Source organism: Taudactylus pleione, unplaced genomic scaffold (assembly GCF_031769625.1).
Source record: "Taudactylus pleione unplaced genomic scaffold, aTauple2 ptg000117l, whole genome shotgun sequence".
NCBI lineage: Eukaryota > Metazoa > Chordata > Amphibia > Anura > Myobatrachidae > Taudactylus > Taudactylus pleione.
In genome coordinates, this window is record NW_028284519.1 from 18,605,430 (window position 1) to 18,749,608 (window position 144,179).

At 43.8% G+C, this 144,179-nt stretch overlaps 1 protein-coding gene and 1 pseudogene across 2 annotated transcripts; one reads left to right on the forward strand and one right to left on the reverse strand.

Moving 5' to 3' along the window:
* Nucleotides 1–19,614: 19,614 nt before the first annotated feature.
* Nucleotides 19,615–21,181, reverse strand: LOC148524673 (protein kinase C delta type-like; annotated as a pseudogene).
* Nucleotides 21,182–28,382: 7,201 nt separating this feature from the next.
* TENT4B (terminal nucleotidyltransferase 4B) lies at nt 28,383–91,306 on the forward strand. Of its 2 annotated transcripts, none has more exons than XM_088471886.1 (12): nt 28,383–29,308; nt 61,177–61,300; nt 64,032–64,078; nt 64,615–64,735; nt 67,589–67,696; nt 74,794–74,922; nt 75,093–75,306; nt 76,630–76,756; nt 78,082–78,185; nt 78,680–78,864; nt 79,353–79,547; nt 84,174–91,306. In XM_088471886.1, the coding sequence occupies exons 1-12, from the start codon at nt 28,836–28,838 to the stop codon at nt 84,348–84,350; spliced, it is 2,004 nt and encodes a 667-aa protein (XP_088328012.1). In that variant the 5' UTR covers nt 28,383–28,835; the 3' UTR covers nt 84,351–91,306. The 2 variants fall into 2 exon arrangements, with proteins under 2 accessions (XP_088328012.1, XP_088328013.1); XM_088471887.1 differs by having other exon boundaries at nt 79,383–79,547.
* The last annotated feature ends 52,873 nt before the right edge of the window (nt 91,307–144,179 follow it).

A 144,179-nucleotide genomic window follows, 5' to 3' on the forward strand; every position in this document is an offset into this window, starting at 1 on the left:
TGTTGGCTACACTAGCTGTACGAACTAAAATTCCCTGTTGCAATAATCATTCAATTATTGGAAAAACCCCTAATTCTACCTCCTGTTTTAGTGGGTACTGGGGAATTTTTGGAGCTTGCCTACCGCTTTTCAAATTTACCATTACGGGGCTTACATTTGCCATTAATCCAGTTTCCTGTCCATCCTTAGTCCAAAGGGAATCTGGAATTTGGGACAACATTTGATCTACCTGGGATGGATTTTCATGTAAACTGGTAGAGTGATACATTATCCTTTGGGGAGTGTCCAACATATCCCGCACCTCGTGCGCAACTCTCTCAGGGATATCTAAAAATACACCATCAGGGGTGCAATATATAACACATCCCATCTTACATAACAAGTCTGTACCCAGCAGGTTAGTAGGAGCCGCAGCAGCCAGAAGGAAAGAATGCCTGGTATGCAACGGCCCAATAGTAACCTCTGTGGACTTTGTTAAAGGATAATGTTGCACTTTACCTGTTACACCCATTGTTGATACTGTCTCGTTGGTCACCTGTAAATTAACGGGAGATTTTATCACTGACTTGGTCGCCCCTGTGTCTACAAGAAAAGGATATTCAGTACCAGCTACATCAACCATCATGACCGGTTCTTCCCTTGTACTTCCCGTTAACCTGACTATCTGTAGACAACAGGTATGACCTGACCCCTAGAGTTGGCTACCATTCTCCAATAAAGCATTAACGGCCACAATTGGAGCTGGTGCTTGCTGGATATTTGCTGGTCTCTGTGCGTATCCCTTATGGGGATATTCAGGTACTCTCTGGTTTGGGGGTCCTACCCTTTTTACTCTGCAGGTTCTACTTAAATGTCCTGGCTGGATTACTGTGCGCAAAACTGTGACTCAGCCGCGTGTTCAATACTGCGGCACCCCTTTAACCACTTAACTGACAAGTTTTTTTTCCAAAAACCGCTCCAAAATTGTCGTTTTTTTTAATGATTGAATTAGGTCAAGAACATCTTTTTAAAACTATTCCAACGCAATTTTTTTTTTTAAACACCATGTACCATAAAAATAAACATTTTTACGGTATACTTAAGTGATGGCCATTGACAGCTGTTCCATCGATGGTCGATGGGTTCAACCATCGATAGAGACAATCGATTGTTTGAGCCCATCTGCCGATGTTTCCTTGACAGCGGTTGGGGGGCTGCTCACACAATGTGTATATATATATATATATATAAATACGCACATGCATATATATATATATATATATAAATATATTTATATATATATATATATATATATATATATTCTCATATGTATGTATATATATATATATACATACACACACACATATAGTCATATAGTGTGTATATATATATATATATATATATATATATATACACACACACACATACACACACGCATACAGTACAGATATATTATATATATAGTGATTCTTTTTTTTTTAGTGTATTTACAAAGCCCGATCACTGTGTCCAGCAGTCATCGGGCCAGGGGTGGAGTTGCAGCCAGCAGGAGGGGTCGGGGACAGGAAACTAGGTAACTGGCCTGGGGAGGAGTGAGTGGGCTGCTGCCGGATACGCGGTGCGGGGACAGAGCAGTAGAGCCGCCGCCGTCATGGCTGCTGCTTCTGTAATTTTTTTCTTACAGGCAGGCGAGGTGAGTGAGCTGCCAGCTCCCCGGGGACAGAGCAGCAGCCGCGCCTGACAGGAGCCGCAGCTGCTGCTTCTGTAGCTCCGATGTCGCCGGCAGCCAGCGCTGGTGATGGAACGGGTAGGAGAGCCGCCGGCTCCCCGAGAACAGCAGCAGCCGCGGCTGACAGGAGCCGCAGCTGCTGCTTCTGTAGTTATGTCACCGACAGCCAGCGCTGGTGTAGGAAGAGGTGGGAGGGCCGCCGTCTCCCCGGAAACAGAGCAGCAGCAGCGGCTAACAAGCCACCGCTGCTGCTTCTATAAGTCAAAGCCACGCCGGCGGGGACAAGGGGGAGGGGGTCACTCCGGCTGCCCGGGCTGGGGACACAGCAGGGCAGCCGCGCAGGGAGGGGGGTCAAACCCGCTGCCCGATCACTGCTGGCCACAATGATCGGGGCACACAGGGGGAGTATCGGATGATGCAGAGGGACCAGCAGGTCCCTCTTATATAGGCGGCTGCGGGAAGATCAGCTTCCCGCAGCCGCACAGTGGGCATTTTGACTGGTCGTATCAGATACGACCATAGCAGGTAAAGCCCAGTCTGGTATGGTCGTATCTAATACGACTGTGCCAGGCAAGTGGTTAAATGTTAGGTTCTATCAACAAAGGAAAACAAACTTTTTCCTCTCTTGTCCCTGGATTCTAGTCAGTGTCCCTGGCTCACACGAAAACGGGTAGCGATCTCTCAGCACCGAGCGGTTGCAGGTAAACCCTGCATGTGGCCACTCCACCCTTTGGTGAGAAATCGATAACCGTAAGTACCGTGTGAGCGGGTAATTGACTTCACTACGAGCCTCCAACTAACGATACTGCCTTTGAACCTCTATATACCCCTGCCTATACCTTCTAATATCCTGCCTATAAACCTCTAAGGATGACGCTAATTTGCGTACGCAGTCATACAGTAAATAAAGACTCCAGACCTAGAACCTGTGGTTCCAAAGCACAAAGTATTATTCAAGTAAAAGTACAGCAGTTACACGCTATGATCCTCATATAATCTTAGCGCAAAGAGATTATACAGACCCAAGTACAATTATATATACGCAGCGCTCTCTGGTCCAGATGTAGGCATCAGCAAGAAACCCCTCGTCAATCAGCATTCAGCATGAAGACTAGGAACCCAGGGTCAGAGCACACATATTTATACCCAAAGAAATAAAAAACACAATAGAGAAGTTTGTTGCTAATACCATTGGTCCTAAAGGAGAGGGCATTACAAGGCATTTAACAGGTTGGTTCAAATAGACACAGCCCAGCCTCTAACAACTGGTGGTCTCTGGTTTCCCGCCTCATGCAAATCCTAACAGTTGTTCATATAATGTACATTTTGTTGCTTGAAGTCTGCGGTCCATAAGTTGAGAATGCATGTTGCGATCTCTCCATCGATATTACCGGAATACTGTTGAGAGAGTGCGCATCAGTACAGTACCAAACATGGCTATCACATATAAAACCTTAGTTATGAAATAACCTTTATTTCCTAGCAATGATAATAAATGTGCATACTCGAATCTTATACCTTATGGAACCTTGTATGTGAATATGTAATGTGTGAGTATGTGGGGTTTGATGTAAAGACGCTATTTAACTTGGGGCAGATGCGTGTGCACGGAGCTAATATTCAGCGTTTTCATACAGGATCTTATGCATTCGCTAATATGCGACTAGTTAACAGCGAAATTGTGCGTATTAATGTGTGTATGAGAAATGGTGAAAAATGCAATCGCATGATGCTAATAGTAATATCGCCACATGTACTAAAGTGTGAGTTTATCTAAAATGGCGCTTAGGCAGCCATTCGCAAAATGGCGTCTTGCGATCTCATTTCCAAGATGGTGTCTTGCGGCCAGTCGCAAGATGGCGTCGCTGCGATCCAATTTTAAACTGATCTTGTCTCAGCCAATTATCCAGCTTTGACAACATTTACAGTGTAAAACACAACAACCAATAAAACATACTTCCACGGCTTAAAGTGAATATGGGACAGGGACAATAATACAGTATGATAAGGTATCAATAGGCATAGTCGATACAGGGCCATAAATGTGTCAGCTTTGAACAGGTGCAGAAAAAAACATCAAAGGTATCATACATAGACAAAGGCATTTACCTGCAGAGGCATTTCAGAGGAGGTCACCAGGTGGTGATTAGGGGGTCAATCCAATTAGGTGCGAATTCCTCAGACCCGCAAAGAAGTGCGCTATATGCCTCATCTACAGTACCTCCGGACTCGCCCACTTCCGCTACAGCCCCATAGGGCCAGGAGTAAAAACGCGCAAGTCTAGGGTGAAATCGGACCACTTTTCAATGGCGACCAAGGCACAGGCTGATGGAGCTGCAGCAGCAGTTGCTGTGCTTCCTTTCTTTTCTTTTTAAAGTTCACAATAAAAACTAGGCAAGAGTGTGGCTTTGCTGAGTTTTGTGCTGGTGCCATTTCCCTAGCTGCTCCACTGGCTGGAGCGTCTGGGAATAAATGTTCCTTCTCCTCCTTACACATGAAGCAAGGACTGGTGGGAAAACAAAGTAAAGCTCCTTTCATACATGCAACCCGGGAAATTGCCGGATCTATCAATCCAGCAAATTCCCGGGTCTCTCAGCTCGACCATGGTTAGGAGCAAAGTCATGAACCCAGGTCGGGCCCTTTCACATATAGTCTAGACCAGGATTGGTGTTCGTGCACCGGCACAAAACTAGTAATTTAGACTATTTCTGAAAGCCTTTGTCCATCCTTTCTGTACCAGTCTATCTTCTTGCCCTATTTATGCCATCCTCTCTGTTCTTGCCCTGTCTAAATCAGCTTCTCTGCTCATGACCTGCCTGCACAGCCTCTTTACTCTTCCAGTCTAACCAGATTCTCTGCCCTTCCCCTATCTGAGAAGTTGTCCCCTGTCTGGGACAACTTCTCTGCTCTTCCATAGCTGCACTGGCTTCTCTACTCTTATCCTGTCCATGCTAGTCTTTCTGCCCTGTCTGTGCCAGCATCTCTACCCATTCCATCTGCACAAATCTTTCTCCTTCCTCTATCTGTGCAATACTCTGCCCTTGAGCTACCTGCACCAGTCTCTCTGCCCTTGCTCCGCCTGCAGTTTCTTTGGTCACTCACTGTCTGCACCAGCTTCTCTGCCCTTCCCGTCTGTGTCAGTTTTCTCTTAGCTGCCTCTGGCCTACCTGTCTGTGCCAGCTTCTCTGGCCGTCTTCTGTCTGTGCTAAACTTTCTGTCCATTCCAGTCATTACTGTCTGAACCAGCCTTTCTGCCCTTCCACTGCCTATGCCAGTGTCAGTACCAGTAATCTTAGACCACACTGGACTGCCTCTAGCACTCTGGAGGTTATGAATTGCTGAACTTCTCTATTAGAATCCAGAACCCAGCTGGGTTAAGCCTTAGGCTAGAGATGACATAACACCTCTTAGGTGTACCCACTAATCGCCAGCACCTATGACTCTCCAGTATAGTTTTCTTCCCGTGTTGTTTAAACTCTGGTGTTCAGTTTCCTCAACAGCAGCACATCCATACCAGTGTATCCAGAGTCCTCATACCAGGTAAGTACTCTGTTACTTTCACAGTGGGAACAAACTGCACTGGGCAATATCTTCTTGATGGATTTCCTGGTGAAGTCTGATGGGGGGTCTTAGATCCTGTGCCAGGGAATTTGGTTGTGCCAATTCCATCTGTTTGCATTTATCATCTGTGTGTGTACTCTTATACACTTGCTGTCTGTTTTGAGCTCCAGGTTCATTGCAATATCCTCAGTGTATCTCATTCCATGCTATGTGCTGTTCCCACAGTGACAGCACATCTGTACCTCTCATTGCATGCTAAGTGCTGTTACCACAGTGCCAGCATATAAGTGAATCTCGTTACACGAGACGCGCTGTCCAAACAGTGCCAACACCTTCGTATACCCTATATCACACTACGTGTTGTACAAACAGTGCCAACACTTCAGCATGCATCATTGCACACTACATGCTGTACAAACAGTGCAGACACACCCGTGTACCATGTTGCATGCTACGCACTGCTCTACCAATACCAACACCTCTGTGACGTGTACCTTATTGCACGCTATGCACTGTACAAACAGGGCCACTGTATCCATTTACCTTGTAGCATGCTATCAAAATACCACACATTGTGTACTCAGGTGTGTACCTTCGGCTTTTGTGCCCACTGTGTTACACACCTCAGGGTATTCCATGGCTAGCACCACTCGGATTATTGCAGCTATACCTCTTTCCGTGTATTTCCCCGTAGAAGCAAATCATAAGGCTTCGCAGCCAGGCTATTTCCACTATTTCTACCAGTCTCTTTCCTTCCCATGTGTGCCAGTTTCTCTCCTTCCCCTGTCTGAACCAGTTTCTCTCCTTCCTCTATCTGTGCCAATCTCTCTATTTCCCCTGCCTCCCCCATACTCTTCTACTTCTCCCCTCTTCACCCCTTACCTTTCTCCTTTTCAGTTGAAGTCAATGGAGTCCTGGTGGTGGCCAATTAGAATTGACATAGATGAATGGAAGCACAAATGTTTCTGATGTCACATAACTGAACATGAGGATACCAGGTAAGCACAGTCTTTTGATTGTAATAGTTTTTGTTGATCAACCTAATGGTACATTTTTTTTTTTTACATTATGGATCCTATTCATCATGCTAAAAAAATATTTAGCACGTTAATGGCGTTTTGCGATACGGCCAGGCAGTGGCTGGAGATACCCCTCTGGCATCAGGCAATGCCCCTTCAGTGTGCATACTATTTCATTGGACTCTTTTATCGCATTTCCCCCATAGGCACTTCTCTCCCCCAACAATGGGTTGCAGTGGTCACGGAAGGAGATAATGAGAGAACAAATAAGGGTTTTTGTAACGACCTGACTGATAAAAGTGAGCGTTCTAGCAATGTTTCAAATGAAGAGAAAGCACAAGGGTCTGGGGTTGTTGATTTATTTCCACAATGCCTGGATCAGTCCAGAAATCAGGTCCTCTGTCCAGAGTGTCAGTAGTCCCAGATGTGCAGAGTCTGGAAATCCACACTGACAATCTGTGAGGTCATGCTCCCAATCCCGCGAGCACCATCTGTTCCCACCTGCCTCCTCTCTGCTACAGCTTGCGGCCCACCTCCTGGCATAGTATAAGTGGTTCATGTCCATATCTATAGAGACAATTTAGCCAAAGACAGATATTGAGACCTAAGGGGGAGATTTAACAAATCATGGAAAGAGATAAAGTGGAGAGAGATCTAAAGTACCAACCAATCAGCCAAACACAGCTTTTAAAATGACAGGATCTGATTGCTTAGTACTTTATCTCTCTCCAAGCTTTGATAAATCATGGTGCGAGGCTGCTGCTTCTGTGTAGCCCATACAGTGCATTATGGAGGTAGGCTGTAGGGCTCCCGTAGTCTACAGGTGGAGCTCTGTAGCACCAATAAATCGTGGAATGTCGTGTTTATGTGTGTGACACAACCTTGGAGGTTAGCTCGGTAAGCTTGTGGACCGCCCTGAGCTGAGCTCACTCCTGGTGAGAAAATGCACTACAGCCCAGAGCCCGAGCCGATTGCACAGGGCTTCAGTCTAATGGAGCACAGCATATCTCTGCTTCCAGGACAGCTTCAGGTACTATCCTTCTCCCAATATACTCCCCTATCATCATGTGTCTCTTATAACCGTGCTACTCCAGTTGATCTCGGTGTCCCTACTAATACCACTACCTAGTCTCTACTACTGCTAGCATCACCCTCACTAATTCCCCCAGGTGCCATGTGTCACTACTACCACCAAGTTGTCATCTATGTGCCTACTACAACCACCAGCATCATCTGTGTCCCTACTACTACCACCAACCCCAGCTGTTATGTATGTCCTTACCACTACCACAACCCCAGCAGTCATATATGTCCTTACTACTACCACCAACCCCAGCTGTCATGTATGTCCTTACCACTACCACAACCCCAGGTGTCATATATGTCCTTACTACTACCACCAATCCCAGCTGTCATGTATCTCCTTACTACTATCACCATTCCCAGCTGTCATGTATGTCCTTACTACTACCACCATCCCCAGCAGTCATCTATCTCCTTACCACTACCACAACCCCAGCTGTCATATATGTCCTTACTACTACCACCATCCCCAGTTGTCATGCATCTCCCTACTACTACATCCATCCTCAGTTGTCAATTATGTCCTTACTGTTACCACCATCCCCAGCTGTCATATATGTCCTTTCTACTACCACCAACCCCAGCTGTCATCTATCTCCCTACTACTACCACCCTCCCCAGCTGTCGTGAATGTTCTTACTACTACCACCATCCCCAGTTGTCATGCATCTCCCTACTACTACCACCATCCCCAGCTGTCATATATGTCCTTACTACTACCACCAACCCCAGCTGTCGTGTATGTCCTTACTACTACCACCATCCCCAGCTGTCATGTATGTCATTACTACTACCATCCCCGGTTGTTATGCATCTCCCTACTACTACCACCATCCTCAGCTGTCAATTATGTCCTTACTATTACCACCATCCCCAGCTGTCATATATGTCCTTACTACTACCACCAACCCCAGCTGTCGTGTATGTCCTTACTACTACCACCATCTCCAGCTGTCATATGTCCTTACTATTACCACCAACCCCAGCTGTCATGTATGTCCTTATTACTACCACCATCTCCATCTGTCATGTATGTCCTTACTACCACCAGGATGAGTGCGTCCGGGCACATGACCTTTTGGCAGTGACTGGGGGAAAGACACTGGGTTCCATAACTTGATAGAAGGCATGATGTAAATATATGTATATAACCATTAACCACAGACAGTACACTGGGAGTACACTGAGCTCTGGGTGTACAGAATGTTAAGTGTGTTGTGCAGCAGAAATGCAGGTGGCGGTTAGTCCACAAGTGGTACAGATTAACCATGTTTCAGGTTTCTTTAACCAGGTAGAATGACAAGGTGGCATAGAGACAGAGAAATGAACAGGTACAATAAAAATACTGGAGCAGCCTGAAGCGTAAGGGTATTGCTGGGCACTGTAGTGCGCAAAGCAACAAGATGGTGTATGTCCTGGTGCTTAATGGCTCTATGCCCCTTAGTAATAGCGGTGGTGGTATAGGGTACTTGCAGTACTCTGTAGGGCTCTGTATGGATGGGAGTCTCGGAGGACATGTCCAGTCTCCTGGAATACTGAGAAAGAGAAGCAGCACCAACGGAGCGCACATGCGCAGTAGCGTATGTCCGAGGTCAGATCTCCTGCTGAGCCACGGTGGGTCCTAGAGACCATCGGCTCTGTTGCTCTATGAATATGAGGCAGTACAGAGCACTCCTCATTCAACTCCCCCTCTCGCTCAAGACTGGCTCTCATCAAAATACAAATCAGTGAGCATTACACAATATTAGACGTCCCACTTACCATGAGAGACAAAGGAAGGGTTAAGCAACATGGCTCAGTGACAAAACATTAGCACTTCATATACAGTATGAGCCTGATTCAGAGCCGGACGCTATTTGCGCTCGCTCGTTCAGAAAAAGGGGCTGGCTATTTAAATTGACCGTTCGCTCTTTGCGGTCTGTTGACGCCTCTATATCTGAACGAGCGTAAAAAACATGCGGTCGTTATTTTGAAAAAAACGCCCCCTGGCCGCTCGCATCATACGTCATCTCCGCTATTTATTAGATTAATCGAGTACATCGAAAGGCGTATGAACTGCTCGCTATTCTTGTGGTTGCATTTTCCTACCGCAATCATGCGAGCAGTTCTGGCTAAAAGACACCCAACTGACGTGGTCGATGACGCTGCTTTGTTAATTATGCACTCCCATTAAACGCCCGTTTTGACCGTTTGGCACGCCTGCGTTCTGATCTCCACTCCCCGTTTTCTAGCACCTTCCCCTGTTACCACCCACAAACGCCTCACTCTGTCACTGAAATTAGCAGGTATTCGCTATTTTGCGAGCACACGATTTCCGACCGCACTGACTGGTTCGGGCATGCGTACTAAAACCCGTACGCATGCGCAGATGTGTGAACATGGCTCGGAGCGAACGAGCAGCCGCTTACGAGCGGCTCTGAATGAGGTCCTATGTTCCAGGGGATGGGTACGAAGCGCTAAAGATTATTATTCAGGTAAAAGTACAGATGTTACAACGCTATGATCTAATAATGAGCGCAAATAAATTGTACAAACATTAGGTCATAAGGTACAGTTAAAATACATGAAACGGTTATTAAAGATCAAAATACAATGAGCAATGTGAGACAGAGAGACAGAGAGAGAGAGAGAGAGAGAGAGAGAGAAAGAGAGACACATTAAAGCAATATGAGACAGAGAGACAGAGAGAGAGAGAGAGAGAGAGAGAGAGAGAGAGAGAAATAGAGACACATTAAAATACAATGAGAGATATATCAATGTCTGCTGAGAGCACATGTTCAAGATGGCTGGTGATGGAGTGTGTGTGTGTTTGTTTGTGTGTGAGGGGGGGCTGGGCCGAAGCACATGTTTTTCCTTTGTTTGCAAGCCTCATGATCCCTAGGCAAACTCCATCCTGCACCAAGCGGCAACTCCGCAAATCATCCATCAATGACCACAACCACAACAAAGACAATATACCTATCTGACCCACACAACACCACAACTGGGCAGAATCACAATTTCCCTTGTTCACCCCACATGGAGGCAAGCCATCTCCAACAAACCGCAGACAACATACCCATCTGACTCACACAACACCACACGGCAACCACCCACGACCATTCAAAGCTGCCATCAATTCAACCTCCACGATACAACACTGACACCACCCTATGATCACATTCATGAGTATACAGAACACACACAAAGCTCATCTCTCCCAAGCAGAGATACCGTTCAAGCACATGGCATCTCAATCAACCAGCATCAATCATTCACAAATGGGAAGGCAAATACAGAACACATGGCAAGGCCCCAACACAGAACACATGGCAAGGCCCCAACACAGAACACATGGCAAGGCTGCAACACAGAACACACCAGAGGGTCTCAATCAACCAGCATCAATCATCCACAAATATCACGACAACTCCACAATCAATCCCTTTCCTGCATGCTGACAACAGACCACTGTACCCTACAGTGCAGATGAAAAGCACAGACCAGACAACACATCATCCACTGCATGCCAACACAGACCCATGATTATCCTTAGAAAACTACAAACCACACACCATGCTAAGCTAATAACAGATTAACACCAAACATAGATACAGACACCCAAATAGGCTAAATATTGCACATTTTATACTCAGCTATAACCCAGGGGAACTGAGATCCATATTCCGTTGTCTTGTGAGAGAGGAAACCTCTCTCTCCTCCAAAAATCTGCCAGTCTCTGCTAAGCTGTGTTTTCTCAGCTATGTGCATGCTATGTTCCCGCCCCCTTTTACCTGTGAGGTCATCAGAAAGGGAGTATCATGTTGGGTTACCTGAGACTACTGTTTCTACTCTCAGCTAGCTAGCTCTATTGATTAGACTGGAATAACCAGTCCTTTGGAGAATTCTGTTACAGGGCATTTATTGGACAATTCCAAATGGATACAAAAGGTCTCCAACCTCCTTTTGTATCCCCCACCTGCAAATCTAAGCTGCTATGGAAAACAACATTTCAAATAGATATTCTCTCTAACATTCATATTTCATAGCCGCATGTTCTGATTTTCATATTGATGTCACCGGAATGCTGTGGAAACAGAGTCGATCAGTACGGTTCCACACACAGTTCAATTGTCATTTACTAAGCCATAGTTACAGAAAACATTTCTTTATATACTGACATTGCGTTTAAACCAAGTAATCTTAAACTGCAAATTGCAAAATGTGTTTATACAGTGAATTTAATTCTCATACAGGAAGGAGGCTTCCAGCTGTGCTGTCGGAGCCTCCCTGTTTAGTCTGCCTGTGTTTGAGGAAGGCTGACTATGTACCTTTTGTTTACAAAATAGTGCTGTGAGATTTTATTTCTAAGATGGAGTCTTGGCCCTTTACAAGACAGCATTGCGCAGATTCCAATTGCAAACAGATTCTGTCTTCGCCAATTATCCGGTTTTGAAAGGTAGCTCGTAAGCCACTCAGGTCGCTACTTTGAGTGCTGTTTGTGGGTGGTAACTGGGGAAGGTGCTTGTAAACGGCAGGCGTGTCAGGCCGCCAAAATGCTGTTTAAAGGGTGGGCATAATTAGCAAAGTAGCGTCATTGTATACGTCATCTGCATGTATTTCAGCCCGCACTGATCGCTGTGCTTATGTGGTGGGAAAGGCAACCTCAAGGGCTGCGAGCAGCTCCCATGACTCTCGATGTTCCCAATTAATCCTACATTTCCCAGAGATGACGTGTGTTACGAGTCGCAAGGGGACGTCTTCATACACTTGTGAGAGTACTTTGCCGTAGCTCGCTAAAACATAGATGGCGTCCTTGCCCCTCTCCTCCACTGAGCTGACACTTACCTCGGTGATCCGGTGAGCTCTCGCCTCTGGTCAGCAGGTGTTTGATTTTTTTTTTAAACTATTTTTTTATCAGTGACCAGCTAATCCAGTGGCGTAACTATAAATTTTGCTCCCCCTGCCAATATCTTTTCTGTTACCCCCCCATATAACCCCCCCTCGGCATTTTGGTAAAATAATTACAGGGCCATTTATATGCAATTAGGCCCCCAGTGTAAAAGTAAAAAATTTGCTCCCACCCCCCCCTAGACAGTTTACAGTATACAGTAGTGCCCTTATACAGTGTCCCCAGAAGTGGTCCTCCTATGCAGTGCCCCAGGTAGTCATCCCCCTATGCAGTGCCCCTTATATAATGCCCTCAGTAGTAGACCCCCTTAAATAGTGACCTCAGTACTAACCCCCCAGCAGTGCCCCCAGTAGTAGTAGTCCTCCCCCAGCAATGCCCCCAGTAGTAGTGGTCCCACCAGTGCAGTGCCCCCAGTAGTGGTCCCACCAGTGCAGTGCCCCCAGTAGTGGTCCCACCAGTGCCTCCAATAGTAGCCCCCACCAGCAATGCCCTCAGTAGTAGTCCCCCCACCAGCAATATCCCCAGTAGTAGTTCCACCCCTGCAATGCCCCCAGTAGTAGTCCCCCCCAGCAATGCCCCCAGTAGTAGTCCTCCCTCCCAGCAATGCCCCCAGTAGTAGTAAACAACCCCCCAGCAATGCCCTAGTAGTAGTCCCCCCTCCCAGCAATGCTCCCAGTAGTAGTAGTAAACAACCCCCCGCAGCAATGCCCCCAGTAGTAGTCCCCCCTCCCATCAATGCCCCCAGTAGTAGTAGTAAACAACCCCCCCAGCAATGCTCCCAGTAGTAGTAGTAGTAAACAACCCCCCCCAGCAATGCCCCCAGTAGTAGTCCCCCCTCCCATCAATGCCCCCAGTAGTAGTAGTAAACAACCCCCCCAGCAATGCTCCCAGTAGTAGTAGTAGTAAACAACACCCCCCAGCAATGCCCCCAGTAGTAGTAAACAACCCCCCCCCCGCCAGACAGACAAAATCCACTTACCTTGAACAACGCTCCGGCATCGGCTCCTCCGTCCGGCGTCCTCCCGGGCAGGCCCGCTCTGCATGGTGGAAGAGACGTCATGACATCTCTCCCATCATCACCCACTGCGGGAGCCGGAAGAGCCCGGCTCCGGCAGTGGGCGCAAGACAAGCAGCCGATGAGTTTGTCTGACTCATCGGCTGCTAAAACAAACATACAGCTGCCGGCGCCGGCGGCTGTGTGATTGTTATACTAGTGTAGTGCGGACGGCACTCATGTGCGGTCCGCACTACCGCCCTGTCTGCGTGACTAACAGATGCTAGAGGTCCAGTAGGACCCTTAGCATCTGTCTCCTCCTAGGCGGCGGCCATTTTTGGAGGGCCGTTTTCTGCAGATTCCATGCGAACGGCTAGTCCGCATGGAATCTGCGGCCACCTCGCCCCACAGGCCCCCTCGCCCCCAAGCCACCGCGGGGTCTGTAGTTACGCCACTGAGCTAATCACAGGGAGCCAGCTCCCGGCTCTGCCTGTTAGAGCGGAGCAAGAGTCAGGGAATGGGGGGCAACCCTGCTTAATGCCATCTCCAGGTGGCATTATTATAGCAGGGCTCCCACCCGGTATTTTTTCAGAATTCCCCCTTAGTACATTTTAAGCAGATCGCATTTCCCATTACAAGTAACGGAAGTTCCATCTGCTTGCTAAAGAAATGTGAATTAAAGGGCTTGGGATCGTTTTTCGCGAAAACTGCTCCAAAAGCCCTTTAATACATTTCAGTGAAAGTATAATAATGTGAAAAGAGTGTGAAAACATCCCGTTTTCACATTATTTTAGTAAAAAAAGAAATTGATAAAGAGAGCCCTAAGTCACACCTAGGGCCTGATTCAGAGATGGCCGGATTTGCAGAGCCACACACAAGGGGCTGTGCAAATCCATCCATCCCTATTGCAAATGCAGATTTAGGTGTCAGACACCTTCTTGCTGCATTTGCGAACCCAGCACTGCGACTGACGTTGCAGGCTGGGAGCAGGTCGCTCCTTTGGTCAGGCTGCTGGATACATTGCTCCCGGAGAGGTAAGTATAACTATGGGTGCAGGGTGTGGGCACCGCACACCCTGCACCCATTGTAGATTCACCAACGGTTATTTTTATCATTATTATTATTATCCTTTATTTATATGGGACCACAAGTGTTCTGCAGCGCCTTACATAGTACATAAAACTAGTAAGTGAACAAGAAACAAGTAACTTACAGTACATTACAGTGCAGGACAAGGACACGACTTATATACATAGCTGCAATAGCGATTAAAGCACTCACAATAAGCAGCAGGGAGTTGGCAGTCACGTGTTAGGTGCCCTTATGGGGAGTAAGGCTGAGTACACACATAAAGATTTTCTGTCCAACCATCCAGTTAGTTGATTGGTTGGAATGAAAATCTGGTAACGTATGGGAGTAACTGATGATCAGCAATTTGCTCCTAAATGCCAGAAAACAGATGAAAATGGTCGTCAGACAAGTTTGTTAAATGTTTGATTTAAACAATTTGTTCAAACAACAGTTTTTGTCCATTTTCCGGCGTTTGAAAGCAAATTGCTGATTGTCATTTGCTTTCATACCTTACCAGATTTTCATTCCAACCAATCAACTAGTTGGATGGTTGGACAGAAAATCTTTACGTGTGTACCCAGCATTAGGAGTAGAAGAAAATGTAAAGAGAAGCACATGAGGATAGAGCTTGGTTGGGAGGTATTTAACCCTTGGTTGGAAAGCACTCAAAATCAGCATTTGCTTAGCAGCCTACTGAGACATGGCTACATAGATATGGCAGTAACAATCTGTAAAACTAAGCCTTGGAGCGAGATAAAGTGGATGGAGATAAAGTCAGAGCCAGATTAACTATGGGGCGGGTGGAGCTGAAGCTCCAGGCCCCCATTGAAAATAGGCCCACAGGAGACTGTCACCGCATACTGCTGCCGCCGAACATTTATGTAATTCGGTCAATTCAGTATATGATGCCCTGGTGCCTTTCAAAACCAACCGTAAATACTTAGAGGGACTGGCACAATGTAGAACTTGTCACCACATATTTTTTCTACATTGTGCCAGTCCCTGATGTGCCACCTCTCTCTGCTTTTACATACATAATGTATGTGTGTGTGCATATACTGTATATGTATACAGGTATAAGCTTTGCTTAGTGGCTTTTTTCCATTCTCACTATGGGGTATAGATCGAATATATCTTCTTGGTATAACTAGTAATAAGATTAGGTCCTTTTTATATAGAGAGATGTCACATTTATGACAACACTAATTGACCCACATGCTCTTTTGTAGAGAGGGTCAAATTCATGTGATCACTAAGTGCCATTTTTCTTTTATTGTTTGTAGACTTTCACATCACACTGTTTATACAAGAAGAGTGGGGGGTGCAATTGAGGTGATTAAAGGAATGCGCTAACCACAGCACGTGATGCATACCACACTCCCTGTGCAGGCCACACTAGTCATGCCCCTCCGCATCACTTGTCACACCCCCTGAGGTGGCATACAATAGGCCCTTTGTAAATTTCATCTCCAGGCCCATGTGGACCTTAATTAGTCCACAGCCAGGAATCCAGTCTCCCCTGTGCCTCTGGATCACTGAGTGGGGAGTCAGGTTCTTCTGTCTCAGATATCCAGCCCCAGATATTTCATGTGCACGAAGTATTGATGATTTTACTGCATAGTGCATATACTGTAAATGAATACATACCCATTCATATTTTCATGACCTGTTTGACCAGATGTCTTGCATGGTATTTTATAGATTTGTGGTCAGGGTGCGCATACCAGTTAAAGTAAAAAGGCACCTGTACATGTAGCTTACTGTTGCCAGGTCTGGCTGTGTTAATCCTCGGGTGGGGGACCCCAATTTATTTATATGCACAAACTTAAAACATATGCTGCTCGTGCGTGGCATCAACATTACGTGCCCCTCTCAATCGGGCCGTCTATGTTTTCCAATAGATTATATAATGTACACCATTTCTAAACTCATTGACCTTTTAGGTATAAAGCCTTTTTTAGCCCTACTGTGCCTTGCCCTTATTCCTTACACAGTGTTCCTGTTAAGCAAGACACCTTTATTTATTTTTTAAATGTTATTTTTTTTCGTATTGGATTATTGAAACTTCAACAGACCCGAGATCATGGAGGAGTGAATTTGCCTAACCTTAAACTTTATAGCCATGCTGGGATTTGGAGATACATCAGAGATTGGATACAGGAACAGATCTTTATACTGATTCGGTTTTAAATCAATCTTTTCTTCCTCGTTGAAATCTATTAGCGTTTTTGCATTCTCACAAAGAAGGATTGCCAGAAAAGTTTGCTCGAAACCCTCTTTTAGTTTCGGCTTGGTGGGTATGGCATTTTACGCAAAAACAAAGAAATCTCAATAGCCATCTTTCTTTATTTCTTCCATTAGTTCTCAATCCCGAATTTCAAAATGGTGCTGCCTTGATGCCTTTTGATTCTTAGGAAAGAGAGGGGATTCTGTGGATCCGTGTGTTGGTTGACATTGAAACCTTCGAACCCTTGCGGGTGAATGACATTTCCACTAAATATAACCTACCTCAATCTCACCTCTTGACAATCTATCAAGCTCAACATTATATAAATTCTGTAATTAGGGTATTCTCACCTTCGGACTGGTCTAACTCACTATATCTTTTATTGGACCATCCTATGGGGGGAGGGGGGACGATATCTTTACATTATAGGATTCTTCATTCCCCAATGGATCATGAAAAAGTAACTACAGGACTTTCTTCCTGGACAACGGTATTCCCTCACTTATCTATGGATAAAATATTGAAATCATTTTCTTATTCCCAATCTGTACTTTCAGCAAGTATGTATAGGGAAATGTTTTATAATATTTATCACAATGGTTATATTCCCCCCCCACCGCAGATTTGTGATGGGACTTTCAACCACTAGTACTTGCCCCAAATGTGGTGCTGATGGGGCAACCTTTGTTCATTGTACGTGGGAATGTACTGTTATAAGACAGTTTTGGTCATCAGTTAACAGATATGCTTTGTCTTGTCTGGTTAATTATTTACCCTATCGGCGGAATGGGCGATATTGGGCATTTTACCTCCTGATGTTCAGACCGCCTGAAAGTAAGAAATTGTTGATGATCATATCTGCAATGGCCCGTAAGAGTATACTCCAAATGTGGATTAATCCATTGCCTCCATCACTGTCACTATTTAGAAACAAATTATTTTATGTCTTTCAAATGGATTGGTTACAATCCACTTCACAAAGAGAAGCTAAAGCAACCTCCTTTTTCCAGATATGGGAAGGGTTTATAAATTCGCTATCCATGACTCTAAAACGTCAAATTTTCAATTGTTTTCGGTATACTTCATTGTATGAGACTCGTAAATTGCTTAATGACCCTCTGATTGTTTTTGACCCTCCAGAATGATATTGGAGAGAAATTTGACCCTATTTTTTTGTGAGGGATGAGAGGGGGCAGTCCAGCCGACCGCATCCGGGGAGAGAATTTTTTTTTATATATATATATATATATATATATATATATATATGAACTGTGTCATTAAATGACTGATTGGTATATGTTGTATATGACATCAGTTTGAATTGTGATAATATGTTTGTCTATGCTCTAATGAATAAAGAAAGGTTGAAAATGTATTTTATTTTATTAATTGAGCAATATAGAAAAATCAATAGTTCATTTCCTGGGATGTAGCTCTGACGTCGACGCAGGCGGCACACAGTGCTTCTCCTGGAATGTAGCCGAGGTCAAAACAGGCGGCAGACAGTGCATCTCCTGGGACGTAGCCGAGGTTGGGGCAGGTGGCAGACAATGCATCTCCAGGGACATAGCCGAGGTTGGAGCAGACAGCAGACAGTGCATCTCCAGGAATGTAGCTGAAGTGGGGGCAGGTGGCAGACAGTGCATCTCCAGGGACATAGCCAAGCTCAGGGCAGGCAGCAGACAGTGCATATCCTGGGACGTAGCCGAGGTCTGGGCAGACGACAGACAGTGCATCGCCAGGGAAATAGCTGAGGTCAGGGCAGGTGGAGGACAGTGCATCTCCAGGGACATAGCAGAGGTCGGGGCAGGCGGTAGACAGTGCATCTCCTTGGATGTAGCCAAAATCGAGCAGACAACAGACAGGGACATAGCCAAGGTCAGGGCAGGTGGCAGACAGTGCATCTCCAGGGATGTAGCAGAGGTTGAGCAGGTGGCAGAAACTGCATCTCGTGGGATGTACCTGAGGTCAAGCAGGCGGCAGACTGTGCATCTCCTGGGATGTAGCTGAGGTCAAACAGGCAGCAGACAGTGCATCTCCAGGGATGTAGCTGAGGTCGAGCAGGTGGCAGACAGTGCATCTCCAGGGACATAGCCAAGGTTAGGGCAGGCAGCAGACAGTGCATCTCCAGGGACATAGCTGAGGTTGAGCAGGTGGCAGACAGTGCATCTCCTGGGATGTAGCTGAGGTCGAACAGGCAGCAGACAGTGCATCTCCAGGTATGTAGCTGAGGTCAAGCAGGTGGCAGACAGTGCATCTCCATGGATGTAGCCGAGTTTAGGGCAGACGGCAGACAGTTCATCGTCTAGGACGTAGCCGAGGTCGGGGCAGGCAACAGACAGTGCATTTCCAGGGATGTAGCCGAGGTTGGGGCAGGCGGCAGACAATGCAGCCCCTGAGATGTAGCTGAGGTCAGGGCAGGTGACGGACAGTGCATCTCCAGGAACACAGCAGATGTTGGGGCAGGTGGCAGACAGTGCATCTCCTGGGATGTAGCCGAGGTCGAACAGGCAGCAGACAGTGCATCTCCAGAGACATAGCCATGGTCGAGCAGGCGGCAGACAGTGCATCTCCAGGGACATAGCCGAGGTCAGGGCAGTCTGAATACAGTGCATCTCCAAGGTCATAGCCAAGGTCGGGGCAGGCGGCAGACAGTGCATCTCCAGGGACGTAGCCGAGGTCAGGGCAGCCGGCAGACAGTGCATCGCCTGTGACGTAGGCAAGGTCGGAGCAGGCGACAGACAGCATCTCCAGGGATGTAGCCGAGGTTGGGGCAGGCTGGCAGGCAGTGCATCTCCTGGGACATAGTCGAGGTCAGAGCAGGCGGCAGACAGTGCATTTCCAGGGACGTAGCCGAGGTTGGGGCAGCCGGCAGACAATGCTTCTCCACGGGCGTAGCCAAGGACAGGGCAGGTGACAGATTGTGCATCTCCAGGGACATAGCCGAGGTCGGGACAGGCAACAGAAAGTGCATCTCCATGGACGTAGCCGAGTTCGGGGTAGGCAGCAGACACAGCAGAAACAAGATGTTTTTAGGACTGCAGATTTTTCTACTATTGGTTAGTTCAGGTCTTCATTTAATGGCATAGTGTCTGCTTCCATTGGCATGTTGTGATAAGTTTCACCCCATTTAGGGCACACAAATTGAATGTTATCAAAAAGCCTCTGGTTCGTGATAGTAATTGGTTCTTTGAACACTTCACTATGGGACAAAGGAATTTGCTGTTTTTCATCTAGATCCATATAGTCCTTGTGCAGTATAACTGGGGATGCTGTTTTTCCAGTCTCTGTCGCTGCCCAGTTAATTGAAGAGAAGAAGCTGTTTTTTCGCACATTGCCATTTACTCCAAGCCGGTGGGACTGTTCCTTACACAGGAGCTTTGCTATAATGTCCTTCCTTACAGGATCAGTAAGCCCTGAATACGTTGATTCTTGAGTAAGGATCATTGTGTTTACCACTGAAGCTGACTCTCCATTAAAAGGGTACTTGCGTAGGGTGAGTAGATATAAAATAACACCATATGTGAACCAATCCACACCAGCACTGTAATTTCTGGAGCATTATAGCCATCGGTCCCACCAAGTACTTTGGCATTGGTTTGTCCATATGCATTCAATAGGGCCAGACCAAAGTCTGTGATTTTAACATGACCCTCTGTGGTTAGTAATATGTTCTCCAATTTGAGGTCTCTGTGAATAATTCCTCTTGAATGCATGTACTGCAATCCACAAACCAGTTCAGCAGCTACAAATTTTATTGTGGTTGGATCCGATGAGGTCTTTTTCACAAAATCGAACAGATCCCCTCTGCCAGCCAGTTCCATTACACAGTATAGATAGCTCTCTGTGTGTAAGGCTGCATAACCATCGATCATAAAAATGCTCTCATTTGACATTTCAAGTACCTGACACTCAACCAAACTGTTCTCATGTTCTATTATTGCTGTCTTCTTTAAGATTTTAATCAATGCTCTCTTCTTGAAGATTTTCACTGCTACTCTTTCCCTACGAATAGCATCTGTTGCCAGCATCACTTTGCCATAACCTCCCTTTCCAAGTAATGAGTGAAAAGTAAATTGTTCCACTGTTAAGGGTACAGTGTCTGTGCTTTGGTGGCTGGTGGACATAGTGCAGCTCTCTTCTGCAGTTTGTTGAACTGGTGGGATGCCTGGTTGGCCTCTGCTAATTTCTGTTATGAATTGATCTTTCTTCTTTTTTACAAATCCAGCAAACCTGTCCCAGCGTCTCTGTATAGCTACTTTGCCTGATTTCTTTTTGGTCATCTCTTTTTTTTTGAAAAGTTTGTCTTGCCTGCGCAATGGCTACATCCCTCCCCTGGATCTTCAGCAAAATCAAAGTTTTTCCTGTGTCTCACTCACCAAAATCTGGGACATCTGCTGCATGCTCTTATGAACTGATCTCTTTTCTTTTTTAGAAATCCAGCAAACCTGTCCCAGCCTCTCTGTACACCTGCTACAAATGCATTGTTTATTCTCACCTCTCTCTTAGCTGCTTTTGCCTGGTCTGCCTCCTTTCCTCTGCGTCTCTCTGCTTTTTTAGTCTGTTTTCCTCGGTTTTTCCATCTCCCTGTTTTGTCTGGAGGTTTTTTTCTCTTAATAGTTCCCATGTTATGTCAAAAGACAACAATAGGGCTCTTAAATAAAGCAAACTTGCAATATCACAAGATGTGACTGCGCAGTTTGGAGTTTCTGAAAACAGAGCTGCAAGGATTTCAACAGCTGTACAAGTAGTTGTGTGATGTCATCAATAATTGTGATACATAGAATCAGAAATGTGCAATGATATGAAAGCGCTCCCTACTAAACTTGTACATGAAAAACACCAGTGTGTATTCACACAAGGATAAGAACAATATTCACCAAATAGGTAAGTTCAAATAAGTCCAATACAGCTTCAGGAAGGGAGAATTCCAGTTCGTAAGTTCCACTGGTACAGTTCAGGGACTTGTACCTATTAACCCTTATAGCACTGGTTCACACCCTAGGCATAGGGAACAAATAAAGAGAATAGAATAATAGTGCAGATTGTCTTATTAAAAAACAATAAACTTTAATCACAAATTTGCACTTACAATATGCAAAAGAATATATTGCTTAAATACCATCGCAATAAATCCCACGAACCAGGTCATAGAAAATATTGATACAGTAAAAGATAATGACCAAATTAAAGGAAACATCTTTAATTTTACTGATAGGGTTTTGAAAATGTGGAAAAAAATTTGCTCTTAAAAGGGCTAAAATTTGCACCATCAAATAAACCGAATCCTTTTAAGGTTTTTGTTGATATACAAAAATTTATACGGAAATTAACAGTTAAACGATTCTTTCTTAATAGAGAGATTGAGGAATGTGCAGTAGACAGACCTTTGAATAAAACCCATTTTAAACCACCATCTGCAGTTTATCCCTCGCAATCTAAGGGTAGCTGCATAGACTGTTTTAATAAAGTGGTCTGTAAAGAGGTAGATAGAATTACACAGAAATCTAATTTTACTACAAAACTTACTTTGAGTAAGCAAGAATTTGAAGCTGTAAAATCCTTACGAGAAGATAAGGATCTAGTGATAAAACCAGCCATAAGGGTGGGGGGGTAGTCCTGATGAAAAGGGAGGAATATGTAACTGAGATTTATAAACAACTTAATCAAGAGAATACATATAAAAAATTAAAAAATTATCCCACATTAAGAATTAGTAAAGCATTAGTGGAACTTTCTAAAAAAGCATTGGAAAACAATGTGATCACAAAGAATGAAATTGATTTTATAAATATACAGAACCCTTCAATCCCTTCGATTTATGTATTGCCGAAAATTCATAAGGACCCCCTCCACCCTCCAGGTCGACCAATTATTGCTGGGTGTAACAGCCTAACAAGTAATATTTCAGCAAGTATAGATTTCTATCTACAGCCGATTGTACAGAACACTAAAGAATATTTGAAGGATACTGGTGATATGCTTAAAAGTATTTCGAATTATAAGTGGAGGATGGTGATGTTATTTGCACAGCTGATGTCAGCACCCTATATACAATTATTGAATTAGGGAAGGGTTTAGCTGCAGTGTCCTATTTTTTAGACTTAAGTGATTTTACTGACCCGTTGAAACATTTTATTCTTGAAAGTATTGAGTTTATTTTATTAAACAATTATTTTTATTTTGAAGAGTCATTTTATTTGCAGCAGGTTGGCACTGCCATGGGCACCAGGTTCGCACCTAGTTCCGCCAATTTATTTATGGCGTACTGGGAGGATCACCACTATTGGCATAGTGGTGACCTAGGGGCGGGCCTGGTGTCCTGGCAGCGCTTTATAGATGATATTTTATTTATATGGCGTGGAGGTGAGGATTCACTTTTACCATTTTGTAATCATCTTAATGAGAATATTTATAATGTTTTATTGACTTTTAATTGTAGCACTGAGGAAGTGTTGTTTTTGGATTTTTGTATATATGTTAAGGATGGTGTAGTCAACACCAAAATGTTTAGAAAGTCTACTGACTCCAACAGCTTCATAGAAAGAACAAGTCAACATCACTCAAATTGGCTGGATGGGATGCCCTTTAGTCAGTTTTTAAGGATCAAAAGAAACTGCACGGAGGCAGAGATCTGTGAGCAACAGATTAATGAAACTGCAGAACGCCTCCATATTAAGGGATATTCCAATGAGGTGTTGTCAAAAGCTAAAGATAAGGCTATCCAAATTGATCATTCAGAACTACTAAATACTGGTGTAAAAAGAGATTCAGATGAACAATTTAAGTGGGCATTTATCACTCAGTATAATCAATCTTTTAGAGAAATAGAACAAGTTTTTAAGAGAAATTGGAAATTATTACAGCAGGACTCTACTATAGGTATGGTAATACCAGATAAACCGATATTTAGATATAGAAAGGCACCTGCCCTTAAAGATCAATTGGTGAGGAGTAGTCTAGATACTGAAATTAGACAAAGTGTGAGGTCCAAAGGTTTTTATCGGTGCGGAGATTGTCTCATGTGTAGAACTGTTAAATCACCTGTACAAAAGGTAATGGAGTTTGAGGTTAAAGGGAAGAAATACCCGATAAGGGAATTTATCACATGCAATTCCAGGAATGTTGTATATCTCCTGGAATGTGCATGTGGTCTCCTTTATATAGGTAAAACCACTAGATACTTAATAACTGGAATGGCAGAGCACATCTATAACATTCGCAAAGGCTTAGAGACTCATACAGTCTCTGCTCATTTTAAAAAGGTTCATAACGGCAAAGAGTGCCAAATAAATAGGTGTTTAGGTATTCGACAGATTCTTCCAAAATGGAAAATGAGAGATATTGACAAGAGGCTTGCACAAAATGAAATTAGGTGGATTTACCAATGAAGGACCCTTGTGCCCAAGGGGCTAAATGGAGAATTCGAACTTAAATGCTTCTTGACTTAATCCACTTATTTATTGTTAGAGAAGGTGGCTCCCTATTTTTCATATTTGCTGCTATATTAATTGTTTTTGCACATATTGTTTTTATCTGCTGCTCTATAATACTATGTTTGCACATTCTTTATACTATGCTCTATATTCATATTTTCATTGTTCTCTATTTTTCATATTTGCTGCTATATTAATTTTGCACATATTGTTTTTATCTGCTGCTCCATTTTTGCACATTCTTTATCTATTTGCACTTATTATCTAAGTGTTGTTATTTGCATGTTTTTATTTATTTATTTATTACTATTTTTTGTATTTTAATTGTTATTTCATGTGGCATAATTCTATGTGGAAATCTTAAAAAGGACATAAGCTTTTGTGGAGACATTGTCTTATGTCATGGAACAAATAACGAGTATTTTGATCCCATTAACTATGGAGGGCCGTGACTGGCTGCAAATGGAACGCAGGACTTCCGGGTGCTGTGGAAAGCACTCGGGGGAGCTAACTTCCAGTTTCCGGATATCTGCCATTTAGTGGAAAGTGGTACCAGGTGAGGTACTTAGTTTGAGGGTATTTATAGTGGGACTAAAAGTGAGCTTGCCATGCTCTTGATGAAGGACCATAGCTGTCCGAAATGCATTAAGCGGGGCTCACTTTCTGGATTCTTTGCGGCATCACAGCAACACTACGTGTACACCATTAAAGTGGATCCAAACATCCGGAGTGATGATCCGACTACTCCCTGGGAACATCTGGGATTGAGGTCTACACATTAACAGCTGTTGGCTGCAGTATCTACCATTGGATTGTATTACATGCAATATATTATTTTGCATATTGTAAGTGCAAATTTGTGATGAAAGTTTATTGTTTTTTAATAAGACAATCTGCACTACTATTCTATTCTCTTTATTTGTTCCCTATGCCTATGGTGTGAACCAGTGCTATAAGGGTTAATAGGTATAAGTCCCTGAACTGTACCAGTGGAACTTAGGAACTGGAATTCTCCCTTCCTGAAGCTGTATGGGACTTATTTGAACTTACCTATTTGGGGAATATTGTTCTTATTCTTGTGTGAATACACATTGGTGTTTTTCATGTACAAGTTTAGTATGGAGCGCTTTCATATCATTGCACATTTTTCATTCTATGTATGCTATTGAGTATTGTTTTGGGTGTATACTTGTGTGTAGTTATTAAGCTGCACCCCTACTTTTTATTGTGCATTTTTTCCTTCCTTTTTTTCTACTATCAATAATTGTGATGTCACAAGCAACTGCAGTGTGCAGTTGAGCTTAGTCCTAAAGCACATACATTATGGCAGTTGATGTATATGTAATGGTGCATACACACGGCCAGATTTGTTGTCAGATATGAACGATAACGATTTTAAAAATCGTTCAATCGTTCATATCTAAAAAGAAAATCTGACATGTGGGCCTGCAACGATGAACGATGCACGTTCCCGCATGTCAGATAACGATTTCTGACATCGCCTGTGTTTGCAGTCAGATTTTGACGATTTCGTTCTTTAATACTGTCTGAAATCATTCAAATCGTTGGTAAAATCATTCAAATCGTTGGTAAAATTGTTAAATCAGTCATCTGACAGATCTGACCATGTGTATGCACCATTAGTTTCATCCTGTCCAAACTGTGAACAGTAAAAGATATAGAGAAAGAGTCCTTATTTCCCCTATATAAAATGTGCCCATATTAAGACATTAAAATGAATAATTTATAAGAGAGAATACATTTTGGAGATTAGACTGTATTGCGTACAGTATTTATCAGAATAGAGAAGAATTTAAAAGAGCCTTTTATCTCAATTTTAGACAGAGGGTTCCAGTCAGAAATGTATTACATAAAAAAATTACAAGTAAAACCTACTAGGCTTCATTTTCACTTTAACAATTTGGGGCCAATTTATCATAAACAGCCCATTTTGTGGTGATATGTGAGACTTTTATGTCAATAAGCTTAAGATGTCTGCCAGAGATAGTAAACTGCGGAGACATGATTGGTCTGCACAGTCACAGTTCCAACGGGTCCTTTAGTAGAGAGGTTTCATATTCATGTGATCACTAAAGCTGGGCATACACGTCCAGATAAAATGCCTGTCAGATCGACATACACTTTATCTGGCTGCCTGCCAGCCGCAGATGTCCACAGCATACACTGTGAGATTACTCACAGTTTGTTAGCCCGACATCTGCGCTCCGCCCCCGGGGGAGGAGACATTTCCCTGTTCCTTCCATGGGAAGGAACAGGGAAATGTTCTTTCTTCTGTGTTCCTTCCATGGGAAGGAACACAGGAGATGTCTGTCTGTCGACCGCAGCTGGCCATACACTGCCCGATGCGGCCGACATTGTACTCATAAATATCGCATTGAACGGGCATGCTGGACAATCCAGCATGCTCAACCGAGCGATATTTAACCCTCGATCGCCCGCACACACGCTACAATTATCAGGACGATCCGCGGATATCGGGCGGATCGCCCCGATAATTGTAGCGTGTATGGCCAGCATAAGTGACCCACATGCTCTTTAGTAGGGAAGTTTCAGATTCATGTGATCATTAAGTGCCATTATTATTTTTTGTCACTTTAACAAGTGGTATCTACTTTTATTTGTAGACTTTCACATTACACTGTTAATATAAGCAGAGTAGGGGGTGTAATTGAGGTGATTAAAGGAAGGCGCTAGCCACAGCCCATAATGCCCCCCTATGCAGACCACACCCCCACAGCACTGGTCATGCCCCCTGAAGCGGCACACAATAGGCCTTTTGTAAATTTCAGCTCCAGGCCCTTGTGGACCCTAACCCTGCGTCAGGCGTAGCTGGCCTGACAGGCGCCACAAAGCTGTTCCATGCCCTTTACCCTGCGTAAGGCAGGGGCGCTGAGGGGGGGGGGGCGGGTACAAATTACTCAGGCTTGCTGGAGGGGCCCGGCAGGGGCCCGGGTCCGGCACTGCTCCCCCCTCTTACCATCACACAGCAGCCCAGCACACGCTGTTGTGTGCTCGGCTGCCCTGGAGTCTGCTCGCGGCTGCTATGAAGCAGCCACAGCAGTCTCTCATGCCTGTGGTTATGCGCCGGGCTGAGGGGGCTCACTGCACCCCCCCTCGCCAGCGCGCGGCAAAACTTTTTTTTTTACTTTGAAGGGGCGTGGCCACGCTTCCTGTGATTAGGCCATGCCCTCTGCGGCTTTCGGCGGGCCTGGCGTCAGGCGCCACAAAGCTGTTCTCGCTCCCCTATCCGCTGCAAGGGGGCGCAGGGGCCTGCCCCTCCTAGTACCTTCCTATCTCTAGGTGCTGTTTGAAACCCTCCTAGTCAGTTTTCCCGCCGCCTGCGTGGAGTGCAGTAGTGACCTTCCTGGCCTCTCAGGCTCATTGCGCCCGAACTCGTCCGACTTTTGAAGGTACGTATTTCTTTTTATTTGCTCACAATTTTGTTTATTTTGCTCATTTTATGAATGAAAATTACTAAGGTTGTCGGTATTTTGTGGTAAAAATGTAGATTTGTCCAGGGTGGCCTCTTAGGCACAATGAGCCTCTTAAAATGTAGTATTTTTTGCTTTAAGGTTAATAAATGTGGTTTTGTGAATCAGATTTCTATATATTCTCTCTTTGAACATCCTAATGAAGGTCACTTACTTTAAGAACGTTAGAATTGAGTTAATTAGGTGCTAATGACAATTTTATAATAGGCGCCTGTCAGGCGCACTGCGCCTGAACCTGGGAGTCCCAGAGGTGCGCCTGACGCAGGGTTAATCTGCCACTGGATAAAGTACCAACCAGTCAGCTGAAATTTTTTAAACACAGCCTGTAAAGTGACAGTCAGGAGCTGATTGTTCGGTACTTTATCGCCGACCACTTTATCTCTCCAAAGCTAAAGGTGCATACACACGGTCAGATGTCAGATGAACGACTTGCAAACGATTTTTTTACTGTATTAAAATGAATGGTAATCGTCCAAAACTGACTGCAAACACATCAGATGTCAGATATCGTTATCTGACAATCGGGAACGCGCATCGTTCATTGTTGCCCACATATCAGATTTTTCTTTCAAATATGAACGATCAACCGATTTTTTAAATCGTTATCGTTCAGATCTGAAGAAAAATCTGACCTTGTGTATGCACTATGCACCATTAGTATATTGCTTTATCTCCTATTTATGTGACTCCACTGGGTAAATAACCTCATTAAAACCGCCTCCATCAGAGAAACAAAGTAATTATCCTCTTCGGTAGACTTGAATAAATAGTTACCACAGTACCACCCACAGGCACACACTAGCACCCGGCGCCTCCGCCATGGGGGTGTGCCCGTCCGTGACGTCAACCTCGCCCCCCACCACATTTTACTCCACGAGGTGGGCGTGGCCGGTCCGGGCGGACGAGGCATGCGCAGTGCGGTCAGGAGGGAGGAGCCGCCATTACCGTGGCCGGTGTGTGACAGGGAGAGAGATTAGGGCGGACATGGGAACCCCGCACACTGTCGAGCCCTAACTCCCCCCCAGGGCCGGAGTGACCGCACCGTACGCAGCCGCACAGGGACCGGCCGGACCGACGTTTGTTTTTAATTGAGTTCTGCGGGTTGACACTAGAGCTTTCGGCGAGGGGAGGGGACACAGGGGGTGAGAAGGGCAGAATAAGGGACCACAGCTGGGGCGGGATGCGGAGGGAGGTGACGGGATAGCGGGTTAGTAGGTGAGCCAGTCTCGGACGTTACACCGCCAGCGGGGGATAAGGAGACCGCTTGCGCCTGACGTACCCCTGGAGAGAGGGAGGGCCGGGGGGTTAGGACGGGGGGCCCGGGCTCCGTTTGATGGATCCTCGGATCGCCTGGTTCCAGCCAGAGCAGCTCGGCCCCTCGCACAGCCTGTGGATGCAGATCTGGGAGACCACACAAGGCCTGAGGAACCTGTACTTCAGCCGCAGCAGCCCGGCCTCCCCCGCACACAGCAGCAGCAGCTCCAGCTCCTCCTCCGGCTGTGAAGCCACCATGTACCCGGCCGCCACCACTACCACCATCAACCACCCGCCGCTGGGGGAACAGGGGGACTTTCTGTCCCTGGAGACCAGCAACAACCAGCAGCAGCAGTCGGTCAGCCAAAGCCCCGGGGTCTGGAGGAAGGGACCCGACCACTCCAACAGGAACAAGAGGAAGCGGGACAACAAGGCCAGCACCTTCGGCCTGAACTACAGCCTGCTGCAGACCTGTCCAGGGGACAGCGAGGCCGGGGGCTCCTACAGCGGGACCCCCTGGAAGAGCAGGAACTACAGCGACGAGGTGATAGGGTGAGTGACAGGGACCACATGCATGTCATATACTCACTGCTCTCTGGCTGATATTATATTCTCTAGGCCACACATTATTATACCATTGAATTGGGGTCCTGCTGAGTCTCCGCCACTATAGGCTAGGCTGATATGGACCAGTGGTCGCCAACCTGTAGCTCGCGGTCTTAATTTTGGTAGCTCACCTATCTGCAGTACTGCCAAGTCAACCAGATGGAAGTGATCTGACGTGTGCTCCAACGTGGCATCGACGCCATGGGTGGAGCCACAGGGAAGCACGTCAGGTGATTTCCGCAGCCTCTACAACAATCACCTGACGTGCTTCCCCGTGGTTCCACCCACGGTGTCTACGCTGCGGCGGAGAGTGACTCCCACACAGCGGCCCTGCCTGTATCTTTTTCTCCTCTACTGCACGTACCTCCTAGGAGCCAGTAATAGTAAAATGTGCATATGCTTACATTTTATTTACAAACTACAACAATATCACTAATAATTAAATGCATTTTTTTTTTAATTTTCATTAAATGACCTTCAGTTGTTCGGTTATTAGCCAGATTTTTTTTCCCTACAATTTTAGTACTAGAGGTTTCATTTTTCTAAAGTAGCTCACACCTCAAATAAGTTTGGCGACCACTGATATGGACCATGCGTCTTGCATCTTAACAAATGCTAGCTGCACATTTGACAGCTCTGCCAAACAGAACTGGCCAAAAGACTTTTTTTTTGTTTAGCTGAAAAGTGATCCTGAGAACATCTGTTTTTAAGCATACATACTGTACAATTATTGTTCAGGGAAGAGGCACGTTTGGCAACAATCGGAGGCTTACAGTGGGAATTCTGTATATACATTTTTCAGCCTGATAATTTACTGTCTGATAGTGGTGTAGCATTCTCGATTTCGAAACCCGATGCCATCAGTCGGCCCAGGTGTTGTGTGCACACTATCAGATTCTAGGGCCGAACAGTCAGAAATAGGTTATTCGACCCCATTTTTGCATAGTGTGTACCTAGCTAATTTCTTAATGTAAAAGAAGGTGAAACTAGGCCGGCAAGAACAAAGTATTACACTTGACATGTAATAGAACCTTTTTTCCAGCACATAAGCTAGGTATACACTATGCAATAATTGTGCAGGGCAGGCGGGCAGCCAGTGTTTAGTTTGCTCAGTCTGATTATCGCACCATGTGTACACAGTAACCAGGGCTGATTATCATTTAAAAAGCAGTTACATCTATTCATCTGATCTGGCCTACTGCATGACATATTTGTAATTTCTGATGAGCAATTCTAGTGGACGTTTTGTAGTGTGAACGAGATCAGCTTGACAGGTCATTTAAACCAGACAGCTTTGACTATATTTAGGATGTATAATTGTTCAGATAGGAACATATACTTCAGTGTGTACACTAGACATTTAGGGCGGAATTCAATTGTTTGCAGCCCCCTTCGCGCCCGAAGGAGCTATTCAATTGTTCCATCAGCTGCCAGCGCTCCATTTCAGCTTGCAGCCCCATTGGGGGTGCAAGCTGAAATGGGCGAAAAGTGGCCTGTTTGGGCGCCCAAACGGCACTTTTCGCGATCGCGCCTAGCACTTTGGTTGCAGGTAGCCGATTTACGCGGCTAAACCTGACCACTTTGGGTGCGATCAGCGCGGAAAGCAGGAACAAATGAATAGCGGCCCGCAAACTCCCGTCACTTTAGACGGGATATCCGGACCGCAAAAACATTTGAATACCGCCCTTTAGTGAGATCAGGTCTCCAAACATTGTGGATTGTGAGTAAAATCTTCCAGGTGTGTATCTAGCTTTAGATTAACTTGGCTGTTGGGTATTAATATACTGCAGTGAAGTCGGTGACTTCTAAATTAGCATGTCAAAAATGTAGATCTCTATAGTATAAATTACATTTCATGCACACCTAAAACAAAACCTCAAATGCTAAAAGAATGTGCATGTATTATATATCTCATACTGTGCTACAGGTATAAAATAAATATACATATGCTTCAAATAACATACTGTTTATCAATGAGCTGTCACTCCCAGGTAAATGACAATTGGTAACCCATGCAATGTCTTAAGTGTCCTCTCCGTGAGCAAGCCTGTTTCAGCTATGCATTACTTTTAGAACAGGTAATCAATTGGCTGTGTACAGCAGGTTTCTTATGTCGTTTGCAGTGGTTTATAGCAGCAGTGGAACTTTCTAGGCCAGCAGTGTCCAGGCTTCCCGTTGGCAGAGCCATGTGTTTGTGTGTGCTATAGGATTTCACTGAATGTCTTAATGGGCGGGTATTGAGGAAAGCCTAGGAGATCCATATGGTCTGCATGTGTTTCCTCGGATTGTACACCTGACATCAGGATGTAATCTCATTATTTGTTACCCTACTTTTTTTTTTTTTTTAATGTATAATTTCATATTTAAATTAATATAGCACCACCATACACAGTGCTTTATTGAGAATATTTAATTGTTTGATTCTATAACTGCTGCAGTGGAGCTCGCAGTCTATATTCCCTACACACAGGATAATTTTGTTAGAAGCTAAGTGAAATCTCCTGAGGTGCGAGCAAAAATCTGCGTTAAGTAGGGCTTTGGGGCTGGTCGCTAGTGCCTGGCGTGACGTAACTGCATCTTGCCCAGCGCTCAACAAGGGTAATGCTGTGCATACCCGTGAGAAATGGTGCCCTTTGCGGAAATTAATAGAATAACTTTGGGTCACTTAGTCTGGGAACTAAATTCTAGAGAATTAATTTTATTGCCCCCCTAGAAACATGAAATTTGAGAGTATATTCCTTTCATGACCTAAGCACCCACTAAGCAGGATTTTTTTAAAATTCCTAACGGGCTGAAAAGGGGTAAAATGTTTCCTCTTGACCAAGGTGATTGGTTGTCTAAGTAACATGGTCCAAGTGCTGCTGGACTATAAGCTCATTGGGCTCGATTTAATTGAACGCAAATTAAATAGCGCCGGGAGGGAGCTCCCGGAGCTATTCAATTCAGCGTACTTTTAGGTTGGAGAATGCCCCTCGCGCCTTAAACAGGATGTTTAGTCACAAGAACGGGCATTCTCCGACTAAACTGCCCGACGCGATGCTGTTTCCGCATCCAGTCGTGCCTGTATTTTTGTCAGATTTCTGCTCACACCCCTGGAGGGGTGCGAGAAGAAATCCTTAACAGGGCGCTGAATTGAATAGCTTCGGGAGCTCCCTCCCGGCGCTATTTAATTTACGTTCAATTGAATCAAGCCCATTGGCTGGGATTAGTGGCGGCTCCAGAGGTGTGGTTGCAGCGCAGTCATTATTCAAATATGGGAGCCACACCAACTGCCAATGATGTTTGGCAGCATTTGGGGTGGCAGTTGGTGTGGCTCCTCTATATGATTATTGGACTGTGCTGCAATTTCACCACTGGAGCCTCCACTGCAGGAGGACTTAACATTTGACTAGGGTTTTTCCTCTTTTCAGAAACTTCACTTGATTTGTATTTGGATATTGAAAACTTACTTAATTTTGATTGTAATATGGTACTTAATGGTACTTCACTTGATTTGCGATTTATTTGGATTTTAAACATGGCAATTGAGTTATTTTGAATGTTAATGGGGAGATGGTACCTCACACCATTGGCCCCATCACAGGAAATGGAGCCTGCCTGTTCCAGTCCCTCTCCTATCTCGTGTATGCCACTCGGCTAATGGCTAGGGAGGTGCGTGAGCTAATTGCGAGGCACGTGGTGGTCAATTGGGAGGATGTCTCCTTTATGTACCATATTATTACTCTTTCAATTCATTTGTAATAAGAAAAAAAAGTATAGAGATTTTTTTAGAATTTTTTTTTTTATTATTTAAATGGGTACTGCCACGCTCCTTTACCCCTATGGCATAAAATGAACTAAGCCTATAAGTTAAGTTAAAATGGGATAAAGGTGAAACCGGGCACATCAGTTAGTCATAAAATTGTGGACAAACAGAAGTGCAAGCCTGTCCACCATCACATAACTGAATATAAGAATGACACATCAGCACAGTTTGCTCAATTTTATATATATTATTTTTTTTCCCTGAATTTCTCAATAAGACCTGTTTGGCCCAGGGGTGCCATGGAACAAATGCTGATTATGATTGCCCTCATAAATGTGGTTCCTCTCCTTTGGAATTGACCAGGTAGCTCAAACAGCATGCTTTTATTGATGTCTTGCCAGTCCTACTAATCCACCTTTTTGTTTTGGCAGTGTTTTTCCAGAGGTTTGGTAAACCTCTGCTTAATAATGCTGCCCATCCACTAGCACACTTGTCCCTGAAAGATTAAAAGATCTTCACAAATCGTTCATCAATTTTTGATGATCGTTATCGTTCATGTGCTTGAACGATTGCACAAAACGACCAAAGACCATAAACCAACGATTATACATATGGTATATTGTAATCTTCTGTAATCTGATGCATCCGGTTATTGGTCATTCCGGCTTTGAACATGTGGACCGCTACATGAACGATTGAACGACAACGATGTCCAATAACGACTAACTAACTGATGGGCAAATCAGGACGATGCAAACGTCCGGCGGGTTTGCGAATCGCTGGTCTTTTAGGGCATTTTACTGCATGATTTGCGGACTATTTCCAAGCGACTGAGCGATAACGACAGTCGTTATCGCTCTATCGCTAGGTTTAATCGCCTAGTGGATTGGCAGCTTAAATTTGGTGGTTTCTATTGTACTCTTCACATTTAGAAAAAAATAAAGAAATAACTAAATCGGGACATTAGTGTGTTTGCTGGTGTCTTCTAAGCTGGCAGTTTTCTGGCGGTATGGCTTTAGTAAAACTCTGGGAGAGCTATAAAAGTAGCAAAATAGCTTAGTAAATGTATCCCTTGGACTTGTATGTTTGTAAGGCATTTGTGCTTAATGTTGAGCAAGACAGATGAAACCAAATTTTGCATCTAATTTTTTTTTTTTTTTTTTTTTTTTTGTAAATGAGCCTTCTGTATCTTGAGTTAGCATATAGCCCTGGCGCTTTAAAATGTACTTTTTATGTAAATTTTAAATGTGATTTTCATCCTTTAGAATTTCAGTTGTTTCCTATATATTTTCTAATGTTTATTAATTGCCAAATGTTACTTGTCCATTGGACAATAGCAAGGATCTATTAGGGGTAGGCTATAGATGGCTCAGCAAGCCTTCACATGCAGCCCCCAACTTTGCGCCTGCTCTGACTCTGTGCGGTATTTAATTGTTTTAGCACGCGCGATCTCGCTTCTAAAGTGACGGGAGATTGCGGGGCGTTATTCAATTGATGCCGATCTTCGCGTTTATTGCGTCTGTGGCGCTCAAAGAGGTCGGGTTTAGCCGCGTAAAATGGCTACACCTGACCAAAGTGCTGTGCGTGATCACGAAAAGTGCTGTTTGGCTGCCCAAACGGATCACTTTTCGCGCATTTCAGCGAGCTGAAATGCCGGCGTCGTAAGCTGATATCGCACGTCAGGAGCAACAATTGAATAGCTCCGTCGGGCTTGAAGTAGGGTTGAAACAATTGAATTCCGCCCAAACACAGCAGAGTACAAGACAGAATGGGAGCAGCTTGCCATGACCTTTGCACGAAGCAGCACTCTATTGTAAGATTGAGTGCGGCGCGTATTCTGCTGCCACTTCTGCCTGCTCCGGCAGCGAGAGTAAGTATTTCTACACTGTCGGGGACTTGCCAAGGGCTTCCGGGGGCATTTCTTTTTTTTGCAATTGGGGTTTATCGGCATGTTGGCAGTGGTGTCACCAGGTGTGCCAAATAACCCCTGTGCACTGTCGGAAGGGGGCTTGGCCTTGTGGCACTCCCACGTTTTCATCACTCTGGGTACATTCCCAGAGATGCTGAGCTGCCCCCAGAGACACTCCCCACACTGCTGGGTTTTCCCGCCTCAGTGACTGGGAAGCTGCACTGTGGTTGGGCTGCTTCTGGTCACTGAAGAGGAGCCAGCCTTTTGGTGACACCCTCCTAGTGATGCCACTGCATGTCGGACTATTTTGGCGCAAGTGGGTGTCCTGAATGTCATTTGATGGAGTTTTGCAGTAATTAAGGTGGTATATGGGGGCATTTGGTTTTACTTTCATCCTTAACATTTAGGATAATGTTCAGTCCCTTTGATGGCTACACATTGGTTTGCACATCACTGGTCTACATGTTGAACAAGTCTTATGAATTAATGGCAAACCCAAGTCACCAGGTGCCAATATCAAATCACATTTTATATCTTCTGTCAAGTTGTATTGATTGAACCTTTTATTATTTGACTAGGGCATTCATAGGCCACAGTGTCCATTTCATTGCTGCATCAGAGGTTACTGGATTCCTCGGCACTCTTATTTGTAGGACATGCTGAAACATACAGTTTAATATTAAAGATGGAGTATTTTATTTTTTTTTTATATTTTTTCCCCTCCCGCAAAAATAGCAGAGTCTAGAAATTCACAAATAAGTGCTCCATAGTGATTAAAAGCTCTTTATATGGAAAGGTATTTGATCCATAGACCAGCATATCTGTTATTTAGCTATCACAAAGCATCTATTTTATAAGCAAGTAAAAGAATGTTTCCTAGCAGTTTTATCTTGGTGGATTAAGCCCTGACAGGCCTCAGGCTGTCATTGAAGCTGTTAACCTGTTAACCTTTGCAGCACCAGATTGGTAAATGTACACTTCACTGATAAAGGGTTTAGGTGGGTACACATACACACTAGACGATGTCGTGAACGATTTCCCTTGAACTCTCCCTGGCAGCTAGCCGGCACTCCAGGACACGATATGGTGCTAAATATCCAATCTAACCAGCGATCTATTGTGCGTCCTTAACGGTTTCCAGTGCGTAGTGTATAGCCGCGTATCCATTAGGTGAATTTAATGAGTGATTACTACATCGTAATTGTTCGCTCATAAATCGTACACTATAATGTGGGAAACGACCAGCTATGCGCGCTCCTGCTGGTCGTTTCCGACATCAATCATCGCCTGAACATGCCGGTCAATCTGCCGATAACGACAGATTGACCATGTTCAGGGATGAGGGAGAGTGCGTACACTGAACGACATATTGTTCAGTGTAGGCACTACAAGGGATCAGGAACGACTGTACGATTACGATGTCGTAAATGTACTGTCTTTCCATAGTCGGGTAGTGGATGCGCACCTTATGAGATTGGCAGGTCTTGCCTGCTGTAGGTGAGATCTGAGAATGACGGACGACCCATGGGTATGCTCTTCGGCACCATTATGGTCAGTGGACACTCACGATTTGCACATATTTGGCACGATTTGTTGCTCCGATGCATCGAAATCAGGCAAAATATCGTCTAGTGTGTACGCACCTAGAGAATCATATAATAATAATAGATATTACAACATTTTAATTTTCTTTAAATCTGGCAATTATGCCAAATGTGAATCTGTTCAGGGTTTGTACTGAATAGCAGAATTATTACAAAGATTCAGCTCCAGCCAACTCTGTGAATAAGTTAATGAACACATAATACCAAGGAAGGATCAAGGGCCACATGGGCCTGGGGCTGAAAATAATCAAGATCTGATTGTGAGAAGCAGAGAAGGTGTTGGCAGTGCCATGTGGGTGTGTACACCTCCTACACTATCTGGCCCAATTTCTCCATATCTTTTCAGGTTTCTGATATCCCTTTCAAAATAATGGTCACAGTTGATGACACACTTTAATATATTCTAAAATAAGATTTTTACATTGTAGGTACAAAAGACCATTACTGTTGTGGTTCTGTGAATAGTATTTAATTTAATGTGGGTTACTTTATATGCTAAGTATCGGTTTCTTAAATAAGGGACGGCTTTGGTCTATGTTCTGGACTCTTACCCCTTTCATTGCGCGTCACATCTTATATACAGTAACGTCCATAGCGGTATGCGTTTCGTGATGAGATACCCATTTTGGTTGTATTCTGTGATCGTATCTGAAATGTAACATGCTTACTATAACGATGTTTCGGTGAATTACAGAAGTGGTTCTGCATTGCTTCGGGGGATAGCTGTGACCTGGGTCACAGCGACTCCTGGATCTTCTCCTTTTCTGCCTGGTGGAAACATTTTTGCTCTGAGGTCACCTACTGCCCCTGCACTGTACATTTATCTAGTCCTTTGTTCTTTCTTTGCTCAGGACATTACACAGTCTGTCACTATGGATTTACGGCATGACAGCACATTGTATGAGACATGTTGAAGACTGATTAGTTATGAGACACCGTATTTTCTCTGAAATGTTCACACACACTTGTGCACCAATGCTGCGTCTGTGGTATGTCTGCTCATGTGGCTGGTTGATCTTTAAATCAAAATACTTTGTAGATAATTGATTTTACCCTTGCACAAACACTACACTAAGGTTGCTGTTGTGCAGTGTTATTTGGCACTTTGAAAACAAATGGGGCAAAAAAAATACATTTTGTTTTTCAAAACAAAGCTACGTTTTAATACTCGAATACAGTAGTAGAGTTATTCTGGGTACACACTGACCAACATATTGGCCGTTCAATTTAACTGGCAAAATATAATTTGCGACGGCCAGTGTGTACATTTATTATGTCTGTGAACTACGTAGTTCAGATATAACATGTCGGCAGGGCAGCACAGCCGATGGCTGATACATCTGCACATCATGCTGTATGTACAGGTGGTCAGATGACCGCCCGTACACTTGCCGCACACGCTGCCGGGGAAGGGGGCGTTGCCAGATGGCAGTGACCATTATTCAATGTGTATGAACAACCATCATATTTGCAGATATATATTTCAGGTGCGTACCCAGCTTAAGTTTTCCTTTCCCTAGGGTATATTATAATTTCTTATCTGTTGAATGCTGGTTTCTAGGGTTTGATTGATGGGACCTGATTAAATCTGCCTCATTATCTTACTGCAGGAGGAAAAGGGTTGTAGCCCCTGAGTTTTACTCCTGAAGCTATTCAATTTCGAGCCTTTTTCCACGCGCCATAAATCTGCGACTAACGCTCGCTAACCCATCGATTTGTGGGATAAGTACCCAGAGCTTTTTTTTTAATGCATAGGTTCCCTAACAATACCGCCGGGCGCATGTCTGGTGGTTCGAAACCTGACGCTGGAAGACCGGCAGTGAAGATCCCGACAGGTAAGTACTTTTTATATTTACTAACCCTAACCTCCCCTTCCCCACAGTCTAAACCTAAGTCTTCCGGGGAGATTCCTAACCTTCCCCCAGGGGTGCCTAGCCCTAAGACCCCCGCTCCCCCCCCCCCCCTCCCCCCCCACCCTATCACCTGCGTCTGTCCACGCCCGGCTCACCTTCGATCGGCGTAGGTAAAATGACAGGCATCGGGATTTCGACACCTGTCACTAGACACTTGCTGGGATTAGACAATCGGGAAGCCGGCGGTAGGCATTTCGACCTTAGGCTTCCTGACTGCATCCCCATGGTCCTCAAGGCTCCCCAACAGGTCAGGTTTTAGAGAGATCCATGGTTGAGCACAGGTGGTTAAATCAAATTGACCGAGGTACTAATTAATCTACCTGTGTTCAACCATGGATATCTCTAAAACCTGAACTGTTGGGGAGCCTTGATGACCGCGTTTTGGAACCTCTGAGTTATTGCGTTTTCTGCAGCTGCGCTAAGGGTAGAAGCCTCACATAATGCAAATTTCTGTTCGAGCCTCTGGAGGAGGTGAGCAGAAGTCTGCGTTAAGTGCAGCCTTCGGGCTGCCGCACTGCAATTGAATAGCCCCAGGCAGAGCATTATGGCTGATCCTCACTTCGAGGATAATTGAATTTGGGCCCATAGTGACACCTACATCTCATTTCATAGTGACTCCTCGCCTAAAGCAGTGATCCTTGTCTAAAAGTGACAGGAAGTAGAGTTTTCTACAGAGGCCAGTACAGGATTCTGACGGGTGAGATTGAAATGAAACCTGGCGGCAGTAGGATGGTTAGATGAAAAACTGTCCTTTTTGCTCTTGTCAAAGTCCACACATTTATATATGTGTATGCTTTAAAATAGATTGTATTGTAAACCATTTTATATTGAAAAACTCTGCTTTGACACCTGCGGCAAGATGTAATGGGGTGTGAGTTTTGCAAATAAACGAGTATAGAGCTATACCTGCACATTTTCAGAACTCGCCTTATGTAATGGGGTGTGAGAACATTCAAACTCGCATGTTTCTCACCCTCGCAACCCACATTGGCAAAACATACATTAAGACCCGTACTCGCATAATATAATAGCCTCAAACTAAGAACTTCACAGGCTATTACATTTTGGCGAGTTTTGAAACCAACTTGGACCTTTTTTAAATGTGCGAAAAGGTCCCAGTTTGTCTCTCACAAAAAACTCAGATCCTATTACATCTCGCCTCTAGTGTTCAGAAGTGGTACTGAAGTTAATGGAGAATAGTTCATATCTGTTTCCATTGTATTCCCTCCCTAACTATGCTTGTGATCTTTATTAGGAGCATTAAACCAAGCTTGACACGGGTTTGTATAAAAGATGAATAAGGAATAGGCAACAGATGTTAGATGGGCAATGGGATGACAGGGACAAAAAGGTCTCACCCTAAAGATATCGCTTAACGATCTCCCTGCACCTTCCCGGAGTGCTGGTTGATCGATATCGATCATCCAGCACACCACCAACGACGGGCTCCCTATGTAACCTGGTTGATATCGACCAGGTTGGCTTGCTTGCACGGTCGATGGACGATTTAGTTATCGTCCATACATGCCCGTGCATTTCAGGTCGTTGGTGAGTTGGAAGGCACCTAAAAATGCATGATATTAATGATATGATCGATATCGTTATCATCGAGCATTTTTATCGTACCGTGTGTACGCACCTTAAGAGCCTAATCCTCCGGTAAATACCTAACCCTAAAAAAGTTGATCATTTTTGTCGACCATTTGACCCTTTCGAGCTATTGCCTGTCTAACATCTGTTGTCTATCTAGACTTGGGAGGCCTGGTTTACCAGCACATATTTACTTACCGGTGGGGGCTTGCAGTGGCGGCGCCAACTGTGGAGAGAGGTGGGTCTGGTCCAGCCAGCCTCGGGCTGCGCGGTGTGACCTCGATTCACGCAGCGCACTGTGCTCAGTGCCTTCTAGGGGAAGCGGGAGCTGGGCAGCGTCTGAGCACTCTGCTATAATTGCTCAGCGCTACCCGGCATTTAAAAAAAAAATATTCTAGCCAAAATCAGGATTGGAGGCTATCAATCCCGGACATTTAGCCCCAAATTCCGGGCTTGGCCTCCCTTATCTAGACATGGTAACATTTTTAATGTAGATCTATTGATTGGAACCCACTTGATACAGCAGCACTAATATTTATTTATTACCAGTTATTTGTATAGCGCACACATATTCTGCAGCGCTTTACAGAGAATATCTTACCATTCACATATGCCCCAGTGGAGCTTACAATCTATATTCCCTATCACATGCGCGCACACACTGTAGGGTTAATTTGTGTTGGGAGCCAACTTACCTACTAGTATATTTTTGGAGTGTGGGAGGAAACCAGAGTACCCGGAGGAAACCCACGCAAGCACAGGGAGAATATACAAACTCCGCACAGGTAGGGCCGTGGTGGGAATCGAACCCATGACCTCAGTGCTGTGAGGCTGTAACGTTAACCATTACACTGTCTGTGTTGCCCCGTACAATAGGTCACAATATTATTTATTACCAGTTATTTATATAGCGCACACATAATCCGCAGCGCTTTACAGAGAATATTTGGCCACTCACATCAGTCCCTGCCCCAGTGGAGCTTACAGTCTATATTCCCTAACACATGCTCACATATACACACACACACTAGGGATAATTTTTGCTGGGAGCCAATTAACCTACTAGTATATTTTTGGAGTGTGGGAGGAAACCGGAGTACCCGGAGGAAACCCACGCAAGCACAGGGAGAATATACAAACTCCACACAGTTAGGGTCTATTGGTCTCTGGTAGCAATGTTGGTTGCCTCTCTGCAATCTAATGAGCTCCAACACCCAGTCCAGGGTTCCTGACTTACAGTCAGCATTACTGACCATGACATAAGCTTTATTTAGTAGTAATGGGCATGGTAAGTAGATAAATAGGGTGCATCACTGATTTCATAGCAATAAGCATGGGCTACAGCAGGAGATGTGTGTGTCTCTAGTAACATACTGTAGCATAGCTTACTGGTAAGAATGGATGTAATTAGTCATATGGTGGTAGAGCTGTATATTGGTCTATTTACAAGTCAGGTCTGTAAATCATTTTATACTGGTCAAACTGGCTCTGGTATAATGGTCCATATGTTTAATGGGGTTAATGCTGTCTTTGCAAGTAAAAATGTGCAGGTTTGTTATACAAGTCAGATGGATGCAGTATTGGTCAGATGAATTGTTCTGTGGGGTTTTGCTTGGCAGCAATGGTCCATATATCAAAACTTTTGTCAACAGGAAAATGTCCAGACCAGCAGGTTGACTATAGCAGGGTTATTACATGAGGCAGAACAGTATTGAAAACTAATTTGGCGATTTTTTTTTTGTTATATTAAACTATGAAAATAAGTTTCCAGTGTATGCTGTGATCATAAAAGGACCCACTCAATGGGCATGTGCTGCAGCTGGCAGAAATCATACTATAAGCACATTTACAGTAGTCTGATCTCTGCTCCCACAGTCTCCCTAGGCTGCTAAAAGAAATCAGCCTCTGAGACCGCCCACAGACTCACCGCCCGGAAGCCGTTCCAGGAGGACTCAGGGGTAGTAGAATCTGCACGATACTGTAATGTTGCAGAGGGATGTATGATTTACTTTGCAGTCTTCTTCCAAAAATATTGGGTTTGAGGCTAAGGGGGGAACTCAATCAGCAGTGGGTTCTCGCACAAAAGTGTTTGATTCCCTAATAGGCTAACAAGCACTTTTGAGCGAATTGCGCATTTGGCCGGGCGGATGAAAGGTGCGAGACGGGCTGCTGTTGCCGGTGTTCAATCGCCATGGTAACTGCAATTTGCACCCTTCCTCTGCAATTAAATTCCCCCCTTAGAGCCTGATTCTGAGTTGCATGCAACGGCAGCAGTGTGTATTGGCGGTCGCCCATCTGTGAGTTTATGCGAATGGCATACAAACTCCTTCCCTTGTGTACATCCCTGCGGACAAATGTGCTAGGACTGAGGCGCCCACTTTAAGCTCCTGTGCACACTGTAATACTGATTGGTGCGTCCTAATAAGCTACAACAAAATTGCACCAGCCCTATGGCAGGTGCAGTTTCTCCATCTGACCATGGCCTCCTATGCTTGACGCTTTCATTGACATGCCCACGACGTTTCCATAACACGCTGAATGGCCCATTTTTGTGCACTACTAGCCGCCTTCCAGTCATCACCTAGGAGCGCCTATCTCTTTTCCGTCACCTTTCTGATAGTCTGTCCTGATTGCAACAGCACATTTGTGTGTTCACTCTGTGTAATACATGCGTTGTAGGTTTTGCGCATACTCTGTTACAAATAATCACTCAACTACTGTATGTACACAGAGGCTTTTTATGTATGTGTTATCATACCCCAATAAACACACGAAGATGCTGAAATTCCCAATAATGTTGGAGTGTACTTTTCTACTCATACTCATGTAGTCAATCAGCTTACAGAAAAGTGGAACGTCCAGTGAAGACAGATTTCGTTTCTGTTAAAGCGTTCAGCAGATATTTGTCATTTGTTTCACTGGTTGTGCCTTGAGTTTGACCACAAGAAACTGCAGAGATGCATTTTTGTGGTAGGAGCGAGAGGTCAAATGCTAGTGTTTTGCATTGTGTTTAACTGGTGCTCTCTTAAAATGACTATGTATGTTAACCCTAGCTTTTCTAGCCTTTAGCGGGTCATAGACTGGTAAACCTACAATGTTAGCCTGCCGTAGAGGCGTAAAATATGTAATTGTGTTCTCATGTTTTTCTTGGGGTCCACACTTGAGCCAGCAATGTATTAGTGGAGCTGTAGCCAATTCGCCCACGCTTTGCATGTACAGTAGGCACACTTGCAGGGATATCCATCGTATGCGCAGTGTTCAGGTTCCTGTAGATAATTGGGAGTCTCTGGCTGTGTAATTGTTTTGTTTGGCTTCAGTCAAGCAGAGCAGAAAGGATATACAGCAGGTTTCTGAACACGTTGTGTTTCCCAGGAAAGCGATAAATGTGGCTAAGCTCAATTTCCTTTGAAAAAGTGTGGTGTCTCTATTCTTTTACCAAACATGGCTGCAGTTATGTGATATTTATCAGAGGAACAAACTGCTTATAGATCTGGGTAAGCTAGCGTGAGAGAGTTTATATAAAACCTTACCATAGGTCATGTGTCCAAAGTAAAAAAAAAAAAATTACAAAAAATATTGAACTTAATTTTGACTCTTTTGTTGCATAAACTGTTTCCATGCTTGTGTACCCATCCCTGTGATTCTGGGTACACGCTAGGCAATATATTGGCCGTTCAATCCAATGGATGATACCTTGGTAGGTGTATACCCGCTATATGTCTGTGAACGATGTCGTTCAAAGACATATCGCGTCTGCTTACGCAGCCATTGGCCGTTATGTCTGCGCATCTGGCTGTGTATACGGGTGTTCCGCCGTCTGCCCGTACACTTGCTGCAGGGACTGATGTCGCAGTTGGTCAGGCAAATTCAAATGCCTGCCCAGCTGTGATGTTAGGCCACCCCACATGTTGTACTATCTGTAAGTGTGTATACATACCTGAATCGGCCACTCCGCACGACGGCCAGTCATCCGTCAATTCGACCTAGTGTGTACCCAGTTAAGAGGCCGGTGTCTGAAATCACATGACCTTCCTTCCATAAGTAATAGATCTAAGCACTGTGTGATAACAATTTAAGTTTAGGGACTCCTCCATTCCTTGCAGTGAGTAGGAAGCTAAAGAAAGTGCTTTCCTTGCACATTGTAACCCTGTTAGTTGCCTGCCAGGATAGAGATCAGTAGGGGAGGCATTTCCTACTTGTACTCACATAGCTGCTTTGAATTCCTGAGTACAGTGTGTCATTCATTCACAGCAAATACTGTAACTTGAAAATGTGTTTTATCCAAGACCTGAAGTTTTTTCATTTATTAAAAAAAAAAAGTGAATGAAATTACATACACGTCTTCTGTACTGTATGTTTTAGAAGTTGGATAAGTGCACATATGCCAACAGGTAATCCAGTGATGGTAGCACTTTCAAAGTGAATTCCTTTTCAATGTTTGCAGATGAGCAGCAATTGGTGTAGTGGTTAGCATTACTGCATCACAGCAGTGAGGACCTGGGTTTGATTCCCACCGAGGTGTGGAGTTTGTATGTTCTCTCTGCATTTGTGTGAAATTCCTCTGTGTGCTCTGGTCCCTCCCGCACATTTCGAAAATATACGGGGAGGTCGTTTAAGTACTGACAAAAAAGAAATCTAAAACCCTAGTGTGTGTTTGTCCATGGGATAGGGAACATCGATTGTAAGCTCCACTGGGGCAGGGACTGATGCTAATGACCGTATGTATTCTCTGTAATACACTGCCGAAGATGTGTGCGCTGTATGATTAACGTTTCATAAATAAATAAGACCTTAACAAATGGAAATAAGCGCCCTTCTTGCAAGCCTACTGCTTATTTATAAAAGGATTTATTTTTTTGTATAGTGCTGCCTAGTGAGGTCTAAAAGCTTGTATAGGTTCAACACTATCATATGGTAAATTGAAAGCCACAAAGCTGTACAGTTTGATCAGGATGTAGTCAAGTTTGACAATAATGACATTCATAATGTCTTCATTTTTAAAATGTCAACAGGCGACGAGTCGACAGTCTCAGATTGTTGAGAGGTAAAATGTCGACATTAGGGTTAGGCTGCCGGAGGGTTCTGGTTAGGTTTGCGGAAGAGGGTGTGTGAGTTTAGGGTTAAGTACTAGTGGGTTGTTTAGTGGAGAAGCACCCGAACCCCAGAGGATGGTAAGACCCGGAAGTCTGTCACATGACCGCCGGGACCCGGAAGACACCGCTGACTGAAGAAGGTAAGTCACCGCTGGGCCACCAAATATGTCGACGTGGTCAACTTTATGACCATATTGACATTCTTATGTCAGCATGATGAATGTCGAATTTATAGAGGGAATGCAATTGAAAGCAATGTTGATTTGCGACGGGATTTAGTATCCCAAGCTATTCGGTTGGACGCGCTGTAAAGCCGCGACTAGAGAATTTCGGTGGGTAGAGATCCAACAATGCTACTTTTTTATAAATTTATTTCCACATCGCTTTACAGAGAATATTTAGCCATTCACATCAGTCCCTGCCCCAGTGGAGCTTACAATCTATATTCTGTCCTGTACACACACAGACTTACATACTAGGGTTAATTTGTTTTGTCGGGAGCCAAATAACCTACCCGTATATTTTGGAGTGTGGGAGGAATCTGGAGTACCTGGCGGAATGCCATGGAAACACAGAGAGAATATACAAACTCCACATCGCTAGTGCTGTGGTGGGATTTGAACCAACAACCTCAGTGCTGTGAGGCAGTAATGTTAACCATTACACCATCTGTGCTGTCCCCCATAGTTGCGGGCTTACCACATGCACTAACTGCATCTAACTAACATCAAGTTGGAAAATGCTGTTTACCGTGACTAAAGCACTGGCAGCATGCGTAGTAAACTGCATCTCTCGACTTAAGTGGCGGGCACGATGCGGACAATTGAATAGCTACGGGCACTTTCCAGCACTCTTCAACATCGCATTAAATTGAATTCCTGTCGATATGTCATTCCCAACCCATTTGATTGGCTTAAAACACAATCAAATAGAGGCATTCCATTAGCAGGGAGTTCCTCAGACTTAAATGTTACGTAATGTTATCCGTAAGGAAAACCCTGCTTGTTTTTGCTTACAGCCCATAGATTTTCCTTGCGTAGTGACCTCCTATGCATGTTGGGAGCACATCTTCTGGATCTTCGCATACCCCTTCTATTGTCACTGATCTATATGGGGGAACACTTGATAAAAAGATTGGATCCTGCTAGTGGCTAGAGTTATGCTGCACTTCCACTAGGCGATTAAACCTAGCGATGGAGCGATAACGACAGTCTTTATCTCTCCCATCGCTTGGCAGTCGCCAGGAAATCGTGCAGTAAACTGTTAAAACCGACCAGAGATGCGCGCGCCCGCTGGTCATTTCTCACATCAATCATCGCCCCGAACATGACAGTCAACCTGACGACCGCCGTCAGGTTGCCATGTTCGGGGATGATTGATCGGCATACACTGAACGTTCAGTGTATGCACTTCACCCCGCGGGAGACGACTGCGTCGTAATCGTGCCGTCACCCCGCATCGTGTAGTGGATGGGCAGCATTAGAGTAGCCTGCGCTATTATACCAACCATGTGACCTCTATTATAGAACTGTTATACAAGCCTTGTTTGTGTGTCCTGCCATCCCTGGGTATGTGTAGAATAGAGGGAGAGTTAGGAACTATTATAGTTCAAAAGATTTTTTTCTAATGGCTGATTGTACAATATATTTTACAGGAGTAGAATCCTAAAACTGTGAAATAGTTGAGGATAAAAGAAAATGCATTGCCTTGTTGTCCATTGTTGAGTAGAGAGCTCAGTTTATAGGTTAATGATGCAGACCAGTAGGTATCCCCACAGCTTGCAAGGTGATCATTTGGCTATTATTCAGAGATTGTTCTTGTGCAGTCTGCTCTCTGTTGTGTAAACTATTGAAAAGGTTTTGTTTCAGTCAAAGCAGTTTATTTCCATGGAGTAAAAGCAATACTCCCATCTACATATAGGTTGTGAGTCCAGAGTTTTAATGAGGGTAATAATGCTTGTTTTCATGTACATTATGTATTGTTAGTCTAATTGCCCCATGCCCCACTTCTTTTTTTATTGTTTTAACAGTTTTGTACAAGTAGCTAATATCCTAATACAGGGTTAGATTATTAATGGTCACCATGGCATTTAAAATGCAAGTCTTGAAGAGCAGATTAGTGGCCATCCAAAGCATTCAGCACCATAGTGTCATAGGGTAATTCTGACCAAAATTTCAGCCCAAACTGAGATCCAGGGTGAGCAGGAATCTTGATTGCAAGCCCCAGTAAAGAGGCTTGTGATTCCTTGACCTGCTCACAACCCCAACCACTGCCAATTTGACCACCTGGTTCTGTTACAGAAAATGGTAACATTAGGCTTATGCTATTGCAGGAATAATGTTAATAAAATGTATCTATTATTAGATGGTAGTACAGCTTTAAAGTGGCTTCTAGTCGCTTAAAGAAATAATGTCCTGGTGCAGCACTCATGTGACCATTGCCCTTCAGCGGGATGCCAGCTGCTTTGTGTCTGCATTTGCTGGTGTCAGGGGTTCTTGACCAGTTAGGGCAAAGGCAGGTACAGTCAGGTGCATAAATATTGGGACATTGACAGAATTTTCATATTTTGGCTCTATTCACCACCACCATGGCTTTGAAATGAAACAAATAAGATGTGCTTTAACTGCAGACTTTCAGATTTAATTTGAGGGTAATTACATACAAATCAGGTGAATGTTGTAGGAATTACAACGGTTTCTATATGTGCCTCCCAATTTTTAAGGAGCCAAAAGTAATGGGACAAACTAAATCTTAAATCTAACTTTCACTTTTTAATACTTTGTTGCAAATCCTTTGCAGGCAATTACACCCTGAAGTCTGGAACGCATAGACATAACCAGACGCTGGGTTTCATCCCTGGTGATGCTCTGCTAGGCCTCTACTGCAAATGTCTTCAGTTCCTGCTTGTTCTTGGGGCATTTTCCCTTCAGTTTTGTCTTCGTCAAGTGAAATGCATGCTCAATCGGATTCAGGTCAGCAGATTGACTTGGCCCTTGCATAACATTCCACTTTTTAGCCTTAAAAAACTCTCTTTGGTTGCTTTTGCAGTATGCTTCGGGTCATTGTCCATCTGCACTGTGAAGCGCTGTCCAATGAGTTCTGAAGCATTTGACTGAATATGAGCATATAATATTGCCCGAAACACTTCAGAATTCATTCTCCTGCTTTTGTCAGCAGTCACATCATCAATAAATACAAGGGAACCAGTTCCATTGGCAGCAATACATGCCCACGCCATGACACTACCACCACCATGCTTCACTTATGAGGTGGTATGTTTTGGATCATGAGCAGTTCCTTTCCTTCTCCATACTCTTCTCTTCCCATCACTCTGGTACAAGTTGATCTTTGTATCACCTGTCCATAGGATGTTGTTCCAGAACTGTAATGGCTTTTTTAGATGTTGTTTGGCAAACTCTAATCTGGTCTTCCTGTTTTTGTGGCTCACCAATGGTCTACATCTTGTGGTGAACCCTCTATATTCACTCTTGTGAAGTCTTCTCTTGATTGTTGACTTTGACACATATACACCTACCTCCTGGAGAGTGTTCTTGATTTGGCCAACTGTTGTGAAGGGGTTTTTCTTCACCAGGGAAATAATTCTTCTGTCATCCACCACAGTTGTTTTCCGTGGTCTTCCGGGTCTTTTGGTGTTGCTGAGCTCTTCGGTGCGTTCTTTCTTTTTAAGAATGTTCCAAACAGTTGATTTGGCCACACCTAATGTTTTTGCTATCTCTCTGATGGGTTTGTTTTGATTTTTCAGCCTAATGATGGCTTGCTTCACTTGTTGATTTTGACCATTTTCGGGTCGAAACCAAAGTTGTCCAACATGTTAGATTTCTCAGATTCCCTCGACTTAAGCGTCTGCAAAACAGGAAATTGCCCCGATACAGGCTAGATGTATGGGCCCCTTTAGGTTGTAGCAGATAATACTTTCTCGGCCGACATGGTAGAAGCAGTTGGATGTAACAAAAGTTCCTCCACGTCATTTAGGACTTCAGTTTTGTCATTTTATTTGCTGACTTCCAACTATTGGCTATAGCTTTTTGTATTAGTATATATTTATCCATATCCTAAAACGTCTTCTTAAACTGTTCTTCCATGTCCATTTAATCAAGCTATATGAAAACTTTAGATTATTTTATGCTTTAACAATACACGTGTCCTAATACTTTTCCTTTTTGCGTCGTATGGCGCAAGATGTCTGATGTGATTCCTATGCTCTGCAATTTTTCTGAAATATTGCTAGTTTTAACTCAATTTTGCATCTTGAGTTACATATGTAGTACTAGGTACTTGGAGTTAGTTTGATTGGTATAAAGTTGGAGATAAAGCGATGCATGGCGCAGGCCACTCGTATCTGAAACTTTTTGCATTTTTTTTTTTTTTTTTACACAGATTACATAGTCCTCAATTGTGAAACTTTTTTTTGGTATTTTTTTATTCCCATTATGCTACTTTTTCCTCAATTTTCCGTGTTCTAGGTACTTAGGATTAATGTTTTGACACGGCTAAGTTACAAAGTTCGTGTTGTGCTAAATTTTTTATTTTTTTTTATGGCGCTATTTGAGGATAGGTGTATATTGATACATCTGTGTGCAAACTTGGGGTTCGATTCAATTCAGCGTGATGCTGAATAGCTCCGGGAGGGCCCGGAGCTATTTGGTCCGACAGTTGGCAGTTAAGTCAGAGAATGCCACTGCTCACAACTTAACCTGGGTGTTCAGTCTCGAGAACCGGCATTCTCCGTCTAAAGTGCCAGCCGCGAGGCTGTTAGTGCTGAAAACAGCCCCGCGGCTGGCACTTTTTTGTTGGATTTTTTATTTTTTTTGCACCCTCAGGAGGGTGCGAGAAGAAATCCTTTAATCCAACCAAACAGCGTGCTGAATTGAATAACCGGGAGCTCCCTCCAGGGGCTTTTCAGCAGCGCACTGAATTGAATCGATCCCTTAATTTGATAATCTAAGATACAATGGGCATGATTCAATTCAGCGCGATGTAAATAGCGCCGGGAGATAGCTCCCGGAGCTATTCAATTCATCGCGCTGTTAGGTCGGGGAAGGCTCGTCATCGCGCCTTAAACAGGGTGTTTAGGCGCGATAACGGGCATTCCCCGACCTAACTTCCCGGCGCGAGGCTGTTTTCCCGGCGCTAAGGGCAGAAAACAGCCTCGCGCCGGGACTTTTGTCGGATTTCTTCTCTCATCCCCGGAGGGATGAAAGAAGAAATCATTAGTCGGACTTGTCAGCGCGGTGTATTGAATAGCTCCGGGAGCTCACTCCCGGAGCTATTTACATCGCGCTGAATAGAATCGAGCCCAATGTTTGTTTTTACCAGAAGCTTTTTTTGGAGAGGGAAGGGTACGAGCATTAATTGCTATTGGATGGATAGGTGCATCAATATGGACAAAAGGTCTGAGGGGACACAGGTGACAAAGGCTACAGTATTCTCCCTTTTAAACCGCATCATATCTAGCTTGAGCGGATAGTTAAATTTGGCCGTCAAATAACATACAGGCAGTAGTCTGAAGAGGTGTCTTGAGAACGTCTGTAATTAGAAATTTGAAGAAAAACCCCACCTACTATCTGCGTGTGTCTAGACTTGTGCATATTTCAAGGTCCTAATCAATCTTATCGAACCTATGAGCTGTGTTTGCCTTACGTAAGATTTTGTGTATTCAGCTTATTACAATTCAATATTTATGGAGCTAAACAAAGTATTGAATGACTGGGACTGTTCAGTGAACTATGTAGCTGGTGATTCTGACAGTAAATGTCATGGTAGTTAACTCTCAAATATTTCTACAAAACAGCCCTCTTCAAAATCCAAAGTCCCAGGAAAGCTTTTGGTATCCTGCAAAATGGGAAGTGCTGTAATGTTCTAAATGTAGATCAGTGACTCAGTCTGTTTGGTATTTGGGTTTAACATCCAGCTTATTTCACCTATGTAATGACAAGTTAAATCTACAGTTGTATATTACAGCTCTCCATTGGACACATGGTTTACTCATTTTGTACACAACTAGACTCATGAATTGGAAGCCATATGCTGAAATGTAGGTTTGGGTGTTAAGGCTTCTATATTCATTCTGGAGGTTTTAATTGTAAATGTAAGCTGGTCTACTATAAGGGAAAATTTATTCTATATACAGTTATTGCGCTGACCGAAATAATTTGTGGTCCCAGGGACCCCTCACTGTAAGAAGTTGGGGTCCTAGTCCACTGTTTCTGGGTTCCATCACGTATTATGGGGGGTGAGGGCAGGCATAAATTGGGACAGGTAACAGTTGGGGTGGAGGGGGTTAAGGGCAATCAGGAATTGGCTTAAAGCTGGGGGTAAAGACAGGGAGAAGTTGGGGTAGCGTATGGGCAGACATCAGTTGCGACAGTGCTGGGGGAAAGGAGCAGGCAGTGCTTGAGGTACGGGGTGGGCAAAGGTAGATGGCAGCTTGACAGTACTAAGGAGGCAGTTGGGACAGGCAGTGCTGGGGGTAGGGAAGGGGTAAGGGTAGGTAGCTTGTAGTAGTAGTTTGTCAAACAGTCATACCCCCTTCAGGTTGCCCGCCCACCACTCTTCACTTATCAGCAGCCGCGGGATGTTACCCCTGGACCCCAAAGCACCAAACTGCCTCCTGCTCATCCATGCAGCACCAAACTCAAGCCAGGGGCAAACGCAGAATTTTCTGGGGAGGGTTCTAATAAATATATATTTAATTATACTAACAAGCCATAAACATGATCTCTGCCCATGCACAAATTGCACCGCACACTCCTCTAGCACAATGACCAGTCTGTAGAATTATTTTTGACATGTCACTATTTTACCAACAGATCACATGCCTGTTAATAATATCATCTGCCAGCCACCCATGCCCCCTCCTGTGCCCAGACAGCTGCATTTCCAGCCACGAGTGGTCAATGAACCTGCAAACCGGGGATAAAATAAAACCCACCTGCTTCTCCTAGGATCCTCCTCCTCTAGCTCCAGGTAATTGTTGTGCAACACCAGTATAGGAGGCTGTGGAATAGACTGGGATCCTAGGAGAAGCTGGGGGTGTAGGTCTATGTGCTTTGGTATGTGTGCGCTGCTCATGCTTGCTGTCACGCTGTCTCAGACTCATGTCAGCCATAGATAGCAGGCAGCGAGTTTGGGATGGGGCAGGCTTCTAATAGGAACATATCTTCCTCATTGGATGAGGAGACGCTGCCACCCACACTGTTTGATTATGCTGGGAGAAGTTACTGAGCCTGCTGCTGTAGCGCACATACAGCGTGTCCTGTAGGACCCGTTCCTTTTTAAAAAGTGATTCCCTGATTTCCTGTAGTGCGTAAATATGCGCTATTATGCTTATTTTATGATCTCTGCATATATTTCAGTGCCAGGATCTGTAAGGAAATGGCACATAGTACCAACACAGCATGTTGGCAAGAATGCATGCCCCACTTGCCAAGCCATTCAGTGAATTTGTACCCCTTACCTATGCACTGGTCACACAATGGGAACACCATTCTGTTATTCAGGTAAACAGCACCTGCTTATAGCTGCTGCTAGGATTGCTAGATGACACAGGTGGTTGGTTATAGGAACATGCAAGTACTGTTTGCATCATTGGGGGTCACCATTCAACCTGATACTAAATAAGTTATCTGAAGTGTTTGCGGCTTGGAATAGGGGGCAGTTATATTTCCCATCCATGTCTGTACAAATGCTGTTCCTTCAGTCACCAGGAAAGCTATTTATAGTAGACGAAACAACTGGTGTGTGTTTGTCGAGCCCTGTATTGACTCATGAAGTTGCATTATATATGTTAATCCAGTAGATGGCGCACAAAGATACATATCATAGAGTCGCTACTCATGTTACTTGCAACCTTTTAGTGTTACTGTAGGTTAAGTAGCAATGGATTTGTGATCTACAAGATAATGCAGCTGGACACAGCGCAAAGCATTGAAAGTTTGTGTTCTGATCATGCGTCTGTGGAATTTTACTTCGCCCAAGGTGCAACAGAACCCGACAGGCCCGTATTCAATTAAAGGCGAAAAATCGGAAAAGTTTTGCCTGTCCGACTTTCCGCCTCCTTCGCCTGTTTCAGAGGCAGAAACTTTACGCGCACGTCCCTGCTTTTCTCCATTTTCTATTCCTAAAAAGGCGAATGCGGAACAGGCGGAAAGTACTGTCACAAGTGGGGAAATCAGTCTGTACCCCAAAAAAAGATGCACTAACATAGGGAATCAATGTAGATGTGTACTAATAGCCCTAATAAAAGTGTTTGGGATACTTAAGTAGTTTGAATTGCTTATTATTAGCGTCTTTGCACAAGTGGTGAAGAATGGCATTAAACAGTATTTTTTTGGTGAAAATAAGTAGTCCAGGCAAATTTGGGATACTTTGAAATGGGTGCTAGAATATATATATATTTTTTAAATTGAGTTTATTTTATAAGATTTTTGGTTTTGCATACCAATAAACAAAATCAATATAACAAACCATAACCCCCCACCCCCAAACAAAAAAAAATAAAAAAATGTATAGTATACAGCCATTGTCATATAAACCCATGAAAATAGAATCATAATTAAAATATCTGTGAAATAATTCTCAACCATCAAAAACAGTAGAGAAATTACATATAAAGATTTAAAATACCAAAACATTATCGTGCCAATCCATCAGCGTCTGAAGTCCCACTCCCTCCAGCAACATAATGGAAAGATGCAATCCATGGGCCCCAAATACGATCATATTTGCAAATACAATTTTGCTTAGTGTCCAAAAATCGTTCAAGCCCCACAACTTCATTCATCAGCCCACACCACTCAGCAAAGGTAGGGCCTCTAGATGCCATCCAAGTGCGGGCAATACAAACCTTTGCCAGAGTCTCTGCATTAATTATGTATTGGCCCGTTGAGTGATCAACCCCATCCAAGATACCCAAACCAAAAATACACATTTTAGGGAATAAAAGGGGAATTCTTCCTCCTGCTCTAGTGAGACAATTGGTGACTCGAGACCAAAACACCTGGACAGCAGAGCACTCCGAGGAGATGCCAGAACGAGCACTGTGGAGTAGAACATTTAGGACACCTATCAGAGGCACCAGACCCAAATCTACTTAGTAGCAAGGGGTGCTAGCATATTTTTATGTCTCTAAAGTGAACTTTAAAAAAACATGAAAAACCCTTATACATGCACCTGCAATCCCAAAATCACTTGGCCTTGGTCTATTTCGCTAGTTTTTATAGTTGACCCCTCACTTTTTACTTTTTCGCCCCTAAAATTAAAGTACTTTTTTGGGGTGTTCTGGGGACATTTTTTTTATGTTGATTCGTCCTTTGGGTGGCTGTCCCAAGGGCTCTGAGTAGTTTACCCACATTTTCACCGCAAAATAACCATTTTGCTTTTTTTTTTTTTCTCCCGCTATTCATTGGAGATACTTTTCCGCCTATTACAATGCATTGACTTTCCGCTTATGCAATATCGTTCTGGAATTGAATATGGAGATACTTGAAAATAGGCGGAAAGTCCGAATCCACTGAAACTTTTCTCCAAATGGCACTTTTCGCCTCTAATTGAATCCGGCACTTAGTCACTGCTCTACAGAGGAACATAATTGAGAGACAGTTTCTAACTGAATCTGGCGCAGGCAGTGGCGGGCTGGGCTGGGGGGCAGGGTGCCATGTGCTCCCCGGGCCGGAGCGTCATGCGGGCCGCGGGCAGTCTGTCACTATGACACAGACTGCACCGCGTGTGTAGCACTTACCGGACGGAGTTCGGTCAGCGCTACACAAGTGACAAACACACAGCCGCCGGCTCCGGCAGCTGTGTGTTTGTATTGATCAGCAGCCAATGAGAGTCTGTCAGACTCTCATTAGCTGCTGCTGCGCCCACTGCGGGAGCCGCTCCCATCTTCCGGCTCCCGCAGTGGGCAATGGGAGAGACGTCATAACGTCACATGACGTGTCTCCCATAATGCAGAGCGGCCCGGCCCGGGAAGGACAAACGGAGGAGCGGATGGCGACAGCGGGTGCGGGGATTCAGGTAAGTTTTTTTTTTTTTTTTTTACTGTGTCTACTGGGAAGGGGGGGGGGGGGGAGGCTGGCACTACAAGGGGGGAGACCACTACTGGAGGCACTGCAAGGGGGGGGACTACTAATAATGGGGGCAATAGAAGGGGGGACTACTACTACTGGGGGCACTACAAGGAGGGGGACTACTAAGGGCACTACAAAGGGGAACCACTACTGGGGGCACTACAAGAGGGAGGGACTACTACTGGGGGCACTACAAAGGGGAACCACTACTGGGGGCACTACAAGGAGGGGGACTACTAAGGGCACTACAAAGGGGAACCACTACTGGGGACACTACAAGAGGGAGGGACTACTACTGGGGGCACTACAAAGGGGGAACCACTACTGGGGGCACTACAAGAGGGAGGGACTACTACTGGGGGCACTACAAAGGGGGAACCACTACTGGGGGCACTACAAGAGGGAGGGACTACTACTGGGGGCACTACAAAGGGGGAACCACTACTGGGGGCACTACAAGAGGGAGGGACTACTACTGGGGGGCACTACAAGAGGGAGACCACTACTGGGGGCACTACGGGGGGGGCACTACAAGAGGGGACCACTACTGGGGATTATAACTGGGGGCACTACAAGGGGGGGACTACTGGGGGCACTACAAGAGGGGGAACCGCTACTGGGGGCACTACGGGGGGGGCACTACAAGGGGGGACCACTACTGGGGATTAGAACTGGGGGCACTTCAAGGGGGGGACTACAACTGGGGGGCACTACAAGGGAGGGGACTACTACTGCTATGGGCACTACAAGGGGAGGGGACAACTACTAGGGGCACTGCATAGGGGGGAGGGGACTACTACTAGGGGCACTACATAGGGGGGAGGGGACTACCACTAGGGGCACTGCATCGAGGGACCACTGCTGGGGGCTCTATAAAAAGGGTAATACTGGGGTACTACATAGGGGGGAGACTACAACTGGGGCCACTATTTAAGGGGGACTGCATAAGGGTTACCACTATTGGGGGCACTGCATGGGGTGTGGACTGCTACTGGGGGCACTGCACAGGGGCACCACTACTGGGGGCACTGTATAAGGGGCACTGCATAGGGGGGATCACTACTGGGGGCGCTACTGGAGGCCTGCATAAGGGGGGTCCTCTCCTGGGGCACAGGGGGGCACTGCATATGGGCACCACGACGGGGCTGTCCCTAATCTTTATTTTTACTTTACATTACCCTGGAACACTTGAGGGGGGGGCGCCATAGCACGCACGTTCTTTGGGCCTCCTGGCTACACGCTACTCCTCTGCCAGGGCCGCCTGCATGCATTTGCCCCCCAGGCTAAAAGTTGCCAGCCAGCCCCTGGGCGCAGGTGAGACTGTGTGTACCACGTAGACCCTTTATCCCAACGATTGTCCTTTTCAATTCAAGCGCCTGCAGTTTCCTGTAAGCCTCTGCTTTGCTATGACGGTGAACAAGTCGCAGGGACAAATGCTGAGGGCTGCAGGTGTAGATCTCAGGACCAGCTGCTTCTACCATGGACAGCTTTACGTGGTTTGCTCACAAATTAATAGCCCCAAACATCTTTTTGTGTTAATCCCTGAAGGAAAAAACTGCAAATGTTATTTACAAAGACATGCTGTGATCAATGTCTACAATATAAAATATACATCACAAGATTAGATGCCACTACTGTCTTTGTAAAATGATTTCCGCTGAGCAATAACATATCCATGCGAGTGAAGCTGTGGGCAAATGCTAGGTGTTAATAAAGTTTAATGCCATTATCTCAGTGTGTCCCTATTTTGAAATTTACCACTGTACATATGTGGGAAGAAGGAGAGGAGATATGCTGAATAAGTGCTTACTGACTTGGGGATACCTTAACGAAGAGAAAAAAATGTTTTTTCTTTTTTTTCTGAATGATTAATATCTCTGAATATGAAAGAACTTATTCTGTAACTTATATCCTAAAATAGGAGTGCAGAATTTTCTTTTTTTTATTATATATATTTTTAAGGTTTGATAAGACCAATTGATTTTCTTAGCTGCTCTAGTATATGTGCTGCAGCTCCGCACTCACTGATTTTGGGTTCACAGCCACCCAAAAATCTGCTAGTATTGGGGAAGGATAGGGATGCAAAGGGGCGAGATGTGGTGCCGTTGCCAGTGTTTCCATGGCGTTGAAACGGCAACTTGTCGCTCTTTTTGGCTAATTGAATTGACCCCTATGAGTTGCAGCAAGTTATAACTTGGTTCCCCTTTGAGAGTTTGAACAGTCCTCAGGGCTATATCTAAGTTAAAGCTCTGACCTAGAAAACCACTAAAACGTAATGTTTGACAATATTTACAATGGTTTCTTCCTGACAGTTGTAATTCTGGTTATGCTCCGCATTTAGTTCCTATTCCTCCCCCCCCCCCCCCTGCTACCCCCAGTATGTTGTGCCTTAGAAGCTTTTAGTAAGATGTCGCTTTAAGATAAAAATGTTATTACACTTTAAACATATCCTGTAACCCCAATAAGCTGTCACTGCCATCTTTAATTAAATTTTTTTTTTTTTTAGTTCGTGCTAAAATGTAAAGTCTAACTGATAACATAAGCTAGTGTCACAGTGCTCCCGATTTTTCTGGATGTACCTTTCTGAAGACATTTTATTTTCTGTTTAGTAAACTTACTCTGTAGACTTTTTATTATTAAAATTATTATAGCTCCTCCCAACTCTACAACTTGCTTCATATGCTCCTTATCCCCTCCATTGTGATACTGAGCTGCATGTAGGGACGACACATTAGACAATATTGACAATAAATCTGACAGATCCGTTGTGTGTGCCTAGCTTTAGGGTGGGTACACATCAGACAATGTGTACCCAGGCCAACGTTTCGTGTGTCAGGACCTGGTATGCACTTGCCGGGTCCGATGAGGGGAGGGATGCTGCATTCTGCAGCAGGACACTGTTGGCGACATACCCCATTTGCCCTGCAGTAGGGCCGATGGGAGATGTCGCTAACAATCCTCGGGATCAGGCAACCTTTCTTCCAGTGTGTACCCATCTTTACTCTGTTTGCCGCCTCTACTTCACCCTGGTTACTTTATCCCATGCATGCCTCTAAGAGTTTTCCCGCTCTGCTCCCCTCCTCTGGAACTTGTTCCCTTGGCAAGTCACACCTAGGGATATATTTACTAAAGGTCAATTTTGATCGATTTAAAAACTATAAAAATCGATCATCAATGTTCTGTCTTTTTCTTAGGGCCCTATTTCATGTTTTATCCCTAGCACTATTCTTTCTTCCAGTGCTTTTGTCTCTGCTCTCCTCCTAGTCCTTTACAAGGACTATGCGTACTCCCCTTTTATTGGGTCCAGGCTCATTGGATACTGAACTGCCTTCTCCTTGTGACTTACAAACACTTGCCTGTCTAGTTACAGTGAGTACCCCAAACCTCGTCCCATGTCCCTGTCTTACCTTGTTTGACGGGTTATAGCTCTGTGTTGCTCCAACGATGCCTCAATTTTACCCTGACTGCACATTTGATTTCAGTTTCGCTCTGTATGTTCCCTATACAGGGCTGTGGAATCATTGTGGCATAGTTACATAGCGCTCTACAATTTAGAGCGAAATAATGAGTTTCTGTACTAGCTGACTAAAAGGGGCTTTACTCGCATCTTTCAATGTCTCTCTCTCCCCATGAAGGACTGAAACTGGGGGCAAAGGTTTACTGGGTTGAAGACGGGGGCTTTGTAATATTATGGTCGGAGTAAGTGTAGTGGAGGAGGAACACCTGTTCCCGGGGAGTGTAGATGTTTTCACTACCTTTGTCCAACTGGGTGATTGGCTATATATTTGGAAATTTATAGGGCACGATTCTGTTCAACGCTAAGTGAATATCGCCGGGAATCCGCTCCCGGAGCTATTCAATTCATTTGTGCTGCTAAGCCCGACTAAGGGCCATATTCAATTTGAGGCGAAAAGTCTGAGGTCGGACTTTTCGCCATCATCATCATTTTTTCCTAGGATAAAGTATCGGACGCGTCCCCTCTTATCCCCGTATTCAATTAGGAATCGGCGAAAATGGGACCTTGTGGAAAGGTAAGTATCGTAAAGTCCTGTCACTATAGGGGAAATCAGCCTGTCACCCCCCAAAAGATGATCTGATCGGGTACCCCCGATTTGGCCTGCTGAAGGTAATCATGGTTTTTAAATAGCCGCGGCAGGTCCATAAATGCGCCTGTGATGAAGAATAGCCTTTATCTTTTTTTTTGGGGGGGGGGGGGAATAACTAGTCCCATCAAATTTGGGGTACATGAAAATGGGTGCAAGCATATTTTTAAGTCCCTAAAATGATTTTTTTAAATTATTCAAAAATGCACCTGCCGCAACCACCCGCATTCTAGAAACACCTGCCGCATACATGGGGACCCCCCCCTGAGATTATTTTGCTAGATTTTAAGTTTGTTACCCAACATTGTTTTTTTTGCCTCCAAAATGAAAGTACCTTTTTTGGGGTGTCCTGAGGAATTTTTTAAATTATTATTATTATTTTTTTGTTTACACAGATTACATTAAGCGAACATTCCCAAGGCTGCATGCTATTTATTTTTATTTTGCACCCCAAAACCCCAATTCTGCTTTTTTTTTCGCCACCTAAACTGGTGGAATCTTATTCCCGCTTTTTTTACAAAGACTTTTCACACCTGCGAAAGTCTTTGAAATTGAATATGGGGATAAGTGAAAATTACGAAAATAACGTCATAGGTGATAAATTATCGCCGATAACAGACTTTTTGCTCCAAATTGAGTATGGCCCTAAGGATTTCTTCTCTAATCCCTCCTGGGGTGCGAGCAGAAATCTGACAAAAGTCCAGGCGCAATGCTGTGTACTGCCCTTAGTGCCGGGAAAACTGCATCGTGCCGGGAAGTTTAGTCGGAGAATGCCTGTTCTCGTGCCTAAACACCCTGTTTAAAGCGCGAGAACAAGCCTTTCCCTACCTAACTTCTCGCAGAATTGAATAGCTTTGGCGCTGTTCACTTCACGTTTAATTGAATCGTGCCCATTGTGTGTATTAAATGTTCTTTGTACCTGTATATCTGCCAAATAATTATTGATTATAAGAAGGAACCAGCTAACTGAAGTTTTTTTTGGTGACTCCTATGGGGGTGGGGAGTGGATTCAATTGTTTTATGGCGGGTTCAGCTCCTGTCGCGCGCTGTTCAATTGTTGTGCCGCTGGCACCCATTATTTCTGCTTGCAGTCTCCTGAGGTGGCGAGCACAAATACGACCAAAGTTGGGCTCCCAAACTCAGCATGGATTTATAGCTCCCTTGCGCGGCCACTCACTGGCGCATTTGGGCGCGGCATGTAGTAAGTAATGGGCACTCAAACCCAGCAGCACAACAGTTGAATATTGCACTTCACTTAAGAGGGGAGGTGCGGGTAACAATTGAATTCCCCCATCCACCAACTCTAATTTCTCTTTTTTTTTTTTTTTTTAAAGTTAATTTGTATGTTTTATGAAATAAGTATAGATAAGGGCCTTTGCTTATTAGAGCTCACCAGTGTAGGATAGGTGTCTTTCAGCATATTTACCTTGTGCTAAATTGATTTTATTTTGATCATTTCCACACTGGAGAGGTGCAATGCCTCATAGCAGCATTACAAACTAGGTCATATCTTTTCCCCACAAATGTGTCATGAAAGGTCACTGTTCCCATTGCACAGTTGAAGATTTCAGCAGGAAGCTGCAAATCACTCGCAGTTGCATTGTAGTAAGTCTAAAATGTTTGGACATTCGTTCCCCATCACAGCAAATCAATATCGTTTCTCAACGTAGTCCTCTAAAGTGCTGGCCCTGTTGCTTTACTTTTATTCTGAGTATGTAGTCTGAGACTGCTTTCATAAACCTATGTATTTGTAATTATCACTGCAGCCTCCACGAAGAGATTCTCGACTTTTACAAATACATGTCCCCTCGGCCAGAAGAGGAGAAAATGAGGATGGAGGTTGTAAATCGAATTGAAAATGTAATTAAGGAGCTCTGGCCAAGTGCAGATGTGAGTATAATCTGGTCTATCGCTCAGCTGTGTTCTCCTAATAATTATTTATTTGGGACCAGATACAAATAACGCCTACAGCAAACTAGCACAGGATCTCCAAGTATGTCTGAGTGGTCATATAGGGCGCATGCAGCTGAAAACAATCCATCGTACATGTCTTAGAATAGCCTTGGGATCAGTCATGTTGTTAAATGTATTCCGTAAAAGACAGTCTTCTAAATGTATTAACAGAAGCCGCAGAGGAGGAAATGTATGCGCTCACCTTAGTGTGAAACCACTGAATATTTTCTAATTTGGCCATTTATCTGTGTGGTTAAATCGGTCTGAGATCTTGGTGTTCAGCTGTTTTATATAATTAAGCCATGTATAAGTGGTTGGAATGTCAAATCGTAGTTTAACTGGCAAGTAGCTGTGCCAGCTTCCACCCACCAGCTACAGTATGAACAAAGGGCACCGGGGAGCGTGGTTCCTATTTCCCTCTGTACTGCCTCCAGTAGTACATAGTTAGTTATTTATATTTTTTTAAGTAGACAACCTCTTTTAATATAAGCTGTATGGTTAATCTTTTGTAATTTGTCAGTAATGTGTTAGCTATTTTTATATATCACTTAGTATGCTGTAAGATAGTTAAAAAACATTAAATCATTGTACAACTATTGGGACATACGTTTTCTGTGTACAGCTTGCACTAGGCAGTTGAAAGATGATGGCTTGCTATATGTTTTGTATTTTATGTTTGTGTGTATTTGTGTACCATACATTTTTGATGCATGGTACAGACATAGCCACCCTAAGTAGCTTTAGTTATATTTGCAAGACATAACGAACACAGGGGATGCCAAACAATGTTTAAAAATCATATAAAGTGTGAATAATTAAATAGCAATAATTGATTTCGTGCCATAAGTGAAGCTTGCTATTTACACTAAGGGGTATATTTACTAAAGTGTGGGGGTTTTTAGAAGTGGAGATGTTGCCCATAGCAATCAATCTGATTCTAGCTATTATCTTCTAGAAGGTGCTAGATAAATCTTAAGTAGAATCTAGTTGCTATGGGCAACATCTCCCACTTCTAAAAAATCTTTACTTTAGTAAATATACCCCTAACTCATGGCATTGTGAGAGATCCTTGGATAAAGTACTCCAAAATTATATCCCAAATGCCTCTAGTTAAAATTATACTGGACATTGCGTAATATAATCACCAGGAAATAATTTTCCAGGTGAACAGTGAATAATGCTTGTAACATAACTCAGAATTTTTAAAACATAGAAATTGCAGTTCTTTCAAAGCTTATTACCTGGATGCTTCTTCCAACAACCAATTTCGTGGAAAGGATCAGCTTGTGGGACAAAATAAGGACAAATGTAGAGTAGTATGTCAGGCTCATCTCATACTGTTGTTTAAACCTTGTACCCATTTTTGGAGATATTCCAGCTTATCAGATGAATGTTCCAGACTTCAAAAAATCCCTCTAGGAATATCATTTGTCCACAAAAAAAAAAATAGATTGGTACTTAGGGCCATATTCAATTTGGTGCAAAAAATCCGTTATCGCCGATAATTTATCGCAGATGACGTCATTTTCACCATTTTTAATTATCCCCATATTCAATTTCAAAGACTTTTTGCTGCTTCGAAAAGTCTTTGTAAAATAACGGGGATATGTTTTCACCACTGCAGAATTGGGGTTTTGGGGTGCAGAATTTTAAAAATCTGTCAATTTTATTTTAATAATAAGCATAGTACACCCCAAAAAAAGTGCTTTTATTTTGGGGGCAATAAAAAAAATTTGGAAGACTTTTTAAAAATCACTCTAGGGACTTAAAAATATGCTTGCACCCATTTTCATGTTCCCCAAATTTGATGGAACTACTTATTTTTCCCAAAAAATAAAGCTAAATGCTATTCTTCACCACTTCTTCAAAGACGCAATTATGCACTTGCCGAGGCTGTTTAAAAACCCCATAGTGATCCCCCATGTCAGACCATCTTTTGGGGGGTGACGGACTGATTTCCCCAGAAGTGACAGGACTTTTCGATACTTACCTTTCCGCCGGGTCCCGTTTTCGCTGATTCCTAATTGAATACGGGGATAAGCGGGCATGCGCCCAATACTTTATCCTCTGCAAAAACGGCAATGTTGGCGAAAAGTCCGACCTCTGACTTTTTGCCTCAAATTGAATATGGCCCTTAGTGTAATACTATATACTTAAATATTTATTGCCACATAAGATACATAAAATGGGCGTACATTAGAATAAACAAGACCCCTTACCTGTGTTTGCACTAATAGGAAATGGTTTCTGGCCAGAAAACAGGTTTTATGTTGCTCAGTAAATCGGTGGCGTCCGACAGGACCATTAAAGGGAAAGTCTTGGTCTCCCTAGCTTGTATCCCACGACAGTTAAACTAAAATTAATCAGATTGAACATCTCTTTCCAAAACCATGGCCATTAATATGACATTGGACCCCTGTTTGCTGCACACTTCTGGGAAGGCTATCTGCAAGGTTTTGGAACATGACTGATAGATTTGCTTGCATTCAGCCACCAGAACATCAGCGAGACTATACACAGATGTTTGGTCATCAGTCCTGGCTTGAAGTAAGCGTTAGATTTCATTGTAAAGGGGTTTGATGATAAGGTTCTGTGCAGGCCAGGCCACATCATTTGAAACCTGCATTTGTGTTTGTTTATATTTACATTTTTTTTATATATATTTCAGGTTCAAATATTTGGGAGTTTCAAAACCGGTCTTTATTTGCCTACCAGGTAAGAGATTTGGTTTAACCATATACCTTTTCTATTTTTTTCAACCTTTACATTGTGAACTTTTGTTGACTCACATGCCCTTGGCTGTTACCCAGGCTCACTGCGTTTTGTCATGGGTATGAAGAATGCTTAGCTCATGTCAGACTTTCCCAAACTCTGCCATTACAGTCCAGGTTTGAAGGATATCCACGAGTCCAGATGGTTAAATCAAATTGACTCTGGTACTAATTAAGTCACCGGTGCTCAAGCATGGATATCCTTAAAACCTGGCCTGTAATGATAGTTTGGTAAACTGGTTGATATAGACTGATTTGCTAATTGCTCTGATGAAGACCTTGATGACACTATAGCTGCTATAGTGTGTATGTAGAAGTGCCGCTAGGTCTTCTTGCCAACTTCTAAGGGCCTCTTCAATCACAGCTTCTGTGTGTGTGTGTGTGTGTGTGTGTGTGTGTGTGTCCCTATAATATTATTACTCTCATTGATTAGACCATTTGCATTTTCTGACTATTCTATGATTTGTTCCTTCCGTGTAGCGACATTGACCTTGTGGTTTTTGGGAAATGGGAGAACTTACCACTGTGGACTCTTGAGGAGGCACTGCGGAAGCACAAAGTCGCTGACGAAAACTCTGTCAAAGTTCTTGACAAAGCCACAGTGAGTGTTTCTATATTGAGTATCCAGTAACAGGACACGCAAAGAACTAATAAATATATATATCTAATTAGTGTGAGTTTTATGCATGTTTTCAGACGAGTTGACATGCGTTTATTTTTGTATTTAACAAACCTTATCTTCCCGGTAGCCAAACGCATGTCTAAGTTCAAATGGGTGTTTTCTTAATCTATACCCATTTAAATGAATGGCCTTTTTCAACTGCATTAACAGTCTGAACGCTGTATAAGAAACACCCATAAAGCACAATGCTACCTAAACAAAGTTACTGACTCATCAAAAGCGATAGGTTTCAGTTTTTCATTCATCATATTGTGTTAAAAATGATGCTCAAATACTGTGTCCTTTAATTTACATTTTAAAAAGTTTATGGCTGCATGTATGATGCCTAAAAACAGGATTTTTGTACTTACCAGTAAAATCCCTTTCTCTGAGTCCTTGGGCGACACTGTCATACGCTAGTGAGTGGTGTATGGACCCTGGCACTTTATATCTTGAAGATTGCAGTGCTTAGCTCCTCCCCTTCTATACCACACCTCACCTTCATTTTAGTTAACCAAGCTTAGAGGAGACGGAAGGAGATGGTAAGGAACAGAAAAGAGGGAATAACCTCCTCCCACAGAGAAAGCAACAGAAATGGACAAAACTAAACACGCAGGAGTGCAGAGAGGGTGACCCGTAATCCCCATGGACTCTGAGAAAGGGATTTTGCTGGTAAGTACAAAAATCCTATTTACTCCTACCTCCTGGGGGACACTGGCTTATGCTGGGGATGTCTCAAGGCAGGCCTCATGGGTGGGAGCACGCGTGGCAGCACGCAGAACCCTGTGCCCAAATCTGGTCTCAGATTATGGCAATGTGTCAACGATAAAAAAAAATGCACAAATGTATGCGTGAAAGACCAGGTGGCAGCCCGCCAGCTGCGCCACAGAAGCCCCATGCCATGCAGCCTAAGAGGCGCCCACAGACCGGGGCGGAGACTCCAGAAGACACAGACTGACACCCCACCAGATACGCCTGGCAAAAAACCTCCCTAAGTCAAAGGGAAAAGGACCAGCCCCGCTTAAGGACAACATACAGGACAAATAAATAAATTGTCTTCAAAAAGCAGAGGTGTGAGACACGTAAATATTAAGATCCCGCACACCATCCAAAGTCTGGACCGAGGCATCAGTCAGGAAGGGCCGGTACCACAATGGGCTGATTGATGTGGCACTTGGAAACAACCTTCGGCTGAAAAGAATGCTTTGTCCGGAGTTCTGCCCGGTCATCATGAAATACCAGGTATGGTGGTTGACAAGACAAAGCACCCAGTTCAAAAACCCTCCTGGTCGAAGCAATTGCCAGGAGAATAAGTTTTCCAGGTGAGATGCTTGAGATCCATGCTGTCCAAGGGCTCGAATAAGTTCGGCTGTAAGTAATGTAGGACTAGATTCAAATCCCACGTAGGAGGAAGAGGAGGAGGCTGGAGATGAACTCCCTGCGGAAAAGTCTGAACAGTAGGAAGTAAAGCCAGCCGCCACGAAAAAATTAGACATCGACACTTGCACCTTTTAAAATCCCAAGGCAAAGGCCCACGTCCAGAACCGTCTAAAGAAACAGCAGAAGATGGGCAATCTGGAAAGACAGTGGAGAGAACTGATGGCGTTCACACCAGGACACATAAGCATACAATAATGGGCTGCGGAAACCGGCTTACGAGACCTGAGCATTGTCGGTATAACTTCGTCCGGAACCCCCTTCTTTCTGAGGATGAAGGACTCAACAGCCATGCCGTCAAACGTAGCTGAGGCAATGCAGGATGACCAAAGAGTCCTTGCAGTAACAGATCTGGACGAGGTGGAAAGGGCCATAGTTCGTCGTATAGTAGATTTTGGAGGTCCATGTACCGCAACCTCCTGGCCCAGTCCGGAGCCACCAGAATTGCCATTGTCAAGGATCCTTGATAAAAGAAGTAATAAAATGTTGGAAATATAAAGACTTTGTTCCTCGTTTCTATTGCTTCAAAGCCCTGAAGTGCCACCCGCTTGGTGAGAATGGGTTGGGTACGGCATCAAAGTCAACTTGGAATTATTATAGTCTCAGTCTACAGCCACTATGACCCAATATTGTGCACATTCCATGTCATGTAACATTGTCTTTATACAAAATTACATATAAGTTTGTTGTATTCAATTATTTTTTTCAACCTAAATTTAGTGAGTGTAACATACATAGCCAGAACATGTCTCATTCATGTAAGTTACAGGAGTCTGTGCATTGCTCCATGTATAATCAATAAGTTATCATTGCTATATCAAATTAAGTGTATTGATAAAATGGCTAAACACAGTATCACCTTATGTAGCAAAAACAGTCAGTACACACTAAAGTAATCGTAGAAATAGGATTTGTATGCTCTCCCTTCTTCTTTGCAATTTTGAGCCATTAGCACGAATTCCCAGCATTTGTACTATAACATTCTATAATGGTTTGTTACAGTGACCAGGGTTGTACTTCTCTGGAATCCAGGCAATGTCAAATCAGAGGTTTCTATGTAGATCTGCTGCTGTATTGGAACAGCATTGTAGATTGCTGTGCATCAGAGGTATAAATGCTGGGAACCTTCGTTCATCCCTGTGCTGCAGTGATGGTGAAGACAATGGTGTAGGGGACACGAGGCTAGATTAGTGTGGGCACAGTCTTGCTTGTAATGTCTGTATGGGGCACACCTGGTATTTTATAGCTATCGGGCACCTATTAAAATGCTTAATTTTCTATACTGCAGCATTGCTGGATCCTAGTTTTTTGGAATAATCTATCCAGGCTTTGATGTATTTGTTTTCTTCTCTTTAGGTGCCGATCATTAAGCTAACGGATTCTTATACCGAAGTTAAAGTGGACATAAGTTTTAACGTGCAGAATGGTGTGAAAGCAGCACAGCTCATCAGGGATTTTATCAAGGCAAGTAAACTCTTAATAAATTGTAAAAATAAGTTATGGAGACTAATCATAGCAGGTTTTAATTTTTTTACATTTTGAAAGTGACACTAAACCCTAAATACAAACTAACATATAGTAAAAGCCATGGAGAATGGCACAGGTGACCAGCTGTGAGGGATTGCCAGTGTTACATGATCTAATATTTTGAGCTGGTTTCAATACACTTAACACACACACATGTGTTTGATAATCCAACTAAACTAAGCATCCCGATCGAAGGGATGCCGAGCGCGGATAGCCGCGGGAGGGTTAGGTTTAGGCTATGGGAAGGGGGGTTAGCGTTAGGCACACCCGGGAGGGGGGACTTGGGGTAGGCACCCCCCCGGGGGACTTAGGTTAAGGCGGCGGGGAAGGGGGGGTTAGGTTTAGGCACTTAGAAGGGGGATTAGGGTTAGGCACTGGGGGGGATGTTAGGGTTAGGCACTACTAAGGGAGGGTTATGGAGTAGAAATAGGTTAGTGTATACTTACCTTTGACGATCGGGATTTCCTCCTCCTGCCTGGGATTCCGCTGTCGGGTGTCCAACCGCCGGGCATGGGTCCGGCGGTAAATCATAACGATTCCCCCTGAGGCATCTCAGAGGGAAACGAAGACTTTAAGCCTCAAACGCATTTTCTACTTGAGGGTCCATAGGGGGTCCACAGGGTTGACCTTGGGGTATAGCTGGATCCACGGGCACCACGCAGTTAAAGCTTTTGCTGCTCCCAGGATGCACTTGGGTCCATCCTCCTCTATACCCTGCCCCCGAGCCACAGGCACCTCAGTTTTAGTTGGTGCCCGGCCGGAGTCGGGTCACCCTGACGCGGTGGGGCTGCATAAGCAGCCCCTAAGCTTATTTTTATTTTTTAAAGATGATGATATTTTATTTGTTTATTATTACTCTTCAGAGCGGCAACATCAGACTGTCCATCTGGACGTCCACGCTGCCGCTCCAACAGCCCCTATGGTGCTGCGACGCCAGTACTAATCTGGGGATCGCAGCGGGACCCCGGAGTCAGTACTAGCGTGGCTCCGGGAGCTCCCACTGACTGCTGCTGGATTCAACGGGGCCAGGTAAGCCACGTGCATCGCTTTGCACTGCGCGCGGGGGATAAAAATGCAGTCTTTAGCCGGTGGTCTCTGGGGACAGACTGGCGGCGGTGGGCTCCCCCTTCACTGGAATACGCCGTCTGACCGCTGGACTACCAGGGTATAATTGTTGGAAGGGGACCAGCATCCCTGGGGTTAATTACTAGCCAGGGGAGGCAGCCTTCCCTGGTTTAGCGGCTCCTTCTCTCCTGCGTGCTGGCGTCGCTGGGCTGTTCCTGCTTCGGCCACTCCTCAGAGCTCTCCGGCGGCCATCTTCTTGTGGCTAACGCAGATCTCCCAGGCGGCGCATGGACCGGTCCCCCTGCGTACCTCTCCCCTGCAAAAGGACATTGTTCGCAGCGCTATAGCGCTCCCAGACACTGAATCTGGGAGGTTGATTGTAGCGAAAGCTGCAGTGAGTATAACTTCCTGCATGGTATGTGACTTTTGCTAGTGCTGCTGTCTGTGCTAATTTTCTGCTGACTGTCATCTTATGCCTATCCCTTTCCTTCTACGGCCCGCAGGTATGTGGGGGAGGGGTGTTCTTTCTATGTACCTCACTTACATACATCTAAGTATTTGTGAGGTCCGTCACATACAGTGGTGTGCTACTCAGTGCCATATTGTGGGCTGTTTGTGTTGCATACTTGGGAGTGCGCAGGTGTTATACGCCTCACCTCTTTTCGGTGATAGTTATTGGAAAGTTATTGTGTCATGTCTGATGAGGAGAATGAGCGCTCCGTGGCTCCTGTGTTTTCCTGCCGGCGCTGTTCGGCAGGGGTTGATGGGGTGGATTTGTCTCAGGACGGTCTGTGCGGGCTGTGCCAGCTGGTACCTGGTCCCGACTGCGGTCCCTTCTAGGGCGTTGCCCCAGCCTACCATCCCCCATTCCCCGGGTGTTCCGCATTTGTTGCAGTCTCCCCCCGGGTCTCAGACTGTGGGTCCTTATTCGGGGTTGCCTGTGTACGTACAGTCTCCCACAGTGACGCAGCAGTCAATGGTACCCTTTCAGGGGTATCCTCAGACAGTACCCCCTCCCTGGGTGGATGTCCTCTCCAGCTCTGTTCAGAGCCTGGCGGCCTCGTCGTTGATGTTATACAGTGATTTTGCCCCCAAAGGCATCCAAGCAACCCGTTCCGGCTTCACTGGTGGCGCAGTTCACGGACGTGTCTTCGGATGACGGAGAAGTACATGAGGACTCTGACTCGGATGCCGGGGCCCAGGAGGTGGAGACTAAGTCCTCCATTAATGGGCCTGCATTGGTTAGGGCGGTGCGGGCCATCCTTCATATAGAGGAGGATGTGCCGGCTCCCAGGTCGAAGTACCTAATTTTAAAAACGCCAAAGTAGCTTCGACTGTTTTTCCCCTGTCTGACCAGTTGACGGATCATATGGCGGGGGCCTGGCAGTTGCCCAGCAAGAGATTCCAACCACAGTAACAGTTGGCATCCAACTATCCTTTTCCTGAGGCTCATTGCAGGAAATGGGAAACCCCGCCTGCGGTGGATTCCCATGTCACCCGCTTAATTAAAAGCGCTACTTTGCCATTACCGTCTATCTCCTCCTTGAAGGATCCCACGGACAGGAAAGTGGAGACTTGTGTAAAGTTTATCTATTCTCTCTCTGGGGCAGTGGCCCGTCCGTCCATGGCCATCTCTTGGGTGGCTAAGGCCATTGAGAGCTGGGCCAACGCTTTGGAAGATAACTTCCCGGACGATGTTCCGGATATCCAGAGAGTGTTGATAGGGCAGATGAGAGATGCGGCTTCCTATATTGGGGAAGCATCGTTGGATGCAAGCCTGCTGACCTCTAGGGTGTCGGCTGCAGCTGCGTCGGTCCTTGTGGCTTTGGTCCTGGAGAGCTGATGCGGATTTTAAAAAGGGCCTGGAGGCCTTGCCTTTTAATGGAGAGTTGCTGTTTGGTCCAGATTTGGACAAAATAGTGGATACTGGCTAAGTCAAAGTCTGCCTTCCTCCCTTCGGCTTCAGCGCTGGCTAAGGTGAGGAGCTCAGCCTTTCGGGTTCAGGGAAAGGCCTAGGGTCAGTCCTTCCGGAGGCAGTCGGTGACTAAGACAGCCTCGAAGCCGAAGAAGCAGGCCTGGAGTGCCAAGCGCCCTTCTTCCAAACAGGAAGATAAACCTTCTGCCTGATGGGACGGGCCTCCCTCTGGGGGACCCAGAGTGGGAGGCCGACTTCTTCAATTTGCCCAGTGCTGGCACAATTCCACCACGGATGCCTGTGTTCGAGAAGTGGTCTCCCAGGGGTACGCCCTGTCTTTTCGGCACAGACTGCCCCACCACTTTTTCAGCACGAGTCCTTCTCAGCACAAAACCAAGGCTTTGCAGATTCAGGAGGCTGTAGAGTCCTTGCTGAAAGCAGGGGTCATTGAGGAACGGGAACAATCACAACGAGGGACGGGGTACTACTCTAATCTGTTTCTGGTGCAGAAACCCAATGGTTCTCATCGCCCTATCCTCAATTTGAAGTCTCTGAACAAATTCCTCAGAGTTCCCAAATTCAGGATGGAAACGTTACGTTCCATCATTCTGGCTATGGAACCTGGGGATTACATGGTGTCCCTGGATATCCAGGACGCCTACCTCCCATGTTCCCATAGCACCTTCGCACCAGCGGTATCTGAGGTTCGCTATCCTTCAGCATCATTATCAGTTCCGGGCGCTACACTTTGGCCTCTCCACGGCACCGAGGGTATTCACCAAAGTGATGGCAATCATGTCCGCACATCTTTGGAACCAGAATGTACGGCTGCTGCCGTATCTGGACAACCTCCTTTTGCTGGCGAGCTCCCCGGAGGTACTGCTTCAACCTCTCCACCTGACGATCGCTTGTCTGCAAGCGCACGGGTGGTTGATAAATTGGAGAAAGTCCTCCCTGATTCCATCACAGCGGATGGTTCATTTGGGAGCCCTGCTAGATTCTCGTCAGCAAAGGATCTTCCTGACTCCGGAGAAGGTCTCCTCCCTACAGCTGCGAATACACAGTTGCCGCCTGTAGGTCCATTCGGCTATGAGAGTTCTGGAGTCCATGGTGTCGGCATTCGACATGGTGGAATTTGCCCAGTTCCATTCACGGCCCCTGCAGGGGCTGATTCTATCGGAATGGAACGGGTTACCTCACTGGATCCGCTCTCAGATGCTGGTGGTTGTCCCTGGAGGTTCGGCAGTCTTTGGCTTGGTGGCTTCAGACAGCTCACCTGGTCAAGGGACGCCCCTTTTGGATCCCGGACTGGGTCCTGCTCACAACAGATGCCAGTCTCCGGGGTTGGGGGGCAGTGACAGGCTCGTTGTCACTTCAGGGTCGTTGGTCTGCAGAAGAAGCACTTCTCCCCATCAACATCCTAGAACTGCGGGCGGTGTACAGGGCCCTGCAGTCGTCCGGCACCGCTCTTCAAGGAAGGGCGGTTCAAGTTCAGTCCGACAACGCCACCACGGTGGCGTACATCAACCACCAGGGAGGAACTCGCAGTTGGGTTGCGATGTCGGAGGTGTCTCACATTCTTGCTTGGGCGGAGTTCCACATTCCAGCAATCTCGGCGGTCTTCATCCCCGGAGTCCTCAATTGGGAGGCAGACTTCCTCAGCCGTCACGACGTGCATCCCGGGGAATGGTCGCTTCACCCAGAGGGGTTTCAGCTACTCGTGGACCAATGGGGGCTGCAGGAGCTGGACTTGATGGCCTCCCGTCACAATCACAAGTTGCCCGTTTACGGGTCAAGTACAAGAGACGCAGGCGCATGTCTGGTAGACGCGCTGTCGGTGAAATGGACGTTTCACCTGGTGTGTCTGTTTCCTCAGATATCCCTGCTACCTCGGGTCCTGCGGAAATTCAAGCAGGACGGCGGCACGCTCGTGTTGGTTTCTCCGGCGTGGCCCAGACGTCCTTGGTACGCCGATCTGCGGAGCCTCTCCATGGACGCTCCGTACCTTCTTCCTCAGCGTCAGGAGCTATTGTCTCAAGGGCCCTGCCTTTACCCAGATCTGGGTCGGCTGTCTTTTGATGGCGTGGCTCTTGAGACAGCCGCCTTAAGGTCTCGGGGCTTCTCGGGTTCGGTTATTAGTACCATGCTCAGGGCACGCAAGCCTGCTTCCGCACGGATTTACCACGAAGTGTGGCGGACTTACTTTCAGTGGTGTGAGTCCAGAAACTATGATCCTCAGGTGGTTCCAACGACTGATTGCTACACTGCCAGATGTTCACTTTTTTCCAAGGTGTTCTCCGAATCCAGCCTCACTTTGTGCCTCCTGTGGCTCCTTGGGACTTGGTGGTGGTTCTTCGGGTCCTGCAGGGTCCTCCTTTTGAGCCTCTTGAGTTGGTGGAGCTCAAGTGGTTAACGTTTAAGACCGTTTTTCTCCTGGCAATTGCTTCTGCCAAGAGGGTGTCAGTTGGGAGTGCTTTCCTGTCGCCCCCCCCCCTTCTGATTTTTCACCAGGATAGAGCGGTGCTCCGCACTCGTCCTGAGTTTTTACCTAAAGTGGTTTCGAAGTTCCACATCAATCAGGAACTTGTGCCAGCTTTTCAGTCACCTGATCTTTCAGCTGGTGAGGCTTCCTTGGATGTAGTCCGTACGCTTAGAATCTATGTGGACCGGACTGCTTCTGTTAGGAAGTCTGATTCATTGTTTGCCCTCTTTGGTTTTCTCAGGAGGGGTTGGCCTACCAACAAACAAACGTTAGCCCATTGGCTTTGTTCCGTTATTTGTGAGGCTTATGCACAGGAGGGTTTACCTGTGCCAGCCTCTGTTAAGGCTCATTCCACTCGTTCTGTGGGTCCCTCTTGGGCTGCTAGACGTGGCGCCTCTGCTGTTCAGCTATGTAAGGCGGCCACCTGGTCTTCCATTCAGATGTTTTTGAGGTTCTATGCATTTGACACCTTTGTCTCTCAGAATGCATCTTTCGGGCGCCTCGTTCTCCTTTCTGCACAGGAGTGTCCCCGCCCTTAGTTGAACTGCTTTGGGACATCCCCAAGGTCAACCCTGTGGACCCCCTATGGACCCTGAAGTAGAAAACAAGAGATATGGTAAGAACTTACCTTTGTTGTCTCTGTTTCTACGAAGTCCATAGAGTCCACAGGGCACCCGCCCTGACGCCCCTGGTTTCATATGGGCTGTGTGGCTGGTCACCGGTTTTCCGTCTCCCATTTCTGTGAGTATGGTTTCTTGTGTGTTCCAGTCTTCCTTCTCTCTGTTTAGTCTCCTCCTCCGGCCTTGGCTTCTTACCAACTGAGGTGCCTGTGGCTCGGGGGTGGGGTATAGAGGAGGATGCACCTCTATACCCAGGATGCAACCAAGTGCATCCTGGGAGCAGCAAAAGCTTTAACTGCGTGGTGCCCGTGGATCCAGATCCAGCTATACCCCAAGGTCAACCATGTGGACCATATGGACTTCATAGAAACAGAGATAACAATGGTAAGTTCTTACCGTATCTCTTGTTTTCTGATGACACGGTCAAGCTATGCTACTACCTTTTACTCTTCTGTTCTTTGTTAGAGAATCTTCTGTGGGTGCTTTGGAGGAAACCAAGTAAGGCCTCCAAGGTATTCTTTTAACACAGGCCAGGTCGAGAAGGTTGTGGTACCACAGACATATTCAACTTTGTGAAGGGTCTAGCGTGGCTTCCATTTAATTGATCCATTCTCTTGAGTCAGACCCCCCCTTTTAATTTGTTTTTACAATGTAGAGGTTCAAGACAAAGTCCCTGTACCTCACCTTGTTACCCCATAGTTTCTAGTGTCTTCACCCCCCCTATGAGAGAAACTGGTATCAGTCCCCTAAGAAAAGAAAGTTGGTATTGGCATTAAAAAAATTGTCACCCTGGGTACGTGTGTCCTGGTACTGATCACAGAACGGCTTGGTCAATTATTTTTGTGATCTGCATTGCTGTGCATGAGCCCCTGCAAAACCTTAAATTTGACTTAAACAGATTGCTGCTGTTGTTACTATTTTCAGGAGTTTCCTACCTTTTGCTGTATTTCAGAAATATCCAGTCCTTCCGTTCTTGGTGCTGGTTTTAAAACAGTTCCTGTTACAGAGAGACCTTAATGAAGTGTTTACTGGGGGAATAGGCTCCTATAGTCTCTTCTTAATGGCTGTCAGTTTTCTGCAGGTGAGTTATCCAAGTGACTAGTACGTCTCTGTACAGTATGACTCTCTCCTGCCTGTGGATCTGCAGCTTTAGAAGTTGCTGGTCAGCTAAAACTTCTCTTGCATAAGTTCATATTGTTGGACAAATGGCTTTTGTGTGTAACCAAGCATTTTATATTTCTTTCTTTTTAGTTGCATCCACGAGAAGATGCCTGCAGTCCAGATGCCAACTATGGTGTATTACTGATAGAGTTTTTTGAGCTATATGGGAGGCATTTTAATTATTTAAAAACTGGAATCCGTATAAAAGATGGTGGGTCTTATGTAGCTAAGGATGAGGTACAGAAAAGCATGCTAGATGGTTACAGGCCATCTATGTTGTACATTGAGGATCCATTGCAGCCCGGTAAGTAGAAGTACTACTTTTCTTTTCTTCACCAGTGTTAAGTTGAGAACACAGGGGTAATTCAGTTAACCGTGGGGCTTACCCTGTAGTAAACTGAGCACCCTGTCTGATTCAATTAGCTGTGGGAACCCCGCACACTAAGTGCTAAAGGGTAAATTTTTCCGCTCTGCCTCAGGAGTTTCAAGGAATATTCTGCATCAAAATACAGACTATGGGTTTTAACATGCAGGGAAACCCATAGATTCTAGTACTGTGTGTGAAGTCTATGGGTTAGTGCACGTTAACTCATGGATACCGTGCAGGGAAAATGGCAATTCAATAGCTCTGGTCTTTAATTGAATTCCCCCCCCCCCTTAGGGCCATATTCAATTAGAGGTGAACAGTTCGTTATCGGTGATAATTTATCGCCGATGACGTCATTTTTGCCAGTTTCACTTATCCCCATAATCAATTACAAAGACTTTTCGCAGGTGCGAAAAAAAGTGCAGAATTGGGGTTTCAGGGTGCACAAAAAAAAAATAGCTTGCAGACTTTAGAATGTCTCCTTTAAAGTAAATTTTTTTTAAAAAAAAGTTCCTCAAGACACCCCAAAAAAGGTAGGTGTTTTCTAGAATGCGGATGGTTGCGGCAGGTGCATTTTTGAAGAGTTTTAAAAAATAATTGTAGTGACTTAAAAATATGCTTGCACCCATTTTCATGTACTCCAAATTTGATGGGACTAGTTAAAAAGAAAAAAAAAAAATTGCTAATCTTCACCACTTCTTCACAGGCGCATTTTATGCACCTGCCGCGGCTATTTATAAACCCTGATTACCTTCAGCAGACCATAGTGAGCCCCCATGGCCTAACATCTTTTGGGGGGTGGCGGCATGATTTCCCCAAGATCTGACAGGCCTTTTCGTTACTTACCTTTCCGCCTGGTCCAGTTTTCGCCGGATCTTAATTGAATACGGAGATAAGCGGGCACGCGCCCGATACTTTATCACTGCAAAAAACGGCGATGATGGCGAAAAGTCCGATCAAGGAATTTTCGCCTCAAATTGAATATGGCCCTTAGTGGTATATTTACTAAAGTGCGGGTTTTAAGAAGTGGAGATGTTGCCCATAGCAACCAATCAGAATCTACTCAACGTCTATCTAGCACCTTCTGTAAGGTAATAGCTAGATTCTGATTGGTTGCTATGGGTAACATTTCCACTTATAAAAACCGTCACTTTAGTAAATATATCCCTTAGTGTTAATTTTATTTGTTGTATGGTTTGTCTTTGCACCACAGATATGTGCCATTCAGGAACTAAATGTGTTTCCTCCCTTCTCTCCAAGGCAACGATGTGGGCCGGAGTTCATATGGAGCCATGCAGGTGAAACAGGCCTTTGATTATGCCTATGTTGTTTTAAGCCATGCAGTGTCACCTATAGCCAAGTTCTATCCTAACAACGAAAGTGAAAGGTAAGTGTGTGGATATTTATTTATTTATTTTTTTCAAAGGATTTATAGTCTTGTCGTTTTTCAGTTCCACGATTAACTTATAAGCGGTGTTTTTTTTTTTTTTTCTTAATGAAACCAGATTCATTTTTCTCTTCCATTTTTATTAGAAGATTGTATAATGATGGAATGAGGGTTACAGAAAGAATCCCCATTATGGGGGAGAACGTATGCCAACCTTTTTATTGTCTATTGACTGCCAGTGTCTAGGTAGACACCAACTGGTAGTCAGGGAAAAGGTCGACATGGTACTAAAGGTTAACACAAAAATGGTCGCCACATGGGGTGTTTTTTGTTTTATTTAGGGTTGGACTCTAAAGGGGAGGTTAGGGTTAAGCACTAGGAGGGACGGTTAGGCACTTTATGGTGGCTTAGACAGTTAGGGTACAGTACCAGGAGACTGGTTAGAATTGGGCACCAAGGGGATTGTTAGGGTGAAGATTAAGGTTGGGAAAAAAAAACAAAAACACTTAAGTGTCGACTATTTATTTATTTATTTTGGTCGATCATTCCAATGTCGACCTTTTGTACCTGTTGATCTTCATTTATGTCGCCCTATTGCCTGCAGTTGGTATCGATCTTTTGACTGTCTATCTAAATAGTGTGGATCTTTTAATCCACGCCCGTGTTGTTGGTGGTTTGACAGTGGAACATGCACAGGACGGACAAGTGGTGGAGGATAGGAGTAAGCGGTAGGATAAGATGGGGCAACCTTCTCCATCCATAGCACATTCATGATTGTTCCTTATTATTAATTAACACTGTTCATGTTTTCATTGGGAGGCTTCTGTTTATGTTACATTTTATAGTTCCAATAATAAAAAAAGATACAGTAAGTCTAACAGCCTTCGCAATTCAGTCAGAACAACCAAACCTGAAACAATAAGGAATACATTTTTGAGTAGTAATGTATCCTTATTTTGTTATTTTATTGGTTTGAGGTTTTTACAACCTATGTGAGAATAAAGAGAACCCCTCACACAAAGCATAACATTAATATTACATAAGTACATACACCTCGCCCAGAGTCTGGACATGAGTTTATGGTGGATGCGATATCTCCTGGAGGCTACCGCAGTGCAAAGCTTCCCGACGCGTTTTCTGTCACCACAACTTCATCAGCGTTGTATCGATGTGTGAAAGCTGGTTACATCTGATCCCGAGAAGGCTGATTGAATGAATGATTTTGAGTTTTTTATTTTGATGCAAGAATTATTTAATCCCCCCACAATTTAGTGATAGTTTCTATTTACAATCTATAAACTTATGAATATTTCTGGGTTTTGCAGCATTTTGGGGCGAATCATTCGAGTGACTGAGGAAGTGGTCGCTTACAGAGAGTGGATATCAACAAAATGGGGACAGCAGAATAGATCTGAACCAGTTTACAATGGTAAGAATCCACGCTTTGCTGTGTTGCTAGTGAAGAATGACTATAGAAGTATCGTGTCCTTGGCACTGAAAGGCCTTTATGAATGACAGAAAATGCAGACTCTCTCACTCTTTTATGTAAATGCGCCCATGGTCCTGCTTTGAGATTGTCACAGTGCTCCCCAATTATCCAGTCCTTGGACCATCACCAGAAATAAATTCACCTACTTCCGCTGTTTGAAATAAAAATGCATTTGGTGAAAGGAGTGAAGAGACCCAAACTAATTAGTGATTGGACCTGAAATCTGTTATTAATTTTTTCGCATTTCAGATAGACCATCCTAGCCGCATGGATGCTGAGTATACATACACGACATGAGATGTGCATTCGTCTTAGTCACACAAAGGGGCCTTTTATGACTTTAATTTGTAGATTTCTAGTGTTTATTATGAACAAATTTTTTTTTTTATCTTCAATATTCTGGTTTATATATTTAATTTTTTTTCTGCATTTAGGGAATGATGTGACCTTGATAGTAGATGTTCACCATTTGGACAAATGTAATAACAATGTGACTGGACAGAATGCTGCCCCCGGGCAAGCCAAGAACAAAACCTCCGAAACACTCGGCAAACACTCCTCCAACTCATCGGGTCCCCTGTCTTCCTCCTCTTCCAGCCTTTCCAGTTCCAGTGATGTGGTGAGTTCAGCGCTCTGTGCCGTGTCTGCACGTCACACTCACCTGGGCTACTTACTATCTGTTTAGCAGTAGTGGGTTGGTCAATTGAAGTTTCTAATATATACGAATGTGCAGTTCTCCTGACCTTTAAGATATGAATATATAACCATATCAATAATTGTTTAATATCGAATCAGTTAATAATGCCCACTAAAAGTGCATTTCTATGTAGTTTGCACACAGATTCACCTGCTTTGAGTATGTGTAGGCTTTCTGTACTATCCCTTTTAAACCGGGGCACTCATGAATTACACAGGTTCTGTGGATGAATGACTTCAAGTCTGCATTCACCTAGATTTAATCAGCCACAGAACCTGTGTAATTCATGTGTCCCCCAGTTTAAAGAGATAGTATGGTATGACGAAGTGTGTGGGTTTTGTACTGTGAGAGCCTCTGCTTAGCCAGTGGTGTTATCTCTCCATGCATGACACACCACGTGTCTCCCGTAGAAGAAAGTCATTAAACGTCTGTGCATTCAGGACTCAGATGGAACTCCCTTCAAGACGTCGAAGCAGCCGAGTTGTCGGCAATCCAGCGACAGTCGAATGGGCCCTCAGGAATCCTGCACCAGCTCCTCGCAATCCAGCACCAAACTACAAGCTAACCAGAGCATCAGCTCCTCAAACAGCAGCAACAAAGTCCAGGTAATGATGTGTTACCACTGTCCAAGGAGAGAGGTTCATTGTACTGTAACTGCTGTGCATTCACGCTGCAGTGTTGCTTGAAGAATGAGTCCTTGTATAGCACATACTTCTCTTCTCTGTTCTTTGCTGTGCCCTCTTTTCTCTTGCTGGAGGGCAGGTTATATGGGCAGCCGGAGTGTCTAAGTACTTAGGCAAACAAAAGGTGTAATATTTGTTTTAATATTTCTGCATCCGATTTGTCCGTAACCACACAACACTACGCTGTTCCTTCCACTATGGATCTCTCCGTGTGGCTACCTCCTTGCCTCCAATACCCTTTTCACATTTAGCATGCAGCACAGTTATCTTTTATATTAGTGGGCAGTCACTGGGGGACATATATTAAAGCTCCTGCACTAGAAAACAAGTGTAAATAGTGTAGCATACTTACAATCATCACTTTTTTTTCTCCTTTTTGTGACTCATGCAAGTTATTAGTTTCTACAAAATAAAGACAAGTTGCTTGTTCAATTTAATACTGGGAAAAGGGGCTTTGCTAACATGAATATAGACCCGACATTGTACAGGCATTATGCAGACAGAATTAGAAAAGTGGTCTGACAGTACTAGTAATACTGTGCGGGGGAGGGTTGTGCCTTATTTCTGCTATGCCCACGTTTTTAAAAAAAAATGCTTCAAACAAGAACATTGCACAAATCTCCTAAAATACCCCGAGCAATGATGTGATTAAGGATAAATGGTGATTGTGATCAGCGCTCAACAGGGGGGTATCCCAAGTATGGGAGCAGCTAGGTACTGGAGATGTCCTGTCTCCAAAATATTCAAGTATAAGCAGGAAATATGTACTCAGCGCTCACCTGGAGTATTAGACCAAAGATTGATGCGTAGGCGTTAGTCAGTACTGATATCAGTACTAACACCTACATATCATTCTATGGTCTAATACCCCAGGTGAGCGCCGAGTACATATTTCCTGCTTTATAAATGATGTGATGAACAGTGTGGTGATCTAATTGGCTACATGTTGGCCTTCACACCCTTGGTTTATTTTTTAATTGGTTGATATCTCTTGGTGCGTGTGTCGTTCTACTCCTCCTATGTTAGGTAGCTGCTGTAAAACAAATTGTAACTGAGGAGACCAGTTACACATCAACTTTGTCCTCATCTAACAATTGTTTCACCTATAGCCCTCCTGTAATCCAGCAATGTTATCTGTACCAGGATTGACTCTAAAACATAGATGCACAATGTTTTTCTAGTTTTATAATGTTTTCAGACAAACAGAAAAATATCCCTGGCGCAGTGTCCACACTATAAATAAAAGCTGGCCTAAAGCGGCTAATTGAATTAAAAGGGGAAACAGAAGAATTTTACCTGCGCTGCGTCAACTTGAAAATATAAAATAACAATACTCTAAAAGTTCCTTTATAATTAAGACAATATTTATTAAATATAACAATCAATGAAATACAGAGAAAACACATAAAAGGCTAGTAAGCCATAGCATTCCTCCAATTCATTATAAATTCCATGGGCCCGTATTTGTGTCCCAGTTGGCGCAGTGACTAATGAGCTCTTTCTCCAAAGTGCAGGCATGGGTACAACTGGTTTTTCCAGTTTATGGTCAAGTCAGTGTAAACAAATTATGTATATCTTCCGGACTCTGCGGGAGGCTGTTACCAGACGAAAAGATTATACAATTTACATACTAGAATGATTCAACCACCAATTAGTGTTAACATTTTCTAATAGTTTTTAGTGGATATAAATATATTAAAGTTTAAATACTAACTTTAGTTAAAATATATATATATATATATATATATATATATATATATATATATATATAATATTTTTTTTTTTTTTTTACTCCTGAGCTGATAGTGATTTAAGCTTTCCCTTTCCCCCATCACAAGTCAGCACTAGCTAGAAGATTAGTCATTACTATCTCTGTTCAAAACCCATTGTACAGCTGCCCGGCACCTAAATAATAGTTGAAGCACAGACAAAACCAGTGTGTCGGAAACACATTTTTTTAAACATGTTTCAAACCCTCCTGCAGCGCAGTGTAAGTATTAAATGTTTTCCTAGAACTCCATGGTGTGTCTGAGCATTTACTGCAGGCAACATAGAGAGAGGTGAAAAGAGGTGACCTTTTGTTGTAAAGTTTTCTGTTAACCGGTCCATTTGCTTAGTTTCTATGCACTTTCAGCTTCAGGGCACATTTATTCGCATTGCGATTACGAACACACACAGGACTACCATCGCACAGTGAGTGACAGGTTGTTAGCGGTTGGGGGTGTTAACGGAGTTGGTCAGAAAAACGCAGGTGTGCCTCTGTACGTTTAAACCCCATTTCATGGTCGTGTATAAATTAGCCACTGAGATTTGGCTACGCAGCATGACAGCTCTCTGCGTGAGAGGAGAGCTGCAGTGTCTGCGGCTGGTCTGACCTGCCGCAAGGGCAAGATGGCTGCTCGATGTGAGTCAATGTTACCGATATTTACGCAGGTATGCATCGTCGCACAAAGGTAAGAATGCAGAAATGGGGAGTCTTTATGCTTGGGGTGGTCTTTGCTAACATCACCATATTTTCGTAGCGTATGAAAATACAGCTGCTATTGCATTAGAGTCCATCTCTGAATCTGGCCCATAGTCTTGTAGATGCATAAAAAGTACACATTAGAGATCCCCCTTGCAATAGAAAGTACATAGACATCTTTCTTACAATAGCTTAGTGTGGATATAGCTTTGAATGTACATAATCACACAAAAAGCACATTGTTCAGCAACCCCATAAGTAGTAAGGAACTATTTTTGGGATGGTTACCATTCCAGCATCCCAAAGGGTATAACAGAAGAGAACATACGCAGACTTATTAAGCACTTCAAGCAAATAGCAATTCTAGATCTATTACAAAGTGCATCCATGTACAAAAATCCCTGCTGTTATCAATTCTTAAGCAAAGAAGGCATTTTACCACATGTTTGCATTTGTTTGGACATTATCATGGTTAAGTTTTGCCATTCTTTTCACATTATCATGATATTTTATTGTAACAAATTGTAAAATGTAAACAAATGGTTAAATCCTCAATTTATATATATATTTTTTTTCCCTCCAAACTGTTTTTTATTTAATCTGGCCATATATGAACAGATCCCTCCGATTAGCTCTCATACCTATTTTAACGGATCCAAAATGGATCAGTTCAGGCTTTTTCTTGTTTAGGTTGAGCTGATGGACCCTTACGACCAGATTGACTGCAGCCTGGTAGTGCAGTTGGAAGATTACCACTGACACGCTGGGTGATAGTAGATTTCGGCAGTTGCATTTTCCAAAATTACTGACCAAGCTTGAGCTGAATTGGTATTACTCTTGTTTTGTGGCCATATGTTACAATATCTGCCCTGTTGCCTGATATTGTTTGCTAGTTGTAGTTGTAAGGTACAGGATTTACCAAAACAGGAAATACATTTACCTAAGGTCTATTCTTTTACCCAATAGACTGAGGGCAGTGTTCTCCCCAGGCTGTTTTTTGTGGATGCACCATCCGGCAAGACACAGCCTACCACCCGGCACTTTGGGAGCCTGCAAGTGCCGACTGTATCTAGGAGCTGTACAAAAAGGACCAGATCCTACAGACTTTGCAGCTTTTTCATAATCAGGCGACTGGGCCTCTAATAAGAGGAGAATTAATATATAAAATGTTATTTCAAGTGTAAATCATTATAATGTCAGGGTTCAAAACATTTTATTATTGTGAAGGCTCCCACCCAGCTACTTCTTGATGCCACCCAGCTGCAAAAATTTTCTGGGGAGAACACTGGAGGGGATATTTATCAGGAGCTGATTGGTTGGTACTTTTATCTTCTCTCCACTTTAGCTCTCTCCAAGCTGTGATAACTCTCCCCATTGTACCATATGAGTTCATTGCACCTTATGTACGATCTCATGGGGCCTTCCAGGAACACTGAGTCCCTTGTAACCACAATATTTTTAAGTAACCACAATGTTTTAAGTAAATAATAATTTACTGAAAGCTGGAGTTATACTTAAAGGTTTTCCTTTGTTCCTCCACTAGGGGACACAGGGATAACACTAGGTTATATCATGGAGAGGAGAGTCTGGTCACCAGACAGGTAAATGAAAATACCCACAAGCCCAGGTTCCCTCTCCTCTATACCCAGCCACCGGCAGCCTGTTTGAGTTTGGTGCTGGCAGGAGCTGGGCACCATTTTTTTTGGGGGACTGCTCTAGTTGGTCCCCTGCGGTTTCATTTAGTTTTATTTTATTTGACTTCAATTTAGTTTTTTGCTATGAGTGGGCAGTGAGAGGCGCCCTATAAGATGCCCCCACTGCCGCCCCAGCGCTGGTGTCCGCAGCACTGGCGACTGGGTCAGTGACTTTGGCCGTGTACTCCAGACCTCCCGGAGTGTTAACATCTTTAATATCTGGCCACTCTAAAACATTAGTGGTTTGTCTAGTAATTGTATATTGTCAAAAATATTAGTTGCATTATGGAATGAGACTAATATTTTTGCTTGAATGCTTGACCTGGTTAATTATGTAACTGGCACTATAACAAGTTGCTGGCTCCATTAATCTATTTCCCTCTCTTTCAGCACGGTGCAAACAGACTATTCCGTTCCACCTCATCCAGCAAAGGTTTCCAGACTCATCCTAACATAAGCCAAGGCACATCTGTGCCGAGTCGGCATCTTCAAAGCGGCAAAGCACAGCACCAGCACTACAACAGCAAAAAACGCAAGCACAAGCGGGAGACAGACCTGTGCAGATAGCGGATCTGGGACAGACTTAATCCTCCCTCCTTTACTGTGCCACAGCATAATTAAATGGCGACAAACTGCTTCACGACTCCCAGAAGCTTAAAAAATTTCTTGAATCTCTTGTTTGTTGTTTTTTTACTTTTATTTTTCCCAGCTGACCACAGAAATGGATCATGATGATTTTCAACATGAAAAGAGAAAAAAAAAATCTCAAAGAAAACAAACAAACAAAAAAACTAAAAAAAAAAAAAAACTAAAAAAAAACCATGGCTGCTCATTTGGTAAAGTATAGGGAGGTAAAAAAATATTTGCACTTCTTTATCAGCACCAGTGTGCTGGTTTATAGGACTATTACCCAGTGTTTATGGGGTGAAAACGGGAAAGAACAAAAAAGTAAAATATCTGAAAGGGGTGCAATTTGCAGAAACCCCACATTTCTTGGGAACTTTATTTCTGCATGATTCTTTTTTTATCATTTTGAATATTCTACCATTTTATTGTGCATACGACAGTATATGAAATTGCACTTTTGTAATGGTGCATATGCTTTTTACATAAAACTTGCAAAGAAAATTGGACTAGTTTGGGATAATATCGCCATGTCTATATGTTCATACCTGCATTGAGATTGAGTTGGTTCTGGTCACCTTGGAGGGAAAGTTTGTACCCATTGTTGCCCTTTTTGTCATTTATTTATTTTTTTATATATATAAATAACGGCAAATTATTAGGAGGCAGATGGCCTTCTCAGAAAAGTAGTGTACTCTTTTTGTATCAGTCCTGAAATTTTGACAATGTTGCATGTATGCTTTTTATGTCAGATTGCTGTGGTGTTTTGTCTTGAGCATCACCAGAAATGGTGTATGTGAGACACCTGGGTAAATGATGGACACTATTCAAAACGTAGATGTTGGTGAAGTCCATGTTCTGCTACACCAAAACACAGTGCTTTACCTAGAATTGCTGAACGTGTGCATTTTTATATTTACAAGAGATCTGTTGACTGTTAGCGTTGCAAAAGCATTCATGGCAGACCCTATGTTCTATCCTGCTCATTAAGTAGACACAATTGCCCTCATTTGTCAAGTTTTCCCGTACATCTGACCACCAGATGGCACATGTACCTACAATTTTAAATGACAAGTTTTGGTTCTCTAAGGCGTAAGTGAAATGCGTGGTGTTATGCGATATGCGCTTGTATGTAATGTTTCGCCAATCAGTAGAAAAGGAGGGTACAGACTTGCAGTTTTTTTTTTTTTTTGTTAAGGGTGTTTTTTTTCCCCCCTCTTTTGCCACCTAATTGTCCCATGACTCCAAAATCCATAGAAGGTAAAATCTCTTTTGCAATGATGGTGGAACGGTTTTCAAGATTGTGTCTGCAGCGCTTTGCTATGTGCCTGTTGTCTGCTGCACATTTGGAGAGTGTGAGGTTCTCCATGGTGCTTCTCACATCCAGGCTGCTTCATTTTGTGGATAAGTAGGTTAAACTGAGCTATTTGGCTAATGCAGTTAATGCAAACATTGCAACAAGCAAGCATGTACCACATGAACAGTTTTCAAGTTATCTTCTCAATTAACCTTGTCAAGTCGCACGTTTTTACTTGCCAGCCACAGACTCTCCAACCGAGCAGAACTGTGATTTATTGGGCCAAAGTCATTTAAAACAGATTTTCAATGCTGACAACTGAAGCTCCGTATTCGCAGCATCTGTTATGCTGGGTACACGCTAAACGATGTGTACCCAGCACGTTCTCGCTAACGACGGTGACTATATCACCCGTCGGACCTGCATGCGTATAGTCTAGTGCGTACCTGGCTTTAGATATACGAACACCATAATGGTCTGTTGCATTGGGCTTAAAGGGTTTCTTTAATTTGCGAAGAGAGGTTCTAGATCTATAGAGTAAAAATAAAAGTTTATTTTAAAAAATATTAGTACATATATAGGTCAGGTCAGTTCAGTTAGCCTCGATTTGCAACCAAGCATTGCTGCGATGCTCAGCTGTACACACACTTCCTATATGGTAGCCACTACATTTGCCGGTCTTCCTGGGCACCACCTATGGGTACGAGGCAAAATATGCCATGTGGGAAGTTGTGCAATCTTCTTTTCTGGAAAGGGATGTACTGCACATCACATGTAAATTAATTGTACCCTTGGAATTGAAATTGAAGCATAGAAATAGATTAACTGCATCCAGCTCACAGTCGATATCCTTCAGAAGTAAAATAAGTCTGTTTTTTTTAAATAAGCTCCTTTTTATGGGAAGATAAAGGAACCAATGTGCTGAGCTTGTTCTCCTCATATTTTATCAACTAATATATTTGGAATCTGCAAAACCTCTCAATAGAATCTGGGTGCCCTCTTCTGGGAAACACTTTGGCTATTATACTGGTTGATTTGCAAAAGGAGAGCATAAGCAGGACAGGGTGTCTACTTTAGCAGGATATTAGGAAGCAGTGGTATATTTGCAGTAGCAGAGAGATCAGATTCTTAAGTGCCAGGAGAACGGGGGCCCTCAATAGACACATCCCGCTTGATCTCAGCATTCCAGAGGCAGTTTGTAAGAACCTAGAAACACTGAACGTGAATGGGAGAACTTCTACCTTTTCCTGCAATGTATCATTATTACATCTAAATAGCCAGACATATGATTGATCAATATTTTTTCAGCCATTAAGGGTACTGCAGAAAGGAATAATTAAGCCTATATAAGTTAAATCATCATCAGTGCTAAAGGGGTGGACTATGGCACTTGATGAACATGGATATTCCCCACCCCACCCCTTCGTGCTTTGTCCACATGGTGCATGAAATGATGATCTATTCACTGGGGTTGCGTGACATCTGTGCCTTATGCCTTAGTGATGGCACTGGTGCCTAGTGAATGGGTATGCTGCAGTCCTGCAAATGCTGATTCAGCCCAAGAATGGCTTCCTCTTTTGAATGCGTATGTATATTGAGGAAATAGCTACTCATGTGGCCATTCTTGATTACAGGCATAAAATCTACTTAGTCCATGAAGGATCAGTAATATAAGAAACCACAATAAATAGATTATAGAGCTCATTTTTGACCCATCTTAGTTTTGATAACCCTATCTGACAATAGTTCATTACATTACTGCTAATATTCAGTGAAAAGTTCTATCTGTACTAGGTCATGCGGACTCATGTCACTTTTACTGTCAGCAAAGCTAGTGGCCTTACTCCAGTCTTAAGTAACATGAGTGGCAAGCCAGACCCTTTCCCCTCCCCTGTATAAAGTTCTAGATATATATTTGTGCTGGTACTTCTGACTATTGAGGATTGAGTAAAATCTCCTTTTATATAATTTGGCAGAAATCATTGAAAAGAAGCTAGACAATTGATAGTCGAAGAAACAGCTGGTTTACTGCAGACTTTACGTATTCCATGCAATTGTATATCTCGGAGCCCCCGACAGATCAGCAGCGAGTGAGTTAAAAGAACACTAACCATAAAATGCAACTTGTTTCACATAAGGGCTATTAACATTCACAATTATATATGCAAGAGTTTCATGTTGGAAGGGAAAATATTTGAGCTAAAGTTACAGTAGGATGTGTTCCTATGTGCTCTGGACTTTTACCGTCTTTAAATCTATGGAAGGACACTGCAGGTAACCCCATGCCCATGAATAGTTGGGGGAAAGTTTTGCCTAAAAGTAAATTAATTTCAGGTCTAGGTCTCATTTCCAAAAATTCATAATTCAGGCTTTCTTCTTTTGGGTTAACTGTTTCGTGGCGTATGTTAACATCATCCTGTACCCATTATTTAAATAGCTGCTCCATATATATATATCCCTAAGGAAATTCATAAGAAAAACATTGTACTTTAAAGAGAGAACAAACAGCATTGGAAACATGTTGGTAAGCATCTCTGCGCCGTAGTGTACTATGTGTGTAATGAGCAGAATGTACCAAGCGCTAACACTTTTAAACGCTGCAGTCCACAATGAAATTGACACACACACACACTTTTCAGGAATTGTGTCTTCAGGTTTGTTTTATTTACTTTATTACTTTTGGACTATTTAATGTCCGTATGTACCGCCAGAACAAGTTGATTTAAAATGCAATTTCAAATAAGAAAATTTATTTTACCAGTCGTCCCAAAGGACCACGATGCAGCATTTCATCCAAGTCCTGCCTTAATGCCCCCTCATTACTGTGGCAGTCTTTTCCAAAGTATATAAATGCATTATTGAGGCATTGGATATTCACACAAAACTTTGCATGTTTGGTTATATATTTTTTTTTCTTTTTGATATGCGGGAGGGGAGAAGGGTTGGGGGTTTATAAACATGATCACATGCTGTGGAGTGAGCATTATGTGTCTTATGTGGCCCTTGCACCCAGAAGAGTGTGGTTTGAGCTTGACCGACTGTTAGCTTCTAAATGTATAAAGTGTTTGTCATTTCAAGCCATTTATTTTGAAACAAGAATATTACCATACTAGAAAAAAAAGGTGAAAATTATATATTTTTTTATTTTAAGGATTATTCTAATTTTATAATTACAAGGCCAGGCAAATATTCACAAGTTTGCACCGTCTCTATGTAAGTTAGGAGAGAGGGAAAGAGGTGTCATAGGAAACTGGTTAGATTACCTAACTGACCACATCTCCACGGTTACATGGCTTCGTCCATGGATCTAAATCTCCATTGTATTCCCTATGGATAACTACCAAATATTCATGTGTGTGAAACTGGGCTATCCCAGCCAAATAATCTGTGATGGGGCATCTCTGATTGTATAGTACAGAATCACGGTTTCTGATACATTTGGTTGCCTTTTATTTTACCACTATAGCCACTTCATCTAGCCAGAAATGTTATGTCTATCTATATGTTGTACATTTATGGTATGCATTTATTTGTTTATTTAGAATGGTGAAAACACCTTATTCATAGTTCAAAACGTCTGTTGACATTTTTAAAATGTAGCCATGTTTTCATGCATAGGAGACATTTCATAATCAATTTGCAGTCAGTACTGACAAACCATCATGAACCATTGACCTGTGGGGAAAGAATAGCTAACTTTATGCAACAGCAGAAGACCGGGCCCACTGCCCTGTTAGCCTGAAACACACTACTCCCTCATCAGATGTGGGGTTTTTTTTTTTTTTTTTTGGGGGGGGGGGCTACTAAACTTTTAACAATCACAGCACTTGGATTACGAATGTCTTTGTGAATGACCTACACAAGAATATAAGTAGTATCCCTCCTCTTGATGACCACAAGCCATTTGATCTCCTACTGTTCTGTGATTTAAAAAACTATATATAAAAGTTTAAAAAAAATCAAAAAAAAAATCTATGCATTGTCACAAAATTCATCCTTGTAACAAATTATGTAAGGAGAATATATGCATAGTGGAATTTGCCTTAGGAAAGGTTTCCTTCGGTCAGTCCAATGGTGCAACAATAGATTTTCTTTTAGCATTTTTTGGAACTATTGTTTTTCATTTTTGTAGGAGTGACTGCACTGCCTTTTAAACTAATTTTTTGAAAATGTATGGGTGAAGAAAAGTGCTTTATAATACTATAGCCATGTAAAATTGCATAATTAAAGCCACAGATAATCAAATCTAGGTCCCAATCTTCCGTTACAGATTTGGTTTGAAACATGAGCCACGACTGTTCAAAAAAAAAAAAAAAAAACATATCCTTTAATACCCCAAGGTCCAGTTCAAGGAGAAAAACATATGTATTATTTCAATTATTACAACCACTTTTTTTTATACTTCATTGTAGTTTTTTTTTTTTTTATGCAAAGTTTTAGAATTGACAAGACCCTACTAAATGGCAATAACCTTGTAATTTATGGGATATGTCACCTTTTTTTAAATTTCATGTTTATCCTGAATGTACATAATTTTAGATCCATGTTAAGTTCAATTAGTGTTCTGCAATACTTAGTAGGCAAAAAGTTTTTATCCCATTTTATTGGTATTTCTTTTGTGTACATCTAGTATTAGTAGAGTCACACACAGCTTTATTTTATTGTCAGTCTTGTCTACTTTTGGATTAAAAATGTATCGGTAAGGTACAAATTTGTTACCTTCATAGAACATATGTTTGATTCTGAATAATTCAAACAATATAGATTAACGTACAATAAAGCTGTAAAATATTTGTAGGGATTTACAAACAAGACTTCATATTTCTTAATTTATTTTGTTTATCAACGCACTCATGAAAATAGGGTTTATTTTTCTGTTTCCATCATTTATAAAGCCCCATAGTTAATACTTGCTTCTTGCACACAGTGTCTGCGACCATTTTGTTGACTGAGGCCAATATCCAGCTTCTCCAAATGCCTCATGCTACTTTGATGTCTTTAGTGCCTCGGGAATTGGTGGGCTGTAGTCTAATGAATATTTGTTCCGGCAACAAAATGGCTGCCTACGTTGGTAATAGGCAATGGGTACACCTCAAGTGTGTGTCAGTCTAAGTGGGATTGCACCTTAAATGGTATGGCTTTATTTGACAGAAATATTTAAGCAAGTCTTATTAAAAAAAAAAAAAAAATGTGCAGCCATTTTATTTTCTGGCAAGTTTGCCAAGCAGTGGTGTTTGCAGGAAGATTATATTGATTCCTCTGGAATCTCCAGTTTGCCTCATTTTTTATGGTTTTCATAAATTTAGCAGGAAAAATAGGTTTTCCTGTAGAGCTTAAAATCACTTTGGGGTAAACAGATTTAATAAAAAAAAAAATATATATATATACATATAAAATATTAAGTGTGTATGTTTCTTAATGACTACGGATACAATTGAAATTTGAACTTTTTTGTATTTTATTCATTTAAAATGCTTTATTATTGTATGTTTCATCTGTGTATATCACTCAATTTAATTATTTTATTTCTATCTGAGTTGATATATTTTTGTGCTAATTTTGTGAATCTCATTGGGGGGCAGGGAATAAATGTTTAATTTAACTATGGTTGTATTGTTTGTTTTTTAAGCACATGTAACATTTAATTAAAACTTGCTTTAGGGATTGTTATCACTTGCAGTTTTGATTCAAATGTACTCCACAACACGACGCGACAAAACCGCTTCACAATACTGCACTGATTAATTTGATATACAAGTGTCACATCTGTATACAGATTCAAGCTCATTCACATACAAAGTGCTTCTTTGCAGCGGCTAGGGCTTGTTTTCATGCCAAGTTACGTTGTACAGATTCATACTCCTTTTGATAGTCGCACACAGATATAAAAGTGTAGCATAAGTCCAGTCTCGTGAAACTGTTTTGTCATTTCACGATGCGACATTTCAGCGAAAAAGATGCTAGTGATTGGCGCACCTCACGCTGAATGGCATGTTGAGGTTAGGTGTGCTTTATTTATGCCATATGCTTTTATTGCTGTGGTTTACCTGAATTCTGCTACTCTGTACGCAAATTTCAACTAGTTTTTTTTGCTGTCTCTTAGGAATCTGTGTAAGTGGTGGTCATCTAAAGTAGTCATCCTAGCCACTCTTGCATCCCTTGTAGAGGGGTATAATAATTCATCTGCAGGTAATGAATGTCCTCTCCTTCAGGGTCCACAGGGATTTACAGGGATATACCATGGGGATATTATGGTTGGAGACCAGGCACCAAACAGTTAAAGCTTCAGCCCCCAGGATGCCTCGGGGTCCTCCTCCATATATATACACCCCGCCCCTAGCCATAGGACTTCAGTTGTTCATTTGGTGCTGCAGGATCAAGACGCACCTTTGTGACAGAGGACTGCTCTGGCAGTCCTAAGCTTTTATCTTTTGTTTTATTGTATATTTTTGGATTGGCAGTACTAAGCGTCTGAATTAAGGCGCATATACTGCGACTCAATCTCCTCCGGGCCGCAACACCAGTAACTGGGCTGGTGATTTCGGCGGGTAGCGGCTAAGCTTGCTAGCCGCAATGCTGCAACCTGGACTGTAACCGGACGCACGGAGATGTCAGGTAAGGCGGTTCCTCGTTTACGGGAAATCACTTGCGGCAGTCCTGGTGTCAGAGATGCACCAGAAGCCGCTGCTGTCAGGGCCCGGGATTGTCCTCACTACACCACCGAGTCCTTATAGTCTGATGCTGGGGATCAGCAGCAGACGCTTCTGCTGCTACGAGGCCAGCGTACCCGGCTAGTTAATGCAGGTTAAGGGAGGTAGGCGCTCCAACCCAGACGCAGTCCGTACGAAGGGTTTTGCACGTCTGGGTTACTCCGCCTACCCTCCACGTGTATGAGATACTCACGGTCCATGCTCAATGGGGGAGATTCAATTGTTCTGGCAGCGGCTTTTTTTTTTTTTTTTTTTTAAGACTCCCGACAGCAATTCAGTTGTTGCTCTGTCGGGGCGCAATAGCCACCGGCATTTCTGCACGCACTCAGGAGTGCGTGAGCAGAAATGTGACTGAAACACCCTGGTTAGGGCGCGTTAAACGCAGATGGTGTGCCCTAACCAGGAATTAACACTGGTTTAGCCGGCTGAACCTAGTCTTTTAGGTGGCGAAGAGGGCGATAATTAATGGATTGAATCGCCCCCAGTGTGCCCTGTAGCTGTTGGTTTCGGGAGGGTTTGGGTCAGTCTCCCTGTATACCACTCCCTTGGTTAAGGTATATAGTGCTCTATATCCTACCATTCCTTTTGTGTGGTTGATTTAGAGTCGATAGTAATTTTATAACATATGCATTGTATGTGACTGTTTGCTAGCTGCTGTATTGACACTGTCTTTTATTTCTGTCTGTCAATTATAACTATCACTGTTTTTTCTCTCCATCCTCTTGGGGTGGAGGTTTTTGTCTGAGTACTTCACATTCATTAAGATTTTATGAAGGCTGTCACATAACATTGCAACTACTGCCTTTATATTGAACATGTCAAAAGATAAAGGGATACAGGAGGGTTTCATGTGAATCACGTATGGCTTATTTGTCTCCTCAAAACATTAAGGATGGTTTGTGTGTTGTCTGTCATAAAGAGCCACCTATGAAAAAAAGAATTTCTGTGATTATGCGCTTAAACAGATTGAGATATGCAGCATATGCATTAAAGGGAGGTTCACACAGCTACCCAAATAGAATAACGGATCAGAAATAATATAATCCAATAATTGCGCAAAAAAACTATAATCATGCTACCATTAAAAAAAAAAAATCACCTTTTAAAAGTCTAGAATCATGATAAATATGTAAATCCTTTTTGCTAGACTTTTTTTTTTTTTTAGTGATTTGTGGGTCAATCCATATAGGTCCTCCTCATTCAGATATATCATGTGGTAAAGGATAATTCCAGCATATATATTTCAACAGTGACAATCTGAATTGGATAATATGAAAAATAAAAGAAAGAAATCCAGTAGTGCAGGCACCTTTTATACCAATTTAAAAGGTTTTAATTCTTTAAAAATGCACTCACAAGTATAACATAATAGCAAACATATAACACATCAGCATGTGTATGGGATCAGCATGTACTCATCAGGCCAGGTCCTAAATCAGGGTTGTAAACAGTTCTGGATACTCCTCAATCCTTGGGGCAAATCAGATAAGCATCTCCACCACAGCATCCAACAGTTACATCAGCCACACCACTTAACGCGTTTTGAACCAGAATTGGCTCTTCTTCAGAAGCATTTGTGACTGAACCTCCCTGATCCTCAATAAATACCCCCTTGAATTAAGATCATTAAAAACATCCGTGAAAAAGTCCATAAACGAGCAGACACTTCCGCGATATACATTCCACTTGGTATCCTGACCAATTACTGTGCATGACCGGATATATCGTCATGCGTTCCAATCTTTAATAATGCGCATGACAGGAAGTTCCATGTGTTTCACTTCGTATTCGATTCCAGCCGATTACGGCGCATGGCCGGATATGACTGGTGTACTTTCCATCAATATTGCGCATGGCAAACCGGTCCATGCGTTCCATGCCACATACGAAACCCGTAAGTGTCCTATTATTGTATTTTTTCCACATATCCAAATCAATATATATCTATATAGTATAGAATCCATTCTCCTTAATGAGTCATTAGAGCGTCCATTTATACATGAAACACATAAAAAGAAAGATAGAACAGATGATGATGATTAAATCAAAACATAATTAAAACATTTAAAACATGGGCTACATAATGAAATAAATACATTCCTTTTTAAAAAATAAAATAAAAATATTTTAAACATTTCATTTCAAAATCAGAATTTAGACCTTTAGGAGCAAGAATTCCCAATTTAAAAATCCATCGCATTTCCATTTTTGAAAGCCTAGTCTCGAGGTCTCTTTCTCCCAGATGATTTAGCTTGTTCTATACCCCAACTTTTGCTCTTATAGCACGCTTTTTGGTTGTGTTTTAGTTTAAAATGTGCAAAAAAGAATGGGTTTCCAAACCCCTAAGTACATTATAGATGTGCTCTACTTTGAGATTTCTACTTGTCTTCCCAATATACAGTAGACCACAGGTACATTCCATAGCCTACACAACATTTTTTGTTTGACACGGTAGAAAATCTTTTATTATTGATTCCATTAGCATCAAAATTGGTGATTTTACTTGTTGGGCTCTTCATACATTCCACAACGGTGGAAACTGTGTTCTTATGCTAGATCTGCTATCATCTAAAGCGCTTTTTACAAGCTTATTTTTAAGAGACTGGGCTTTGCGGTATATAAAAACTGGATTATCAGGAACTACTTTTCCTATAATGGGATCTTTTTTAATTAAATACCTATTTTTTCTAAACACCCCTTCAATCTCTCTATGAAGGGGATTAAATTGGCTGATAAATGCCCATTTAAATTTATCCTCTTTTGTTGAAGTTTTATTCTTTTCTACTAAAAGCTCTTCTCTCTTAATCTGATCTGTTTTGGCTTTATTTAGACACTTTTCTGAGTAACGTTGTATTAAAAATCTATTTGTTTCTAAAATTGAGTTTTCACAAACAATTGGCTCACTACAGTTCCTTTTTATCCTTATCTACTGACTAAAAGGGATACTCTCTAGCCAGTTATAGTGATGTTGACTCTTCCTATCAATATATCCATTGGAATCTGTAGCTTTCCTAAAAGTCTTAGTTTTAAAACACCCATGTTCAATATAAATACATAAATCCAGAAAGCAGATTTAATTTTTTCTTATATTAAAAGAAAAATTAATATTAAAATCATTCTAAAGTTCATCTAAAAATATTTTAAGATCTGAAGGATCTCCCTCCCATACCAGCAGTACATCATCAATGAAACGATGCCAGGATACCAGACTTGCCCCTAGACCTCCATCAATAAAGATGGTCAGATCTTCCCAATAGGTCATATACACAATGGCATAACTAGGGGCAAATTTGGTACCCATAGCCATTCCAACCTGCTGTATGTAATATGAGCCATTGAAATAAAAATAATTGTTTTCTAAAATAAATCTAATACCATTTAAAATGAAATCCTTAGTCAATTCATAATAATTGCTTGTATTTATAAAATAAGATACTGTCTGTATTCCCTTATCTATAATTATAATAGTGTATAGCGTGCTGCCATCAGTACTGCATAATATACTAGATTCACTACATTGTATATCCTGTAATTTCCTTAATATATCTCCGGTATCTTTAAGAAATGCTTTTGTTTGTACGACAAGAGGCTGGAGAAAATAATCCATTAAAGCGGACAGATTTGAGGTTAAACTATTGCAATGGGCAGCCAGGGGGGTGGAGGGGGTCTTTATGAATCTTAGGTAATGTATAAATAGTAGGAACAAGGTTCTTCTATAGTCGGAAAAAATAGTGGGGTGATAAATAAGAAGGAACATGAATTTCTATCTTTTTCCTTATTTAAGAAAAACTTTAGAGTTAATTTCCTTATATAAGGTAAAAAGTTTAACTGTAAATCCAGAAAAACTGCTTGATAATGTAGGAACATTTTTTAACTTAAGCCTGTAAGACTTTCCTCAATGGGGCTTTAAACCCTACTGCTTAAGTTCACACCTACTGGCAATGTTGATGCTTTTAACTTGTATATTGATACACAAAAATATATAAGGAAATTAAGTCTAAAAAAGTTCTTCTTAAATAAGGAAAAAAGTTGGAAAAATAATAGACTATGAGGTGTCAGAGAGGGACAAGTTCAAGAGGAACTCTAGTTTTAATCCTGTATGAGAGGTACCTTTCTCAATTGTTTTAATGAAATTATTACTGAGGAATGAAACAAATTATTGAAAAATAAGAAGATAAAGAGAAAAACCAAATGCAATTTAGCTAGAAAGAAGTATGAAGCCATAAAATCACTTCAGGGAGATAAAGAATGAATAAAAAGCCAGTAGACAAAGGTGGAGGGGTTGGCCTTATGAATAAATCTGATTATATCAATGAAATTATGGAACAGTTAAATTCAGGAAATACATACAGTATAAAAAAAACTAAAAACAGACCCCACTCAGAATATAGCTAAAGCACTGCTTGAATTAACAATGAAAGCATATGATAGTGGGGTGATAAATAAGAGGGAACATGAATTCCTGAATATAGAAGAACCTTCTGTTCCTACTATTTATACATTACCTAAGATTCATAAGGACCCCCTCCACCCCCCTGGCTGCCCGATAATATCGGAGTGCATAGTTTAACCTCAAATCTTTCAGCGTTAATTATTTTCGCCAGCATCTTGTCGTACAACAAAAGCATTTCTTAAAGATACCTGAGAGGCTGTATCTTATTTTTTAAAATACAAGCAATTATGATGAATTGACTAGGTATTTCATTTTAAATGGTATTAGGTTTATTTTAGATAACAATTATTTTTATTTCAGTGGCTCATATTACAAACAGCAGGTTGGAGCGGCTACGGGTACCAGATTTGAAAAGCACTTTAGATGATGTTAGTGTTCTTATGCTAGATCTACAAGTTTAACACCGTTGTGGAATGTGCTTGATGTGTCAGACAGTGAAGAGCCCAACGAGTGTAAACACCAGTTTTGATGCTAATGAAATTATAAAATAACAGGTTTTCTAACATGTCAAACAAAATATGTTGTGTACGCTATGGAATGTACCTGCGATCTACTGTATATTGGGAAGACAAATAGAAATCTCAAAGTACTTCTCGCAGAGCACATCTATAATGTCCATAAGGGTTTGGAAACCCATTCTTTTTCTTCACATTTTAAAATAAAACACAACCAAAAAGAGTGCTATATAAGCAAATTTGGGGGTATAGAACAAGCTAAATCATCTTGGAGAAATAGAGACCTTGAGACTAGGCTTTCAAAAAAGGAAATGCAATGGATTTTTAAATTGGGCACTCTTGCTCCTAAAGGTCTAAATTCCGATTTTGTTTTTTTTTAACTAATGTATTTTTATTTCATTAATTATGTAGCCCATGTTTTTAATTATGTTTTTGATTTAATAATCACCATCTGTTCTACCTTTCTTATGTGTTTCATATATAAATGGACACTCATTACTCATTAAGGAGAATTGATTCTTTACTATATACATATATATTATTGTGGACACCTAATATATGTGCAGAAAATAGGACATTTCCAGGTTTCGTATGTGGCATGGAACGCATGGACCTGTTTACCATGCGCAATATTGATGGATGGGACGCACACCCGTCATATCCGGCCATGCGCAGTAATCGGCTGGAATCGAATACTGAGTGAAACACACGGAACTTTCTGTCATGCACATTATTAAAGATTGGAACGCATGATATATCCGGTCATGCGCAGTAATTGGTCGGGATGCCAAGTGGAACGCATATCGCGGAAGTGTCTGCTCGTTTATGGACTTGTAAGTATTAATGATCTTAATTCAAGGGGGTAATTATTGAGGATCAGGGAGGTTCAGCCACAAACGCTTCTGTGGAAGAACCAATTCCGGTTCGAAATGTGTTAAGTGGTGTGGCTGCATTAACTGCTGGACACTGTGGTGGAGATGCTTGTCTGATTTTGCCTAAGGATTGAGAAGTATCCGGAACTCTGTTTACAACCCTGATTTAAGACCTGGCCTGATGAGTATATGCTGATCCCATACACATGCTGATGTGTTTTATTATGTTATACTTGTGAGTGCATTTTTAAAGAATTAAAACTTTTAAATTGGTATAAAGGTGTCTGCACTACTGGATTTCTTTCTTTCATTTTTCATATTATCCAATTCCGATGGTCAATGCTGGAATTATCCTTTACCACATGATCTATCTGAATGAGGAGGACCTATATGGATTGACCCACAAATCATGAAAAGAGTCTAGCAAAAAGGATTTACACATTTATCATGATTCTGGACTTTTAAGGGTGATTATCCTTTTTTATGATAGCATGATTACAGTTTTTTTTTTTTTTAGCAGTTATTGTATTATATTATTTCTGATCTATAAAGAGCCACCTAACCAGTCCAGTTTTCCTGTTCCTGGACAAGAGCCTTCTTGGTATCCTCTTTGTCCCAGGTAATGAAGCATTTTGTGGATTGTATGGCTGCTCCCATTAATCCTGCTGTGGACACCCCATCCAAGGAGGCAATGTTTGCACCTCCTATGCATTTTTCCTGGATGTTAATTGCCATTCTAGTCAGAGTATGGCACCATCTAATAGCAGACCGGTAGTTACTAAGGCGTCTGAGCGCAAGTTACCTTTTTATTAGTCTGCTCAACATATGGATTCAGATGCATCATCAGAGGATTCAAATGATGCGCAAAGTTTCTCTCCAGGGTCTAGCTCGGGGGAGGACCATCCGTGTACAGAGGATTTACCTTCTATGGTGAAGGCGGTTAAATCAATCCTAGACATTCAGGGTGATAACCGACTCATATAGGAAGAAGGCTCCAGTGTTTAATCACCACCGGAAGGGGTTCAAAACGGAGTTTCCTGTATCTTAACAGCTCACTGAGCCTATGAATGAGGCATGGGGTAACCATGACAGTTTTTATGTGAATAAGAGAATAACATTGTTGTATCTTTTTCCTGGCTTCTGTATGCACTAAGTGGGAGGTACCTCCTACTGTGGATGCTCATGTGACACAATTAATTAGAAATGCTACATTGCCTATTCCGTCTGCATATTCCCTGAAGATTTCCACAGATAAAAAGCTTGAAGCATGTCTTTTTTTTTTTTTTTTTTTCCATAATAGTTTTTATTGAAAGTTTAATACAAAGAAATGGGGATACAGAAGGGAAAAGGGGTAAGCCAGACATATAGCATATCATAATATAAATCAATCGATCTTGGTCCTTGTACATATAATTGATACTTAAACTTTTTAGGACAAGAAAAATGTTTTATAAAACACTTCACAACACATATAGACAAAATACTAAATATTCAGTTAATGGAGCTACCCCGGATCTGCGTGAGGTGAACAGAGAACACCGGGAACAACCGGAACATTATAAATGGTGGAATGGCCTTGTTTTTCCCCATATTCTCCCCATTTAAACCATTTCATATGGATGGAATTGACGGAGGAGGAGTATTTCTCACCCGTTGTTTCAAAAACAAAATGCTTATGGATCTTGTTTTCTATGATTCTCATGTTGGGGAGAGAGGCTGTCTTCCACCCCTGAGCAATTGTAGCTTTTGTAGCAATCAGCACATGACCCTTAATATATCTCTCGCCACGTGATAATTCCCCAGGATAAAAGTGGAATAAGGCAACTAGAGGCTCCACCTGAATAGTTACACCAACTATTTTACTACTAATAAAAAAAAACCGCATTCCACAAGGGGCGAAGTAGAGGACAGGACCAAAAGACATGAAAGATGTCTCCCACCAAACCACAACCTCTCCAGCAATATTGCGAGACAGAGGGCCAGATCTTATGCAGCCTTTCAGGAGTAAAATATGCTCTCTGAAGTAATTTGTAATACATTTCTGAATGGTTGATACATTTGGATATAGTAAAACTGGAACGAAAAATAATATTCCAGTCCTCATCAGAAAGGTTCACAGCCAGATCCCTCTCCCATTTAAGCCGACACGGAAGTTTCCCTTTTTTTTTAACATTAACATTATCTGATACCACCAAGATATACCACCTTTGTGATTAGAGGATCGTAGGCGAGTCAGCAGCAGTGATGGGAAGGCAGGTTTTTTAAGTGGAGAAGGGAGGTGACTGTGCAACCAATGTCTCAGCTGTAAATATTTATGAAAGTCCTGCCTCGTTAAACCAAATTGCGTTTGAAGGGACACAAAAGAAGCCAAATCCTCCCCGGCGAATACATCCCCCAAAGAAGAGAGGCCCGCCCTCGCCCAGGAACCTAAGTGCATATCAGGGATCAAATTGGCTATTGATCGGAGAGACAGATTAGGAGAAGGCAGGGAAATCTCTTCATCTAAGGAAACACAGGTATGCCAACATACTATTGTAGTCTGGACTGCTTTACAGAATCCCGGTCTGAAGGAGATTTCAGAAGAGGGCAGCCAGAATAGATCAGGAAGGGGAAAGGGGCGCATAAGTTCCCTTTCAATAATTACCCAGGGTTTGGGAGAGTCTATTATGAACCAGTCCCTTGCCTGGCTAAGTATACATGCTGAATGGTATCTCTCCAAGTCTGGGAAGGCCACTCCGCCTGTCTCCTTAGAGAGGGAGAGGGTATTTCTCGCTATTCTGGGTTGATTCCCCTTCCAAATATATTTAGTTAGTATTTGGTAAAATTTGTTACATATGGATTTGGATAGGGGTCTAGTAATGGTCCGAAATAAATACATTAGTTTCGGGAGCAGCACCATTTTTGCAGCCGCAATCCTTCCTAGCCAGGACACCTCATGTAGCATCCATTCTTTTGTTAAAGTTTCATAAGCTTTCAAGAGGTGCCCAAAATTACAATCAATAAGATCATGGTCTCTAGCTAAATGCACCCCCAGATATTTGAGGGACCTAGATTTCCATTTATATCTATACGTCTCCTGTAGTTTCTCCAAAATTACAGTTGGGATGTTAAGAGGGAGGGCTTCTGTCTTTGCTGTGTTGAGTTTGTAAAAGGACACTGCTGCGTATTGATCCAAAATGGCATGCAATGCTGGAAGGGACTCTTCTGGGTGGAGTAAACACAGTAAAATATCATCTGCGAATAAGTTTATTTTATGGGAGAAACCTCCGAGCAAGGGACCATGTATGGATTTGAGGGTTCTGATCATCTCCGCCAGAGGCTCAATGGCAAGCGCAAAGATGAGTGGCGAAAGTGGGCACCCCTGACGTGTGCCGTTGGTTATGTCAAATTTGTCAGATAGACAACCGTTTACAAATACCTTCGCAGAAGGGCAAGTATATAGGGCCGAAATGGAATCTAAAATACCTCCCTGGAAACCGAAACTGTGTAAAACCTTCATCAAATAACCCCAGTGCAGGCGGTCAAACGCCTTTTCGGCATCAAGCGATAGGATCAACAAAGGTTCCCTACGGTAGTCATAATATTCTATAATATTGAGAACTCTACGTGTGTTGTCTGGGGCTTGCCTGTGCATCACAAATCCGACCTGATCCGGTTTAATGAGAACCGGCAACAGCTGAGACAGACTACTAGCAATCACTTTGGCAAACAACTTGACATCTGTGCTCAGCAAAGCAATAGGTCGGTAATTAGCTACAGCATTAGGGTCTTTGCCGGGTTTTGGTATGGCAATTATACGTGCCTCCAGCATTTCTTCAGGGAATTGCTTAGATTCCGTTGCTTCACCGAACACAGACAACAAAACCGGAGCCAGCTCAGCTTTAAATGTTTTGTAAAAGTTGGCAGAATAGCCGTCCGGACCTGGAGCCTTATCTGATTGCATTTTACTAATGGCTACATCTATTTCCTCCAGAGTCCAAGGAGTGCTAAGGGACAGACAAGCCTCAGAAGACAATTTCGGGAGAGAAAGCCCACTCAAGAATTGCTCAATAAGGGCTGCCGTTGGTTGGGCAGTATTGGGGTCATCTTTGAGGTTAGAAAGTTGCGCATAATAGCTTGCAAAAGCATTCGCTATCTCTACAGGGTCCGATACTTTAGCCCCATGGTGATTGTAGATTCTCTGTATCTGACCCCTAGCCCTTCGTCCACGTAATTTACTAGCCAACAGTCGACTTGCTCGATTACCAAATACATAGAATTTTTGATTTAATCTGGCAATATTACGCTGTACTTCTCTAAGTGAGAAGACATTCACCCTTTCTCGAGCATTGAGGAGTTGTTTATATAATATTTTATTAGAGGGGTCTGCTTTATGAGCTTCTTCAATTTGCGCTGCCTCAACTTCCGCTTTCTCATACTGTTGTTTATATTCTCTTTTAAGCCGAGCCGCAACTTGAATTGCTGAACCTCTAATAACTGCCTTCAATGAGCACCAAAAGTTAAAAATGGAAGTTTCTTCCGGCTTATTGGTACTAAGAAAAATAGAAAGAGCCTCCTGAACTGCTTTATGAGCCTCCGGCTGAGTCAACAGGTGATTACCTAGTCTCCACGGGCCCGGGACTACTCTCCTATTCCCTATATCCCATTTAACAAAAAGGGGGGAGTGGTCTGACCAAGTCATGGGAAGAATATTGATACTACTAATAGAGGATAAGGTCCATCTATCACATAGGGCCAAGTCTATCCGGGAATACGTCCTATGGACATTCGAATAAAAGGAATAATCTCTTACTGTAGGGTGTTTTGCTCTCCAGGCATCAAACAACCCGTGCTCTACTAAAAGCTGCTGGAAACCCTTAGAAAACTCCTGTGGTCTATTTGAACGGGAAGTTGTTGAATGGGATCTATCCATGGTTGGATCCAGGACCATATTAAAGTCTCCGAGGAGCAATAATGCTCCCTTAGAGTGTTTTTGTAAAGTCAAACAGAATTTTCTACAGAAGGCCAATTGGCCTGTATTTGGAACATAACATGAGACAATAGTAACCTCAACATTATCTAGTAGTCCCACTAGAATTAGATACCTTCCCTGTGGGTCTGCATATTTTGAGGTTAGTGTAAATGCGCAATGTTGGGAAATAAGGATGGCTACTCCTGCTTTCTTTTGAGGCCCATTAGCTGTGTAGCAATGAGGGAATCTGACGTTATTAAATCTTGGAGGGGCAGACTGCTGAAAATGCGTCTCCTGAATCGCAACAATGTGGGCTTTAACCTTAGAAAAATACAGCAGTGCTAAATTTCTTTTTTGGGGAGAGTTCAATCCTTTCGCATTGATTGATAATAAATTAACCATATCTATACAAACAAGGTGTAAAATACTGTGCAGTGACCAACATCAAAATAACAATCCTGGGATTGCAAATCTGGCTGGGGAAAAGAGAAACACATAACGGGGTAACATAGATAAAAAAGAAAATAAAAAGGAAAAAAAAAAGAGCAGACATTAGAAGGGGTATAAGAGAACATAAACGACCCCACTTGGAGACAACAAGAGTCGTGTAAAAAACTACGACTCTTAGGAATTTGTGATTGGGGGGTAGTAGCCTATCCCCGTCACCCATAAACGAAACAGTTAATTAACACTATAAATAAACCAAGCATATAACCATATCTCTACATACAAACGAGATCACTCAGGCAATGCAATTATGTGAAAAAGATAGCACGTAGTTTCAGCCTCCCCCCCCGAATTTACGGGGAAGGGGCAGGAAACATTACCCGTAAATAAACAGTACCCAAATGTAACCCCCTAGGAGAACATGGCCATACAAAACTTGGTAACATATAAAAAAAAACGTATCCAATGCGACTGTGGTGACCATGGACCAGAAGAAAGCTGTCACCCAGCACCTGAGATTACACTGAGCAGCCACATACCACTAATAAGGTCTATGTGTTTTATGTCGGAGGTAAAAACTGGAAGAACTATAACTGGTCCATGGTCACCACAGTCGCGTTGTTTGCGCCGCATGATCCGGAGCTCGTGCTACGCTCACTCCAGAGGCGCCAGATTAGTCCTGAAGGGTGATGTCCGTCTGACCGATATTGTGGATACACAGAATAGATCTACGTGGGTCAGTCAGAAGGTGAATTTGGCAAAGAGTCCGTACTTGGATGGAATTAATTTGGACATAGAACAGTCCGTGCTCCCATATACTGCAGAGTATTACACCCTGACGGCTTTGGTGCAGGAAACTACAGACGCTTTCCACAGGGAAATCCCCGTATCTCAGTGCTTTAGGGCATGAAACGCGTTGGAGGCAGTAGGTGTTATGCATCCAGTATCGAGATCCCCTGGCAAGTAAGCGTCCGCATCCGCTAACAAATCCCGCTGACGTCATCACTCGTTGCCGCATCCGGCCAGACGCCAGCCACACGTGGAGAGCAGGAGTCCAGGCCAGACTCTGCTCCAGCGTTCACCAGCGCTCACCATCACCATCTGGACTCATAGCATAAGGAAGACCTGCTGGAACGACAAGGTAGGGACAGATAGGGCTGGCATCATTGCGGCTATTGGGACTATTGCTTGGACCTCACCTCACACAAAATATCTCCAAAATGAGCTATAAACACTTTATACTAATATATTTTTTCACAGGTGCCACTATTGATTAACCATTTATTTATCCCCCTAGCGCTCATATTTTAATTTATTCATCTGACCATAGCCTGCTTACAAAAGCACGGCTGGATCATCAGTTGGAAGAAATCATCACTTTCTCCAACACATCAGATTGTACATCTGGGAGCTCTTCTGGATTCTCAGACGGTGTTTCTGCCAGAGGACAAGATTGTGGCCCTATCGTTGCTATATGCAAGCTGCTTCGAAAAGCGAAGGGTAATGGTATCCACCTTCGACATGGTGGGGTATGCTCAGTTCCATTCCAGGCCTCTGCAAAGATGGATTCTCTCCAGATGGAATGCACAGTATCATCGAATAAAGTCTCAGAGGATCCTTCTTACTCCAGAGGTTTGTCCCTCCCTTCTGTGGTGGCTGGGAAAGGATCATCTGAACAAAGAGCACCCATTCTGGATTCCAAATTGGGTGCTGCTCACCATAGATGCCAGTCTTTGCGGATGGGGAGCAGTGACAGGTCGTCAGGGAATATGGACAAATCAGGAAAGTCATCTGCCAATAAACATTCTGGAACTGCGAGCAGTATACAAAGCACTTGTCATGGCACAGGACCTGCTCCAGGGCAAGCCGGTCCAGATCCAGTCTGACAATGCGACAACAGTGGCCTACCTCAATCATCAGGGAGGCACAAGTTGCTACGCAGCCATGAAAGAAGTGACAAGTGTTCTGATTTGGGCAGAACGTCATCTTCCGTCCATCTCTGCAATATTCATACCGGGAGTACTCAATTGGGAAGCAGACTTGCTAAGTCGCCAGGACATACATGCCGGAGAGTGGTCTCTCCACTGGGAGTATTTCAGCTCCTGGTAAATTAAATGAGGTCTACCAGAGAGATCTCATGGTGACACATCACAACCACAAGGTCCCCAGGTACGGGTCCAGAGACCCATCAGCAGCCTTTGTGGATGCACTGGCAGTAAGATGGGACTTCAAGCTGGTGTATCTCTTTCCGCCGATCTCCCTCCTCCCAAGAGTTCTCAGGAAATTCAAGCAGGAAGGCGGAACAGTAATACTGGTGTCTCCGGCTTGACCCAGACGTCACTGGTTCACCGACATACAGAATCTGTCAATAGACAGTCCGTATCCTATTCCTCTATGGCAGGATCTGCTAACGCAGGGTCCCTGCCAGCATGCGGACTTACGTAGTCTGGCTTTGACGGCGTGGCTCTTAAATCTTCCATCCCAAGATCAAAAGCTTTTTCCAATTCTGTAATTCAAACGATGCTTAGGGCATGGAAACCTGTCTCTGCCAGCGTATATTACAGAGTTTGGCATTCTTTTGGTCAATGGTGTTCCCACAAAGTATGAATCTTAAGGTGTTTGGATTTCCAGGATACTGGCATTTCTCCAGGCAGGTTTAGACCATGGTCTCTGCCTGGCTACTTTGAGAGTGCAGGTTTCTCCACTGTCATTCTGTTTCCAGAGGAAAATTACATAGTTACCAGATGTTAGAATTTTTTTTCCAAGGAGTTCTGCGAGTTCAGCCTCCTTTTGTTCAACCAGTACCACTGTGAGGATTTGTCTCTGGTTCTTAAGGGGCTACAAGTTCCTTTATTTGAAACTCTAGACTCGGTCGCATTTGAAGTGGTTGACAGTGAAGAATGTTTGTTTTTCTTCTCGCTATCTCTTCTGCTTGCAGACTCTCTGATTTGATAGCGCTTTCTTGTCGCTCTCCATTTGTGATTTTTCACCGGGATAAATCTGTTCTTCATACAAGGGAGGTTTACCTTCCTAAGGTAGTGTCCCGTTTTCATGTAAATGAAGAAATTGTACAGTGCATCCGGAAAGTATTCACAGTGCTTCACTTTTTCCACATTTTGTTATGTTACAGCCTTATTCAAAAATTTAATAAATTCATTTTTGTCCTTAAAATTCTACACACAATACCCCATAATGACGTGTAAAGTTTTTTTTTATTTTTTTTTAGATTTTTGCAAATTTAATAAAAAAAAAAACAAAAAAAAAAACTAAAATCACATGTACATAAGTATTCACAGCCTTTGCCATGAAGCTCAAAATTGAGTTCCGGTGCATCCTGTTTCCACTAATCATCCTTGAGATGTTCCTACAGCTTTATTGGAGTCCACTTGTGGTAAATTCAGTTGATTGGACATGATTTTGAAAGGCATACACCTGTCTATATAAGATCCCACACTTGACAGTGCATGTTAGAGCACAAACCAATCATGAAGTCCAAGGAATTGTCTGTAGATCTCCGAGACAGGATTGTCTCGAGGCACAAATCTGGGGAAGGGTACTGCTGCTTTGAAGGTCCCAATGAGCACAGTGGCCTCTATCATCCATACATGGAAGAAGTTCAGAACCACCAGGACTCTTTCTAGAGTTGGCCAGCCGTCTAAACTGAGCGATCGGGGGAGTAGGGCCCTAGTCAGGGAGGTGACCAAGAACCCGATGGTCACTCTGTCAGAGCCACAGCATTCCTCTGTGGAGAGAGAACCTTCCAGAAGGACAACCATCTCTGCTGCAATCCACCAATCAGGCCTGTATGGTAGAGTGGCCAGACGGAAGCCACTCCTTAGTAAAAAGCACATGTCAGCCCGCCTGGAGTTTGCCAAAATGCACCTGAAGGGCTCTCAGACCATGCAAAACAAAATTCTTTGGTCTGATGAGACAAAGATTGAACTCTTTGGTGTGAATGCCAGGTGTTATGTTTGGAGGAAACCAGGCACTGCTCATGACCAGGCCAATACCATCCCTACAGTGAAGCGTGGTGGTAGCATCCTGCTGTGGGGATGTTTTTCAGCGGCAGGAACTGGGAGACTAGTCAGGATAGAGGGAAATATGAATGCAGCAATGTACAGAGACATCCTGGATGAAAACCTGCTCCAGAGCGCTCTTGACCTCAGACTGGAGCGACGGTTCATCTTTCAGCAGGACAACGACCCTAAGCACACAGCAAAGATATCAAAGGAGTGGCTTCAGGACAACTCTGTGAAAATCCTTGAGTGGCCCAGCCAGAGCCCAGACTTGAATCCGATTGAACATCTTTGGAGAGATCTGAAAATGGCTGTGCACAGACGCTTCCCATCCATCCTGATGGAGCTTGAGAGGTGCTGCAAAAAGGAATGGGCGAAACTGCCCAAAGATAGGTGTGCCAAGCTTGTGGCATCATATTCAAAAAGACTTGAGGCTGTAATTGCTGCCAAAGGTGCATCAACAAAGTATTGAGGAAAGGCTGTGAATAAAATTAAAATTTTCAAAAAAAACTTTTTACATGTTGTCATTATGGGGTACTGTGTGTAGAATTTTAAGGACAAAAATGATTTTATTCCATTTTAGAATAGGGCTGTAACATAATGTGGAAAAAGTGAAGCGCTGTGAGTACTTTCCGGATGCACTGTAGTTCCAGCTTTTCAGGCTCCAGATCTTTCTGTAGGTGAAGCCTCTCTGGATGCAGTTCATGCTCTCTGTATCTATGTAGAGAGCACTAACTCTGGGCCTGATTCAGAGCCGGTCGCTATTTGCGCTCGCTCGTCCAGAAAATAGGGGTGGCTATTCAAATGAACCGTTTGCTGTTTGCGGTCTGTTCACGCCTCTAGGTCTGAACGAGCGAACAAAACTTGCGGTCGTTTTTTGGGAAACTACGCCCCCTGTCCGCTCGCATCCTACGTCATGTCCGCTATTTATTAGATTAATCGAGTACATCGAACAGGGTATGAGCTGCTCGCTATTCTTGTGGTTGGTTTTTGCTACCACAATTTTGCGAGCAGTTCTGGCTATAAAATAACCCAGTGACGTGGTCAATGACGCTGCTGTTTTAAATATGCACATCCATAAAACGCCCGTTTTGACCTTTAAGCACGCCTGCGATCGGATCTCCACTCCCCGTTTTCAAGCACCTTCCCCTGTTACCACCCACATACGCCTCATCCTGTCACTCAAATTAGCAGGCATTCGCTATTTTGCGAGCACATGAATTTCGGCCGCACTGACTGGTTCGCGCATGCGTATAACGATCCGTACGCAGGCGCAGTTGGGCAAACATCGCTCGGAGCGAATGAGCTGCCACTTACGAGTGGCTCTGAATCAGGCCCTCTGTTAGAAAATCAGATGCTCTTTTTGTATTACATGGTTTTCACAAACGAGGATGGCCAGCTAATAAGCAGACTCTGGCGAGATGGCTACGGACGACTATCTCTCAGGTACACACAGGCTGATCTCTCTGTCCCAAACACGGTGACAGCACATTCTACTCGGTCTGTAGGGCCATCGTGGGCATTTAGTCGTGGTGCCTCTGCTGAACAGTTGTGCAAGGCAGCCACGTGGTCTTTTGTCCACACTTTTCTTAGGTTTTATGCCTTTGATACTTTTGCCTCTCAGGATGCTTCCATTGGACGACGAGTTCTTTCTGCTCAGGAGCGTCCCCCACCCTAGGGGAACTGCTTTAGGACATCCCCATGGTATCCCTGTGGACCCTTAAGAAGAAAATTAGAGTAATGGTAGACTTACCTAGATAACTCCTTTTCTTCTAGGTCCACAGGGCACCAACCCTGATGCACATGGCTGCATGTGCAATTTTTTCTTTCGGTCACAGACTTCCTCATTTTATGTAAGTGTTTCTGGTGTATGATAGCTCTTCCTTCTCTTTCCTTCTCCTGCCTTGCGGCTTGTTAACTAAACTGAGGTCCTATGGCTAGGGGCGGGGTATATATGGAGGAGGACACCGAGGCATCCTGGGAGCTGAAGCTTTAACTGTTTGGTGCCTGGTCTCCAACCATAATATCCCCATGGTATCACTGTGGACCCTATGGAACAGTTATCTAGGTAAGTCTACCATAACTCTAATTTTTGAACCTTCTTTATTTTGTGTAGTCTTGGCTTCCAACAACATCATGTTGTGTTAATTGTTTATCCAGAATTAAAGCTTCCACGTTATCCAGGTAAAACTGAAAATGTTTTAAAATCTAAGTACCTTGCTCTTTTACTTGGCTACTTGCAACAAATTTGTGTTCATTACTTGTTTTTGTAATATGTACAACTTACACTTGGCATGACTCTTGCAGTAATCGATCCATTGACATTGGTTGTCAGTGTCTCAAACGTTTGTGCCATAAACATTTGAACCAATTTAGTAATCTGGTGAGAGCTTGGGCAATGATAAAGCTCACTACCAAATTTAGACAATTCTTTTCTTCTTCCTCCACTAGGGGGCACAGGGACAACTCTGTTGGTATAGCCTGGAGAGGAGAGTCTGGCACCAAACTGTTAATTAAATTTACCCACAAGCCCAAGCTCCTCTACTTGGTGCTGACAGGAGCTGGGCACGTGTTTATAGGGGGACTACTTTATGTGATCCTCCCATTTTTTTAATTTAATTTAACTTTTATAGCTTGAGTGGGCAGTGTAAGGGATCCTATAGGATGCCCCCACTGCCGCTCCACCAATCCCAGCGCCAGTGGCCGCAGCACTGGTGACTGGGTCAGTGACTTTGGCCGCAGACCCCCACAGAGCAGAAGCCGCCAGCCGCAGTCAGCGTGCATTGGGGGATATCTGGTAAGACTGCTCCCTGCAAGCACAGAGCAGTGAGTCAGTGGCTGTCACTGCCGGAGGTCTTGTGCTGGTAAGAAGGGGCACATGGTATGACAGCGCTCACCACTAGACCACCAGGGACTTTGTAATGGAGCAGGGGCTGCTTTATTGCATTGGCAGCAATTTCGCTGGGGGAGGCGGGCGCTTTCCTGTTTGCCCCTCCCCTGGGGTGCGCTTTACTTATGAGGCCAGCAAACCCCAGGCACGTTTTTTATTCACTCCTCCCCCACTAGAATGCTGAGCGGCCATTTTACCTATAGCCTGTCTTAGCGTTGGAGGGCGCTCCTGTCTCCTCTGATAGCCTGCTCCCAGCAGCTGCGCTACTTTCCTGACTTCTTCCTGCTAAAAATGGCTGGTTTGTTGAGCTTTGCTCACATATTCTGCATAGAGTGGTCTAAGTGTATAGTGTATGTAAGCGTACTTTCCTCATATTTGTGCCGCTGGGGCTGGTCACTGACGGTACATCCCTTGCAGGGGTGAGTACTGTTTTAAGTTGTATATCTAGCTGGTAGCTGCTATATTTCTAGCACAAGTGTGTTCACTGCATACTAGCACTGAAGACCCGGGTTTTCTTACACCTAACTAATTGTTTGGTGTGTAGTTTTTTCTGCGACTTACAGTATGTCCAGAAATAAAACTACTAAGGAGGCTGGCGCGCTACTGCATCATGCTCATTTCTCCTCAGGGTCTGGAGCATGACTGTCTGTGTGTCAACTGCTTTGGGGCCCTGCAACAGGTCATTTCTCCTATGGTGGCTTCTCAAGAACGGGCTTGGGGTGTCTCGGCTGACTCAGGTAACGTCACAAATATTAGACTGTATGTCAATGCCAGTACCACCTTGCTGTGCCACAGCTCCCCATGGCGAGCCACCCTGGATGCAAACTTTTTTCAGCAGATGCTGGATAGGGAGAGGGCTCTTTAGGTGTAGACCTGCTCCACTCCATTATCTGCTGGAGATTCGGATTCAGAGAGATCCTCAGATGGTGAGGCTAACTCTTCCATTACCTCAGACGTGGAGTCGTCATCTGTCCCATAAGAGGCTATGTCTCCTGTAGATGTGGAGGCTCTTATCAGAGCAGTTAAGACTATTCTGCTAGTTGAGGAATCGAAACAACCTCTTAGATCCAAGGCACCTGTCTTTAAAAGGCAGGATAAGTCAGTGGCAGAATTTTTTCATCTTCTGCACAACTAGAAGATCTCCTTGCGGAGGCGTGGACTCAACCTAGTAGACGCTTTCAAGTTTCTAAGCGTATCGCTACCTTTTACTCTCTCCCTGCTGTAGATAGTGCTAAGTGGGAGTCTCCTTCCCTAGTGGATGCCCACATTGCTCTGCTTATTCGGTCATCCCTACTCCCTATTCCTCACATGGTATCTCTAAAGGTGCCCACAAACATACCGATGTCCTCACGATACGATTTTATGTCAAATTTCCTCATGAACATTCACGGGAGCTCCCTGGCAGTCGTGGTCACGATTTTGGAAAAAAGACACCCAATCTGTGTTACGATCTCACGATCTATCGGATCGTACGCATCGTGAGATTGGCCATAACAAATCGTGAGTTTAAAAAAAATAAATAAAACAGGCTCTTGACTATTGGTGGGAAATTTAAATAGCCATAACAAAGGGAGGGGCTATCTAGGGAGTATAAACAGCAGGCACCCTTTAAACTCTGTGTGCATTCTGCTCTGCTACTAGATAAGGCTAGGTGTATTCCTGCTGAATCCTGTACATTGCTACTGTGCTCTTTGTATTTGGCTTGCCTTTTACAAAGTTATTTCTACCTGCAAGTGTGTGCAGCCTACCTGCATTCTATCCTGTTCCTGAATTCTGTACTGATGCATCCCTATCGGTATAGAGTGTTGGTCGCTGAAGCTTGGGTCCGGGAGATTAGGAAGAGGGCCCAGCGAAGAAGGACGAGAGCATGCTGGACCAAGGAGTGGCTGTTACAAAGGGATACCCGCTCTCACATGTCCCTGCTGATGGAGATCAAGGAGAACAACCCGGACGACTATCAGAACTACCTGCGCATGGATGATGCCAGCTTCCAAGAATTGCTGCATCTGGTGACCCCCCACATCCAGAGACAGGACACAAGGTGGCGGAGGGCAATCCCTGTTGAAGACAGACTGGTGGCTACCCTAAGGTACCTGGCTACAGGAAGGTCACTGGAAGACCTAAAGTTTGGGACTCTCATCTCACCTCAGTCCTTGGGCGTCATCATTCCGGAGACCTGCAAAGCCATCGTAAAAGTGCTACAGTACCAGTATTGCAAGGTAAGTTAAAAAAAACCACCACACATTGTTTTCTTGTGTAAAGAAAATTTTTTTTTTTTTTTTTTACTCAACATAAAGCAAAAATAGCCTTCATTTAGTACAATGTGCACTGACCTGCAGGCAACTGAAAGTGTGCACTAAACTGTGTGCAATATACTTTTTTTTTTAACAATTTTACAAAAGAACATCGCCAAATTTTATGAATCCCAATAGGTAGCTGGCTGTATGTGATAGGGTGGGTCAGACGCCAGTTTGAACAGGCCAATACACATATGGCACAAGTATACATTGTAGCCCCGGCTTCCAGCAATGTGTACTTGTGCCATGTGCGTAGTGACCTTGTCCAAATGGCGTCATCACCACCCTATCCCATGCAGCAAGCACCTATTAGAAATCATAAAATTTGGTGATATTAAAAGCAAGAAAAATTTACATTTCTGTATATTGGGGCGATTCATCTGCTGCATCCAGCAGAGCATTATACAAGGTGGTGCTGGTGCTTGGTGGGGGAGTAATATCTAATTGGGAAGGCGGGGACTGACATACCTATTTGGGGCAGGGGAAATAGCATTGGATCTGCAATGTATGTAGAATTTGTTAGATTTTTGCTCATACAATGACTCAACAGGTCGTGGGTTAACCTTAAAAAATGTCTTTGGATATCTGTATCCAGATTTCTCAATGTGCTGTTCACATGAGCTGTGAAATAATCTATTGCATCTGGGGGTTTCTGCAGCAGCCGTTCTGCGTTTTGTAAAAAATGGTCCTCACGTTCAGTAAGATTCTCCTTTCTCCCTTGTTTTTTTTTCTTTTTTTGGGGTTGTTGAGAAGATGAGGGTCCAGTTGGAAGTGGAGTTTCCACTTGTGTGCTATTCTCCGGATCACTGTCACCACCGAGCAGACTGAGGTCCGGTGTGGATGCTAAATCAGGGTCTTGGGTGGGAGTCTATATAGGGAAAAAAAGATATAAAAAAAAATTATAGTCATGTTTTAACCCCTTTTTTTAATATTTTTACAGTTTCCTAACACCGTGGAGGAGTGGACCAGCATCGCGGAAGATTTTGAACAACGTTGGAATTTCCCTAGCTGCGGAGGAGCCACCGATGGGAAACACATCCGCATCAACCCACCTGCCAACACCGGATCATACTACTACAGCTACAAAGGATTCTTCAGCATCGTTCTCATGGCAGTGGTGAATGCCAACTACGAATTTCTGTTTGTGGATGTCGGCAAGAATGGCCGTGCTTTGGATGGTGGGTCCTTCAAAAAGACAGCTTTCTACCAGAGACTCGCCAACAAAACCCTCAACTTGCCCTCACTGGACCAGACAAAGCACGGCCTAAATTACGTTTTTGTTGCAGACGAGGCTTTTGCATTACATGAACATGTGATGAAGCCATTTGCACACAGGGGCCTGACCAGAGAGAAATCCCGGGCACGGCGCATTGTGGAAAATGCGTTTGGAATAATGCGCAATCGCTTCCGCGTTTTCCACACCACCATCAATCTACATGTGGAGAAGATAGACTGGGTCATGATGGCGTGCTGTGTGCTGCACAACTTTCTGTGAAGAAAATCTATTCAACGAGGACCTGTCCCAGCTAGACCAGAAAATGTAGGACCCCTGGAGGACATTGGACATTTTTCATCTGTGTCTGCACCACCAATTACAACATCGACCGCACGTGCCAAAGGAGTGAGGGAGGAGTACATGGCCTATATTAACGGACCAGGTGATGTACCATGGCAGGAGGACTGTCTGTGAACTACTGACTAAATTGGACATTTGGGATTTAACAACAAAAACATTAAGTATTTTGGTTTAAACTGTGTCACTACTTACCAAGACTTCTGCAACCTCCTCATCTCCCTCACGCTCAGACATCAAGATGATTGATTCCCTTTGAGGCTCTTGTTCACTGATGAATGACATCATTTGGTAGTACCATAGCGCAGGAGTATATGTTTCATCCATGGACATTATCTATGAATAAGAAAAAAAAGGACATTTAAATATTTGTGTATATAGTTTTATTAAATGTAATGTTGTTATAGTTAACATTTTTAATGTTTTAATATTTTCTTTTTTACAGGTTTTTAAAGGTTTGTTATGGTGTTCTAATCATGTTTCCTTTTACAGGAATGTCATGTGTTTATTGCTTGGTAATATAATGTTTTTATTTGTTTGACAGTATGTGTTTTCCACCTTTGGGCCTGTCGTTGTGGTAGAACTACAGATCCCAGGATGCCCTAAAAACAGTTTCAAAGGTGGGTGGCAGGTCATCCTGGGATCTGTAGTTCCACAACAGCTGGAGACCGAAAGGTAGAAGACCACCAGCTTTAAATAATGTGTGTTTTTAAATGTAATGTATGATGATTTTTTTGTAAAACACGTTTTTATTTTTTTGTTATATTACACAAATTGGTGGGCAGTGGGAGCTTAAATGCATGACCCAGCCACCGCCCGCCTCAATACGGCGGGCGGTGGCTAGGTCATGCATTTATTACCTGGGGGCACACATTGGTGGGCAGTGGGAGAGCTTAATGCATGACCCAGCCACCGCCCGCCTCAATACGGCGGGCGGTGGCTGGGTCATGCATTTATTACCTGGGGGCACACATTGGTGGGCAGTGGGAGAGCTTAATGCATGACCCAGCCACCGCCCGCCTCAATACAGCGGGCGGTGGCTGGGTCATGCATTTATTACCTGGGGACACACATTGGTGGGCAGTGGGAGCTTAATGCATGACCCAGCCACCACCCGCCTCAATAAGGCAGGCGGTGGCTGGGTCATGCATGTATTACCTGGGGGCACACATTGGTGGGCAGTGGGGAGCACATATTGGTGGTCAGTGTGGTTGCATTTAAACTGTACAAATACTCACCAAATATCCAACAAAACAAGACTTCAGTGTGCAGGCCCCCAAAGTGCGACTGTCTTGCTCCATACACGATGCTGCACAAGATGGCGATAGGACGTGTCCAGGCTTCTGTCAGTCAAATTCCGCATTGTGTGATGAATTGTACGATTCATCGTGAGGAAAAAAACCCTCACGATCGGCTTCCATCGTGTTCATGGTTGGCTAATCTGCCCTACAGCACGGCAGATCAGAAGATGCAATATACGACGAGCGGGGACGCGCATCGGCATCGTATAGTATAAACTCACGATTTGTACTTTTTTTTACCCGATTCGTCGTCACGATTCGTCGAAATCGGCCAAATCGTGTAAAATGTCGCTATGTGTGTGGGCACCTTTAAAGATCCTACAGATAGGAAATTGGAACATTTCTTAAAGGCCATTTATGTAAACGCAGGGGCTCTACCTCGTCCAGCCCTGGCATCGGCTTGAGTAGCTTAAAGCTGTGGGCAGCTGGGTAGACACTTTGGAAGAAGGTCCCTCCTCTGGTGCGCACAGAGCCGACTTAGTTACTACAGTTGAAAATATCAAAGAAGCAGGTTCTTATCGATCCAAAAGCATCTATAGATTCGGGGATTTTGACCTCTGAAGTATCTGCTTCAGCAGTGGCAGCCAGAAGATCTCTGTGGTTGCACACCTGTGAAGCGGACACAGAATATAAGAAGGCTCTGGAAGCCCTTCCCTTTTCAGGTGATCTGTTTGGTCCTGAATTGGATAAGATCGTGACTACGTTAGCTGCATCCAAATCGACTTTCTTACCATCTGTGACCACTAAGAGACCCAGGACTTCAGCATCTCGTTCCTTTCGCCCTCAGGGTAAGGCCAGAGGTCAGCCATTCACCAGAACCCAGAGTTCTGCTCCTAAAAGTTCCAAGCCCAGAGGTAAAGAACCCTGGTCTACCAGACGTCCAGCCTCAACACCAACGGACAAGCCTGCCGCATGATGGGGCGGGCCTCCACCCGTGGAACCTCTGAGTGGGAGGTTGGCTTCTTCTTTTTTTCGGCAGTGTGGATGCAGACCATAACAGATGCTTGGGTCAGGGGCATGGTATCTCAAGGATACACTCTTACCTTTTTGTCAGCGTCCACCTTCAAGGTTCTTTTCCACTGGCCTTCCTACACAGTTTGAAAAGGCAGAAGCTCTTGAGGTGTCTATTTGCTCTCTCATGACTTCAGGGGTCATTATTCCTGTTCCCCCACCCCAGAAAGGGTTTGGTTTTTACGCCAATCTTTCTACTTCAGAAGCCGGATGGCTATTTCCGACCCATCCTCCATTTAAAAAACCTGAACAAATTTCTTCGGATTCCCAAATTTCACAGAGTCCCTGCAGTCCATCATTCTAGCTTTGAAACCAGGGGACTTTATGGCATGAAAAAAGGTGAAGAGCACCTCAACTCTCCTGGAATACATTGTATTACACAGTGGACGGTTTGTAACCTGAACCAGACTTCTAGACTTTTACTTCATCTTGAAAATGGATATCTGTAGGACAGAGTGTATTCAAGCCTCCGGTATTCTTTTCACCACTCCAAAGGACCTTTTTTCAGAGCGTGATTGCTGTTCCGAAAACTAACAGGGACCCTTAACATCGTGAGTTGGTATCATATTGTACATTTTCCATTGGACAATACCACCAAGCTTCAAAATATCTTTGTCCTATTTAAGGAGTCATATAGGTACAGGACACTATTTATTGCCACTGTATCCCACTGAACAGTATATCCCAGAAAGAGGTGCACAACGATAAGCATATTGTTACAATGTTTTAGGTTTGACTGATTTTTGTCGGTTTAGTCATGTTTATTTATTTATTAGATTAAATACTGCTGCTTTTCACAACTACACTTCATCTGGTTGTTTTTGGTATATTCATCCACTCTCATATAAGCACTGTTTATTGCACTTTGTTCACTTTATTGGGGGATGACTAGTCCCATTTCCAACAGCAGCTGTGGAAACAGCCTTTTCTGACTTTATGGCATCACTGGATATTCAGGATGCCTATTTACTATTTTGCTGCAGTGTGCTGGAGGGAAAATCCCCTTTTTTTTCTGTAGCTCAGTGTAAACCCCACCCTTTACAAGCACCTGTGCAATGTCATTAAGTTGATGTGAGCGACCACCATACTTTTTGTTTGCAGTTTTGTGAGGCATGAAAGGAGCCAGCATTGGGAGGATGTGTTGGTCTGAATAGTGCCATTAGGAGGTTTCCGGGGTACCTTCTAGGTGAGTCTGCTCTCAGCTTATACATGTACTGTTATTATGCAGTACATTAATTTGTAATTATATGACCCAGAGTGGGTGCTACTATTAGGTAGCAACAATTATTTTGGGGTGAGCGTTTGGGCGTGGGGCCCCCGAAGTTGCTCTGGCTGGGCCTTTTTTCAGGGCATCACCACTTAATTCACATAGATATTTTTTTATCACCTTTCTATTTGTTTGTCTATTATTTATGTAATTTTAACCCCTTACCATTAACACTTATTGATTATACAATTATACTTTACACTTCACTTTCACCTTTTTTCCATTTTTCGTGTGATGCCCTGGGGATAGTCCTTGACTGGATTCTTTTGGGGTTCCCTGCGTCTAGGACGTGAACCCCATGATGTTAGGGACGCTGGTATAGAGGAGCCTTGACGTTGGCCCAGCGCTTATTCATATATTTGCAAATGTATGTAAACCAATACCTCTGAATTTCTATTATCATGTAGGATTCAAGTATTTTTGTTGATTTTGCTGCAGTGTGCTGGAGGGAAAATCCCTTTTTTTTTTTCAGTAGCTCAGTGTAAACCCCACCCTTTACAAGCACCTGTGCAATGTCATTAAGTTGATGTGAGCGACCACCATACTTTTTGTTTGCCTATTTACATATCCCTATACGAACTAATTCTCAACATTTTGTCAGGTTTGCTGTCCAAACTAGACACTACCAATTTCAGGAGTTACCCTTTGGACTGTCCACGGCCCCTCAGATGTTCATGGCAGCACATCTGTGCCGCAGAGGCATCAGAATCTTACCTTACCTGGATGACCTGCTTCTCCTGGCACAGTCTCCAGCAGTTCTCAGGGATCACATCCATATGGCGGTGGAGGTGCTTCAATCACACGGGTGGATCATCCATTGGAAGAGGTCCACGTGATCACCATCCCAGGAGATGATCCATCTGGGAGCCTTGCTGAATTCCAGAGCTCAGAGTCTTCCTCCCTCCGGACAAGCTTGTCATTACAAACCAGAATTCGCACCTTTGTCAGTCAGCGGCGAGTGTCTATTCACTCGTGCATACAAATTCTGGGGTCGTTGGTGTCAACTTTCGACATGGTGGAGTATGGTCAGTCTCACTCCCGGCCTCTTCAGAGACTCATTCTGAGGCGTTGGATCAAATCACATCCGAACCTCAAGGCTCAGACTCAGACCTAGGAAGTTCGTGTCTCCCTACTGTGGTGGCTCCAGCATACTCATCTGAACCAGGGATGCTCTTTTTGGATCCAGGACTGGGTCCTTCTCACCACTGATGCAAGCCTTCGGGGGTGGGGGGCTGTAACTTGTCAACTAACCTTTCAGGGACGTTGGACAAGTCGGGAGAGTCAGCCATCCATCAACATTCTGGAGCTTCCTGCCTTGTACAGGACTCTCTGTGTCAGGCACAGCACCTCCTTCGGGGACGTACAGTGAAGATTGTAGGCCACCGCGGTTGCGTTGTCGGACTTAAATCAGGGTGGCACTCGCAGTCAAGGAGCCTTGCAAGAAGTCGGCAAAATTCTCCGCTGGGCAGAACTGCTTCTTCCAGCACTGTCCGCAGTCAGTCTTCATCCCGGGCGTTCAAAATTGGGAAGCGGACTTCCTAAGCCATCGTTACATCCGGACGACTTCCAGCTGTTAGTCCGTCACTGGGGCCTACCAGACATCAACATGATCGCGTCTCACTACAACTACCAGCTTCCGAGGTATTGCTCCCGCACCAGGGATCCGGGAGCTCTCCTGGTAGTTCCCTGGACCTTTCCACTGATTTGTCTTCCCTCCGATCTCCATGATTCCTTGGGTCCTTCACAAGTTCAAGCTGGAAGGAGACACTCTGATCCTGGTGGCTACGGTTTGGCCCTGGATGGTGTGGTATGCAGAACTTCTGGACCTGTACACTGCTGCCAGACCTTTGGTCTCAGGGGGGACCTCTGCTTACATCTGGATCTAGCCCGTCTCGCTTTGATGGGGTGGCTCTTGAGACGTTTATCTTATGAGTGAAAGGATTCTCCAGGAGGGTTGTTTCCCTGCTTGCAGCATGGTCCTGTCTTCAGCTTGTATCTATCATTCGGTTTGGCATACCTGTTTTTTGTGGTGTTCAACTAGGGGTTTAAACCCCAGGTCTTTCCACCTTTCCGTATCCTTTCTTTTTTGGAGACCGGTCTGGATTTGGGCCTTCAGCTCTTGTCCTTGAATGTCCAGGTTTCGGCCTTGTCTGTCCTTTTTCAAAGACAGCTCTGCTTCCTGAGGTGCACACTTTCTTCCAGGGTATACTCCATGTTCAGCCACAGTCTGTTGCCACTGTGGTTCCCTGGGATCTTTCTAGGTTTTCTGAGCTCTCCAGTCGGCTCCAATTGCGCCGTTCCAGTCAGTCAACTTGCATTGGCTCACTTAGAAAATAGTTTTTCTATTAGCCATCACGTCGGCTCGGAGAGTATCGGATTTGAGCGCTCTCTCATGTAGCTCCCCTTTTCTTATGTTCCATTACGACAGGGCTGTCTTATAGACTCGCTTAGGCTACCTTCCCAAGGTAGTGTCGTTTTCATATTAATCAGGAAATAGTGATTCCTGCATTTGTCTTCAGATCACCCTGAGGCTTCGTTGGATGTGGTGAAGGCATTCCGTTTGTATGTCAAAAGGACTAAGCGGTTTCGTAAGTCAGATTCTCTATTTGTCTTGTATGATTTTCACAAGAAGGGCTGGCCAGCTACTAAGCAGACCTTAGCCAGCTAGCTACAATTAACATTCACCAGACTTACTCTTTGGCAAACCTACCTGCCCAGTTGACTGCCCATTACATCTGGTCAGTGGGGACTTCGTGGGCAGCACACTGTGGGGCTTCTGCAGATCAGCTCTGTAAGGCTGCCAAATAGTTGTCTGCTCATATTTTTTTCAGATTTTACGCTTTTGATACTTTTGCGAGTCCTTGGATGCCGCCTTTGGGCATTCTGTGCTCACTGCAGCTCAGGAGCTTCCCCGCCCATAGGGTACAGCTTTAGGATGTCACAGAGTTGTACCTGTGTTCCTACTGGAAGAAGAAAAGGAGACATGTCTTTCTTTCTTCGACTCCATAGGGGGCACAGGGCGCTTGCCCTGATGCACCTGTCTGCGGGGGGTGTGTCTTTGGTGACCGGTCCGGCTCTACTTCCATGATATCTATGGTTCTGTATGTATGCCAGCCTTCCTTCTCCTCCGTCTCGCTCTTGCCGTGGGCTTGCAAACTAAAAACTGGGTCCAGTGCCTGGGAGCGGGGTATAGAGGAGAGGGGCCTGGGCTTGTGGGTAAATTGCATTAACCGTTTGGTGCCCAGACTATACTCTCTAGGCTATACCCAGAGTTGCCCTTGTGCCCCCTCTGGAGTCGAAGAAAGAGACTTAACAGGTAAGACATAAGTCTCCTTTTCGCTCATAATTCTAAATTGAAAAATATTACAGTTTTCAAAAACTTTGAGAGGAGCGGTATCCATGAGAGGAATTTCTAAAAACGGAGGGGTCTATGTACTAAGTCTTGGGGAAAGAGAAAGTGGATAGAGATAAAGTACCAACCAATCAGCTCCTAACTCACTTTATAGGCTGTGTGTAAAAAATGACAGGAGCTGACTGTCTGGTACTTTCTCTGTCCACTTTCTCTCTCCAAGGCTTAGTACATAAGACACCCAAGAACCTAAAAGAATATTTTGAGTAATGTCTGACTGAACACATACCAGAAACCAGTTCATTAACTGAATTGATAATGCCAAGCGTAATCAAATATCCAATACTGGAATTGAAAATATAAAGGGCAGTGGCTCTTTGATCTGGATGGAGTGTGTGGTAAGCATCTAAGAAAAAAAAGATTTTCACAGCAGACACTCCTTGCCATGTGCCTATTTTGTTACTGCACTGCTCTTGCTCTCACTACTGAAAACTATTGCATGTTTTAAACAAGTGTTTTTTATTTTCAATTGCGCTATTAGATATTTGAATAAAGCATTATCACGTTGGTTAGCGCACTGGTTTCTGTCTGTTATATTAACGCTTTTAAGATATAACCATTATATTAGCAGCAATTTAGAGTTAATGCATACATATTTAATATAGATTTATACACTATTACAATCTAGTGCCTAATCCAAATGCAATTTTATGGTACAGGTTGAGTCTCCCATATCCAAATATTCCGAAATACGGAATAATTTTGGCATGACTGAGATAATGAAACCTCTGACTTTTGATGGTTCAATGTACACAAACTTTGTCTAAGGCACAAATTATTAAAAATATTGTATAAAATGACCTTCAGGCTGTGTGTATAAGGCAGTGGTTCCCAATCTTTTTTTGATTCACGGCACCCTAGAGTATCAGTATTTTTGCCATGGCACCCCTGGGCTAAACGTTTCTTATTGAGAAATTCAGCAAAAATTAAATGAAGTAAATTGTGCTTATAGGTCACCCTTAGGTTCAGTTATGTGGTGGAAGACAGGCCTGCTCTTGTTTTTGTCCACATATTTTTTGATAGGCAAAACCAGTGCTGATGGCTGCCAATCACCTTGACTAAAAATAACACTGGACCACCAATCCGAGGCACCCCTGCAAGTTCCCTGAGGCACCCCAGGGTGCCACGGCACACAGTTTGGGAACCACTGGTATAAGGTGTATATGAAACAAATGAAATTCATGCATGTACACAAACTTTGCTTGAGCCACAAAATTATTGAAATTACTGCAGGCTGTGTGTATAAGGTGTGTATATAACACATAAATGCATTCTGTGTGTATATTGGAGTCCCATTCCCAAGATATTTCATTATGATATGCAAATATTCCAAAATATGGAATATTCCATTATCCAAAATACTCCTGGTCCCAAGCATTTTGGATATGGGATACTCAACCTGTACTAATTAAGTCACCTGTGCTCAAGCATGGATATCCTTAAAACCTGGACTGTAATGGCAGAGTTTGGGAAACTCTGATCTATAAGAAAATAATATAGCTTTACCACCACAGATTGCTTATTTGTCCAGCCAAATTACATTGGGAAAAAGTGTTTTTGTGGGGGTTGTATACTTCCAGGACACATCAATGTTTGTTTGGTGATCAGTATAGTTTTGAAAGAGACTAAATAAAAGTATTGTGTGAATTCTTCAGAGGGGTGGTAGAGTAGCCTATTGGGTGAGTGTGTTAAGAGTAGTTTGGGAATTCGATACACTCACCGCATTAGGCAAGCTTATCAGGAAAAGTTTGGAGGTTTAAGTCTTGTAATAGGGTCAGAACCCCATTGTGGATGTAGCCAGAAGAAAATGTTAAATTTGTGTTATTGGCCATGAGACAAGTACTTAGTGTGAGTGGTGTAGATATTGGGCAATAGCTCCCCCTTTTAGGTTGCCTCTATGATGTTTCAGAAAGACCTGAGGGTTTTTGCTATGGAATGAGTGCATTTGGTAATCAGATGTACAGATGTGGATCATAGGAGACTAGCAATTGTCTTTTATGGGACTGAATGAAAAAAAACAACTGCTCATTCTTCCTATAAATAAACCGTAAGGAGTAGGATAATCTGAGCAATGTAGAATACTTCCTCCTGGATAAATATGAGCGGTCCAAAAGTTGCTGTCCTTTGGATGGAATGTATTGATTTTCTCCAAGTTCAGATGATGGGAATACACCACTTTCAGAAGAGAAGAACAATGCAGCATACGGTTATTCCACAATATCCATTAACTTTACACCAGGAAACAAAAGCTTCTTTCCGCCTCACCTAATAAAGGTGAGATGTGTTCACTAAAAGTTATCTTTAGTATTCACCCTAATTCATTCACTGGTTTATAAGGCAGGTAAATTGTACTTTGGTATGTGTCCCTTTTTGGGAATAAACTCACCTGGGTATAGGCATTCATCAAAAGGTTTCTTTGTACATCTGATTGCACACTTCTGGATGTTGTAACCTCAAACAGGTGAATGATGAAAAACAATGTAAAAGGATAGGGATATCCTTGTGGGTTGGCCTATGTTGGGAAAACAACATGTACTTTTCGTGAGAGAATGGCGCAACATAGGTCGGCAATCCGTCAGACTTTGGAGGGCAAAATAATTGACCAACCAGTTGCTCGACACTTTGCCCAGTTGAGACATCCGCTTGCCACACTGAAGTATAAAATAATAGACCATGTCCCTCAGAACATAAGAGGAGGTGATCGTGATAGAAGATTGCTACAGTGTGAAACCTTCTGGATACATAAGTTAGAGACTGTGGCCCCACTGGGCCTGAATGAGAATATATCTTTCTCTAGTTTTTTATAGTATCAATATATGGTTTTCAGTGTTTAAAATTGGTGCCGAATGGGTTATTCTCTATCCATTTTCTGTCAGGGCGTTGGAGCGTACGGGGCCCAAATGGTACAGATTATACTAATGTAGCTGTTCATTTAATCTACTTGTATTATGACTAGTATTTCAGATTATGATATATGTAATTGTTCATTTGTTCTGGCTGTATTTCAAATGGTTGATCTTTATCATACTTATGATTATGGTGTTATTGTGTTAGAATTTGCCGAGATAATCAATTGATACTCTGATCTCTATTTCTTTCATTTTTGTATTTTTTTTTTTTTGTTTTAGTTGTTATGAGTCTTATTCATTTTTTCCGCATCTCATTCTCGGGGTACTCTGTGGAGGTTTATTAATGTTATTTGTAACTTTTTTACTATCAATGTAAGTGTAGGACGGGGCACCCTTGGTAAGTGATGATGCTTATTTTAAGATGTGGTGTTCATGTTTTAATTGTCTGGCCCAGGACTCCCGCAGCCGCCCGTGTGTCTGTGTTCTTCCGCTGTTATGCGTTGCCTAGGAGACGGAAAGCGGGTGATGTCATCTAGCCGCGATGGTGACGCGGCAGCTTCCTCGTCCCGTGGTGATGACGACGGCGGGGAGTGCAGGGACGCACGTGGAAGGTCGCGGTGAGTGGGCTGACTTGTCTATAAAGGTATGTCGTGTTTGTATGTTTTGTGTGTTCTTGATAAAAGTCCGGGAGGACTGAAACGTTGGACCAGACCCAGTGTCTTTGACTCTTATTTTGCAAAACCCACGAGTGCCGCCTTACCAGTATTGTTTGCATTGAGGACACGTGAGTGGCCCCAGGAGGGCACCGGGGTACCTATTGTTCATTATTACATTGTGGAGTGCCGGCATCAGCTATATATATATATATATCTATCTATATATATCTATCTATCTATATATATCTATCTCTATATATCTATCTATATATATATATCTATATATATCTATATCTATATATCTATCTATCTATCTCACAATAAAAATGCATAGGAAATTGAAAGTAATCCCCAGGTGGGATCCTCTAAAATAGTGGTGTCACAAATACGCCTCACCCGGAATGCTCAGAAATAATAAAGTCCATCAGTTGGAAAGATGGGTGAGCTAATCTGGCGCCACAAGGATCACTGTACCCACCTCCAACATGAACTTGCGGAGGACACGCAGGATCGAGACTGGAGGAAAAAACGTATATTAGTGGAGATGTCTATTGCCAGTGGCTGGATCCCTAGTGCAGGAGCAGTATCTTGGTAATTGGAGGTTGTGACGAGATGTAGGCGACGGTGGTTGCATTGTCCTACTTCCTTGACCGGATGACCCTGGAGTAGAGACTGCACCAGGCAAAGTGCTCTGTACACCGCTCAGAGCAGGCCATTGATGGACAGTAGAATCTTCTGAGCTGTCCATCGAACATGGAATGTCTGACATATCCCACCCCCGAAGACTTGTGTTGGAGGTAAGAAGGACCCTTGTCCGGTGGAGCCACCACAGGAGAGACTAACATACCGAAGTGAGAATGAGCATCTGCGCCTTGAGGTGCAGATGAGACTTGTTCCACTGAGTTTGAATGACCAGCTGAAGAGGACAGGAGTGGAACTGAGGGTACTCCACTATGTCGACTTTGGAGATGAGACCCCAGGATCTGCATACGGGAATGGATTGACATTGATGGTGGCTCAATAATGTGCAAATCTTGGACTGCAGAGCCAGTATCTTGTCTGCAGCAAGACCCTAAGGATGTCCAAAGATGCCATAAAATCCCCCAGTTCCAAAAATAATGAAGCAAAGAGACACCATGCGAAACCTCATATTCCGGAAGACCTTGTTCAGTGCCCTCAGATTGAGGATGGGCTGAAACAAGTTGTCCGGCTTCTAGACGAGGCAGAGGTCGGCGTAGAAACTCGTACCTCCCTGTGATGGGGGGACTGGGATGATGACCTTGGAGGGGAGGAGGGAGCGAATAGACTCCCTAGAGCGCTTGCCTTTCCTGGCTGTGCTGGAGGACACTTCTGAAAGGTCAGAGCATAGCCTGAGAAATGACGCTTCTGACCCAGGCGTCTCTCGTGGTCCCCAGCCAAACCTCAGGAAAAAAAAAGCAGAAGCCGGCCTCGCGCACCAGGGTCCTGCATGATGGGGCGGGCCTCCAGGCCTGCAGGCGAAAGGAGCAAAAAGTAGATGTTCTGGACTTGGAAGGGGCCGCAGAATTTAGGAAAGTCATCTTGAACGCTGCCACCAGACCAAAGAAGACCTCCCCTGCATATGGAAGCTCTTGTAAAGCTTTTTTTAGAGTCCGTGTCTGCTCGCCTGGAGCACAGTCAGAGAGCTCGTCTGGCTGCCACAGCAGACGCCAACACCTTTATAGCTTGACTCCTGTGTCAGAGGCCACCTCCCTAATATGCCCCACTAGAGACAATATTACCGCTTTTACACTTATGTCCTGGGTATGACCCGGTATTTGGAACAAGGTTCCAAACTGGGTCAGACTTGGGACATACCCCCTTCCGACCGGGTTATTCCTGGGTCGGCGCAATTCACGCGGTGACAGTGGAACTGGTCTGCCGGTGCTTGGAGATGACACTGTCCAAGTGCCGGAAAATCTGGAAATCACCATCCTGTAAACATTACCCGGGTCAGACTTCTTGGGTTACCAGTTTACATGGGTCATTCCCGTGTTAAACCCTGCAAACTATCAGTGTTGGATTGCTTTGTTACTCAACTCGGGAATCCAACCATGGACTCTTTCTACACCTAGCTGTGGTGTAAAAGAGGAATAACGCTTCTTCTGTGTGTACCAGAACTGAGTCCATCATCTAGCGCATTAGCCCAGCAACAAACAACCTATGCCACCCCAGGAGAGGGTGAGCAATAGCACCTGCATTAGTATAGATCGTCTTAAGGAAGTTCTCCAGCTTCCTATCCATTGAATCCTTAAGAGAAGCCCTATTTAGAATAGGGAGGATAGATGACTTAACAAGACAGGCAATATAGACATCAACCGGAGGAGGTGTCTCCCACCTGTCCCTATCCGCAGATGGTAGAGAATAGAAGGAAGCAATATGTTTAAATACCTGAAAGTGCCTATTGGGGTGAGCCTCCGTAAGGAGGTCCTCCAGCTGTGCAGACGAAGGGAACTCAGTTGTTACCTTTTCTCTTATGCTTCCATACTGGGGCCTTGGTCTTTGGTGTCTGCTATGAATCCTCGATCAGGAGTACAGGTTGAGTCTTCCGTATCCAAATATTCCAAAATAGAGAGTTTTTTTTTAATATTTTTTTTTTTAGCATGACTGAGATAGTGAAATCTTTGCTTTTTGATGGTTCAATGTACACAAACTTTGTTTAAGGCACAAAACTATTAAAAAATAAAGTATAAAATTACTTTCAGGCTGTGTATATGAAACAAATGAATTTCATGTATGTACACAAACTTTGTTTGAGCAATAAAATTATTGAAAATATGATATAAAACAAATACATTCTGTGTTTAGCATTGGGTCCCATTCCGAAGATATTGCATTATGTTATGCAAATATTCCAAAATGGGGAATATCCCGATATCCAAAATATCCCTGGTCCCAAGCATTTTGGATATGGGAGACTCAACCTGTACAAATTGAATTGCCCTGATCAGTGCCTCTGTATTGATCGGTGACCTAGCATCCTCCGGAACGGAGGAAGTCTCAACATCAGAGGTGACAGAAACGCTAGCCTTGTGGTCCAAGGAAACTCAGTCTGAACCTCCACCTGATAGTGGAGTAGAGCTCTCTGGTCTGCAAGGCTTGTGTCTGGATGTACTACCCTGGTCTAGCATCTGCTGGAAAGATGATTATACGTGCGCCAGCCCCTGTACGGACTGTGTAAAGGACTGCATCCATGGTGGCTCTATAGCAGGCAGCTGTGGATTCTGAGTCTGCAGCATGTTAGTAACCGGGAGCATGCTTGTAGATAGGCTAATGGGCAGCTGGTTCGGGAGCAGCAGATTTTTAACCAACTGAGATATTAACTATGCCAACATTTAAGCCCAAGCCTGTTCCTGACTGAACGCTGAAGGAACCTCCCGCAGTGGAGCCGTATATCAACTGACACATAGGCCATCATTGTCTGGGTCCTCGGGAGAAATCACGTAAACACATGTTTTACAAGTGCACAGCACAGGATCACCCACCTCTTTGAAAGACATTGCAATGCAATCAAAGAATGTCTCCACACAAAGCTGAAGCAGTGGTGTGTATTTCACAGAGGAGCGCAAAGAGTGGCAATCAGTATCAAAACTGTCCCCACATAAAATACAAAAAGTGTGTGTATACACAGCGGGTAAAATAAGTATTGACACATCAATATTTTTCTCAGTAAATATATTTGTAATGAGACTTTTGTAATTAAATTTTCACCAAATGTCAGGATGCAATCCACCCATGCAAAGAAATCAAACCATAAATGTCCATAATTAAAGTTATGTGTAATAATATGAAATGACACAGGGAATAAGTACTGAACACATGAAAAGAGAGGTGCAAAAAAGCATGGAAAGCCTAGACACCAACTGAAATTTATCAGTAATTAGAAAGCAATCATGCCCCTTGTCAGTGCAAATTAATGTAAGCTGGTTCTGTCCCAACTGATGGCCTATAAAAAGGTCTCATTACCAAGGTGTCACACAAGAAACATCTCATGTTTGGTAAAAGCAAAGAGCTCTCTCAAGACCTTTGCGACCTTATTTTTGCAAAACATACTGATGACATTGGTTACAGAAGGATTTCTAAACTTCTGATTGATCCAGTGAGCACTGTTGGGGCCATAATCCGTAAGTGGAAAGAACATAATTTCACCATAAACCGGCCACAACCAGGTGCTCCTCACAAGATTTCTGACAGAGGAGTGAAAAGAATTATCAGTAGAGTTGTCCAAGAGCCAATGACCACTTGTGGAGAGCTTCAGTAAGACTTGGAATTAGCAGGTACAATTGTTTCAAAGAAAACAATAAGTAATGCATTCCACCAACATGACTTGTAAGCACGCTCACCATGCAAGACTCAATAGCTGAAGAAAAAGCATGTTGAAGCTCATTTAAAGTTTGCTGCACAACATTTGGACAAGCTTGTGAAATACTGGGAGAATATAGTCTGGTCAGATGAGACCAAAATGTAACTCTTTGGATGCCATAGAGGAGAAATGGCACTGCACATCACCCCAAAAACACCATACTAACAGTGAAGTTTGGATCTGGGAACATCATGGGGGCATATTCAATTACCCGTGGGACTTCTCCCGCGAGTAATTGAGGGGTGAAAGTCACGCGGAGCAGGGTTAAGCTATTCAATAGAATAGCTTTTTCCCCGCGTCAAAAAACAGGACTTCCACGCGAGAACACACTGATTCCGCGAGAACTGCGGAATCAGTGTGTTATTCTTGCTCGCGTGAGGCCGAATAGGCGGCCTCACGCTGATTTTACCTCACACCTACATGAGGTGCGAGGTAAAATCAAACAGCGGGGACTCGCACGCGGGGTCTCAGGGACACCCGCGCGTGGAATCCCCGCTAAATGAATCCCGTCCAGCGTTCCAATTAGCCAATATACCCCATGGTGTGGGGCTGTTTTTCAGCATATGGTACTGGCATACTTCAGATAAATGAAGGAAGGATGAACGGAAAAATGTACTAAGACATTCTTGATAAAAATCTGCTGCGATCTACCAGGATGCTGAAGATGAAACGAGGTTGGACATTTCAGCAAGACAATGATCCTAAACACACAGCCAAGGACAAACTCAACTGGTTTCAGAGAGAGAAAATAAAGCTGCTAGAATGGCCCAGCCAATCACCTGACTTGAATCCATTTTGAAAATCTATTGAAAGAACTAAAAGATCAGAGTTCATAGAAGAGGCACACGGAACCTTCAAGATTTGAAGACTGTTTGTGTTTTAAGAATGGGCCAAAATCACACCTGAGCAATGCATGTGACTAGTTTCTCCATACAGGAGGAGTCTTGAAGCTGTCATGATCAACAAGGGCTTTTGTACGAAGTACTAAATAAATTTCAGTAAGCGTGTCCAATACTTTTTTCCTTTGTCATTTCACATCATTACACATAACTTAATTTATGGACATCTATGATTTGATTTCTTTGCATGTGTGGATTGCATGGATTGTTGCTGACATTTGGTGAAAATTTAATTACAATTCGAATAGAGTTAACAAAGGTAAGTCTACCATAACTCTTAATTTCTTCTTAAGGTCCATAGGGGATCCAAAGGGATACCATGGGGATGTCCCATAGCAGTTGCCCCTAAGGGTGGGGATGCTCCAACTAGTTGATTGGTTAGAATGAAAATCTGGTAAGGTATGAAAGCAAATGACAGTCAGCAATTTGCTCCCAAATGCCGGAAAATGGACAAAAACTGGTGTTTGAACAAATTGTTTGGATCAAACATTTAACAAACTTGTCTGACGACCATTTTCATCTGTTTTCTGGCATTTAGGAGCAAATTGCTGATCATCATTTACTTCCATACATTACCATATTTTCATTCCAACCAATCAACTAGTTGGATGGTTGGACAGAAAATTTTACGTGTGTACCCAGCATCTGTCCTGTGGGGTTAAAGTCATAGCCCAGTGTCTGTAGTACTTACAGTGGAAAATGTGAAAAGTCCCTACGCTACACCTCTTGGAGCGGCTCAGTCGCGCCGACCATGTTGCGCCTTACGGTGTATTGAGGCTAGGTGTATTAGGGACACATATGTATGTCTAGTGTTTTGTTTAAAAATTGCAAACGTTGACAAGACTTATGCTGGCCATACACGCTGCAATTATCGGGACGATCCGCCCGATATCGGCGGATCGCCGCGATAATTGTAGCGTGGGGGGGGGGGGGGACCGAGGGTTAAATATTGCTCGGTCGGGCATGCTGGATTGTTCAGCATGCCCGTCCGATGCGATATTTACCCGGTAACTGTCGGCCGCATCGGGCAGTGTATGCCCAGCGCGGCCGACAGACAGACATTTCCTGTGTTCCTTCCTACGGAAGGAACAGGGAAATGTCTCCTCCCCCGGGGGCGGAGCGCAGATGTCGGGCTATACACTGTGAGATTTCTCTCACAGTGTATGCCGCGGACATCTGCAGCTGGCAGCCGGCCAGATAAAATGTCTGTCGGTCTGACAGACATTTTATCTTGCCGTGTATGCCCAGCATTAGCAATGTATAGATCAGATCTGGCCAACCTGTGGCTCTCCAGCTGTTGTGAAACTACAAGTCCCAGCATACCCTCCCACCGATCAGCAGGTAAAGCATGCTGGGACGTGTGATTTCACAACAGCTGGAAGGCCACAGGTTGGACAGATCTGGCATAGATTTATACATACATTTTTGGAAAGGGCAGCTTACTGTAAATATGTTTTGAGACCAAGTGGGGCCCAGCATGAAAAGTGCTTTTGGGGGCACCACTATCCCTCCAAAAATAAAAATCATGTAGGGTAAAGTAGTCTGTAAATCAGGCCGGTTGCCTTATTAAAGCGTGTTAGGGAAGGAGAGGACTGTGTAAATTATTTTTTTTTTTGTAATAAAAAACGTAAAACCAGGGATGTACTACACAATGATGGTTTGAGTTAAAGATGATAATATAGAACATGTAGCGATAAATGGGATGATAACATAGAAGGAGCAGGGTTGAATGTTATGTAATGAGGGGAATGGAAACAGAACACAGATGGTACAGATGTGCCCAGCTAGTTTGTTGCTCCATACGCCATGAGTTACGCCATGCATCTCACACCACACACTACGCCATGAGTCGCGTCACACAGAGTTTCGTAACGGAACGTGGCGTAGCACTGAAAAAAAGTCATAACGTGTAATACAACTTTTTGGCCAGCAGGTGTCACATTTCCTAAACTACACAGCCCATGCGTCTGATTTCCAATGCATATTCTATATCAGTGGTTCTCAAACTCGGTCCTCAGGACCCCACACAGTTCACATTTTGCAGGTCATCCAGCAGATGCACAGGTGTGTTCATTACTCACTGACACATTTTAAAAGGTCCACAGATGGAGCTAATTATTTCACTTGATTCAGTGTGGAGACCTGGAAAACATGCACTGTTTGGGGTCCTGAGGACAGAGTTTGAGAACCTGTGTTCTATATCATCGCCTGATGTTAGGCTGAGAGAAGCAGTGATTCTGTACAATATACTGTAGTACAGCGTTTTCCTCATGGCTGTAGAAGAATGTCTAATAAAGTTTTAAATCATTAAGTGTGTGAGTCCTGTACTTTTATATAAAAATATTTCACAGGCACGCACAGCTCTGTTGTCAGGATCTGCGGTTAGGAAGATCTTATGTTTGCAGCTTCCAGCCTGAGGCATTGCATTAATTACTGCCTGTCTGTGAGCATTGTCAGGTGCATGCTAATTAATTATCCTGTTTGTGCACAGCACAGCTGCATTATTAAGGGAGGGTTGCTCTGTTTGGGGCCTGTTCCTGTTAAAACCCAGCCAGTCCTTTATTCCATGCCGGTGAGTTTCTTCGTACTTCTGGTTTCCAGTATCCTGTTTGTCAGTCGAGTTCAGAGTCTGTCTTGCTGTGTTCCATGTGTGCCATTTGTATTCCGTCCACACGTGTTGCTTGTACCATCTGGGCAGCACAGAGTGCTTCCTACTTCCCAAGCACCTGTCACCATCCAGCGGCTTGTGTTAACCCGGCGGCGCTAGTCGCAGTTCTGCGGTCCAGGTGCGCAATCCTGCACACCATCGCCAGTGTCATCCCGGCAGCACTGGTAGCAGCTCTGCGTTCCTGGTGTGAAATCCAGCACACCATCGCCAGTGTCATCCCGGCAACACTGGTAGCAACTCGGCATTCCTGGTGTGCTATTTAAGCACACCGTCGCCAGTGTCATCTCGGCAGCACTGGTAGCAGCCCCACGTTCTCTGTTGCATACCTCTCCTGAGTCTCATCAACCCAAAGGCTGCAATGGTCCTGGGGCCCCAGGTCACTATCAGCCCTCAAGGCAGCTCCAACAGCCCAAAGGCTACGTCACACCATCAGTCCCTTGGCCACGACTATAAAGACTGCAATCAGCCCCAAGGCTGCATTACACCTCCTGCCCTCAGCACAACTAGTCAAAGCAAACCAGCCCCAAGGCGGCATCAACAGCCCAACGGCTGCAACCAAATCCTGAACCCTTGGCCACGACTAGTACTATAAATTCCAGGCCTCAAGGCTGTCATCAGTAACTCTACATAACCTTGGTGATTCCCTCTAGGAATCGTTACAACTGTATTACACACTGACTGTGTGTTTGAAGCTGCATACTTGCGTCAATGTCGGCGCTGTCCCAGACTAGTGCTTTTGTGACTTTTAGTAGCGGGCTCTGTTTAAAAGAGGGGTCTGTGTATTACAAACTTAGTGTGCGTTTTAAGGCGCATACTTGTGGCAATGTCGGCGCTTTGGTGGCTGTCAGCTCCGGGGGAGTTTCAATGAGATCTCTGGCGCATGCCCAGTGTAGCTGCTTCATACGCCAGTTGCGCTATGCCATGGCGTATAGAGGATCATAGTACTGCGCATGCCCAGTGTGTTGGGAGTCACACACAGTGCATCCCAGACTTACAGTAAACACTATAGTGATTTCATGACTTTAGGAACTACTGTAGTAGAGGGCTGTTTGAAAGAGGGATCTCTGTATTACAAACTGACTGTGCGGTTGAAGTTGCACACTTGCGGCACTGTCCCAGACTTACACTATAGTGATTTCATGACTTCAGAAACTGGTAGTGGGCTCTGTTTAAAAGAGGGGTCTCTGTATTACAAATTGATTGTGCATTTAAAGCACAAGCTGGCGGCACTGTCAGCACTGTGGTGGCCCCAGAAGAGACAAAGGGAAGTTGTATATGTAGAACACCCTGCAGGAAGGTGTGAACAGCCGGTAGAGGAGCAATTCTGCGCTGGAACCAGATGGACAGAGCAGAGACGTGCACTTTCAGAGATGCTAGGCGAAGTCCAAGATCCAAGGCAAGTATTCTATAAACCTTAAAAACTTTGTTTCTAAGGGCACACCACTAGAAATAGACTCTATTTTTTCACCAGAAGCTGAAAGACTTGTGGATGTATAGACCACTCTCCTGCATGCACGTCTTGATGGCTGAGGAAATCCACTTCCCAATTGAGAATTCCTGGGATGAACACTGTGGAGATGGCGTTTGGTCCATGTGAGAATGTGGGACAATTCTGCCATTGTTCCCGACTCAGAGTGCCTCCTTGGTGATTTAGTTAGGCCACTGTAGTGGCGTTGTCGGACTGTACTTGTACTGGCCTGCTCTGAAGGATATCCTGAGCCAGATTGAGAGCTCTGTAGATGGCTCGGAGTTCTAGGACGTTAATTTTTAAGAGCGCCCCGGCTGGAGTCCAGCGACCCTCGATGGAGTGCTGGCAGGTCACGTTGCCCCACCCATAGAAGAATGCGTAAGTGGTTAGCAGTACCCAGTCTGGGATCCGAAAGGGGCGTCCCTTGTTCAAGTGGGACGTCTGTAGCCACCAGGCTAGGGACAGGTGAACCTCCGGGGAGAGACATCATCTGGGATTTGAGCAGATGAGGCAGCCTGTTCCACCTGGAGAGGATCAGGTGTTGTAGGGGCCTGGAGTGAAACTGAGCGAACTCCACCATGTCAAAGACTGACACCATGGATCCCAAGGTCTGCATTTGCAGAGTGAATTGACACTCTGTGACAGTCACCGATTGTCAATTCACTCTGTGCACCCGGTGCTGTAATACCGAGATTTTTTTCTGTCGTTAGGAAGATTCTCTGAACCTGAGACTCCAGGAGGGCTCCCAGATGTACCATTCTTTGAGGTGTCAAGGAAGACTTTTTCCAGTTGATTAACCAACCGTGCATTTGCAGAAAGGCAATGGTTATCTGTAGATGGCGGTGCAGAATGTCTGGGGAGCTGGCCAACAGCAAGAGATATGGGAGCAGTCTGATCCCTTGATGATGAAGATAGGCCTCCATAACTGCGATGATCTTGGTAAAGACCCGAGGAGCCGTTGAAAGGCCAAAAGGCAGAGCCCGAAATTGGTAATGTTGTTGTTGTATAGCAAACCGTAGATATTATTATGAGAAGGTGTACATGTAGGTAAGCGTCCTGAATGTCCAGAGACAGCATAAAGTCCCCAGGCTCCATTGCCAGGATAATAGAGCGGAGGGTTTCCATACGAAACCTGGGAACCCTGATAAACTTGTTCAGAGACTTGAGGTTGAGGATAGGTCAATGAGACCCGTTGGGCTTCTAAACTAAGAAAACAGGGGGGGGGGGGGGTAACCGTGTCTGGGACAGGGAGATCAGCCTGTGTGTACACCTGATAGTCATGCGTAGCAATCTCGCCAGAGTCTGCTTGTTAGCTGGCCATCCTAGTTTCTGAAAACCATGTAAAACAAAAAGAGCATCTGATTTTCTAACAGAGTTTGTACGCTCCACATATATACGGAGAGCATGAACTACATCCATGGAGGCTTCACCTACAGAAAGATCTGGAGCCTATAAAACTGGAACTACAATTTCTTAATTTACATGAAAACGGGACACTACCTTTAGGAAGGTAACCCTCCCTTGTACAAAGAACAGCTCTATCCTGGTGGAAAATTAAAAAATGGTGAGCGACAAGAGAGTGCTGCCAAATCAGAAACTCTGCGTGCAGAAGAGATAGCGAGGAGAAAGGTTCAAATGGGGGAGCTTGTAACCCCTTAAGAACCAAAGACAAATCCCACGGTGCTAACGGTCGGACAAAAGGAGGCAGAACACCTTGAAAAAAAATTCTAACATCTGGTAATGAGGCAATCTTCCTCTGGAACCAGACTGCTAGTGCAGAAATTCTCAAAGTGGCCAGGCGTAGACCCCAGTCTAAAGCTGCCTGGAGAAAAGCCAGTACCCTGGAAATCAAAAACATCTTAGAATCATATTATCTGTGGGAACACCATTGACCAAAAGAATGCCAAACCCTATAATAGATACAGGCAGAGGCAGGCTTCCTTTCCCTAAGCATCGTCTGAATTACGATGCTCTTAAGATGGAAGATTCAAGAGCCATCGTCTGAACCTTTTGCTCTTAGGATGGAAGATTCAAAGCTAGAAGAGGTAAGTCCGGATGCCGGCAGGGACCCTGTGCAAACAGATCCTGCCATAGAGGGAGAGGATACGGACTGTCAACAGATAGATTCTGTATGTCAGTGAACCAATGACATCTGGGTCAAACCGGAGCTACCAGTACCAGCTTGAAGTCCCATTTTACTGCCAGTGCATCCACATAGGCTGCTGATGGTTCTCTGGACCTAGACCCGTACCTTGTGGTTGTGACGTGAGGCCATGAGATCTATTTCTGGTACACCCCACTTGTGTACCAGGAGCTGAAACACTCCCAGATGGAGAGACCACTCTCCGGCGTGTATGTCCTGGCGACTTAGGAAGTCTGCTTCCCAAATGAGTACTTCCAGTATGAATATTGCCGAGATGGCCAGAAGATGACATTCTGCCCAAATCAGAACACATCACTTCTTTCATGGCTGCACAACTTCTTGTGCCTCCCTGATGGTTGAGATAGGCCACTGTAGTCGGACTGGATCTGGACCGGTTTGCCCTGGAGCAGGTCCTGTGCCATAAGTGCTTTGTATACTGCTCGTAGTTCCAGAATGTTTATTGGCAGATGACTTTCCTGATTTATCCATCTTCCCTGAAAGGTGTGACCTGTCACTGCCCCCATCCGCGAAGACTGGCATCCGAGGTGAGAAGCACCCAATTTGGAATCCAAAATGGGTGCCCTTTGTTCAAATGGTCCTTTTTCAGTCACCACAGGAGGGAATGACGAACCTCTGTAGTGAGAAGGATCCTCTGGGACCTTATTAGATGATAAAGTCTATTCCACCTGGAGAGAATCAATCTTTGCAGAGGCCTGGAATGGAACTGAGCATAGCCCACCATGTTGAAGGTGGATACCATTGATCCCAGGACCTGCATCGCTAACAGAATGGATACCCTTCACTTGTGTAGCAGCTTGCGTATTCACAATGATAGGGCCGCAGTCTTGACCTCTGGCAGGAACACCCTTTGTGGCTGAGAATCCATAAGAGTTCCCAGATGCACCATCTGCTGTGTTGGAGAAAGCGATGATTTCTTCCAATTGATGATCCAGCCATGCTTTTGTAGGCAAGCTATGGTCAGTTGAAGATGGTTTTGAAAAACAATCAGAGTCTGCACCAATATTTTAGAAGGTCATCCACCTATGGTAGTATTCTGACTCCCTGATGCCTGAGATAGGCCGTCATTACTGCCATTATTTTGGTAAATACCTGGGGAGCCGTAGATAGGCCAAAGGGTAGTGCCTGAAGTTGGTAATGTTGCTGAAGGACAGCAAACCATAAAAATTGTTGGTGGGATGACATGATAGTAACATGCAGAACTGCATCCTGAATGTCCAGGGAAACCATATAATTCCCAGGCTCCATTGCTGTTGAGGGTTTTTAGATTTAAAATAGGGCGATGAGCCTTATTCGGTTTCTGAACCAAGAATAGATTGTAATAATAACCCCTTCCTTGTTGCGACACAGGAACCGGGATTATTACCCCCGCCTGCAGCAGGGAGTGAATGGCTTCCTGAAGGGCCAAGGCCTTGACTGCATCTGATGGAGGATCTGTGCAAAAAAACTTCTGGGGAGGATGCCTCCGAAAGTGAGAGCATACCCCTGAGAGACCACTTCTTGGACCCAGGCATCTGTTGTCTGACACCAGTAATCCGCAAACTGAAGAAGTCGGCCTCCGACCCTGGGATCCCCCAGAAGGCCCGCCCCATCAGGCCAATGATTTATCGTCTGGCTTAAAGCTGGACGTCTTGTTGGTCCAAACCTCTTAATTTGTCGCCTTGTTGTCTTAGAAAACTAGATGGTTTAGAGGAAGACTGTTCTCTCCTGGACAGTAGGTTGCTATATGGGAAGCTTCCCCTACTTCACTTGGGACATTATCTGGATTTGGAATACCAGCACCTTTATCACCGGGACTGCAGGCCAAGGATCCCACTACTTGCATTGGACTCTTAAGCAGACCAGAACCATCGCTAATTAGAATCCTCATCATTGTTACCATAAGCCGGTAATTACATTTTAATTAGCTGGACAATCATTTCCCGCCGTACCCCATTGATTTACCAGAACTGTACAGATTATTCTAGTACCCAAGTGTCCATTCAGACATGCCACAACTAGCTTCATATATTTATAGATCTATGTCCATTATTGCTTGTTTTGCACATGCCAGCTGTTTTTATCTTTTCATTTACACTTTGCTTCTCATATGATATTAAATGATGTTTAATACTTTTTACTATTATCATTGTTTCTAGCGCTGTTTCTATTATATTGTTCCTCTATATCCAGGAGATTGACCATCTCCTAATAACAGCAGCTTGGAGAAACAGCCTTAGCAGTGCCCTATTTACTACCTTTAGTAATTTTCTTTCTGTTCTCTTGCTCGCCCCTGCAGACAGAAGGACCGAAAAGAAACCTGCCTAGACTTTATTGTAGCCATAGATGGCAGACCTGCTCATTTTGAAGCCGTCAGAGTAGCTATTATTTTATCTAACTCTGCTCCAAAAACTACCTTTCCATAGAAAGGTAAGACTTCCAGCGCCTTCTTTTTTAGCTTTCCAGGATCTTAACCAAAGAGCCCTGCGTGCCACTATTGAAGCTGCTGATGCCTAGAATTCCAGCATCTACTGCAGCTCCTCTCAGATAGGAAGCCGCTTCCCGTATATGGGAGATTTACATAATCTGTTCACTGGTAGCATCTGGTATATATTTTTCCATTGCCCCGTCCATTCTTCAACAGCTTTGGCTACCCAGGCTCCAGCCATAGCTGGACTAGTAACAGCTCCAGATGATGAAAATATTGCCTTAAGACATGCTTCAATTTTTCTCTGTGGAATCCTTCAGAGAAGATGCTGACGGAATAGGCAATATAGCATTCTGATTAAGTGCGTCACATGAGCATCCACAGTAAGAGGTACGTCCCATTTAGTACATACAGAATCTGGGAAAGTATACAACGATGTTAGTCTTTTATTCACATAAAACCGATTGTCATGGTTACCCCATACATCTTCCATAAGTTCAGTGAGCTGTTAAAATATATTAAACTCCGTTTTGGTCACCTTCCGGTGGTGTTTAAACACTGGAGCCTTCTTACTAGGAGCTGCTTCATCATCCTGAATATCTAGGATTGATTTAACTGCCCTCACCAAAGAAGGAACATCCACTGTGGATGGATGGTCCTCCTCCCCCGAGCTAGACTCTGGAGCGGAACCCTGCGCGTCATCTGAATCCTCTGATGAAGTGTCTGAATTCATATGTTGAGCAGACTGATAAAAAGATAACTTGCGCTTAGGCGCCTTAGTAACTACTGGTCTGCCATCAACATTAGATGGTGCCATACGCTGACTAGAATGGCCATAAACATCCTTCCAGGAAGGATGCATAGGAGGTGCAAACATGGCATGCTGTGGATACCCCATCCAAGGAGGCAGTGTGGGAGCAGCCATACAATCCACAAACTGCTTCATTACCTGAGACAAAGAGTATACCCAAGATGGCTCTTGTACAGGGACAGGTAAACTGGACTGGTGAGGTAGCTCTTTATAACAGACGACACACTAACCAACCTTTACGTTCTGAGGAGACAAATAGGCCATACAGGCTTTACATGAAACCAGCACAGGAGCCTCTCCTTCCTGTTTACCTTTATATTTTGACATGTTCAAAATAAAGGCAATAAATGCAATGTTATGTGACCATCTTCACAAAATCTTAATGAATGTGAAGTACTCAAGTGAAAAACCTCCATCCCAAGGGGATGGAGAGAAAAATACAGTGATAGTTATAACTGACAGACAGAAATAAAGGCCAGTGTCAATACAGCAGCTAGCAAACAGTCACATTCAATTCATATGTAATATAATTACAATCGCCTCAAATGCTGGGTACACACGGGCCGATCAATTGATCAGCCAATATATCTGCTGTTGCGGTCCGGCGGAGGTAGATGGAGTTGCAGTATATGCGACTTAATTCAGACGCCTAGTACGGTCAACCCAAAAACATTAAAATAAAATAAAAGCATAGGACTGCAGGAGCAGTCCCGTCACAAAGGTGCTTCTTAATCCTGCCGCACCAAATGAACAACTGGAGGCCTGTGGCTAAGGGTGGGGTATATATGGAGGAGGACCCGAGGCATCCTGGGAGCTGAAAGCTTTACCTGTTTGGTGCCTGGATCTCTCCAACCACATTATCCCCATGGTATCCATGTGGATCCCTATGGACCCTGAAGAAGAAAGTATGTCTACCCATGGGGGAGGTAAAGGATTTGCAGGGAGTACCTGCTGTGGCCATCCCATAGGGGGAGCTACCACAGGGACCATTAGTTGGTCCGCAATTTTTGCAAACACCTGTGAAAAAGTAGCCTGAGGAGAGGACACCAGGGTTAATAGGCCCGGGGCAGTATAACACGATGCACAAAGACCATCCTGAATGAGGTCCTCTGAAGTCAAGCCTGCTGAACAGGACTTACAAGACACCAGAGTGGAGGAGCAGGCTGCTGGTCAGTCTTGCCTCTGCCAGACATAGCTGCAATAATAATGTAACTCACAATCTGTGATAGCCCTCAAATATATATGGAGATGTGAGGTACTATGAACCTCCTATACCTTTAGTATGTCAGGGTTATAGTAGAAGAAAGGGAAATGTATAAGCTGACAGTCATATGGAAAAGAAAACAGACAGCAGCGCTAGCATAAGTCACATACAATGCAGAATATACAATATAAGTGCAGTGGGCACTAAAATCAACTACACAGACTGCAGTGGCTGGTAGGATATAGCGCTGTATAACCTGGCCCTTGGGAGAGGTATACAGGGAGACTGGACCCAGCGTTCCTGGAGACCTGAATGCAGAAAAACAATTGCTGTGAGTCTCAGAGGGGTCGGAGGGTGAGGGCAGAGCAGCAAGACCGCAGTGGAATGGCGCCCTGAGCTGGGGGAGGGGCCACAGGGAGAGCGCCTTCTCCCCAATGCTGACTTTAACCACCAGGTTCCCTGGCCTTACCTATGCCCTGTGCCAGTTCTTGTAATGCCCTGGTGGTCTAGTGGAGTCCCGGACGTTACCGGAGGATCCGGTAACACCAGAGCATCCTGGGATTGAAAAACGTTGCTGTTGGTGTCCGGTCCTCCAAGTCCCTCCTACACTCCATTGTCTCCCTGTGGAGCTCTATGGACCCTGAAGAATATTAATCCTATAAGCCCAGACAATAGTGATTACTTAAACATCATGCAACAATTTAATAAATAAGCACATATTGTCATACATTATAACAGATACTGCACTATGCGCCTATATAATATATATATAATAAATAAAGCAACCATCATGGAGTGCACTAAATGCAGGCATCTAATTAACTGTAGTACTGTCGTAATAGCCATCCCATTAACATTCATATTTCAACAATAACCACATTACATTTCACAATCTACTATATAAAAGCGAAAATTTGTCCTTCTGTCTCTCTATACAAATCCACAGTTTACAAGCCAAGATCGTGAAATTTTTACATACGAATGTATCAAAACACGGCCGAGGCAATTAAAAAAAATTTGAAATTAATTACTGTTAATTTTTAATTAATTAAAAACCACAATTTTTGCTGGACGCTCATTGTGGGGCCTCACGGCATTTGGGTAGGGTCTCAAAAACAGGGAGTCGCTATAGATGGTCATCCTGGTATCAGAGCAACAGAAGCTCTTGGCCGTGTTTACACCGTACATCCAACAAATTTTGAATGCTTCTATCTCCGAAGTTTACTTTACACCGTTACAGGGCCTACTTCCTACGAAGACCTTAGGACTGTTGATGGGGAAGTTTGTCACACTTTTCGTGAGGCCTGCCTAAGGAGAGGTTTGTTGGAGGATGATGTGTTAACAAACATTCTTAAAATCCCGGGCAACACCGGTTACTCCAGCTAGTATATAAAACATAACGTGTGAGGTATAAAATATGGGCACCGGTAGTACAGGTCACCACGCAAAATAATGAAAACTAAAGAATGCAGAAAAGATTGAAAATACTGCCGAGCTTGCACCCCTCAAATAAAAATTCACAAATGTATTGGCTCATTAAGGCCCTCCAGCCAGACCGTATCGAGCTTGTTATCCAAGTTTCCGCTCTCTGTAAAGTTCTTGCTCTGTCACCAACCCTTTGTAGTGTGGTACCTCTCGATCAGTAATCATACGCTGTAAAGATGCTAGTTGGTGGTGCTTTCCACAAATTGCAGAGCAACAGGCTAGTTAGATTTACCTGCTCTGAGGCCAGGGTATAGATGATCGGTGGTTAGCAATACGTTCATGGAATGGTCTAATGGTTTTTCCCCCACATAAACCAATGAGCAAGGGCATGTAACCATATAGATAACATAATCAGATGTACACGTAAGCCTGTGTTTTCTGGCCGCTATGCGGATGGGAAAAGAAAAAACCAGTAGCCATATTGCGACAAGTTGTGCAACTGAAGCACCCTAACCTGTTAGCTGATGACCAGCTATCCTGTTGTTTGTGGCAACTGCAGCTATAGTGTATAAGGACACTTCTCTTCTATATACACACACACACACACTAAAAGCTCGTACCCTGGTTAGGGATACTGTGAACTTCCTGTTGACCACCAGTCGCAACAGATGTTAAAGTATATGCTCACAAGAATTAAATTTTTTGTAAGAGTATTTAAGTTGTTTTTAATAAGTTTATTAAATTGCCATTATACTACACAATGAATGGCCTTTGGCCTTGCTTTTTAGGTGCCTTTGATGAAAGGTTTTCTCTTGCAACCAATCAGCATACTAAGATCACTGTCTGTGAAACCATCCGGAGTGACATAGAGGAACATACTTCTTGGAAAGCACCGATGATATTTTAGAATAGAGATCCAGACGTGAAGGGCACAATTAAAATACCATACAGATAAGCGTTATTTCAAGAAACTTTGATGTACGTCAAATATAAACGGACTTTCAGATCTATAAACAGATCAAAATTCACTACACTATAATTGCCCCGTTGGTGTTGGTGTATTGTGTGTAAGTAAATGTATATTATATACACACGAAACACATATATATATATATATTTATACATACATACACACACACACATATATTTACACACACATACATATAGAGGAGATGCAGTCATAATACCGATAGTCGGAATGCCAGAGCTTAGAATGCCAGTGTCAGAATCCCGTCGGTAAGTACTGTGGTTACCGGGAGGGTTGGGGTTAGGCACTAGTGGGGAGGATTAGGTTTTGGGGGGGGGGGGGGGTTAGGTTTGGGCAGAGTTAGGGTTAGGGAAATGGTTAGGATACTGACTGGCAGGTGTCTGATATAGATACACTCACATTCTAATCAGCATGCTCCGGTGCACATTAGAAGATCATCATGCATAATACGAAGTGATTATACTCGGAGACAACGAAAGTGCAGTACAAATATATATTAGTCAAATCCCGTCATCAGCACCATACATATAACAACATAAAACTGTTTATGTTGTTATATGTATGGTCCTAATGATGGAGTGGATGCCCTGAAAATGTTTAACGAATATATATTTTTACTGCACTTTTGTTTACGCGCCGCAGGCTGTCGGGGACCCGATTTTAAAAACTGAGTGGGTCGTGCGGGACACACTGTGTGCAGCTCTGCAGCAGCCAATCGCCGCCTCCGGAGTCTTCTCAACCAATAGCTGGCGGCGACGTCTCCTCATCTAGTCACCGCCCCTCCAGTCCTCAATCTCCAGGCAGCTCAGACCAGCCAGACACCGGCTGGCCCACTGCCCAGGAGCAGCAGCGCCTCCAGCACCCCAGTCAATCGCTTGCTACCTGTTTCCCCTACCAATCACTGCA

What these genes read in the sequence shown, in the direction of transcription:
- TENT4B (XM_088471886.1), top strand. Translation starts at nt 28,836, where the DNA reads ATGGATCCTCGGATCGCCTGGTTCCAGCCAGAGCAGCTCGGCCCCTCG. An exon ending in TGAGGATCCATTGCAGCCCG is followed by an intron (nt 75,307 to 76,629) that starts GTAAGTAGAAGT and finishes CTTCTCTCCAAG; the next exon opens with GCAACGATGTGGGCCGGAGT. An exon ending in ATCTGAACCAGTTTACAATG is followed by an intron (nt 78,186 to 78,679) that starts GTAAGAATCCAC and finishes TTCTGCATTTAG; the next exon opens with GGAATGATGTGACCTTGATA.